General features: G+C 40.4%; 1 protein-coding gene across 4 annotated transcripts; it reads right to left on the bottom strand.

The window, feature by feature from the left end:
• Positions 1 to 47,586: 47,586 nt before the first annotated feature.
• LRIG3 (leucine rich repeats and immunoglobulin like domains 3) lies at positions 47,587 to 92,183 on the bottom strand. Of its 4 annotated transcripts, XM_053921233.1 has the most exons (20): positions 91,655 to 92,183; positions 85,718 to 85,789; positions 85,438 to 85,512; positions 65,686 to 65,817; positions 64,964 to 65,107; positions 63,786 to 63,929; positions 63,347 to 63,490; positions 62,780 to 62,923; positions 61,796 to 61,876; positions 60,793 to 60,864; positions 58,496 to 58,567; positions 57,824 to 57,987; positions 55,362 to 55,682; positions 53,947 to 54,228; positions 52,728 to 52,808; positions 52,356 to 52,652; positions 51,511 to 51,669; positions 49,838 to 49,981; positions 49,475 to 49,747; positions 47,587 to 48,239 (listed from the first exon to the last, which is right to left on the bottom strand). In XM_053921233.1, exons 1-20 carry the CDS (start codon positions 91,867 to 91,869, stop codon positions 47,995 to 47,997), a joined length of 3,261 nt encoding a protein of 1,086 aa, XP_053777208.1. In that variant the 5' UTR covers positions 91,870 to 92,183; the 3' UTR covers positions 47,587 to 47,994. The 4 variants fall into 4 exon arrangements, with proteins under 4 accessions (XP_053777208.1, XP_024431942.3, XP_053777209.1 ...); XM_024576174.3 differs by having other exon boundaries at positions 52,356 to 52,808; XM_053921234.1 differs by lacking the exon at positions 52,728 to 52,808.
• Between the last annotated feature and the right edge of the window lie 51,996 nt (positions 92,184 to 144,179).

Raw genomic sequence — 144,179 nt, 5'->3', positions numbered from 1 at the left:
CAATTCTTAATGGCCTTCGTATGCAAAAGCACGTGATATTTTATATAGTTGTAGTATTTAAGCAACTGCTTTTTAAAACAACTGTGACCAAACCACTATTTGAATTAACACATCAATTAGCAAATAAAACTCTACTTCTCTTGTAAAGTTTTAGATCAGTTATACATTTCTGTGTTTTTCCTTCTACTCAAAGGGCTATCATTTTTAGTTGGTGAAATTTTTCCTTCTAAAGGACATTGTAATAATTACCTGATAAAAGCAAACAAATAGAAAGAGTAGCCATTTTATTTCTCCATGAAAAATTAAATATGTATGTCTTACCCTGAACTTCTCTAAAACTGTAATTAACTGCCTGGCTACCAGTTCTGATTCTTCCAGCCTGTGAGTTAAGTTCTTCCCCTGGATTAACTCATTCAATTCTCCCAGCAGCTCTGTGAAGTAGTTACTATGTTCAGCCCCATTTTAAAAGCAGCTCACAGAAGTTAAGCAATTGCCTAATGCCTCACAGCTGGAAAGTGATGGACTCAGGTTTTTGGCCCAGGAGTGTGACTTCACAGGTTAACTATTAAATGTCACTCTCACCCCTTCACAGGTATGGATAGTCCGAGAGATTCCACAACTGCAACTGGGGCTTGTTTCCGTACCTGGGGCTTGTTCTCAGAAGAAGACGTTCACATTGCAACGGGCAAGTACGTGACTTGGAATGAGACATTCTTGCCAATCTGTTCCTTAGCTCTTAGATTTCCTTCCTTGTGTCCGAGATGTTTACAGACTGAATGCCTACTTTGCCCTAGGTGACTGAATTTTCTATTCCTCAGTCCGAAGTAAGTGCTCTGTAACCCTGCTGTGCATGGTCAGACCCCTGACGTGGTTTGGACCATTTGCTGTCCAGGACTGTCTTCTTCCCATTCCCCTTGCACTATCTTACCATTTTCAGTCTTAACTTCAGATTCCTGTTCTATCTCCCTTCTTTATTTCTCTGGAAAAGCCAGTGTGTCATTTGGAACCTTTGTTCTAATTTCATACTTAGCCTGGCTTTTGTATCTGTCTAGACTTTTTTTTTTTGCCTCTTGACCTTATTTGCAGACCCAAATTTTAGACACTTAGAACTGAGAACACTGAATTTGGAGGATGGTTTGATTCTACACTAGAAATACAGTGTCTTTCGCATTGTTGGTCACATTCCAGACATGCATTGGCTGCATGCATTCAGTATTTCTTCACCATACGTTCATTAAGCTCTAGCCATGCGCTGTGTGCTGAGAAAAGACTATGAATAAGTCGGTTCCTGCCCTTACAGAACAGTCACAATAGTAAACCAGTTACAATAGTAAACAACGTTTCCAAAAGTAAACAAAAAGCTTCAAAACTGTAAGGAGAGGGTAGAACAAGAAAGTAATCGACTGTCTGTGGTGTGTGGAGCTTGAGCTGAGTTTTGACAGTTATATCATTCACCAGGGTGACAAGGGGAGGAAGGGTATTACAACCAAAGGGGAGGAATTGCCAAGGGCACAGAAGCATACCCGAACGCTTAGGGTAGGACAAAGGGAATAGTCAGAGACGATATGGAAGAGGAGTTTAGGGGAGTTCCATCAGGAAATGCCTCATATGCCCTGCAAAGGAGGCTGGGCTTTGAAGGGGTTTAGGTAAGCCAATAAAATGATCCGATTTGCCAGGTTTACCCACTCCTTTTAGGCTTCGGCACATCAACCTGCCACCAGGCTAGAGAACACAGAGAGGTGATTAATGAGCTCCGTGACCACCCAGAAAACATTCCTGGCAGCTGCAGGCCCCAAGATGCATCTAGGAATCTGCTTCTCTGGCAACATTTAGGTCAGAAATAATGTATTTTTGAGAGTTCTGCTGCTGCTTTAGTCACATCCCTTTTCATCTGCCCTGTTAATGTTGATAGCCGATTCCTTCTTCTTCCAATGGATTAGTGTCAGGGATTGAAGTAAAGATCAATTGATACAAAGGTTTGTGTTTCCTCAGTTTTGAGATGAACTGAGATTGTGCAAATAGAAAATAATTTGGTAGCATACACCAATTCCCATTGGCAAGAAGTACAAGAACTCATTATTTCCCTGTGAAATAATAATACTTTATTAAAGTGGAAAATGATAACATGTGCTTGAGAATGGCCTGCTGACAGGCCTTCAGATCCCTTCAGCCTACTGCTCACTCTCTGATGATGACAGCCAGCGACATTCACAGGGAGGTCCTGGAACAGCCCTCCCTGACTGTCAACCTCAGGATTGTCGGGCAAAGCCAACCACACTTGATAAATGCAACAGCTTCATTTCCATGAGCGTTTGACTTCCTGTGTCGTTTGCCTCTTCTGACAGCATTGAATTATGTAGCAAATTAGTCCCAGGGATTTATCAGGACAGTGTTGTTAATACAGAATCCTTTGGAGCAAAAAGGAAGGACCCAAGTCTGATTTTTGGAAGTTGGAGAGATGGTGTAGTCCTGAAACTCCACAGAACTGCACAATATCCTGCTCCTTTGGCGATCTCTAATCCAGTGTAAGGGAGCTGCTCCACGTTGCCATCTTTTCAGACTCGAGAATAGCATTTCCCTCACATTATACAGTGATTGAAATTTCTAATACCTCAACTCAGGCCACAGAAAAAGAGTACAAGCAAGAAAATAATGTTCCAGGGATAAGATACACACTTTTGCTTGATGCAGCAATACCAAAAATCGAGTATCAAAAATAAGGATTATCTCCCTGAGTTTTTTCTTTAAATGAATGCAGAGGTGGTTACAAGAGGAAATGAAATGTTGGCTAGCAGAAGCAGCAGGGAAGATTTCATATTGGGTAGTAACTAGTTCCGAGACATTTTGGATGTCTTCTTGCACCAGTAATTGGAAATTAAATATTCCAATAGAAAGGAGAGGCACCTGCTTGCCCCTTTATGTTCCATTATTTCTGCTTCTATCCTTTGATACCTGATTTCCACGTGCTTGGAATAATTCATGAGAATTACTATAAAATTTCAGGGGGAAAAAGCAATGGGTAAGAGCTTGCCACCTAGAAAAATATTACACAGCTGAATCCTGAGATTAAAAAAAGACTTGGAAATCTTTCTCTTTGCACTATCAGCCATAAACCTGGTATCACAAAGAAGCAATGATGTGAGTCAGAGCCCTGGCCGCAGGGCCCCACCCCCACTGCTGGCTGTGGGCCTTTCGACAATTCATTTACCTTGTCAAACTCAGCCATGTGGTGTGTAAAATGCTGGCGGGGGGGCTGGTTTTTGATAATTAGTAAGGACTCAGCTAGATTTAATGTTCTATTAGCATTTATTATGTTTAGATTAAATGCACATGAACTTAAAAAAAAAAAAAGAAAAGCACTACCATGAATACATTTGGAGATACGTGGAATCACACATGAAAAAGTGGAGTTGTCCTTTCCCCCCACACCCTAGGCTGGAATAAGCAGCCGGCATTTAAAAGTGAAACGTGGGGACATAGTAAAGCTCATGTGCAGGGCTAGAGCAGAGACGGAGCCGCAGCTCTGAGGGCAGTGGGGGCTCCGACACAGTCTGTGCCCTATGGTTCCTGTGTATGGGACGCTGGCAGAGGGAGATTGTGGCTCAAAAGGGCGACCCTTTCCTCTGTCCTACAGACCTCAATCTCACTAATATCCCGGATCAGTGGGAGTCCACATCATCTGCCTTGGAGAGCCAAGTCAGTTCTGTCCGGGAAGAAGGAGGTATCTAAAATGGATGCTGAGTAATGGAAGCAAAATAATATATCCTCCAAGGTCCCGGGGCGCGGGTCCAAGGAGGTCCAAGGATAGGATTCGGGTTGTTCTGAATGAATTTTCTTTCATTTTATTTTTATGGCACTGAAAATTATCCTTTGGATGAACTGTTACCAAATTAACAAGGTCTAAGTACTAACGCATTCATTAAGGCAGCCGGACAGTGGCTGGAGGGGCCACTGCAGACAGCGTAAGGACACGTGCTCCCCACGGTGGCCGTGCTATGAGGTCTAGAGTGAGTTTTCTTTGATAACACTAGGAAAAATGTCTCCTACTATGACAACCATAAATATCTCATTAAAGACTGCTCATAGGAGGCACGACTCAAGTTAGAAAATGTCAAAGAAAAAAGTGGTGCAATGAAGCGTATAGATCATTTGGTTTTACATTCGTTGCCAACACATTCTGGGACAGACACAGTGTTCTTGGGTAGTAGTGCTCTCGCCAAAGAAAGCATTAACTCCACTAAGCATGTTTCCAATGTATATTAATCAACGTGGGTTTCAGGAGAAGAAAGCTCAGTTTTAAAATGTTGGAATTTTACACTGTTTTTTCATTTACAATCATCAGGAACGTAACAACTAGTTCAAGCACAAAAAAAGGAAATTGCTACCATGGTATTAGGTTATGTCATGAACTTAAAAGATAAAAATTACCTGGGCTCCAGAAAAAAACTAGAACAAGAAACATTAATACTAGTTGGATTGTTTTTTCCTTACTGTGCTTCTTTTCGTCCATCTAATTTCATTTTACTGTCTCTGCAGATCAACCTGCACCATTTTTCTGGTCTATGTTCTACATGATGGAAAATACTGCCCAAACATACCCATGTATTTCATAATATGAGTACGTTCAGCAACCCAGAAGGGAGCTGATTTTCCTGCATAGAACCAGTTCCAAAATTCCCAGTCAGCGGTCCAGTTGAGCCAGTGTGGGGGAGGTGTGTATGCATAGACAATGGTGACCAGGGTTAACATTGTAGGAACATGGTTGTTCCTGATGCCACCACTGCATGAAAGGGATAATGTAAGGTATTACTTGGTATTATTGTGTAAAAATGTATGGTATGCCCTTGCTTTCCCCCACCCCCACTAACGCACATGTATCGTGTTCTTCTACGCACAACTCCAAAAATGTCCTGCTTAAAATTCTCTAACTTCCCCAGGTGAAAACCCAAACAGTGAATTTGGGGTGCGAATCATACTTGCCCTGCATTCTGCTATAATGACCTGGGCAATAAATCTGTACGGCCAGGTTTTTTGTGTGCTTCCCAGGTCTACTCAGTCTCAATCACTTATTTACATGGTTCCTCACCACATGCAATGTATCTAATAAACAATGGCAGGGAAGAAAAGCAAAATAGTAATAATAAAGCATTTGGTTAAAAGAATGAAAACATCGCAGTGTAAATGGGTCACTGATTCAGAGCATATCTTGATGGAAAGGGATATGAGATACATTACAAGATGGGCAAATAAACGTCTTGGGCATCCCAGTCTATCATCTCTTCTTTGGAAGTGAAGTGAATTCCTTGATCATTCCACCCACTAATTGAGAAGGTTTCCTATGATAAGTGTTCTTCAGGAGCCATATTTGAAGTTGCCTAAATCGCCTTTGTAATTCACTTCTTATGAGTGCCTGTACTTGGGTCTTGCCTAACTGGGTTTTCTGGAAACGCAACTTGGTCAATTGTCAGTTTTATTTGAGAGAATTCTACTTTTAAATAACCAATTAAATAAATATTGTTTAGTTGTATGCTTTGAATCTGTAGCTTGAACTGGGTCCTATGAGTCCCCTAAACCCAGGGTGTATTCTAGCTCTGGCTGAATGTGCCTTCAAAAGAGGAGCCTTTCAGCATGTCTGCCCCTGCGGCTTTGGTGTTTGGGAGTGGTGCTTTAAGTGCTATGGAACCTCCCAGACATTTTCATTCCGATTTCTAGAATTCAACCTGTTTTAGTTGCCAAATACAATGCAACTGAGGATTTGGTTTCTGCAATTCCCTGAGGGAAGTGACTAGCTGACCCCCAGTTGGTCGAAGGCAGAGGTCACACATATGTGTTCTTGTCCTTGAGCTGCTTTTAGTTGAGCCACCTGGAACTGAACATCATTCCTTTTGTGAAAACCCTTATCAATAGAAGAGAAAAGCAAACAAAATATAACCAGAGACATTGAAGTTAAGAACAATCTAACAATAGCCAGGGGGGAGTGGGGTGGGGACAGTGGGAAGAGGGGATTACAGGAACTACTATAAAGGACACATGGACCAAATCAAGGGGGTGGGTAGAGGTTGGGGAGGGAGGTGGGTTCAGCTGGGGTGGGCTGGAGGGATGGGGAGAAAAGGCAAACAACTGTAATTGAATAACAATAAAAATTAAAAAAAAAAGAAAACCCTTAAAGAGGCTTGAATGAAGTAGCAACAGACTAAAACATTCTGGTATTTGCCCCCCTAAAAATCCTGGGTGCAAACTACAGAAAAAACTAGGCTAGATAACCAACTGTTGTGCTGCCACAGCCGTATCAATTCTCCTCCGGGTCCTGGAGAAGGGATACCCACCATCCTCGCTGACCTCCCCTCAGCCATATCTGCATTTAAAGTTCTTTCCTGGGTAAACGAGTGGTGTACATCTACACAATGGAGTACTACTGCACAGTAAAAAATAAAGCACCTGAATGAAGCTTTGACGTAATGATGCCAAAGTATAGATGTCAAAAACATTATGCTGAATGGACAACATAAGACACGGAAGTATGTTACAAACTGTGTGATTTCATTTGTATTAGTTATAAGATGAGGCAACACTAATCTATGGTCATGCCAGTCTGAAGGTGGCTGTGTCTGAGTGGAGGTGTAGAACTTCCTACACAGGGACATAAACAAATTCCCCTAGGTGATGAAAACATTCAATATCTTGTTTTGGGTAGTTGTCACACAGATGCTTACAATTTGGGAAAACTTATGCTAAACACTTAAGATCTGTGAATTAGTAAATATGTAAATCATACCTCAGGTTTTACAAAAGCAGCGATCTTTTTTATTAGTGGTAACAGAACTCTTAACTCAAGGTAGCTTCAGTAAGAAAAGGGGGTGGGCGGTTGATTGAAGGGATTTAAGAGCATTTCAAGGAAGACAGGAAGAATGCATGTGAGCCTAAGGAAAAATTGGAACCAGGGATTGGAATGCGCTCAGGACTCTCAGTCCCCCACTAACGCTAATCTTAGCACATCTGCTTCATTTCCTTTACTTCTCTGTACCTTCTACCCTCAGATCCGCTCAGTGCAAAATAAGACGACAGCAGTTCCTAACTGTTACACGCCACAGGATCATTCAATCCCCCATTATTCAGCAGATACGTATTGATACCGATCGCCATAGACATCAAGTACTCTTGTAAGCCTTGGTGCTACAGCAGTGGACTAGCCAGACAAAAGTGCATTCTAATTAGGGTATTGTTCTAAAAAGGTAAGAAACAAGTAAATACACCATAAAGATATAATTTCAGGTAATAATAAAGATAATAACAACGAAAAGAAAAAGGGTAATGCAAGTCAAAGTCGCTTGGGTGGATGGGGCACGGTGCTGCTTTAGATAAAGTCTCGAAGGAAAGCTGAAACTTGAGTGATGAAGAGGAGATCGTCACGGGAAAATTGGAGGGCATTTATTTCAATTTTTAGGGAGAGCGACAGTAAAGTCTTTGAGACTGAAATGAACACGCCACATTTCAGAGGTAGAAGGATTAGTGAGGCTGAATGGGGAGAAGAATGATAGAGAGCTAGACCAAGAAGGTAAGCAGAAGCTGTCCTAGAGACCCATGCAAACACTGGTAAAGAATTAGTGTCTGTTTTAAGAGCAATGGAAAATCATTGCATGATTTTAACCAGGAGAGAAATAGGATCTGATTATATTTTTAAACCTAAGATAATAGACTCTCATTAGGTAGTTCTGATATCTTTTTCTTAAATTGTTGCTTGTAAGTTCTTAATTATGGATCCACGTTCCCCCAGAGAAAAGACTGACTTTTCCAATCTGGATCAGGTGTCCGTCCTTCAGTTCAGTGGCTCTGGCCACTGAATAGAATCATGTTACGGAATTGTGGGAGTGCCTGTTGCACTATGTGTTTAGAGAAAGAAGAATTTTTAGAAAATGTGGGGTAGACAGTCCCATAAGCGCTCACTCTGAGTCCCAGGGTAAAAATTGAAGTTCTCTGTGAGTTTTTTGTTGTACTGCCAAGGAGAGATGTGACAGAAGCTGGAGAGGCTTCAAGGAATCCATGCTTTGGAAACAGGAGAAGTGGTTTGTGCCTTGGTTTGTGGTTTGTGCCTCTGTCTACCTCATCCACTCCAGCAATGTGGCTGCTTCACTTAATATCTTAGAGGAATTGGCAGATGAGCCATTTTCCATCGGTCTGAACTGGATGGAATTACTGATGTCTCCACAGGCAGATAGTGGCTAGCTTTCTTCCTTGCTACTCGAGGGCATGGGCTCAGGTCTGTGTTGTTAACTGCTGCACCCACAGTGAGTGTCACTTAGTAGGTGCTCATGGTATTTGTTGAACATGTAAATTATGATGCCATCAAAAGTTCATTCCTCAATTTTATTTTATGTCTATTCTGGAAACTGCAAGGAAATTGATGTCTCTGGATTTTTAAAAAGAAAAATATAGTGTCTTGGACTGGAAGAAAAATGTTGGGCATTATGGTTTGAAATGCTTGGCAGCACATCTGGGTATTTTGTTGGCTGGAGACAGAAGCTCTCCACACCATCGTGGCTCATTGAGGCAATTATCTTTCCTACCCCCGCTGTGTCCCTACAGCCTAGTAGAGGTGCTGATACCTAGCGGGTGCTTCATAAGTATTTGCTAAACTACTTACTGCAAATACATCAAAATGTATCGACATCAAAGATTTTTGCCAATTATCTTGGAATAAGTCTTGTCTACTGCTCTGATATTGTCACTTTCATGGAAAATAGAATCTCTTCGAGAAGTTTGTAAGAAATTGGAAACCACGTGAACTTTTTGTTTGCTATGTTCAAAAAGCCATGATTTTCCGGAAGACAAGTCTCAAAGGCCTTAATTGAAGCTGAGGAGGAAGTTTCACTTTCATTGAGCATTTATGAAAGTCCATTGTAAGTTTGACAAGGAGGGGCTGGTTAGAGACCAGGGTTGTTGGGTGGATAATTTTAGCCATGCTAGTCCAGCAAGTTTCTGTTTCAATACCCTGTAGTAACTAACATGCTGTTACTGCAATCTCTTTTGACCAAACTATTCCAATAGAAAATAAGATGGAGGCAAAGTGCTCTGTGAGCTTCTAATGTCAAAATGAATGCTCTGTAAAGTATAGGCTCCAAAGCAACCTGATAAACTGTAGCAAAATTTTCTGTATATTAGTCTTACACATTTCAGGCCAGGTGACTGGGAGCTTTCAAAGGGTTCTCAGTGAGCCTTTGACTCCAGAGTGTTAAGAGTGGCTGTTACCCACCATTCAATTTACAGATAAAACCACACAAAGGTAAATGTACTCTGTTATAGCTTCTGTTGAGAATGTTCGCTTTCCTGTCCTATGGGGAGCTTTAAATGAGGGGGAAGGAGGAAGAAAAACAAGCTTTGGGCCAGGTACCCTGCCAGCACTTTGCATATGTTATTACTCATATATGTTTTTTCAGTGCTGTCGTGACCAGTTTTGAGGTCCTGACTAGAGGTGGGTCAGTTCCCCTTCTTCAGCTCTCATACTCCAGGCATCCCTGCCTGTCTGCCTCACTCTGCCACCACCCGCCCCCTCCAGGCTCTGAAAGCTCATCATGACAAATCTTGGTTCTATGACCTGTCTTCTGCTTTTATATTCTCACCCCTCACAAGTAATTTTAATGAAAAACATTTTATCTGAATGTATTTTTCCATTTCAATTTATGAGATTTGATTTCTTGCAAAAGCCAGACTGCTCTTGTGTCCTTATCTAAGGAGTTTTCCTAGCAAGAACAGTGTGTGCGCACGGGTATTAATGACTAAATCGTTTTCTTATGAAGTTAGGTCCATCTGTCACATAAGAAGAATAGTACCCTTTAGAGAGCACTAAAGAACACTAGGGGAAGGGTTAGGGAACATGAGCAGCTATTTATAAAAGGTAAAACGCTGCCAGTGAGTCTACCTGATAAAAGCAATTAACTGAGCATTAAGGGTAGAGGAGGGAATATATGGCATGGCATAAATTATAGCCACAATTCATATTTCTTTTCTCCCTCGAAGTTAACACACGAAACCCCATGGCCTCCCCAAACAGTAAATTCAGTTCTGCTTATGGCGCTGTTTCCTTGTGAATCGAGGAGACTTCTGTCCAAATGACTTAATTGCATGGATATTATTAAAGTTAGCTTACAAAGAGCTGAGGTAAACCATAGCCATAAGTAGGAGGAATGAAGTGCAAGGGTGTGCAGGAATAGGATTTGAGCAATTAGGAATGCAGAAAGGATATTATATAGTTAAAGCTACTCTGTCTTTCTTTTCTAAAGCACCTAAAGTTATCAGCAAAAACTATCTCTCTGCCTGCACTTTCACATAGCAATTATAGCAATTTCTTAATCTCAGGAGGATACCAGTATCTTCTAAGGCAATAAAACCTGTTCTGGAATGATGTTATGGGCTTGCAAAATACTTTTCTTAAGCCTTCCTAACAACGCCATCTCAAGAAGTTTTCCCTTTAGAGATGATATCGTATCGCATATATTTGACATATTTAAGGAGAGCCTGGACTTAAAGTACAATTTATTTCTGGTGAAGGCGAAACAGAAAGTATGTCACACGTTGATTGAAATGCAGCCACAAAAATAGGTTTGTTTCAGTACTTTTTGTTGTTATTAGAGGCCATAAAGCTCTGAAAAAGAGATATATAACCTTAAATCTGAGGAGGGCCAAATAAATCTGATGGCTCTCTGAGCGAGAGGTGAGGCGATGGCCTAGAAACCTGTTTTGTGTGACACGGTGAGATAGATCACACCGATTTAATTGGCATAAAAATTGAAATGGTTGTACAAAATTATCCCTCTGGGGCAATTTTCTGCCAAGATATTATAGATTTCCATGCCAGCTAGGTAACACTTCTTGAAAAGGGCAATTTTTATCCTGAACACAAAGTCTAAAAAGAGTTAAGAAAAAATGAATTCATGCAAACAGAGTTGAAAATTTTAAAAATGCATCTACATCTACAGAGTATAAAGTGGCCCTTGCTAATTGGATACAAATTCTGTAAACCTCTCCAGCGTGGATCTCATCTCAATCAACTACTAAAAAACGCATCGTCATATAAAAATAACACAGAGAAGAGATCTTAAAGGAATTACATTCCCTAAGGTAGTTTGATGAATCTCTGAAGGTAAGCCAGGTCCATTTGCTTTGCATAAGATCAGCAGAATCTATGGAAGGAATGTGAAAGATTAATGGCATTATAATTCAACAGTATAGGGATTGCCAACCATATTTCATTCATTATCCACTAAATTAGCGAGACGAGGAACTGCCAACAGGCAGCCAGACAATGGAGAGGGGGATAAAAGCCTGGGCAGAGTTACTCGCTCACTAATCACTCTAAAAGGAAACCTGTCATTGCATAGTTCAATACAAACATCAGAGTGAGATATTTGCCAAAGAATCCTAAAATAACTAAGACACAAAACATTTTTATGAAGTACTATTTCCCATAGAAACGGCAGACATTCTTCCCTTTAGCATGCACAGAGCAGCTATGGGAGTCTGCTGCATCTGGGATTGCGCCTTCCTTATTGGGAACCTATCAATTTCCAACCCCTTGTTTTATTTCACCCCCACAGCAGCACTAGGAGACATGAATTATCGCCCTGATGTGAGAGGTGAGGACATAAGGTCTTCGAGAAGTTAAAGGGCTTCCTGGCCAGTGGGCAGGGAGCTAGAACCCAAGTCTTCCCAAGGCCTCTCAGAGCCCCTGCAGAAAGTACTCTAAAATAGTGCTACTTAAATTATCCATGGTAGAGAACCTTTTTTAAAAAATCAAATTTGTCACTTTTGTGATGATGCATTGGTTAATATAAAAAAGGAATTACTAGGAAAATTAATTTTTCATTTAAAAAAGCAGACATAACATACAGACTCAAATACTTTAGAATTAGGTTGGTTCAAAAGATATAAAGATACTATGTCAAATTGCTATTAAAATAAATGCCTAACTTTAATTACCGTCACAGACTGGTAACAAAGGTTCCTGGGCCAGCATCTGCCCAGAGTCCACATTTTGAATGAATAATGTGATGAAGTGCTGGTTCAATGTGATGGTGCCAAACCACAAAAAATATATGGAAAATTCCTACTAGCTTCAAAATGAACAGAAAGACCCACTGAACCCAGTCTCAATCAGTCGCTCAGTTTTCACCTGGATCCTCCTCCAAGGAGCATTTCCGGAAGGCATCAGTATTTGGACACTACTCAGTGTGAACAGGGGTCTGAGCCTGTCCTTTCTGTGAGGCTGTAGTTCCTCCTGCGCCTGCGCGGGGGTAAAGGGGAGCCCGGATGGCGCCAGGAACAGGGAGGGCCGCCAGAGCTGCACTGTTCTCCATGGGCCTCGCTTACCTGTATTCTAGTAGGCAGCGGCCCAGACCCCTGGGACCACACGGCAGACCCTGGCTCAGCACTGAACTTGCATGACAGATGCTTCGTCTTAGCTCATGCGGTAGAGATCAATAAAAATATCAATCTCTTTCTGAAAATATTTTTATTTATACTTTACATAAAATTAAAAAATATATATTCATTGTTTATATCAAAATATGATATTTTCATTCTTTTCATTTGGGCTGACTTAGAACTTTTTAAGAAAAAAAACATGTCTTTCAATTTTACTTCCTCCTCTTATCACCATCCTGTTTTATTCCTCCCTTCGATTTTTGAATTATTTATACTACTTATTACCTTCTATGACTCTTCAACTCATCAGATTCCTTCTTTTTTTAATTGCCATAATTTGAAATTGTCATAGTTAAAATTACCAATTACCTCTTTGCTGCTAAATACATGGATACATCTTAGATCTCTCTTATTAAATATATCTGACGTACTTCATATTGTTGACCAGTTCCACACTTCTCTTTTATTCATTCATTCATTCATTCAGAGGGGAAGGGACGGAAGAAGGGAGGGAGAGAAACATCAGTGTGAAACAGAAACATCGATTGGTTGCCTCTCCAACACACCGTCTCCGGGGATGGAGCCCACAACGCAGGCAGGTTCCCTGACTGGGAATCCAGCTGGTGACCTTTTGCTTTGCATGACAATGCCCAACCAAATGAGCCACACTGGGCAGGGCCACATTGTAAAAAATTACATGAAATAGAAAAAACTCAAATGATAAGCAAAAACCTTGACACATGTCACATGAACACTTTTAGTTTTTCTTATAGTTACCTCCAAACCTGCTTTACAGGCACTTATGAAATGTTCATAGATGTAAGACACTGTTTTAAGCACTTTACAAATATTGACTTATGTAGTCTCTGTAATGACCTTGTAAAGTAGGTAAAATTACTATGGTCATTTAGGATGGAAGAAATCAGGTTTCTATTGAAGCCTTTTTATTTTTCTTCTCTGATCTCAACTGTGATCACCCAGCCCTGCCAATCTCGGCAGCTCCCTTCACCGCTCTTTGACATAATGAATTCGGTGTCATCCTCTTTCTTGGTTTTCTGTCTCCTTTAAGGTCTTAAGAAAGGGTACATGGCAAATAAAAATTTTATGACTTCATCTATCTGAAAATGTCTTTCTCCTGCCTATATACTTGAATGATAACTTGGCTAGAAAGATAATATGGAATTGAAAAATGAATTCTCTCAGAAATTTAAAAGGTTTTTTAAAATTATCTTCAAAAAGCCATTGTTGATAATAATTCTGATACGGGTCTGTTACTTATTCCGTGGTTTGGGATATGTGTTTTCTGCTCTGGAAGCTTTTAGTCACTTTGGTGTTTTGAAAGTTCATGTGAAAGGTTTAGTACGGGCAGAATTCTAACATGTCTCCAAAGATTTTCCACCACTCTGACCCTACCTTCCCTATATAACCCCAGGGTCCGTGAATATGACGGATTTTATTCTCATGAACCACATTATGTTTATGGCACAGTTGACCTTAAGATTGGGAGATTACCAAAGGCTTGTAATTACATGAGTTCTTTAAAAACAGAGAGATTGGGGCATTTTGGGGTTTTCATTTGTTTGTTTGTTTTTCCTGGTCACAGAAAAGGAAGCCAGAGGTTGGAAACACAAAAATGATTCAATATGCCACTGTTCATTTAAAGATGGAGGGGTTACTTGGTAAGATGTGCAGGCGGTCTCTAGATACTGGGAGTGGCCACTGCTGATAGGCAGCAAGGAAGTGGGGATGGACCTCAGTCCTGCGGCTGCAAGGAACTGATATCTGCCAACAGGAATGAGCTTGGAAGATTTGTCTTGAGTGTTTCCAGGTGGAAATTCAACCTGGCCAACACCTTGATTCCAAGATTTGAGATATCCTGAGTAGAGAACCCACTCAGACTACATTTTATTTAAGCTTATTAAACATTTTTGGTCTTTCTCTTTTACTACACAATGTTTCTCACATGTATGGTAATCCTTTTAATATTGTAAATTATATGAGAACAGACACTTCAGGTTTTTTTCCCCACTAGCTACTAAACCCTCAATTTGTTGAATGAATGAGTGAAGTGATAGAACTTTGTGTACACAGGAAGAACTTTGATGAAAAGGCTCTGCCTTATGGTGAACAGCTGAGCTGAAGGCTTCTCTTGGAGATGAATCCTCTAATATTTTCCTGGGGGCAAGTGCTTGGTCATTATAAACACAGAGATGACTAAAAAGAATTAGGAAGAGTCAAGATTCTGTGTACATCTTCATTCTATACCCTTCTTCTCAACCCCTCTCATTGGTCCTGGTCTTCATTATACTCACCATCTGTCTAAATACAAAGCATATCCATGGTTGTGTTGGGCACATAAGTGCCATCCTTGCCTGTTGCTCTTTTTAAATTTCACATGTTGAGGTACTTCTAGCTTCCTCTATTCTGCTTCATTAGTAAACATTTTTAAAAATCTGTTTTCCAGAAATTTGTGTATGTCTTTATCTGAAGGGTCTCTCCATTCTCTTATTGTTGAGGATTCATAGTATTTTTATTCCATTATTTTCATTTTAATAGAGTATCGAGATGGGAGAGGAAGGGAGGGGGTAAGCATGGATGCTAGGTTCTCAACCTTAAACCAGAGCCCCACACCACATTTCTCACTACTCTTCCTTACCTTCAGTTCTGTGACACCACCTAGCTCTTATCAGACTTTGAGGAGAAAACAACCAAATGAAGTTGGTATATGTCAAGCTGTGATTAATGGTATGATTCTCAATTCCAAAACTGGTGTTTTATTGTTAATTTAAATGGATCCACTTGGGGGAATTATAGATGGAGTAAAAGAGTATTTTGAGCAGCAACTCTCTCTTTCCTTAAAAGAACTCTCAAATATATTTTCTTACGGAAGTCTTGGGAAAGAAAAATGAGCAAATGAGTGTTCCCCAGTGCCTTTCTCTAGTAAAAAAAGGCAGAAAAAACAAAGTTGAGCAGGAAGCTCAGAACTCACAGAAGATCTCTAAATTCCTGGGCATGACCCTGGATCAAAAGAGCAAAAGAGAAATGTTTGTACCCAAACAGATTTCTCAGGTGTTTCAGACACATCAGAAGTAAATCCCAATTGCTCTAAGGCAGGGGCCGGCAAACTGTGCTCAGTCAGCAAATCTGCACTAACCGTTTTGGTGAAGTTTTCCTGAAACACAGCCAGGCCCATTTGTTTGTGAATTGCTTGTACTTGAGCACCACAGCAGCAAAGGTGGTACCGTTGAGTGCTGTGCTTTCCTGTGCACACCCCCACCTTCTAAGGGAGGCCATCTCCGTGAATCAACGGCTCCTCAGGATTGCAGCATCCTCTCTGTCTCAGCAACTATCTGGGTTCTTTAGTCTAGGGGGCTTCTAGAATGTTAGTGCTGTGGAAGAAAACTCTTACTTTAGAAGTTAAGGAAGTATGTCTCTCTGGATTCCTTAACACGTCTCTAAGTTGCTTTTTTTACTTGAAGATTAAATAAAAAATGATATGGTACTTAAATGCAAAGTCAAATGTATCAGGTTTTCTAGTTTCTATAAGTTTTGGACACAATTATGGCTTTCAATTCACATTATGTATGTTTGGACTTAAATATTTTATTTTTTCTCTAGGTAATGGTATAAAGTCTTGATAGTTTCTAGAAGTAGAAGCAGTCACTTTATTTTTCTCTTACTAATAAACACTTACTGAAGGCAGCGTTTCATGCACTCTCCCAAAGCAGTACATTAAATTGAATTTAGTAAATCCACTACCTTAAACTCCTTTGATTCACCACCTAATCTACATAAATCAAGGTTCCTCTGAGAATTAATTGAAGCTATTTTCCCATTTGTAGCTAAAACAAGTATTTTTGCTGTGAAACCCCATTTTATAATAAAATTCTTGCCAGCAAATTCTCTTTTAGTATGCAATTGTGATTGTCCTGAAAGCACTTTTAACTTTGTTAGGCCAAAAATGCTACAAGGTGCAACAATCATAAAACAAAGGTGAACTTCTCAATACATGCAGAAACCTTTGGATCTTGTTATTTATATGGCTGCAATTTGTCTGTTTAATTTTTTATACAGTCCCATTTTGCTTTAAGAGGGAAAATAGACACCAACACACTTTTAAAAAATTTTTTATTGTTATTCAATTATAGTTGTATGCCTTTTCTCCCCATCCCTCCACCCCACCGCAGCCGAACCCACCTCCCTCCCCCACTTCCACCCTCCCCCCCAATTTTGTCCATGTGTCCTTTATAATAGTTCCTGCAATCCCCTCTTCCCACTGTCCCCACCCCACTCCCCCCTGGCAACTGCTAGACTGTTCCCAACCTCAATGTCTCTGGTTGTATTTTGTTCGCTTTTTTCTTCTATTGATTATGTTCCAGTTAAGGGTGAGATCATATGGTATTTGTCCCTCACCACCTGGCTTATTTCACTTAGCATAATGCTCTCCAGTTCCATCCATGCTGTTGCAAAGGGTATAAGCTCCTTCTTTCTCTCTGCTGCGTAGAATTCCATTGTGTAAATATACCATAGTTTTTGGATCCACTCGTTTGCTGATGGGCACTTAGGTTGCTTACAGTGCTTGGCTATTGTAAATTGTGCTGCTATGAACACACTTTTAAGAGGGGGTTTTAAAGCACATAGTAAATGCCAGTTCAAGAAATACATTATATTTTTACATGAAAATATTCTCTTTTTTTGCATCATTTACTTAAGTACTGATTTTTTCTATTCCTCAGTCTAATTACAGCAGTAAAAGAACAGCAGCTGCAGTATTAAAATCTTAATCTCTATTTGGGATTGAACACACAAATTCATTTAAACTTACTAGTAGCCCCACTATTGTTATATCATATCACATTAATATCATTATCTCGCAGCTAAAGAAACAGAGGTTTTTAGGGTCAGGTGTCCAAGACCAAAAGCTCTTGTCACCCGATGTAGTCCTTTCTGTTTGACCAGTGAGACACCCTGTAACATTCCTAAGGCATCAAAATTTGAAAAAGAGAAATGAATCACTGATAAGAATTTAAATTCCTAGAATTATTATAATGAGCAATATTTTTTTCAAAACATATCTGTAAAATATCTGGATCAGTGTTAGAAGGGAGATTTAGTTACCAATTAATAGACTTTTCACTCAATCCTCTTGCTCTTCTAATTAAAAATATTAATAATGGTGAAATAACAACATCTATTTATTTGGAACATCAAAGGAGACAAAGCTTTTTCATCTCTAAGTAACTCAACTTCAATATCAATAGAAACTCATATAACTCAATAGCTAATCACAAATAAAAACAACCAAATAATGATTTAAAATGAGAAGAGAAAAAGTTTTCAGTTTTTCACCACCGAGTATGATCTTAGCAGAGGGTTTGTCATACATGACCTTTATTATGTTGAGGTACTTTCCTTCATACCTATTTTATTGAGTGTTTTAATCATACATGGATGTTGTATGTTATAAATTCTTTTTCTGCATCTATTGATAAGATTATATGATTTTTACCCTTTGTTTTGTTAATGCGCTGTTATATTGATGGATTTGCATGTGCTGAACCATCCTTGTGCCCCTAGAATGAACTCTGCTTGATCATAATATATTATTTCTTATGTGCTGTTTTATTGATTTGTTAGTATTTTGTTTGGGATTTTTGCATCTGTATTCATCAGAGATATTGGTCTGTAGGGGTGTGTGTGTGTGTGGGTGGGTGTGTTATCCTTGCCAGATTTTGATATCAGGGTTATTGGGCCTCATAAAATGTATTAGGAAGTATTGCCTTTTCAAATTTTTGGAAGAGTTTGATTGGAAGGATGGGTATCAAATCTTATTTGAATGTTGAGTAGAATTCATGAATGAAACCATCTGGTCCTGGACTTTCACTTTTGGGGAGGTTTTGATGGTTGTTTCAATTCCCTCACTGCTTATCTGTCAATTTGGACTTTCATAATTCAGTCTAGGAAGGTTATTTTTCTAAGAACTCATCCATTTTTCTAGGTTATTGAACTTGGTGTCATATAATCTTTCATAGTTTTCTAGTAGATCCTTTGTATATCTGTGATGCCTGAGAACTTCTCTTTCATTTTTTATATGTCTTCTCTTTTTTCCTTAGTGAGTTTAGCTAGGGGGTTATCAATTTTATTAATCTTTTCAAAGAACCAACTTTTTTGTCTTAATTTTTTATATTCTTTTTGTTGTTTATTTCATTCAGTTCTGTTCTAATTTTTATTATTTCCTTTCCTCTGCTGATTTTGGGTTGCTTTTGTACTTCTTTTTCTAGTTCTTAAGGTGTAATGTTAGGTTGTTGACTTGGGATTTCTCTTGTTTCTTGAGAGAGGCCTGTAATGATATAAACTTCCCTTTTATTACAACTTTTGCTGCATCCCAGAAGTTTTGATATGTTATATTGTCATTCTCATTTGCCTCTATATTTTTTGATCTTACCTTTTAATTTCTTCTTTGACCAAGTCATTTTTTAGCAGTATGTTGTTTAATTTCCACATATTTGTAGGTTTCTATACTTCTTTTTTGCAGTCGATTTCTAATTTCAAATTGTGGTCAGAGAATATGCTTGGTATGATTTCAACCTTATTACATTCATTGAGGCTAGTACTGTGACCCAGCATGCCATCTGTACTTGAGACTGTTCGTGTGCACTGAAGAAGAAGGTATAATCTGATGTTCTTGGATGAAAGGCTCTATCAATGCAATTATGTCCGTTTGATCTAATGTGTCATTTCAGGCCAATATTCCTTTATTGATTTTTCTGTTCGGATGATCTATCTAGATCTGTCAGTGGAGCATTTAGGTCCCCTACAAGGATTGTGTTTTTGTCAGCTTCTCCCTTTAGTTCTGTCATTAGTTGCTTTATTATATCAGTACTTCCTGATTCGGTGCAGATATATTGAAAAGTGTTATGTCTTCTTGATGGTGTCTACTTTATCATTATAAAATGTCTATTTTTGTCTCTTTTTACCTTTGTTATCTTGAAATCGGTTTTTTCAGATGTAAGTAAGACTGCACCTACTTTTCTGCAGATGCTATTACTAGAAGAATCATTTTCCACCCTGTTACTTTGAGTCTGTTTCTGCAGTTTAGGTGTGTCTCCTGAAGGTGGCATATGGTTGGATTTTGGTTTTTGATCAAATTTGCTATTCAGTGACTTTTTATTGGTGAAAGATTTTCCTCTAAAATCAGGAACAAGACAAGGATGTCCCCTCTCACCATTCTTATCCAACATAGTTCTGGAATTCCTAGTCATAACAGTCAGGCAAGAGAAAGAAATAAAAGGCATCCAAGAAAAGGAAGAAGTAAAAGTGTCACTTTTTGCAGATGACACAATTCTATGTATAGACAACGCTAAAGTCTCCCCCCAAATACTATTAGAAACAATAAACAAATGCAGTAAAGTTGCAGGATACAAAATCGATGTATAAAAGTCCCCTGCTTTCCTCTATACTAACAATGAAATTTCAGAAAAGGAAATAAAAATTCCTTTTGCAATTGCAACAAAAAGAATAAAATACCTAGGAATAAACTTAAAGGATATGAGGGACTGAGAACTACAAAGCGTTATTAAAAGAGATTGAGAAAGACACAATGAAATTGAAAAATAGTCCATATTCATGGATTGGAAGAATCAACACAGTTAAAATGTCCATATTACCCAATGCAATATATAGATTTAATGAGCTCCCCATCAAAATCCCAACGTCATTTTTCCAGAAAAATAGAATAAAAAAATCATCAGATTTCTACGGAACCACAAAAGAACAAAGCCAGAGGCATCACACTACCTGACTTTAAATTACACCACAGGGCAGTGGCAATCAAAGCCACGCGGCACTGGCAGACAAACGGACACACAGACCAGTGCAACAGAGCTGAGCGCCCAGAAATAAAGCCACACATTTATGGGCTAATTGTTGTTGAAAAAGAAACTAAGAGCACACAGTTGGGAACAACAAGCTTCTTCAATAAATGGTACTGGGAAAACTGGAAAGCCATATGCAAAAGAATGAAACTAGATAATAGTTTGTCTCCATGCACAAAAATAAATTCAATATGAATCAAAGACCTAATTATAATATCTGAAATAATAAATTACATAGAAGAAAACATAGGGACTAAACTTATGAGCTTTGGTCATATAGAACATTTTATGAATTTGATCCAAAGGCATGGAAAGTAAAGGAAAAGTAAATGAATGGGTCAATGTCAAAATAAAAAGCTTCTGCAAAGCAAAAGTAACACCACAAAACAAAAAGACAATCAATCAAATGGGAGACGATATTTGCAAACAAAAGCTCCAACAAGGGGTTAATATTCAAATATATAAAGAACTCATACACTTCAACACCAAACAAATAATCCAATTAAAAAATGGACAGAGGACCTGAACAGACACTTCTCCCAAGAAGACATACATATGGCCAACAGGTATATGAAAAGATGCTCAACTTCACTAACTACTATGGAAATGAAAATCATTACCACCTCACACCTGTTGGAATGACTATTATCAACAAGACAATGACAGGTGTTGGAGAGGTTGTGGAGAAAAAGGAACCCTCATTCACTGTGGGTGGGAATGTGAACTGGTATAGTCACTATGGAAAGCAGTATGGAGCTTCCTCAAAAAATATTTAAGAATAGAGTCACCATGTGACCTGGCAATTCTTCTTCTCAGTATCTATCTGAAAAGCTTTAAAACATTTATTTGCAAAGATCTATGCACCCCTGTGTCCATGACGGCACTGTTCACGGTGGCCAAGACATTGAGACAACCAGTGTCCTTGGACAGAGGACTGGATGAGGCAGATATGGTGCATGCACACAGTGGAATACTGCTCACCCATAAATGAAGATGAAATACTACCATTTGCAACAACATGAATGGGCCTTGAGAATATAATTGTAAATGAAATAAACCAGACAGAAAAAGCTAAGAACCATATGATTTCACTCATATGTGTGATATAAAACTGAAATGTATAGACACAGACAACAGTGTGGTGGTTACCAGAGGAAATGGGGGCAGAGGGGTAGTAAAGAGTACACGGAGCCAACTATATGGTGACAGAAGATGATTTGACGTTGGATGGTGGGTGCACAATGCATTATACAGACCATGCATCATAGAAGTCTACACTTGAAATCAATATAATCTTATTAACCAATGTCATGCCAATACATTTTATTTTTTAGAAAAGTAAAAATGGGCAGAAGACCTGAATAGACCTTTTTTCAAGAGACATATAAATGGTCGACAGATATATGAGAAGGTGCTCAACATTATTAATAATCAGGGAATTGCAAATCGAAGCCATAAGATATCACCTCACATGTATTAGAATGGATAGCATGAAAAAGACAAAAGATAGCAAGTGTTGGTGAGGATGTGGAGAAAGGGGACCCCTGGGAACTACTGGTGAGAATGTAATTTGGTACAGTCACTATAGAAAATAGTATGGTGGTTCCTAAAAAATTACTAACAGAACTACAATATGATCCAGTGATCCAACAATCCCATTTCTAAGTATATATCTCAAGGAACCAAAATCACTGTCTTGAACAACATCTGCACCAATCTCCCGTGTTCATTGCAGTACTATTTACAATAGCCACAACATGGAAACAACTAATGTCCATCAACAGGTGAACGGATAAAGAAAAAGTAGTACACATCTGCGACGGAATATTATTCTGCCATAAAAGGAAGGAAATCCTACCATTTATGAAGACATGAATGAATCTTAAGGGCATTATGCTATGTGAAATAAGTCAGTCAGAGAAAGACAAATACTAAATGATCTCACTTATATGTGAAATCTAAAAACAACAACAATAACAACAATGACAAAAACACGAATTCATTGAAACAGAGAATGTGTTGATGGTTGCCAGTGTCAGGGGATGGAGGAGATAGGAAAAGGTGGTTAAAGTGTACAACCTTCCAATTATAAATAAGTAAGTTCTGGGAATGCAACATACAGCACGTTGACTACAGTTAACAATACTGAGTTGCTAAGTGTGTAGATCTTAAAAGTTCTGAACACACACACACGCACAAATAACTGTGTGAGGTGATGGGTATGTTAACTAACTTTATGTGGTTATCATTTTCCAACATATATCAAGTCATTGCCTCATATACTTTAAACTTACACAATGCTGTATGTCAATTACATCTCAGTAAAGCTGGAAAAAATAAAATTAACCATTGCACAAGAATCCTAAAACACCACAATTCTTACAGCTCATGGATGAAGGAAACTAGATAGAAGTCACCCCAAGTTTAAGAAAAACTAAAAATTTTACATCATAACAAGTTAAAGTTGGAAAAAAAACTTTTTAAAATTTCAATAACAGAACAATAGACTTATGGCAGACTGAATTATCTTTCACATCTCTCTATAGAAAGACTATAGAAAATAATTTTGTCATATAAAGAGATAGCAAAAAATTAAGAATACTATAGCAGTGTATTAGGCAGTTCGCTAGTAAACATGATTTGTCATTTGACTTAGATTTTTGTCATGTTTGTGGTATTTTTCAGCTTTTAGGAATTAGTACTTTTTATGATTTATTATTTCACTGTCAATAAATATTCAATTTGGAATAAAAATATGATAAAACCTATATTTACCCACAACCTAAATTTTATTACAATTTGATTTCAAAAAGTAATAAAACCTTGGTTGTTGGTAAATATAAAATTACACCAAAAATTAAAAACATGACCTATTTTATAGTTTTCAGGCTATCAATGCACATTGCCTGCTCAGAAATCTGTCATGTACAAAGAATGAGTCAAATTGAGACAGCTAGGACTATGTATATTTAAAAAAAACTTTTTAAAAGTCAGAAATTAAACTGAGTCATGTATGAAAGAAGAATAACTCAGGTAAAAGATATTAGGTAAAGTTACACCCGATGGATCTTTCTCCACTCGGTTTAACTTCACTGGGATTTAAAGATGACACCATGTTAGCCTTGTAGTGTGAGTGTGGTATATGCAGCTTAGGCAGAATGCTTTACTCACACCTCCTCTTCTCATCTTTCCGGGGAAAAAAGGAGGGTATTATTCGGTTACCTCCTTCTTGCTAAGACCTTATGATTAACAAAATAAAGCACACACACACACACACACACACACAAACTTCTGTCTGCTTTCTTGATAAGTGATCCAGAAAAAAAAAGAATACTTCTAATGAGCATGTTTTAAGTAAATATTTTAGTTCTTCAGACATTTTTTGTTGAAGTGTTACATATACACAAAGCATGTAAATTCTAAGTGCATAATTCAATGAAATTTCACAAGATGAATACATCTGTAATCAGTACCTCCTGTGCTAGTCAATGTAGCCACATATGACTACTTAGACTTAAATTAATTAAAGTTAAATACCATAAAAAGTCAGTTCCTTTTCATTTCCAGACAAGATGGAGTAACAGGGACCAAATTTCCTTTAGAAGTGAAACAGTTGGAAAAACAGAAAAACATATGAAATAAATAGTGTTTGTGATATTGAATTTCAGGCAAAAGAGGAAAGTGAGTTTATTCATATCAAAGTAAATTTCAGACAAATAACTTACCAAGGAAAAAGAGGATAATTCCTCTTTTTTAACCCTCTTTGATGAGGGTTAACTCATCAAAAAGAGATAAATGTTAAAGCACCTAATAACTGAGATCAAAATAAATGCAGCAAACCAATTGAATTGGAAAGAAAAATGGACAACCCAATAATATATTTGAAGAGTTCAACATTGCCTATTATTGGTAGAACTTGTGGACAAAAGGTAAGAGTATAGGAGACCTGAGCAATTCTATTAACCATCTTAACCTCATTGACAATTATGAAACACTCCACCAACCTGCAAATACACGTTCCTTCTAGGTGCCCACAGCGCATTTCCGATTGAGACCCTATTTGATCCAGAAAACAAATCTTGGGTCATGCAAACTTCAAACCACACAAAGCGAGCTCTCTGACCACAATAGAATTAAATTAGAAATCAATAACAAAAATATATTGAAAATCTCCAAATAGTTGGGATCTCAATAGCATATTTCTAAATACCTTGGGGATCAAAGAAAAATCAAAATGGAAATTAGGAAGTCTTTGTACTGAATGAAACTGAAAACAGAACACATGTGCAGCTGCAGTAGTACTTACGGGGAAATTTATTTCGCTAAATACCTATGTTAGGAAAGAAAAAAATCAATGGCCCATGTCTCTACTTTAAGAAACTAAGAAACGGAGAAACTAAATGCTAAGTAAGCTAAATAAATGAAATAGAAAAGGCAGAGTCCAAGTCAATAATATATAAAAAGAGATAATTAATGAAATCTGAAGAGGTTTTTGAGAAGCTCAATAAAATTGAAAAACTCCTAGGTGAAATTATCAAAAACAAAAGGGAGAAGACAAAAATTACCGGTGTTAGGAACGAGGGAGCTGATATCACTACAGACCCGATAGTTATTTAAGGAATAATAAGGGAATACCATTTTAAAACTTTATGTTAATAAATTCAAGAACAGATAAAATAGGTTTTTGAAAGGTACAAACAACCGAAGTTCACTTAAGAAGAAATATCATTTGACGAATTCAACATTCATTCCTGATTTTTTTAAAAAAGTCTGAAAATAAGGAATAAAAAGGAACTTCTTTAATCTGATAAAAGACACCTATGAGAAACCTACCGCTAACATCATAGTCAATGACACAAGACTGAATTCTTTTCACCCTAAGATCAGAACAAGGTAAGGAAGTCTTCTCTCACCAGCCTACTCACTGTATCCTAGAGGTCTTAATCAGTGTAATAAGGCATTAAAAATAAGTCAAATACATCTTTCTCATCTTTAGATTTCATTATTTCTATTTTTATATATTATGTCTTTATTTGAAGATGACATTATGGCCTGTATAGGAAGTTTTTTGTAATCCAGAAAAAACTCCTATAACTAATACATTAGTTTAGCAAAGTTGTATGATAAAAGATTAATATGAAATATTCATTACATTCCTGCATACTAGCAATGAACAATCATAAATTGAATATTTAAAATATAATACCATTTTAATATAAACAAAAATATGAAATACTTATAGGATACATTTAACTTAAAATGTGTAAACTTAATACTCTAAAAACTATAGAAACATTGCTGAGAGAACTTAGTGAAAACCAAATAAATAGGCAGATATACCATATATTTGGGTCGAAAGACTCAATCGTGTTGAAATGTTAATTACCCCCAAACAGATCTATAGAGTCTACACAATCTCAAAGTTCCGGGCATTTTTTACTTTGTAGCTATCAACAAGCTGTTTCTAAAATTTATAAGGAAATACAAAGTACAAAGATTGGCCAAAACCACCTTGAAAGGGAAAAACATAGTTGAAGGATGCACCAGTTTCCTGTGGCTGCCTTAACAAATTACAATGAACTGGGTGACTTAAAAAAACCCAGAAATTATTCTTTCACAGTTCTGGAGGCCAGAAGTATGAAATCATGCGTCCACAGGGCTGTAACTCTCTAGAAGCTTTAGGGGAGAATCAATTTCTTGCCTCTTATTCCTTCTAGTTGTCAGCGTTCCCTCATTTGTAATCTAGCGGCCACATCAATTGCGTCTGGGAGATCACACCACTTCCTTCCCTACATCTATCTTGGCCTCCGTGAGTCTCTTACAGGGATTCTTAAGGACTGAGGGCCCACTCAGATAATCAAGTCTAATCTGTTTATCTTGAAATCCATAACATAATTGCGTCTGCAATGATTCCCTTTTTCCAGATAAAGTAACATTTACAGGCTCCCCCGGATGTATACTTTAAAGGGCTAACATTCACTCTAATGCATAGAATTTTTACTATTTGACTTCGATACTTCTAACAAAGCTACAGTAATCAAGACAGTGTAGTGTTACAGATTAATGGAGAGATCAATGGAACATAATAGAGAATACAGAAATAGGCTCACATGTAGGGGTCGGCAAAAGTAGGTTAACAATTGCAAATGTGACATGCAGAGTATATTCTTGTATTATTATTTATTAATTATTGTATTATTTATTTGTATTACAACTGTAAACTTACATCGCCCACTTCTGTACACTGACTTTGATGTTTTTTCATTTCCTTTTAAAGTTATGAGTGGATAAAACAACCATGGTCCATTTATACAATGGAATACTACTCAGCCATAAAAAAGAAGAAAAGTTTACACTATGTGACAGTACGGATGGACCTGGAGAACATTATGCTAAGTGAAATAATCCAGTCAGAGAAAGACAAATACCATGTGATTCAACAAGAAGCAAGCAAATCAACAATTATGTTGATTGAATCATGTTGATAAACTGACAGCAACCAGAGGGGAGGGGGGAGAGGGTAATGGGAGAAAATAGGGGAAGGGCCATCAAGGAACACATATGAAGGACACATGGACAAAACCAAAGGGGGTAGGTTTGAGGGTGGGAGGTGGGGATGGGTGGGGTGCAGGGCCATGGTGGGGGGAAAATGGAGACAACTGTATTTGAACAACAATAAATTTTTTTAAAAAAGATTCTCATTATTATTCATTATTTGAGAAATGGAAATGAAAACTTTAATGAAATGCTACTACATACCTATTAGAATGTCTAAAGTTATTGAGGCTGACTCTATCAATTACTGGTGAGGTTGTGGAGCAACTGGAACTCTCTCCTACATTGCTAGTCAAACTGTAAAATGGTAAACTACTTTGGAAACTGTAATTTTCTCTAAAAAGTCAGACATGCATTTACCATTTGATGCAGCCATTCCACTCCTACGTATTTATGCAAAAAACATAAAAGCCTATATCAACAAAAATACTTGCATTTGTTTGTTTATTGCAACTTACTTATAAGAGCTCAGAATTTGAAAGAACCTAAACGTCTACTAAGTGGCGAATTGATAAGCTGTGGTGTGTTCTTGCAAAGGATACTACTACTCAGCAATAAAAATGAGTAAGCAACTGACACATGTGCAACCCGGTTAAGTCCCGAGGGAAAGTAGCTAGATACAAAAGACAATGTAATTCCATTTTAGAGAAATTTTCGGAAAAGCAAAATAAGAGCAACAGAAATCAGATGGTGGTTTCTGGGGCCCAGGGGGCAGAGGGAAGGGGTTGGCTGTGAAGATGCAAGTCGGCACTCTGGGGTGGTGGCTGTGTTCTATGTCACCACTGTGCCGATAACTGCCCTGTTGTGTACACTGGGAGGAACTGATCAAATTCTGAACTTAAAATTGGTGCATTTTATCCTATGTAAATGACACTTCACTAAGCTGACAACTGGGGAAAAAAAGACAATTATCTTAAGAATTGACCAGATATGAAAGTCCTTGAAGTTTGTTTTCCCACAAACTTGCCTTCATCTGTTCCCCTTTTTCCTCTCCTTCCCTCCGTCAGCCTCAGAATGTCAGGTTTCCCTTCGTGTATTTCAGACTAAACTCTGTATCTTCATTTCACTTCTACTATATTGTTTCTCTCCATCTTTTCTAGCGTACTCTCTCCTCTGTCTTTCTACACTCTTAGATCTTTACTGCTCCTCCCTCAGCATGCAAACATGATGGAGCAAAACCAGAAATTTCAATTGACTGTCGTTTCAGCTCCATTTGTCTCCTGTTCTCAGTGGATCCTTGCGTAACGAGTTATTCGCTATGCCTCGGCTCATGCTGTCTCCTGGCCTAGAATTCCTTTTCTTCTCCCTTCACCTTGCCTCGTCCATTTTCACCTGACTGACCCACAGACATCTATGTCATCAGTTCCTCTGTGCATCTTCTCATTATATCTTCGCAGCTTTGACCTAAGTGCTCTGTGCCTGTTCTCCCATTGGGCCATCCCACATCGTTTGAAAATCAACTCATTTTGAGGCTGTCTTAAGGGTATGTACTTCATGCCACTGTTTATACTCCATCTAGGACATGGCAAATATTTTGTGTTAGGTGTGAATAATATAGCTTTGTGAATCACAAAACATATATAAATGAGAGTTTTTATTCCAAATGCTGATTGTGAGACACAGAAATTTAAATTATTTTTAGGGAAACCTTTTTTAAACAACTCAAAGATGATTATATATTTAGGAAATACCGATCTCCAGCACAGCTTGCAGCTTATATTGTGTAGTATTTAAAGGGAAAATCAGACTTTAAATGTTCCATTCTACAGATTAACTAATTCCTTTTGAATTCTGGATAGACTTGGCTTTCTGTGTATGCATTATGCCTTGTAGGAGTGCTACCCACGTTTCAAAATGCTTTCGTATGCATCGTACCAGTGGATATGCTCAACAGCGCTACCACGAAGTTACAGGCAGGTATTTATGTCCGCAGTATAGGGCTGTGTCTGCCCCAAGGTATGGCGAAATTCCTGCCACTGGAGGTGTTGAAGTTGAGATTGAACGACAGACTATCCCAACTGGGCCATTCCCCATCTTCAGGAAAAAAAAAAAAAAGACCACATAAAATTCAGTGTCCTCTTGGCTGTTGACAATGACCTTTCAGGAGAAGTTATTTTTTATATAGGTCACATATAGCATAAAACTTAATGCTTTCGTTTTTCTTTAAAATTACAGAGCTATAATTTTATCCAAAGAAGTCATATTTCACCAGGTGCCCATTTGAAATTATTCCTTCATAATTCATGCTTTTCCTTAGTAATTTAAAAACATGCCTTAGTTGTGTTTTCATGTAGGTCTTTTCCCATCTTCAATGATGTGCTGTTTTAATGAGCATGGATTAAAATGCAGTTGCTGGCAAGTGTGTGAACAGTAAATAAACTTCACAGACCAAATGCTGCTGGTATCAGACGTCCATTGCTACAAAGGGCTGGCAAGGACCACTTTGCGTTAGGTGCTATAGCTCATATTGTTGACCCAGGAATGAATTGATGCAGGAGGTAACAATGGGAAACACCAATGAGCATCTCCTGGACAATAGGTGTCACTCTTCCTCTTGAACCTGGACAGTATTTTCTTTGGAAGAGCTAAGGAGTTTAGTTTTGCCATTCACTGTTTGTAGATATTGTCTTCATAAGTATTTTATTAGCATTGATAGAAAATAGTGTCTCCCTTGTTTCTTGTAGACAATAATCACCCTCTTTACAAATTGCTGATTGAAAAGATCATGGCCATTAACATTTGTCGAGCAGCCCCTGGGTACAATGGGCCATAACAGGAAGAAGAGAAAGGAGAAATGAATGACGAAGTGAAGGGCAGGTTCCAGAGAAAGTTTTAATCCTGCCTATTAAGACTCTTAGACCTGTTATGTGTGCTAAAAAGGCAACTTAAGTAAATTTTATTTAGTAATTAGCTGAAGCACTGGGATAGTTTTAAAAGATGGTTTTAAAAGGCCTAGACTTAGTATGCTCCCTCAAAGAATTAATGGTCCAGCTCTACAGACAGAACATTAACATGTAAAAAGTAACTGACAATACTATTCAGTAAATTGGGTAGAGACGAGTAATGAAGAGTGTAATAGCTATAGATGTGGACAAGCTGCACAAGGAATAATATATGATTTCTCAGAAGAAACTGACTTTGAGATGGGGCTTTAGAAACAGGCAACATCCAATGCCTGGAGGAGAGGGAGGCTGTGCAAGAAGTCAGTGTTAGGTTCCTGCAGCTTTTGCTCCTGAGGCCTATGCTGAAGAGGCTATAGAAGTTGTGGTAGGATCATCGGAGGCAACCCCCAGAAGGTGGTCTGGGGCATGACTGTGAAAAGCAATTAGTAATAATAAATATATTTTTCTCTAGTCGGTCCTACAATACAAGCCAAAATCATAAGGGTGACAAAATATTTTTTGTCTTCCCTTTTTATGCTTGGAGAGTTTGTTTTTCTATGGTTTTTAATAACTTCTCCCAAACACTGAATTTTATTTCAAACAACTCACATATATTGGGTAACTACTCTAAAATAAGCACTAGGCTCGGTAACAGAACTGTATTCAAGAGCTTACTCTGGGAAATGAGAGACCTAGAATGCCGGTACCTCTAATCTAGGACAGCACATACTTATCATTGTAAGAGAGGTTTCAGGTGAGATGGGTTCGGATACGGAAGAATTTGCATCTGGCTGAAGACATCAGCACACATGCATCCAAAACTTTTTTTTTTTTTTTTTTTTTTTGGTCATAGTTCCTGAGATGGTACCATCACGTGGGTTTCATAGCTCTTCCAAAGAACATTTGCATGACTAGAAGAGAGCTGTCCAAGCCCAAGAAGTGGTGCAATTTCAGGCTCTCTGATCAAAAACTGGGGAGACATTTAAGGTGAGGACTAACCAGTTCCATGACATTTTACCCGTTCTCGCCAGGTGACTGCCACTGTGACTAGCCTCACTGGAGCACTAGGGGTCCTTAACTCTGATCACTATAAACAGTGGTTTGCATTGTGTAAATGTACCACAGTTTTTTTAATCCACTCACCTACTGATAGGCACTTAGCCTGTTTTTAAATCTTGGCTATTGTAAATAGCGCATAAATTGGTTTGACTTGGAGTTTCAGGATTCTTAGTGCATATTCCAAGCAGTGGAATAGCTGGATGAAAAGACAGTTTTATTTTTAATTGTTTGAGGAAATTCCATACTGTTTTCCACAGTGGCTACACCAGTCTGCATTCCCACTAACAGTGCACTAGGGTTCCCTTTTCTCCACATCCTCACCAGCACTTGTTGTTTGTTGATTTGTTAATAATGGCCATTTTGACTGGTGTGAGGTGATATCTCATTGTGGTTTTAATTTGCATCTTTCTGATGGCTAGTGATGTTGAACATTTTTTCATATGTCTATTGGCCACCTGTATGTCCTCCATGGAGAAGTGTCTATCCAAGTCTTTGCCTATTTTTAATTGAATTGTTTGTCTTCCTGGTGGTGAGTCATATAAGTATTTTATATATTTTGGAGATTAAACCCTTGTCTGATATATCACTGGTAAATATGTTCTCCCATATAGTTGGTTCCCTTTTCATTTTGATGATGGTTTTTTAACTGTGAAGAAGCTTTTTAATTTGATATGGTGTCATTTGTTTATTTTTTCCTTTGTTTCCCTTGCCCTAAGAGATATATAGGCAATAATATAGCTACATGAGATATCTCAAATTTTACTGCCTAAGTTTTCCTCAGGAATTTTTGTGGTATCACAACTTATATCTGCATCCTTTAACCACTTTGAGTTTATTCTGGTGTGTGGTGTAAGATGGTGGTCTAGTTTAATTTTTTTTGCATGTACCAGTCTAGTTCTCCCAGTGCTATTCATTGAAGAGACTGTCTTTACTCCATTGTATGCTCTTGCCTCCTTTGCCAGTATTAATTGACCACAGAGACATGGGTTTATTTCTGTGCTCTCTATTCTGCTCCAATGATCTATGTGTCTGTTCTTATGACAGTACCAAACTGTTTTGATCACTATGTCCTTGTAGTATAATTTGATATGATTAACACAATGGAATACTATGCAGCATTAAAAAAGAAGGAATTCCACCCTGGCTGGTGTGGCTCAGTGGATTGACTGTGGCCTGGGAACAAAGGCTCGCCAGTTCAATTCCCAGTCAGGGCTCATGCCTGGGTTGTGGGCCAGGTCCCTGGTTTGGGGCACTCGAGAGGCAACCACACATTGATATTTCTCTCCCTCTCTTTATTCCTCCCTTCCTCTCTCTTTAAAAATAAGTAAATAAAATTAAAAAAAAATAAAATAAAAAAGAAGGAATTCCTACCTTTTGGAACTGGAGACTATTCTGCTAAGTGAAATAAGCCAGTTGGTGAAAGACAAATATCATATGATCTCATTTACAAATGGAATCTCATGAACAAAATAAACTAATAAGCAAGGTAGAACCAGAGGCATAGAATCAAGGAATAGACTGACAGCTGTAAGAGCGGTGGATGGAGGTGGGGACTGATTGTAAGGGTGAAGGGATTGGTCAAAGACCATGTATGAAAGACCCACGGACATGGACAAAGGTGTGGGGATTGACTATGGCAGTGGGGGGCGGGCTGGGTGGAGGGGCCAAGGGGAAAAATTGGGACAACTGTAACAGCATAAACACTAAAATATTTTTTAAAAACAGTGGGTTGCAGATATTTGAGCGAATCTGTGGGTCTCTGATTCATGCTCACAGGTAGGACCGTGGGGGCTTCAGCTCACGAGGAGTCTGCATAGGCATCTCTCAGGGCTGCTGGTGGTCGTCTGGGATCAATGCCTATGTTTGGGGAAACTGTCTGCATCTGCTTTCACACTTAGAAGAAAGATACTCCACTGATTTTTCAAAGAAAACATTTATTATTGAAGAGAAGGAACAGGGAAAAGTTGCTATCAAACAGACACGTAGGAAGACTTGCCACTATGGGGCAAAAGAATCTTTCTCCCTTACAAAGAATGAAAATACCAGTCTGGTTCAGAAGTAGCACTACAAAGGAAATGTGGATTAACAAAATAATTTTTCCTTTATTCAACTTAATTTAAGTAAGGAAATTGTTTTCTACCCTGAGTGTGTTAAAATGATGGTCCAGTGTGTATCACATATCATGGCAACTGAAAAACATCTGCATAGTGATTTTGGGTTAATGAAACATTTTTTGCATTAAAAATTGTTTTGTGGCATAATAACCTTAGCTATAGGTTGAGAGAATATTATGCCTTTTCCTTGTTCTACAAAAAAAGAGGACCAAGGAAAACTTTGGCTAGAATAGTACATCTAGGGAGTCCCACACACACAGGCTTTCCCTGTCACAACACTATGGAGCCCATGAAACGGCATTTTGAAATACGCCTTTTCAGAACTAAGGGAGGTTAAAAATCCAGACATAAGATATGAGTAGATAAAAGAACATTTAGTATATGATACAGAAAGCATTTTGTATCAGTAGAAAAGGAATAGATGGTCTTGTAAATGGTCTTGGAACATTATTAAATCATCTGAAAAGCAGTTAAGTGTCTTCCTCACATCAAAATAAATGCCAGTAATTTAAATGCAATAGGTGAACCTGTGAAAGAACTAGAAGGAAATATAGGTGGCTATTTCTAAATCTCCAGTGTGAAGATGACATTAAACGTTACAGCAAAGCAAAAGCCATGAAGGAAGCAAGTGATGTATTTGATTACATAAAATATAAAACTTCTTTATGCCAAATTACCATATACAGAATTAGGACAACTCACCTGAGAAACATTTGCACACTGTATCATAAATTATTTTTATAGCTAGTAGATGAATGTTTCTTACATATCAATAAAAGGTAAACACCCTAAAAGAACATAGGAAAATGTCTTGAATAGTAAATTTACAAAAGCAAGAGAAAGAATGAATAAACATGAAAGAATTCAATCTCACTTTCCTAGGGATTAAGTAACCAGACTCAGAGTTGGATGGTGTGGTGTGTGTTCGAATCCAGGCTTGGGGACAAGTTGAAAATTTTTTTAACTGAGGGAAAGTTATCTGGTTTAACATTTTAACTTATGAAAAAGGAGTAACTTCTCTGAGCCTCGTTTTCTTTACCTGTCATATGACGGCATTAACAGAATACCTCATAATATTGTGAGGGTCACATGGTTTAACTGGTTTGAAGTGCTCCAAAAGTTGTTTGGCATGCAGCAAGCATTAACATTTTTAGGTAAATTAAAATAATGAGAATCCATCTTTCATGTTTCAGGTTGTCAAAAATTTACAGGCAAAATACTTCTAAATGGGAAATTAGTCCTTCAAATACACTGATAATTGAGTGTGAGTTGATGGAGCCTTTCAAATGAACAAATACATCAGCTTTTAAAATGTTCCTATCCTTTGATATAATAATTCCTCTCTTAGGTATTCATTCTGAGCAAATCAGTAGCATTTATAAACATGTTATTTTCATTATGGGAAAATTAAGTAATTTAAATGTCCAACAATATGAAAATACTTAGATAAACTATGATATACATATGTTTTTATTGAGGTATAATTGTCATAACATTATATTGTTTTATGTATATACCATAATGCTTCGATATTTGTACATACTGCAAAATGAGCACATTAATAAATCTAGTTATATTCTTTAAAAGTGTGCCTGTGTAACATACATATGTGTGATAAATATACACACATACTATATTTAATGGCATGCGCACTTGTATGTATGGTGTCGTCCGTGGAAAGTAAGGTATACAGATGTGATCAGATGACAGTGCTAACCCAGGGTCATCGCTGAACAGAGGGATAACAGATGATCTGAATTTTCTATACTATCTGCACCATCGTCTCTAAGGCTTCAGTGCGATTACTTTCATTGTACGAACAGTGCTAATAAAAGTGTGCTGTTGTTTTCCTTAAAAGGACAAAAATGAAGTGGGGAATGGAGAAACATTGCAATAGGTATTTGGGGAAGTTGGCTTTGGGTATCCACATGATTCAGATTCTGACATGGTACATGGGGACATTATCTCTAGGACTGCACCCCTTCCAAGGGACGACTGTCACTCATGCTTTGTAACTAACAAGATTGAATGGTGCTTAAAACCAAGGCAGAAGCTGTGAATGTCCTGAGCTAAGTCAAAAGCCAGCTTCCTGACTTTTTCATTGACACCCTTTAAATTTAGCAAATTAGTCATCTAAATGCATCTGAATTAGTAAGTCACATGGTTAATTAAAGATTTTGCATTCAGTTTTCTGACATGTTTATTGAACTTTTAATTCTGAACCAGTGCTCTGCTAGGCCTTGGAAACACTGCAGAAGAGAATTGAGACTCTGATCCTGCTACCAAACTGCTCGCCCAGGTGGGGGAGAGAGACCCTCACCAAGCTTTCACCGCAGAGCTGTGGTGAGGGAAAGGCAGCGTGGTGCAGAGATTCACCCAGTGTCTACCGCGTGCAAGGTGCTGTCGAGCGCACCGAGGGTGTAGCCATGAACCTACTAATCCCTGTCTTTGTAGGGCTTATGTTTTAGTGAAGGGAGACAGAAAAATAAAATATAAGGTAGGTTAGAGGGTGGAAAGGTATAAGAACAACATAATCTGGGTAGGAGGGTGGGGAACATTGAGCAATTGAAATTAGAGGGCAAAGGGAGCCTGCCAGAGAACATAACATTTGACTAAAGACCCAGTGGAGTGAAAGGAATGAGATCCATGTGAATATTGATGGTAGGATCGTTTTGGAAGAGGGAGAGAAAGAGCAAGGAGAGTTAAGCAGACGCTGAGGGCCCAGCAAGGGGAAAGGCACTGAGGTGAGAGCAAGGCTGATGCTTTGGAGGAGCTGTAGGTGGTCACGTGGTTGGAGGTAGTGAGAGGGAGAGAATGCAGTAGGTGATGGTATCAGAGAGAGAAGGGCAATCTGGATCGTATCTGGCCTTGCAGACAAATGTAAGGGTCTTTGTCTTTTACTTGGAATTCAGTGCAGTGTTTTGAGCATAGGAAGGGGAGGGCCTGTATGTTATGGTAGGATCACCCTGGTAGTGTTCTTGAGAATAGATTGGAGGATACCAATAGGAGTCGACTGCATTAATTCAGATGAGGGTGAGGGTAGCTTGAAACAGATTGATGGCAGGGGCATAAGGCAAGAAGTTGCTGGATTCTGGATATATTTTGAAAGCAGAGTCAACAGAACTTGCTTGTAGATTGGAAATAGAGTTTCACAGGAAGGGAGAAGTTAAAAGTGACTATTATAATTTTTTTAAGCATGAGCAAGGGAAGAGTGAAATTTTCATTAAATAAAATGGGAAACACTACAGGAGAGGCAGCTTTTGAGAGGGGAAGATCGGGAGGTCAGGGCTTGACATGTAAAGTTCGAGATGCCTAACAGAAATGGAGACAATTGTAGTTGAACAACAATGAAAAAAATAATAAAAGACAAGAAAAGAGAGAACAAAATAAATGGAGATGTCGACGAGGCAGATGAATAGAAGTTCGGGGAAGAGAACAGGGCTGGGCATAGAGACTTGAGCATCATCAGTAGTGAGATGGTAGCTGAAGTCGTGGGATAAGACAGTGTGGCTCGAGACTGGGTAAGACAGAGATGAGAAGACGTTTGGGGACTCCAGAGTTAAGAGACTGGGGTATGAGGCAGAACCACCAAAGGAGAATAAGACACTGTCCTTGGGGTAGAAGGAAAACCAGGAAAATATCCTGGAAGCCAAGAGGAGAAAGTGGTCAAGACAGGATTGATTAACTGTCAAATGCTGTTGGTAGGTTGGGCTGAGGTTGGGCTGAGCAGTGACCACCAGATATGGGACCGTGGAAGCCTTAGCTGACCATAACAAAAGCAATTTAGAGAAGAGGTGGGCACAGCAGCATGAAGGGGGTAGTTTCATGAAAGGATAGAAGGTGAGGAATTAGACACAATTGTTTCGAGAGTTTTATGGTTTGAAAAATAGAAAAAAGAAAAAGGAGAAAGATGGAGCAGATGGAGAATGAAATGCCGTCCAGATGGCATGCAGATTTTAATTTTTAATATGAAAGAAATAACACTGGTCTGTATCCTTATTTTAAAAACCCAGAATAGAGAGAAAAATGAGTAATGTAAGAGAGAGGAAACTATTGGATGGTGGCCTTGAGTAGGTGAGCATGGGAAGATCTAGTGCACAACAGACAATGTTTACTGCGGCTCCCTAGAAAAACAAAGTTTATTTGTTAACATAGTTAATATGTTAAAGCTGTATATTTTATTGGGAGGGTGAAATATAAGGAAGCAGAGATGAGGATACAGGGAGTGTGGTGGGAAGGGAAGCAAATGTAAGGGAATATTAATGAGCTGACCACAGTTTTGTGACAAACCGATTGCTCATTCTTGCAGGACATCTTCAGAGATGCCATGTGAGAGAAACTGATAAGTCCCCCAACCATCCAGACTTTGTTCAACAGTTCACACCTCTCATTGTCAAAGTTGTCTCCCTTCAGGGACACCCAGGGTGGGAGGCACGAGGTGTGCACACACAGCAAAGGACTAAAGTAACAGGAGAGATGGCAAGTTCTTTGGGCAGAGATGCTGGCAGGTGGAGAGTGGTTGACTTTGTGAAAGTTCTCTTTTGTTTGCCTCTATTTTCTCTGTAAAGTTATCTGAGTGAGAACAGGTGATGAGGATGTTTGGTAGACTTGGGGAGAGAGGAGGTTAACATGATTATCTGAGAGAATGGGAGGCATAAAAGGACCAGGGAGCCAGGGAGCACCCACCTTGTCTGGGGAGTCTGCAAAAGCTTCCTGGGGAAAGGGACCTTGAAGCTCAGACCTTAAGAACGAGCTGGAGTTGCTGGAATGGACAGGGGACTAATCTTATGGAAAAGGAAATAGAGTATGAGTTAACGCCTGGGGTCTAGGAAAAGCATAGCACAGGTGAATATAAATATTGCAGAGTGTAGTACCTGGGGAGCAAAGGGTAGGAAATGAATTCGTAGAAACAGGGAGTTGAAAGATTTGCTCTTCAGGTCTTATATTTCATGGGGCTGTATAAATAGTACCTATAATAATAAAGATTAAAAATATTATATTAACAAAATATATTAAAATAGATAATTATTCTTAACTACTAATTAGTTTTGATTAAGTAGGGGCTCAGTGTTTTCTGACAACATTCATAATAAAAATACTTGATTGAAGGTTATTGAAATACAAGGCAAGAATTAAAAAATTATAAATACTTGTGAACTTCAGATACAATGGGAATTACTGATGCTCCCAATGAAAGCCACAATCTGTCCCGTGCATAGGAAAGGAAGCACAACTGCACTTCACAGATATGGGAAGTATTCATTTCACAAAGAATAGACAATGTTGTCTTCAGTTCCTCTGTCATATCTTCATAGTTATTACATCAGAGAGGAATTTAACGATATGCTTATGGTACTTAGTATCGTTAGCAGAAGTGCCCTAGGAGCATACTCAGCATCACACGAACACACATCTGTGCACATACATAGAAAGCCACAACTTTGGCACAGAAGCTAGATGAAATGCGAAATGGAAGACGTAACAATAAAACCGGTTACTCTCCTGCCAATGAGAGTTCTCAGTCTACTGAGCCATCTCCCTGAAAATAAGAGTGTGCATTAGCGTCAAATGAGATAATAGTATGTTTCAATACGTGTATCTCTAGGAGAGTTTCATCCTTGTAATAAGTAATTGGAATATACTTGGACATAATGACATCTAAAACTATAGAGAATAAGAGCAAATTTGACAAAGTAATGAGACTCTATTTTTTAAAAAGTCACACTTGGAGTACCTTCAAATTTTAGGTCTTCAGCTAAACTTGCTAATACTGCCCTGCTTATCTCTGTGTCCTGAAACAATGCATCTTGGAGGTCGCCCCTTTGGTTTTATTTATTCTTCACTATAGTATTGGTATGTCTACCACGTTCTCAGAGTTAGTGCTAAAAGCAATGGAGAATACCAAAAGACGTGCCTACCCTTGGAGAGATTCCCTGAGAAAACCCCTGAGAACTATAGTTCTCCCTTCATTCTCTCACTCAATAAGGTAATTGGCTTCAGCCCATGAGGCTCCTCCAAGTGGAAGAGGGGTCTGCTGGAACCACATGAATCATTAGTGCTTCCATCATTAGCCATTAAAATACAGTGGAAAGTTAAGTCGCCGTACGCATGATACGCTGTGGTCCACAGAGGGGGAGAAGTGGTGTGCCTCCTTTAATTACTCCCCTGGAACTGAGCACACGTCTAGCCATGGTCTTTTCTTTTACTGTTTCCCAAATAATGAGCACTCTAATTGCTTCAGCTGGAGCAGCCCCTGCTCATTTTAATACCTGGCTGCCAGTGTTCTTTCCCTTTCTTCCTTCTCTCTATTCTCTACATATTCAGTCTCCCTTTCCTCCCCCCTCTTTTGGTCTGAGTTTGATGAAGGTCTGGTTTTTACTCCCTGAAAATTTAAGTGGTTGAATTAAATCACAACTTGCTTTGGTCAATCACCTAGGGAGCTTTTTAAGAATTGGGGAAACATTTTATTTACGACTCAACTTTCCACCTGTGCTGACATGGCATGGAATTTACAGCTATATTGAAAACGTTATAACCAGCACCTCAGAAATTCCACATTCTCTTGAGCCGCATTATTATGGAACGTTTGTCAGGCAGCCAGTTGCTGTGTCAGCCCCTAATTGATTCATATTAACATCTGCAGGAATGAAGCGGAGTGCGATGGGAGGGAGTTAGACGACTCGGTGGCCGAGTTGCCTGTGGACATGACAGATTTCCAAACAGAGTTGAACAAAGACAACATAGGGTTTTTTTGTTTATTTTATTTTTACGCAGCATGTTTACAATTACATACATTAATAAAGCCAGTGCAAACTTTGATTACTTTTTGAAATGTTGAGTGAGCTTACCCTCTCTCTGCCATGCTGTTACTTGACTGTAAAGCACACCTGGCCCTAAAAGGTGGGATTCATTTTTCCCCAGGGAGGGGGGTGAATAAAGAAACCGAGAAACACCTTCAAAACGTTTTCCTCCGACAGCCTTCATTTACGAAATATAGTAGTTAGCTTTAATGGCTCTCTTTTACACTTAGATTCCACTCCTTCTGGATGAGAAACATAAATCTAAATTACTCACTTAGACACACCTGGCCTGAGGTTAGGTCCAAGCTGAGGAAACCTGAATAAATCAGCAAAAGGGGAGCATGGAGAGAATGCCCAGGACACCCATTCGCTCCAGCATTGCTGCTTTGGTGCCTAAGTGGTTTACACAAGAGCTCCCAAACAATGAAGATCCCAGAGTGTCTTGACCAACCTGATTTTAGCTGTTGGCATCTTTGATGGACACCCAGTCCCCGCCATTCCCTAATGTATTGTATCTGGCCCAATTCACACACTTAGGTTATGTGCCTCACCTCTGTTGGTGTATGAGTTTGCAACGATTTACACACTGTTGTCTAGAAGCTTCTGTAAGAGGTGCAGGGCAGGGGATGGGTATGATAGGGACAGGCATGGTGTGACTATGAAAACATATGATGAAAGAAAGGAGTGACAGATTTATTTGGGCCTCTGGCTATGGGGCAACCACAGCAGAGGGGAACTCTAGGGAAGAGGCGGCTTCTTTCTACTGCCCCCAAAGAACCGGCCAGTTAACAGGGTCCTGGTGGTAGCGGCGGGCCTGGGGCACAGTGAGCCTGGGGCACAGTGAGCCTGGGGCACAGTGAGCCTGGCCACAGCAGAGCTGGGAGGCAGTGTTCCTTGATCTCCAGACCCCACATCCAATTATAATCCTCATTACCTTCACAGCTGAAATTAGCAACGAAGCCTGAAAAAAAGTTTCCAGAAAGGCAAAAGAAAAATAAAAAGCAAAAAGAGATTTAAAATGTATTAATTGCCTGATATTTATTCCTTCATTGAACAGTCAGGCACTGAGCACTTTTTGTATGTCAGGCATTGCTCCACTTGCAGGGAAGACAAGGACAGACACGATAAGTACAAGGTGCTGCCCTCATTGAACTTATTATGGAGGACGGACAATTAGCAAAATAAGTGAGTTGCATATACAGTATATTACACTGTGACCAATGCTATAAAGAAAAAAAAAGCAAAGAAATGTGCTTAACAGTAATAGGGGTGGGGACTAAAATTTTATATGGGGTGGCCGCAGAAATTCAATCATTTGAGCAATGTTCTGAAAAAAGTGAGGGATCCAGTCATGTTGGTATCTGGGGCCAGAGCAATCCACACAGAGCAGGAAAACTGCAAGTGGGAAAGGTGCTGAAACGGGAGCACGTGGCTGGAGGGGTTGGCCCAGGGGGGAAAGCGCAGGAGAGGGTACAGGAGGCAGCACAGGGGGCAGATCGCGGGGTCTTAGGGGACATTGCAAGAACTTGGGCCTTTTCTCTGTTGAGCAGGCACAGAAATTGAGAGTTTTTTAATCAAAGGGAAGCCTTATACCTTAACAGGTTCATCGAAGGACTATGTTAATAATAGACTAAAGAGGGCAAGGTTGGAAGCAGATGAATTACGTGACTATCATAATAACGCAGCCAAGAAGTGATGTCCTCTTTTTAAGCTTCATTGCTAATGCCACTTTATCTTTTGTCCCTTGCACTTTTTGCTCTCTTATCTACTCTCTCTACAAACTCTCTTCATCCCATAACCTCTCAGGACTTAGCTGAGTGTACATGCTAATGGTTCACATCTTTTGACCAGGAGCATTTTTTACTTTCCTGAGTATTAAGTCTATTGAAATTCCCACTTGGTTTTTAAATAAGTTCCTCAAATTATAGAAAATAACATTTATTATCTTCTCTCACCAAACTTCCTACTATGTTCTGTGTCTCAGTTAATCGGTCAACCGTCCACCTAATCACAACAGCTGGAGCCTTGGCATCTTCGCTTCCTCCCTAACAGTCACTTCCAGCTTCATTCAGAAGGTCTTTTTCTGGTCAGCGTGACATGATGTCTTGCTTCCATCTTTACCCAGCAGATATAAACGTCTATGTCTGCATGTATGGATGCATGTGTGTTACACATACATGGCACAGTCACACTAAAAAACAACAGGAACACACCTGTGGAACAGATGCGTGTAACGGAAAAACAAATAAGTGAACAACAACACAGCAGCGACAAGATAAAGTCATGGTTCCATCAAGCTCCAAGTCAGAAAAATGGCAGACAGAACCAGAAGTTCGACCAGGAGTCAGAAGTTCACCAGGTGCCGAAGGGTACAAAGCCAGGCTCATTGCAGGACGCGACACTGGGGGAGGGCTTTGCACCTGTGGAATGCCATGGAAACAGCCGTGCCACTGACCAGGGCTCAGGTGTCTGTCATCTGTGCACTGGTAGTGCTTGACGGAGGCACACTGGACCTGAACCAAGCTGCCTGCCAGCTCCTGTAATTTATCTTTCAAGGGCCCCAAGTCATCCCTAGCTTCTAATACGAAACCTGCTCTGGGAGCAAGGGCATAGCAGTACCTCAAGGCAATGACAACATCACCATACCAGGGTAAGTGATCATAAAAAAAGCAAAAAAAAAATTATAAACCTGCAAACAAAAATTCCAAAGCATATAACCAAAACTACTACTAAAAGAGACGGTCGACAAGATCAGCCAGTAGAAGATAGTGTCAGTTTTGAAAATATAAAAATAACAAAGCAATTTATAAGTGATTTTGAAACCATTTTGTTTAAGGTTCTCAGAGACACAAAAAAGTAAGACTCAGAAAAGTAAATTGTGAAATACCAACTAGTAGACATAACGCAGGAAATGCTTAAAATCAGAAACAATTAGCAACTATGTACGATGTGAGAGTCTTCGACTTTTAAAAAAGGGTGTTATAGAAAACAGTTAAAGAACTGAGAATTCAAATAGTATTATTTGCCTAGAAAGAACACAAGAGGAGAGTAAATGAAAAATTGCTGTTGGCAGATCAATGGGAGGGATTTACCCAGGTCAGTCAGCTGCAAGGATTTGCTGTGACCACTTACCACCAACCTCTGCCCTGCGTGGAGGATCAGCTGTGCAGGGGCAGCGTGGTGGTGATTTGATGTGGTTTGTAGCTCTCTACTGGGTGGTGCAGGCCATGGTCAGGCCCCGCCTGTGTTTTGCCCTGGGCCATCCTGCCTAAACTATAAAGCAGTCTGAGGTGGTTGCTACTTGTGTTGGGCTTGGAGATTCCCAGGATAAGCCAAGCTGTGAATCTGGGCTGGCTGCTGCTGGTGCTGGACCCGGGGCTCACTCGGGTCAGCTGTTGCTTATTTGAGAGGATTCAGGAAGTTGTGCAGCATGAGCCAAGACCAGCCATTCACATGGAAAAGCAGCTTGGGTGGGCTGTAAACTGGTTGTGGAGGTGTCTCTGGGGATCTCCAAGGCAGGTCCAACAGTGATAGCCAGGTTGATGGAGTCTCAGATATGACACCAGCGTGCCGGCTCTGTGGCCCTGTGTGGGGCAGGCCCAGAAAAGGGACAATGGCTTCTGCTCTCCTTGACGCCAGGCACCTAATCCTCTCCCAGTACGCCACTGGTAACTTTCAAGCCGCCACCCTGTGCTGTTGCTCAGAGGGAGAGAATCCTAGTAGGTGAGTCTGTGTGTGGGTTCTTTTAGAGGAACTGCTTGGGACTCCAGAAGTTTCCTTCACTGACTTAATCCCTGCTGGTTTTTGCAGCCAGAAGTTATGGGGACTTATCTTCCTGGCACTGGAACCCTGGGCTGGGGGGCCTGGTGTGGGGCTGGGACTCCTCGCTCGTGAGATATCCCTCCCAAATTTTTATCCACATGTGGGTGCAGCACCAGTCCATTCCGCATCTGCGCCCCTACCAGTCTGGACGTGATTTCTTTAATTCTGTCGTTGCCCAACTTCCACTTAATGCGATTTCTGATGGTTCTGAGTGATGGTGGTTTTATATTTTAATTGTAATTTTGATGTGGTTGTGCGAAGAGGCCAGCCATGTCTGCCTATGTCGCCAACTTAACTGGAAGTCTCGCAATAAATGCTTTATTTCTCACTTATGTAAGTAAGTCTTCAAAGGAACTATTCCAGGTTGGTCTGGAGGTACCATATTCCATAAAGTCACTCAGATACCCTTTCTTGAACTTCAACAGGTGAGTTCAACAAAGGGTAGCTCTGGGCCATGCTTTTAATGAGACAGCTGCAGGAAAAGGGTGTGTGGTTTTGCGGCACTGAAAGTGGTACTTAACTGTTCACATTCTACTATGAAAAAAGGTCACAGGGTCACCGCCTCACTGCAAGGTGGTTGAGACGTATATAGTAGCTGGGCAATCATGTCCAGTTGCTACAGAACAAAGAATCTGTTGACACCCGTAGCCACCTATTTACTTTTAGTAAACTGAGCATGAGTTGATTTTCTTGCTGAGAGTTAGACCAAATCATCTGGTGATTGTTTCAATAAAAAACAGATTTTTTGACTTCCTTATTTCTTCCTAGAAACTGTCTTATTGACATACAGGTAACTGTTTTTAGTATTTCTCATACGATAACGTTGCAGCTGGCTTTGTAACTAATGGCTTCCTTGTGATTTTTCTCACGATGATTCATATAAAGTTCTATGGGAAAAAGTTGGGTAAAAGGAAAGGTTTGGTTTTGAAAGAGTAGATTCTACCAGATGAGGGGAATGAAAGAGCATCTCAGGAAAGGAACTTTGTCATTGTCTAGGAGCTTCTTGGGGGAAGAATATTTGTTTAAACTGTGTATACAGACAGCACCTATCACTCCGTAAACGTTTGCTGAGCCAGAAGTGAGAAAATGCGCACAATGACAACCAACAGTATGTTGCTACGAAATTCCAACTCCGAGCTGTACATTTGTCAAAGTAAAGCCATCGAGGTGTAATGGGCTGGTCAGGGGCTACTGTATTATCCTGGTAAAAAAGTTGGGAGTGGGGGATGGGGAAGGGGTATGGTTTGACGGGTGGACTGGAATCAGTGTGTGAAAGGTCTCATTTGCTGGAAGACTAAGTTTAGCTGTTGAAGGTTTTTAAACAGGAAGTGACCAATGTAGATCTCTTTTAGAAAAACAATTCTGGTAACAGTGAAATAGGAGAGGGTGAGGTTAAGAGAACTACAAGGGACAGTCAAGGGTCTGTCCTTGGCTGTGGTGAGGAAAGGCATAAACAGCCTTGACTTAATTCGGGTGCACAATGAACAGAATGGTGACTCCTGATTACTGAACAAGGAACTAGACAAGAGCAGATGATCAGCATGTTCTAGGGCATGCTGAGTGAAGTACATTTCACAGTTCTAGATAGTTCCGGTAGAATGAGAGACACAATTAGTGCCAGTTACAGGGGCCCTACTAAGCGCTAGCATTTAACACGTTGTATTATTAAGTATTTATTCAGGAACCTGTTTCCTAGCCCACCAATAATTAAGGACCAGTTTACTCAATTCACATCACCTATGCAAAATACACAACTAAGTACAGCGGTTACCAGAGGGACAGCAGGTGAGGGAGTAGTAACGGGTCAAGGGCGCCAAATTTATGGTGACAGAAGACGGTCGGACTCTGGGTGGTGGGCACACAAGGCGATGTACACATCATGTGTCATAGAATTGTGCACTTGAAACCAATATAATTTTATTAACCAATGTCACCCCAATAAATTTAATTAAAACTAGAAATTTAAAAAAATAAAAATAAATTATCCTATTACACCAGTCCAATCGCTGCAGATTCCAAGGGTGGGAGGGACAGAGCAGGCATTTTGCAGTAACATTTGGTTTTCATTGTCTTCGAAAAATAGCAGTATAGCACATCTATTGTAATATTGGTTGTGAATTACTTCCTATCACATTAAATCAAAGGACCAAAACCTGTCAAGTGTTCACAAACATCAAAGCATGTTTCTTTTTCTGTCAAGTTTTTAAAAATAGTACCGTTAGCTTTATTCTGAGAAATAACCGTCAGTTTCTTTCTGCGAGGACACAGAAAATAAACTGTAAGTGTTCTACAGATCTTTAATTTTTATAAAATGTTGCCTGCCACAAGGAATATTTTCCCCCAATATCCTAAAAAACAGGTAAGATTATACACAGTAATTATCTTATCATGAATGTCAATAGTGAAAAAAAATACAGAAGTTGTGTGAACATCTATTAGGATATGTTATACACGTATAGAAAAATTAAACTGAAAATATTAAGCATTCCTCCTCATAAATAAGCCAAGTGATTGGGTATTTATTTACATTAGCTTTTTTTTAAAGTCTATGTTATTTTAGGATCTCTTAATACCTAGTAGACTCATTTTGTTAATTCAATATGGAGTCTCAAATTATACACACCCTTTTCCTGCGAATGTCCAAATGAACCTGAGCTTTCTGTTCCTCCAGACAGCTAAGATTATACACAATCCATGAATTCAGCATACAAGCAAAGTAAAAGGGCACAATCATATTGATGTACAATGAATCTAAGTTTTGAATTTCAGGTGTTAGTGATTTAAACCTTTGTTCTTAAGTCTGGAAAAATGAAATCCTTTAAGTTCACAATTATTGAAGAAGCCCCTAGTGATGGCTGCATCACGTCTGGCAACAATGAAGTCAAATGAACAGTAAGACTGGAAAACCTGGCAGTGTGATGAAGGCGAGGCATCTGAAATCACTTCTCCGCACTTAAGTCACTGGGGGTCCATGGGAGAGTAACTTCCCGCCTTCGACTCAGGGTCTGAATTAAAGGAGGAAAACCGCACTGCTATCTGGGTTCCAGGCTCTGGCTCACAAATAACAAAGCGCTAAACTCACTAAGCAGGAATACTTTACCTCATCTCCTCAGAGGAGAACCTGTTCTTCTCATAGCTCGTTCCGATTTAGTTCAAAGAGCGGACAAGGACACAGTCACACTTCCAACTGGTTAGATTTTTAAAGCTGAATGTGCTATATTAGCTCCTTCCATACCAACTTAATTTATCTTGGCCAAGGGGGTTTTTTAAAACTACAGATGTAAACAAGGATTTCCTTAAAAAAAATCTAGTTTCTTCATCTGAATTATTAAACTTGTTTGTTTTATTCAATTACTTCAAACCGTGTCACTTAATTTAAAACAAGTATTTTAAATAGTTTATATGTTCAAGTAACAGATTTGATACTCAGTTTTTACCAAGTAGAGCTATGATAACCAAATTAGAAAAATATTTTAATTCTTAATGAATGTCGCAAGTCAGCTTAGCATACCTTTTTCCATAAAAACTGGTCATCCAGCAGAAAATCAGTAAGAACAGCAAAGAATTCTGCTAGCATCCTACTCTAACCTGGAACACTGGACGAAAACCCACACCTACTGTAGCTGTTTTAACTATGGAAGTGTGCAAAACCCACCCTCGTTGTAATTAAAGGGATGGTGAACATGAAGCTGTTTGGAAAAGCACAAGGCATGGACCACAGGAAGCATGATTATAATTAAGGAATCACGGCTTGAAGCAGTGACTTCAGCAATGGTGGCTGTGCTACATTACACCAGACTACAAGTAATCTTCTGTTTGAAGGGCTAGAAACTAATGTATCTCAAGTCTCTGGAGCTCCTCCTCGTTTACTCGGCTTTCACACACACAGATCTGATGTGAGTCTGTATACCGTCCTGGGAGGGAGGCAGAACGGTCATTGTTGGCTTGTATTTTTATGGGCTGCATATAATTTTCACCAGCTTGAGACACGATAATGTGCAAGAATTAAGCCTACACAGGGTTGAAAACAATAAAAATGGTATGGTGTAGATAGGGTTTGGGGTCAAAACGATACATTTTATTAAATGTGCAAAATAAAATGAAGTGAACTCTATTCAAAAAAAGTACAAGACAGGTATTATTTAAAATGCTTTAGTACTCATTTTCAATAAAAGGAAATCTGGCATTATAAAAATACATAAAATAGTAATTGATTTATACCCTTAATTTACACAAGATTTTTTTTTGTATAAAACAAAGTTATAAAATAGTTTAAAAAGAAATTCTTATGTGAAAGTTACTCCCAGTATAAAATTTGTATAAATTTTGGTAATTTTGGTCCATCTGTATAAATAAGACATTTTATCCTTTTAAAATTCATAACTCCATTTAAAAACATAGGATTCTCTCTCTTTTAAATAAAAGTCCACTTGAGGTAGTAGTGCGCCAGAACTCTCGGGTCGCCTTCCGTCTATGTGTCCAAGTCATACGACTGAAAACTGGGAGTCCTGTGGTTTTCCAAGATCTGTTTATAGGTACATGTGTGATTCTCTTGCTGAAAATCTGTCCTTTCCTTCCCATCTCCCTCTGACTCAGAGTCCAAGTCTGGGGAAGAATGCGCTTTCAAGTGAGAGGCTCTCGGCTGGCAATCCGACGGCTGTCCAAAGCTTGAAAAGGCATCCAGGTGAGGCCTCCTCAGAGGCTTTCCAAACGTTCCTGGAAGAAAGAAACCCTGTGAGCATTTGACTCCTTTTGCTGACATGTGATCCATCAAAAAGCATTTCAACTGCAGCCCCGTACCCTGTGAACACCAACATTTTCTGCAAGTCCACGTGACGGTACTCGGCGCACGCGTACCTGTGCTGTGGAGACAGGACTTAGGACTTAGAGAGTGGAGCTGAGGATATTTATGTCACTCGCACATATACCCGCTAAATACACGCGTGCGCTGTTTTCCGCCTCGCACGACCTGCAGTCATCTTCATCACTGAGCAACGAAGGTCGCCGACCTGTGTTCTCCCAAAACCTCACCTTAGGACTTAAGAGCCCACAATCTCCACGAAGGGTGTTTAGACAGTAAGGTACAAGTAAACTGTGCCTGAATAAAGAAAGTACTTTTAAAATAATTCTTATGTCATATTCTTTTTTTAGTGGCAAAATACTATTCAGCTGACTCAAATTCTTGCCTCAGTTGTATAAAAGAGATTTTCATTTTTTTCAAAAAGGAATATATGTAATTATACTGTGACAAAGCATAAAATTTCTTAATAGCTGGGTGAAATATTTTAAAATTCTATTTCTTAAACAAGACAAGTGGTGGTTTGTTTTCCCCTATCTCCACTCAGCGTAAAGATGATCTCAGTTCTTCCACCTCACGGGTCCCGGGCACTAGATTGAAAAAGTCCACAAGGGGCTCTTGGTGCCAGGCAGTGTCTGCTACCGCCGCCGTGGGCATCAGGGCTCTGCCGGTGTCCCTGCCAAAGGTAGTCCGGGCTGGCTGGCGAGCAGTGAGTTGTTGCCAGGTAGGACACTGTCTACCCTTCGACTGTGGGCTGCGTTATAAGCCACCAGACATCCCAAACCACAAGCATGCAGTGCACACAACTCCACCCCAAAGGCTGTTGTAGCCCCAAAACCACTTTTTCCACACGGCTGACAAACTGAGCTCCTCAGTCACTCCCGACACTCCGTGTTCGCGATGATGCCACAAACGGTGCAACCCGAAAGCTCCTAAGGTTTAGTTATGGATCAAACACACAATCACGGAAAATCCCCCAAATCTGACTGTGCTTTCAGAAACACATAGACGAACTAATAGAATGTCATAACAGAATCACTAAAAAACCCCAACATTTTTCACCGGTTCAGCACCTGAAGCTCTCACTGCTCTCTCACACGCAACGTGGAACACGGGTCCCGAGTCCAGGTATCGCACCAGTAAATGAACTTACCCATGAACAAATTACTCGAAGTAACGGATGCTGGCTCTGAACTTGGCCCAAAATCTAAAGAGGACTTTAGACACACATTTTTCATTCCAGGTCCTTCATTTTGAGAGTAAGTGGAGCTGATTAACTTCCTCACGTGGGACGGCCACCCTACGTCACTGACGCTCTGCTCACAGGAGTCTTCCGCAGGGTGAAGACACGGGTAGCACTCCTTCTTCTTTACGCACCCAGGCTCACAGTGGTCCATCAAGGCAGTTCTGGGGTCCGGACCGCAACCTTCCATTTTGGGGCAATATCAGAAGGAGACAGAGTTAGCACTTCCGGAAATCTTTCAGGAAACAGAACTCAGATAAGAAAACCACATACCTGTATGATAGGCTTCAAAAGCATCTGAGCCATACACATTCCCCTTCAAACACACAGGGCCTGGAGATCCCAAAAAGGGACAAAGGAATGGATCTGTGGCAGCTTCCACATCGGCTTCACTGCTGTTGTCGATATGGCATGTCCCTTTAAAACAGGAATCTCAGTCACTGAACCAGTTTTACTCCAACGCCATTCAGCACTCTCTCTACTTTTGGCATTTTCCATATTTATAGATGAAAACTTTGCAAAGAGTAACACATAAAGGAAAAAACTGCAGAAATTCAGGGTTTTTAAAAAATGTATTGAAGTCTCTGCATTGAGTAAACCTGTGACATCCAACCAGCAGAGAACTCGATTAGGCACTGTACTACACGTGTCAGCCTGCCTGCTGGCCCCACCCGCCTGTAAGAGAAGCTGGTTTGTGTGTGGATATGGCAGCAAAGCGCTGTCGGCTGAACCATGTGACGCCATCAGCCACCGCCCCTTCCTCCGCCCCTTCCTTTGCAAAGTCACATATGACCAGGACCACAGACTGGCTCCTACCCAACGACCTCTTAATGCTGAGAGCAAAGATGGGCTCAGCCCACTCCTATCGTGAGTATTTGAGCTAAACAGCCCAGAAACGATATGCCAGTTAGTAGTGGGCACAGCAGTGGGATCGCGAGTGTTCGAGATGCCGTGCTGAGCCACGTGGCTGAGAAGCAGACCTGGACAGAGGGTGGGTGGGGTCAGAGAGAAGCAAACTCGCAGAATGAGGCTCAGCAAGGCTGGTGACCTCTGGTGCTGCTCCAGAGCTGACCAGCCCCCAGCGCCAGGACCGGGGGAGGTGGCACGATCATGCTCCACTTCTGTCCCTTTACACTTCACGAAGGGGCATTTGAGCACGCTTGGGCCTCTGCTCTTTGCAATCAAATGAGTGAAGCAGAACAGCCACTTAAACGTTCAAATCTTTTATCTGTACATGCTCTACTCTTGCCCTATCAAGCACTCAGTAATCATTAGTTGAATTTTCTCTCACCACTGACTAAACTGTGAAAACCAAAAACACCTTGTCTTCTCTCACAAGTATGGAGTCCATCCCAGAGCAGACACTTAACGAATGCTTGTGGGAAAGATGCCAAAATGTTTGCAAATAATGTCAATAGCTCCCACTTGATGAGCCCTTAATATGTGCCAAGCAACATGCAGTTTTTCATTACCATTTTGTTTAATTTTCACAGCCTAACGGGAAAGTCCTGTAATGGCCCAAGGATACACAGGGAGTGTCGGAAGTGGTTCTCGAACCAAGCCTGTGCTCTTATTTATGCTGCCTCCATTATGAGGCTTCACGCCACACAGTTCTTAAAGCAAGAGTCAGATACTCCTGATAAAATGACTTTTAAATCATTTTCAGATCATGCATGAAACCAGTCACTGTCATTTAATAAGGTCGACCATTCCGGAAATATTTACATTGCATGGAGGAACTAAATTTTACTTAACCTACTTCTCTCCTTTTATTGTCAGGAATGAAGATTTTCCTAGTATTTAAGAACATTTATTTTATATTAGCTTTGCCAAGGATCTTAGGCCAGGTCCTAAGATCAATTTCTAGAGAAAATTAATATTATATTTGAGCCTTCCATCAGATTATTTCAGAACGACGACAGCCCATGCTCCTTTTATACACTCACCATTGCTGTCATGTTGTGGTAAGAAAAACCCGCCCCCTGAAGAAGTGACGAACTGGTGGTGGCTTCCGCTTTCTGAGGACACGTATCCATCCTGCCTGTCGGCTAGTGTTCCCTGAGATGACAAGTAACTCGGGATGTCTGCCGGCAAGTTGGTCTCATCTGCAACACAACAGCAGCATTCCATTACCAAGAAGTGCCACAGGTGCCCCATGGGCTTCACTGATGAACGGGATACGCTGTTTGGGTTTCCTTCCACTGAATCGGGACTGAAAACCATCTGGACTGTGCGCCACACAGGCAGGCCAGTTAGGGTTCTGGGGCTCCAGGCAGCCTGAGCCCATTTTCTACTTTATCACCAGTGGGATGCTCCTCCCACGTTTAAAAAGAAAGGCTTAAGAATTTTCACGGGATAGGATCTAAGCTCTTGAATCAACCTTGATTTCTGCCGTAGTCCTGATATAACATTATTCATCGACATAGGAGTTTGCACGCAGGTCTCTCCCATGAACAACTACTGTCCTCCCTAGAGGACACACACACAATAACAACCTCCAGTGGGTGTAAACCTCACAACCGAAGGGCTGCTCCTGGCACTCCATTAGCGTCTTGTGAAGGACTTAGGCTGATTTCCACTGGATCTCTCAGCCAACAGGATATTCTGATGAAGTTTTTAAAAAAAGTATTAATCAAACATCAGCTGTATTCTGAGCCAGGGCGTTATTTTTAGCTAACCCTATTTCTGCAGCTCGAACAATGAGTCACCCTTCTGACACGGCCTGCCTGCAGGACACACACTCCAGGAGAGAATCACCACAGGATCACACGCGCCAAGCCCGTTTACACACCCGTGTTGGTAATGCTGCAATCCTCGTTCCTCCGCCTCGTGTGGTATATGATGACCACCCACACCAGCGACGTGCCCACCACACAGCAAACCACCGCTATGATCACGATGCCCACGGTGGCCCACCCGTCGTCGTCTAAGGACGAGGCGGTCATCTGAGGGGAGTCGCAGGTCGGAGTCGGGATCACGCTGAGGCGTACGTGGCCTCTCTCGGTGCCAAGGGTGTTAGACATTTCACACGTGTACTTCCCGGCATCGCTGACATCTGAGTCCACAATGATCAGCAGCTGGTTGCCTGCTGCAAAAAAGTGCCTTTCAGTGACCACCAAAGGGCTGTCATCCTTGGTCCAGTTCAACTTGGGAGGAGGGCTACCTCCAGCGATGCACTGCAGGACGGCCGTTTCTCCCTTGGTGACAGTTCGGTCCAACAGGGGCCGCAAAAATGATGGCGTTTCTAAAATAAGAAGTTACGCTTTTTATCTCTGAAACAAAATTAGGTTTTGCAGAAGACCCGACTTGAATTTATTCAAACTGCAAGGTAAAATTTTATTCTCCCTCAAGTTACTATACACGCTTCATTAAGAGTCTAAACATACACAACATTTGGGATTTCATTTCATCGTTCAGCTGTCACTGAGTCTTACACCAGTTATGGCAACATTTACTATTTTTTAACCTCCACCCCCCTCAGTCTTGAAGAGGCTAGGGAATGGTGAGAGAGGGGCAAAGCCGAACATTTTAGACATTTTTCAGAAACAAAAAAATGTATAAAAATAATGCCAATCACAAGAGTGTATGGATGCATTAAAAAATTAGAACATCACAATTTTTAAAGAGAAACTTTCTAGTGCTAGGTGTCCAGTCCTATATTAAAATTCTGAAAATGATTTACTTTTGTTATTTGGTGTTAGCAGGTTACTTTAACTCCTTTAAAGGTACACGTGTGCACGTTTTTAAAAAGCATTTGTTCTGGTAAAAGATAAATAACAAACTCCGATTCTCAGAATGCTAGCGTAAGCCAGGAAAAGACAATAGGTCCCTCCCGATATGTTCATATATTTATTACCTCATTTTTTTCTTTATAGTGTTAAGATATCGGTGGAGCCCTGGCTGGTGTGGCTCAGTGGATTGAGCATGAGCTGCGAACCAAAGGGTCACCAGTTTAATTCCCAGTCAGGGCACATGTCTGGGTTGTGGGCAAGGTCCCCAGTAGGGGGTCACACGAAAAGCAACTATACTTCGATGTTTCTCTCCCTCTCTTTCTCCTTCTTTTCCCCTCTTGCTAAAAATAGATAAATGAAATCTTAAAAAATAAATAAGATATCAGAGGAGACTGCACGATGGGGAGAGTGAACCCAGCAACAAAGGGAAAGCATTTCCCCTCTCCTTGGAGGAGGGAGCAGATCGTTCTCATTGGTCACAGACTGGAAGATGGAATGCACACCTGCCTTCAAAGCTTCTGTGGAGCCATTAGATCTTTCCAGGAAAGGGCCACGTCCTATGGGCCATCTCTCACCCTCTCAACTGGGGGACTCTGGGTGAACTAGCATCTGTAAGGCTCCTTTTTCGTCATAGGGTAAACATCCACTTACCTAGGACAGTCAGGGTTGCATTTGCAGAAATGCTTCCTGCACTGTTCTGAGCGGTGCAGCTATACACTCCGATGTCCTCTATCTTCACATCCACGATAAAGAACACGTCGTCCTCGGGCATCACGTGCATACGTCTCTCCCTCGCAGCAGGGAAGTCTGTGCCCCCATCCTTCTGCCAGGCTATCTGCGGGGCTGGGTGTCCCAGGGCAGCACACTCTAAGCGCGCCATGGCCCCGGCACGGATGGTAAGGTCCATGGGGGTCTTGGTGAAAGACGGGAGCACTGAGATTAGAAAAACAATGTGGGCATTAGTGCTGTGGGGTTTTAGAGGTTCGTTTTCATTCATTTTTTTTTGACACTTACAAATGACCCTGACATAGGTAAGGCGGGGGGGGGGGTTTGTAATTCCTAATTATAGGACAAGGAATCTAAGGCTGCGAGGAAAGATTAAGTGACTCCCTCGAGGTTACCGAGGCACAGAAATGAGGGAGTCAGGATGAAACACAGGTCACCTGATCTTCGGACTGGAGGTCTTCCTGCTATTTCCCAGTGTCCTCAGTAATTATCTGTGAGATCTTGGGCAAATCAATTTATATCTTTGTAACCTGACCAGTCCACCTGTTTTTTTTTTTTTTTTTAAATCCCTCCTGGCTCTAAAACTCTGTAACTTGAAATGTGTTTTGTCCTACACTTTAAACTCAAAATTGTTCTGTGTCACGCCTCAGCAATCAGTTATCCAATACATTTATCAATCATATACATAATCGTTTCCCATGGAAGATAACACGTGATTACATGACAAGCGGCAAGGATCCTATGTAGAACTGTGTAACTGCCCCACAGAGCAAGTGATGATATACGTCTTTTATTAACAGCAGCTAAAACTTACTGCGTTACTTAGCGCTTAGTGTGTTCTGCGCATTCTGCACTAAGTGCTTTAGACAAATTATATTTAATGACTATCATACCTCTATACAGTACATACTATTCTCTCTCATCGACAGATGTACAAATGGAGGCACAGAGAGATTAAGTAACTTGCCCAGAGTCACACAGCTATGAGCAGAAGTGGCCGGATTCAGACCCAGACCTCTGCGACACAGGCAGTGTGCTTTAACACCGTACTCATGGCCTCCCACATCGAATTAGCACAGCGTGAACTCCCAAAGAGCTTAAAACGTCTGGTTCATCTCTGGGTACCCACCATACTGCGTATGGGGCTAATGCAAAAAATCCTTGATCAGATACAAATAACCGAGAATCTTAATGTTGTGGTGTGAGAGGTAGGGGAGAAAAGGGTTTGGAGGAAGACTATAGAGCAGAGGACAGGAGCAGCAATAAGAGGAGAAGAAGCCAGGCGCCTTCTGTTTCTAAAAGGAGCCCTGAAATGCAAAAGGAGAAGTCAGATCACATACTGTTCACTGTCAGCTTGGCTTTGACGGAGTAGGAGGAGCCAAAGTGATTGGAGATGACACACTGGTATTTGCCCTCACTGGTGAACTCCACGTTGCGCAGCCGAAGAATGGTGGTGTACTCCATCACCTCACCACCCTGGGCCCGGAGGTGCGCGTAATTTTCCATCTCAGCATCATGCAGTAGCTCGTTGTCTTTCTTCCAAGCGAAAGTCATTGGGGAATCACTGCTGCTGGCCGCTGAGCAGATAAAGCTCAAATTGGAACCTTTTATTGCTGATTGTGTTTCTGGCTGAACCGTGATCTGGGGTTTAGGGAAATCATCTGTTCAAAATGGACAAGAGGAAACACAACAATTTTAAGGCTTGAGAGCCCAAACACGACTCAGATGTGAACACCAAGACACTCAAAACAAACAGGGGTTTAGGTTTTACCCTTTGTGTATGTTTCACAGATGCACTAGCTACCCCAGTGTTGAAACGACAGCCTGGGAGTGTTTATAAAGGAATTCATTCACTTCAGGTAGAGATGGGGAGCTATTTATCAATCATTAACTGAGAGAAGACTGGTATTTAGGAATATGGCATATCCCAGACCCCCTGTGCTTTTTAAAATATAAATACAAGAAAAAAAATCAGTTACGAAACTCATAGACCACCTATACATGCTATCAGGAACTGCAATTCTCTCTCTGTTCTTCAAATACAAAGGAACAGCAAAATTAAAAAATCAAACATCAATAATGATAATCAATATCACTAAAGACAGCAATTAAGACCCCATTTGCCAAAAACAGAACCAATATTACAAGCAGTAATTTGTAGGTAGAGCAGAAAAAACCAATCCTGTCGCGACAGAAAAAGCCCTCTGCCGCGCACAGCGAGAGCCCGGCACGGCCTGCAGCTGAGAGTGGACCATCTATCGAGCGTGCGGTGCTGCCCTGTCAGAGCTACACTGTAATTAGAGCCAAGCAGCTCTTTCATTGCAAACAGTTATTTTTAGTTCTGTTACTTTTTGGAAAAGTTACCTTTTTGAACTTCAGTTTCTCAGAGATGGTCAAAACTCGGAAAGAAAGAAACATCTTAGAGCTATCCAATGTATTATTTGGGCTCTCTGCAAAAATAGTGAGTGTGTGTATGTGTGTGAGAGAAGGGAGAACGGGATGTGGGGGATGCTCTGCTAACTGCAGTGGTGCTGATTCCCAATGCCATGCCTGCATGCTGTCTAGTTTCTTCTTCTGCACGATGATGGCAGAATTCTCACCTGGTAAATCAGTGTTCATGCTCCACAACAGAGGGATGCCGTGTGGCGCACACTGTACACACAGGGGTGGGCCAAAGGAGGTCTACAGCTATGAATATGTGAAACACGGAGTCTGCTCTTGTATTATTTACTACTGTGCCATTTCCCACATGAACAACTGTACGCCTACTTTCGCCCCACCTTGTTTGTCTCAAAGTAATGGAGAGTTCTTATCTTGGAAACAGAGAACTGTGCAAATAACTCAGGCCCTTATAGATAAATGCCAAAAGCTTGCTTAGATCCTAGAGCTACATCAGACGTTTTATTTCCGGAAACTCTTGGCACCGTTTCATGGTACAAACTAAAAAATATATATTTTTCTTATACTTTTCTAACCAGTCTTAGGGAAAACAGCTTTAAATAAATTTTTAAAGGCCAATGTAAAATTAGGTTCTGTAATACCTTAAACACACATGCTAAGATTTAAACAAGTGCTGGCTTCATGTTCTATACACCCATTTAGTTCTGCAAAGGTCTCCACGGCAATGAATAGTAAACAGTGCGGTGGAGTAGACAGCAAACGGCATTGGGAAGATACAGACTTGGCTTTTTGATCCAGATCTGCTAACTAGCTGGGTGACATTTGGATAAGCGATTTCTAATGCTGAAATGCTTAGATGCAAAAATAAGAGACCATAAATTTATTTATAATACATTCAAACTTTCATTACTTGAAATGCTTTATCCACCAATAGTAAAAATTTCAGCAGCCTATAAATCACTAACTGATGATCTTCTCTTTCTACTCTACAGCATTTGCACAGGGCTTAGTTCAGTCTCTTCACAGAGCTCACGAGAGCCTCTCAACAAGCCCGGAGTTGGGAAGAGCTGAGAGCAGAGTTCCCATTTCATACAGGCAGAGGCTGAGATTTAGGGAATTTAAGTTAAGTAGAAGGGCTGGCACTATATCCTCCAATTCCCCAGAGATCCAACGTCATTCCTTTCCACCAAACCACCCTAATGCCAAAACAAAGACAACGAAAACTCTCCTTCTCATCTGTAAAATTAAAATAATAAGCACACTATAGATGCATTTTCATCCACCTCAGCAGAAACAAAAGCTTCATTAAAAGAGCATAAACTTATTCAAAACCATTATTGGGACAAATGGGAGAAATAAAAAGAAAAAAGAATAAAAAGGCAAGAGCGACAGCTACACTCACCACACACAAAGCCATCGGGGCTCACAGCGAAAATGCTCCTTCCCTTCAGCAGCTGAGGGTGGGCGCAACTGGCGCTCACAAAGCTCTGAAAGTTGTTCTCTGCCACCCACTGCGGGAGCCATTTCAGTTGGCAATCACACAAAAGGCTTGATGTATTTAAATGCCTGAGGACAGTAATTACATTCAATTTGTTTTGTATGAAATGCAGATTTGTACAAGTAAGCTAAACTCAAGTAAATATTAACAAAGCAGTGAATATGGAGACACACACATCCCAGGTAATAATAACCTATGGTCTGTCTTAAAAGGCAAGAAATGTATCTAGTACAATTTTTTTGTTGTTTTTCTTACTGATCTGCAGAGACAGAAGTGCTAATCTATCAAAGATATCTTACTACTGAAAACTTGTTACTGTGACTAGGCACATTAGGCCTCACAAATTTAAATTACAAATTCGTCACAGAAAGAAAGAGACACTACTCTTTTTAACAAAAGGAACAACTTTTCCTTTCATTACTTTTTGTTTTCCTTTTGCTTTCCGGTATAAAAGTCAAGGAATACTGAGAACGGGCCAGAGGCTATTTTACAGAGACAGGACCTAGGACGGTACACCCCATGGTGGTTTGCTCCTCTCTGCTTTATTGAAAACGTAGAAGGGAAAGAAAAGCTTACAACTGCTGAAGTTTCTTCATTTGTGAAAATGCATTGCCTTGTAATGACATGATTGCGTTGTCACTCAGGTCTCTGGAAATAATCAAATCAGATACATTAGAGCAAGCTATGGTCCCGGAATGCCTTTCACCAAACACACACTCTGCAGCCGACTCGCACGTGGGGCCAACTCCTGCGGAGCCCGTTCGGAGGCCTGTGCTGAAGAGCACGGGTATGAGCATCAGAGGCTAGTTCTGCTACAGTGAGAGAGACTCTCCTGACATCACCACTTACAGGCTATTTGACTCATAAGGGCCTAAGCTATTTTGCTGTATTATTTTTACTGAATTTCTCATTATTCAAGTTAACCATTAGTACCTTTTAAGTACACAAATAAAATTGCTCATAATTATGTTTTTAAAAAACCATCATGTATAGAATACTTGCTATGATATGCACTGTTAAGTGATTTATGTATATTGAACATTACATTTATTCCTCACAGCAAACCCAAAAGATGGCATTCTGACCTTGCTCAGCAGGAAAAGGGCGCTAAGATTTGAACCCAATCATTTCAAAACCTAGGCCCAATCACTAGCCTAGTTCTGCCACACACAACACGCTACTGCAAAGATGGTTAAGTGTTTAGACAAGATGTACTTGCTAAAACAAACACACACTTCAGGCAGAACATTTACACAACACGCAACTATTCTGGGCTGGTTTTGTTTTTAACTAGTACTTCCAAGCAGTTTGAATTAAAGCACTCGCCACAATGATTACTACTCTGTTTTTCTTTACAAGGGTCAGAGTATACAAAAAGGAATTGTGAATGAGACAAGTGACCGTAAAGACAGAACGAAGCAGTAACCATGGGCAGAGAAAGAGGCTGGGAGAGTCAAGAAGGTTTAGAGACTTGGAGCAGAGGTTAATACTCCACTAATTCCACTTTCCCAGAAATGGAGTGGGTCCGATGACAAACCCTTTGGCTCCTTTCCCTTGTGCTGGGAAGTCCGGCAGTGCTGCTCTACCCTTCCAAGTTCTGCTTCGCACAGCCGTTGGACCACAACCTGAGCAGTCTCTGTGGCTAGCCATCAAATCCCCTCCACCTACCAGGTGTGCCAGAAGGCAGCAGCAAGGTGGTTCACAGAACACAGCTAAGGAATCACTCTCAACACACAGCACAGAGGAGGGTACACACGCTATGCACACTTTAAATTATAAGTTCTTTATATAAGTGATGAGATATTGAAATTTCTGGCTATAAGCATTCCTTCCTGGTCAGAGTGAAGTATTTATGTCGCTCAGTACTTCTACTGTCCAAGCATGAAACATAAACTCATGGTCGTGAGCAGCTGGCTGGCTCAGCGCTCATGCAGGTTTTGATCCCTATCACAGCTGCCTTGCCTGCTCTCCTAAAGCTGAAAATAATTTAGCCCCTAAATGTCACTTCAAAACTGTGTGCCCGGAGTTGCACTGAGAGTGGCCAGTGGCAGAGGCGGTGAAGGCAAAGGCCTGTGTGAAGCAGGGTCACCATGAAAACACAGACAGCCCTGGTTTGAGTCCTGGTTCTGCCTCTTGCTGGCTGATGGGTTAGTAGCCAGAGAGCAAGAAAAATGACAGTAAGGGGGGAAAAACAGGTTGTACGTTTTATAAGCAATCATCAGCAATGACAAACTAACAAAAGCTCTGAAAGTAGTGTTACTAACCTCCAAGTGTCATTCTCAGGAACTATGGGGATTATTTGAGACTATATATAAAATCCACGGCATAATGCCTGATGTGTTATGGGTGCGTACCAAATGGCAGTTTTTAAAATTTTTTATTTATTTTTATTTTTATCGATTGAGAGAGAGACAGACAGACAGACAGAGATAGACAGAGACATCAGTTTGTTGTTCCACTTACTGATGCATTAATTGGTTGATTACTGTATGTACCCTGACCAGGGATCAAACATGCAACTTTGACGTATAGGGGTGATGCTCTAACCAATTGAACCACCCGCCAGGGCATAAATGATAGTTTAAAAAATAGGTATCACTACTTGAGAAAAATAACTAAACAAAACCCAATAATAATTTGCAGCAGTGTCCTTAACTGCAAAGGAAAACATGTGTCTGTACGGCCCAGACAGACAGAGAGAGATACGTAGGTAGGTAGGTGGGTAGACGGAGGATGAGCAGATGTGTACATGTGCTTTACAGTACGGGGAGGATGCCAACAAAATGACGTTTTAGTTTGTTCTACCTTTCCGGTCACGTAAGTAAACACCTATCGCAGTCCACCTCTAGGGCGACTCAATGCCAGCTACTCACAGGTGTTCTAACGCGTCCAAACCGGCGAAGGCTTTCTTGGTAATAGAGCGAATCCGGTTTCCCTGAAGGATTCTGAAAAAAGAGAAGTACATTGGAACAGTTAATAAAAGCCATTTTGGGGGCTGAATTCTCATGAGAAGCACTGCTTTTGAAATCACTTGTGAATACTGATGTTCTGGAGTTAAACAGAATAGTTTGTAAAAGTGTGTCCATGCCACCTGCTTCAGTAATCCAGTTCAGCATGGCTTCCACGGCATTCAAAAGAGAACCCCGAAAAACCAGGTAACCAGTAAATCACACCGATGGCTACATTAAAGCGGTGACTTTCAAAGTCTCTTTAGGAATGGCGAGCCGTCACTACAGGTAGAAACTTTACTCCGAGTAAACTTCCTCAGCACTCGGATGAATGAAGCAGACAACAGTGGAGAGTTCCTCTTCAGCCGCCCTGCTCACGAGTAACCTCACTACCCAGTGAATACAAAATTTGGTCATCTGCAGGGCCACTTTATGGCTAAATATAAGCATGTTTTTATTGCTTGGATCTACGTCAAGTGTTACCAGTAGATACTCGGTTACTTCATTTAAAAATTTCTGTGAGTAGAGTACAATAGTAAAAATTTCAGAATGTTGAAATTTTACACAATGATAATCGTAAGGGTCTAAGTACACAAAACAATTTAAAATTCTTATCTAGATATTAAAATAAGTTAAAGAAACCAGTGTTGAATAAAACCCTTATACCAAGAAGAAAAGCAAATTAATACACATCTTCCATAATAGCACTCATTACGGGAAATGACAACGGATGGCAACCCAATTAAGCGCCTATTTCTAAACTCTTTAAGGTGGTGGAACTGACTTAATTAAGACAAGCCCATTGTCTTAATTGTCTTAAACACCAACATTAAAATTAGTGTTTGAGAGATTTTTCAAAGGTCAATTAATCCAATGTTTATTTTAGGTCAAAGAGTGAGTCAAATTATAAGGCACAGCTCATACTCACAGCCGCCTCAGTTTGTCAAGCCCAGAGAAAGCACCATTCATGTCCTCAATAGTCCAGGAAATTTCATTGTTCTTCAGATCCCTAATATTACAAAGGAATGTTACTAAAACTGGTACCAGGTACTTACCAAAAGAAACAAGCATTCTCTTTAGGGATACACTCAGAAATCTTAAGACCGCCACCCACGTGGCATGTGATTTGTAGTAAAGTCCTCCTAATTCCCACATCTTCTCTATGCCTTTCCAAACAACAGAAAATTCTCCCTTTCCACCACATTTTCAGTTTTTGTCGAAAATCAGGACAGCTGACTCTGGCTCTATTAATTCCTCTATCAAGATGACTAAATCCTGAAAGACCTGAAGAGTCTGAAAAATATATTAAACTTTTAAACCACTGTTCCAACCACATAAGCAGGAGTCCGCCAAAGCATACAGTATGTCTTTCAATTATGTAATGCTTCAAACAGAGAACACGGCAAAAGTTTCTGACAGTGCAAAAATCACAAGCCCGTTGCGCAACATTAAAATTAGTGTTTGAGAGATTTGTCAGAGGTCAATTAATCCAATTCCCTCTTCTTTCTCTTGGACAGAGATCAAATCAGGATGTAACTGGTATGATAAACAGGCATCTTCCTTTGATGCCTTTGTGTATCTTTTTGCTCTTGGTAACTTTTAATTTGCATTTTATAAAAATTAGTGGACTTAAAATTGTTTCCCTCTTGAGCAGTTAGCAACTTCCTGGAGATCCTGAGAAGGCTAACTATAATCACCCAAACAATCTGATCACTGTCTTTTTTAATCCCTTTAAGAAACCCATGTGGATGAAATGGACCCGATTTTAATCAAACTGATCTGGGAAAGATTAAGACACTACTTCTAAGGCTGTACACACTTCCTTCACAACAAAGGAAATCTGCTTGGAGAGAAGTGGGTACATTTAGGAACCAATTAGGTTCCTGTATGGAGAGCAAAATGTGTAACTTACAAAGTCTTTAAACTGGAAAGCCCCCGGAAGGCACAATCAGCAATGTAGCTGACTTTGTTGTTCCCAATGTGTAGGGTATTTAGCAAGCTGAGGCCCAGGAAGCTTGAATCATCCAACCTTGATAAGTGATTGAAAGTTAGGTCCCTGTAAAGGAAAAAGGAACAAAAAAAAAAGCAAAAAACCACATATAATAGCTTTTACTTTCTAATTCAACAGAATGATTTGTTAAAAAAAAAAAAAAAAGACAGGTAATATGTGTAACCACAATAATCCTTATTCTAAAACTCTGCCTCCTTAATAATACCCAGGTAAACATTATTTCTAATCCCAGTTATTAAAAAAATCTCTTTATTTGAAAATAACCATCATTGCTTTAACCCATGTGCCACAGACCTGAAACAGCAGAGTTGGCTTCAACTTATCACAACAAAAATATGACTAGGTTGCATGTGAAAAAAAGCTGTCACCTTGGAAACTGTTATGAAAATTTCACAGATCAGTGGTAAGAAGCTCATGCTCTGGCATGATCCCTGCTCTCAAACTTGGGGAGAATAAAAGGCGACTCACAGCTCACTGAGTTTTTGGCAGAACTCCCAGGCATCAGGACTGATCCTGCTGATGGCGTTTTGGCTGAGGTGAAGTTCCTGCAGCATCAGCAAGCCATAAAGCCAGCCTTTGGTAATCTCTGTGAGGTTGTTATGGTCCAGCTGCCTACATTCACAAAAAGAATCAACAGCAGGATCCAGAGTTCATTATCCAGTCTCTTCTAAGGGGACATGCGATGACAACCTATTATATATCACTATTGTTGCTAGACATCTAGCTCTTGTTATATGCAGCAAAAAAGACCGCATGCTTACAAAGTTCTAAGTTGCTTTACCTGAAACAAAACTACATTATACATGATTGTAAATTATGAGATTTTTAACATAGAATTTCAAACAAAAGCTACTGACTGTTTGTTCAGTGACCGTGCTACCTAAGAACTGTGATGTCCCACACTTACAAGATTTCCATGCGGCTCAGCCCCCAGAAAGCTCCATCCATAAGTTTTGTTACTCCGTTTCTTTGCATTTTCAGAGACTTCAGAGCTCCAAGCCCTTGGAACGTGAGCCCATCTACATTTTTAATCTTGTTTCGGTTCAGTTCACTGCATTGGATATTACAGGTAAATAGTTAGCTTGTATGACAAATTCTGGAGGTAGTAATTTTAAAACAATGTCACATTACTACAATATAGTTAAACCAGCCAGTGTTACATTACATTTTGTCTTAAATTTCTAAACATTTTAATTGAGAAAAATTTTGATTTAATAGCAGTAAGTGAATTTCCTTTTGAAATGTGTGATGTATTTCTGGAATGATAAAATACTGAAACTAGACTACACTTTAATTTCCAAACTGTGTCCATTCAGTATAAAAGTTAACAAATTAATATTTGTCTTTAAGTTACCCGGAATGAGAATGATGAATGTGACATTCAACCATGAGGTTCATTCAGGAACAGGGAGGTCAAATTTATCCTACTCAGTCTGGTCACAAAAGTTGGTTTCTTTTGCAATTCTTTACGTTTAGTGCTCTCTCTTTAAGGCACTCATTCTCAACCTTGCTTGCACACTGGAATCACCTGGGAGTTTTAAAAATTACTGAGGCCTGGATCTTACCCCCAGAGGTCCCCATATTAATTGGCCTAGGGTGTGGCCTGGGCATTGGGATTTTTAAAAGCTCCCCAAGTGTCTGTAATGTGCAGCGAAGGTTGAAAACCGCTATTCTGTAGGAGCCTGTTCACAGATCATTCAACCAATACTAACGAGACAGTTCTTTACAGCCACTTAAGCCATCAGAGCCTCCTGGAGTTGTCGGCATTATTCTCATAAACCCCAGCTATCGAGAGTCCCCAGGATTTCTTCAGTGCCACAATGACGCCTTTGTACACAGGCTGTTCAATGATTACACTGTTCACTCTTCTGGTAACAATCCGACAGGCCTTGTCAGGCGGGAGCTTGTTCTAGATGGCTTCTAAGGCTTGTTCTGATTCGGTGATTCTGTAACTCTGGCTCTCAAAGGGAAGATGGCCACGTCCTTGCTTCTAAACTCTTTCTACCGCATTGTGGATTTTAGGGAACAGACACCAAGGGTTTAGAGGAGATGAGGACACATTACCTAAGAGGCTGTTTTACTTACAGGTGTTGCAGTTGGGGCAATTTAAACATCTTGGGTGGGATAGCGGAAATTCGGTTCCTGTTCAACTTCAATACCAGGAGTGTGTTGGCCAAATTGTCAAAACACCCAGGTTCCATTGATGTGACCCGGTTGCTGTTGATGTACCTGTTGAAAGTGTGAAGATGAGCTTCTCTTTCTGGTTGCTTTGGGAAGACAGAGTGCACGCATGATCTGTGCTATAACAGATCTCCAGCGAACCTAACCGCCATGCGTGACAGCAGACACTTTCAGTAATCGCTCCTTTGGTCCTTGTGGACCAGTACTGACTGTGATTCACACACACTGGTAGGGAAAGAGTAACTGGAAAGTCTGAAGAGTATAAAAATTTGTTAGAGATGCTTACCTATGTTTTGGAAATTTATTTAATTTTTTATTAATTTAGTAATAAAACAATGAAGTCACAATGGCTTAAATCTCATTTTTTTTTAAAAGAAGCACTTTGCATCCCTTAAGTTTTCTAACTGGCAAGGGATGTCTCATTCTTTTGTTATTCAAAGTATCAGAGTAAAATGAAGATCGTGGCTATTCAGACTTAGAGCAAATTATCAATCAGGAAGAAAGTTCTATTTTTGATTCATTGGCAGTAAAAATAGGCAGAGCTTGTTGTATCTTAAAGTTGATTTTCTTATAACATGCCATTTTCACCACGGGTAAGAAGTTTTGCTAAAGAGAACCTGACTTACAGATATTTGAGTTGCAGAGGTGGAAATACAGTTTTAAGATCTGAAATATTATTGCTGCTGAGGTCCAGTGTTTCCAGGGAGTGAAACTGTTGCAGCTGTTCAGGCAATATTTCAACAATCTTGTTTCCAGCTCTGGAATGAAAGGATAGCAAAGGTAACGGGTAACGGTACAACAACCTGAAAGGTGAAAAATACTCTCTTTCCAAACTTGTTCTCCAGAAAAATGGAAAACTGATTGCTCTAAACAGCACTTTTAAAGGTTAAAGAGCATCTCTTTAGTCACTTTAATTTTGAATTAAATAGTACATCATAATATAAAAATATATGAAAAACATTCCTATAAAAATCTGGGTGTGTTATCTAAACACTACGCACTTACACTGACTTTTCTTTGTTATTTTGTTAACAGTCCTTCTTCCTTTACATTTTTTATTAAATGGCATGTGAATGCCTAGCACCAACTTGGCATTCCAGGCACTGATTTGTTAGTTCCTTCTTTCTTCTTGTTGATCCCTAATCTATTTCTAATTCTTTGCTCGGAAAGTACCCATACTTCAGGTGCCAATGAACTTAAAATACTCATCAGATTGAGACTTTTTAAAGCCATGATAGAGAGACCTCTTTAAGAAATAGCAAGTTTCAAAGCACTGCCACATACTTCAAAGCCAGGGAATATGCTTCCGGGCTCTGAACAGTATACAAGTGTTACAGAAGAGCACCCAGTCTAAGTAATCCCTGGGAGCAGATTTAAAATACTTGACATTAACTAACAGTCTTGACACCAAACCAGAAGGTCCAATATGGTAGCCACACAAAGCTCTTTAAATTTCATTAAAGCTGAATGTGTAAATTCAATTCCTTAGTCACAGTCGCCACATGTGCCTGGTGGCTGTCAAACAGGACAGAGCACACACAGGACACTTCCACCACGGTGAGAAGTTCTCCCGGTGAGCACTTTAGACCACAAACTTAAACAAAAAAAAGGGAGAGGCCAAGGCAAAGCTTGTAAGAGGTCATCCACACAACAAGCTCCAAGGGGAAAGTCAGCATTAAATGGCCATCTTGCTAGAACAGAAAAATTAAAACTGATGGGTGGGCCACCTTAATTGCCGTATTAGATCTTTACCTTTTCAGGCAATCACTTGTCAGGGGAAGATAACATGTTAAGGTAGAAAAGCTGGGAAGATAACCGTCTATCTACAAAAAAGGTCTCCTCTTTACAACCAACCCAAAACAATGAAACAACCTGAAGGCTCGATGTACTACAGTCCGCAGAAGTCACACGCTGGTGTTTCCACACATAGTCGTCGTTAACCTTCACTGAATGAGGAAACTTAGAAAATCTATCTCATGTATGTGCCTTTCTTACCAACACATGTATTGCTTTGCGCTCTGAGTTTATTACGCTCTTCTGCATTACTGTAACCCGCAGGCCTCTCACCAGCTCAGAAGGTTCCCGAGTTAGGTCCAACTGCCGTCCGTGCATTTCCACAAACCCCGTGCGGCGGGCGGTCCCAGCCCTCAGCCTGGCGGTCCTGTCTGGCACTCCGTGAGCTCCCTCCACGCAGGGATGTGTCTCTACCCCCGTCTCGGAATGTGTACAGAACTGAATCATGTTGAGGACACATTATGAGACTCCAAGCACTATGCTAAGCATTTTTTCATACACACATTTGCCATTTAATTGTGACAACCCTTCTCTGGTACAGATATCATAGTTAATTTTAAAATTAGGAAATTAGAGCTTTTAATCTAATAGTCCAAACACTCCCCAAGTGCCTCACAGAATAAGTCCTTACTGATCCCAAAACAATCCCTGAAGTTCTGTTTCATAGCACACAGTTTCAAAGATATTTTGCCAGTAAGTCCTCACGGGGAGACTCACCTGAAGAAATGCCTACGACTTCCCACTTTGTGGAAGTGCTGTACTTCTGGTTTCAAACTACTGTGGGGCTCCACCCTGGCTCACTGAGCCACCATCGTGCCCACACTAAGGAAGCCCTGGAAAGGCCCCCAGCTGTGCGTGCACCCTAGGTTGCTAAGAGAGGGTCCCAGGGGTCTGCATGTGTTTGGCACCCATCAGAGTAGCAGAGTTCCCGATTACTCGCAAATGTCAGGGGCTGCCTTCCCCAGAAGGAAGAATAAGGTTGTTCAGTCTCTAAGCAAACAACTAAGGAAGCTGCTTAAAATAGTGTTAAAATCCTCCCTTTATTACTTTTAAGGGCTGTGGGGGAATCTTCTTTTGTAATCCAAGTCATCGGAGAATCTAACCTCATTTTAAAGTAATGCTGTCTACACAAGGTAACAAGGTGATGCACATGGAAGAGCCGGGCTTTGTGGTAACAGTAAGGTGAAAAGCAATAACCATCACCACCACAAACCAACCAGAATTAGCATCTCCGTGTACCAGTCACAGATATCAAGCCCTGAAGTTCCCACAAAGTCGTACAGACTCTGTCTAGAGTCAAGTCAGCCGTGACCTCTGATTGTGGCCATTTCCCACATCTGGATTTGCCAGTGTATAGACCCCTTGATCTCGTTGTGAGGTACAGGGCAAGGCAAGCGAGACAATTAGTCAATTTCTAGGTCCTGGAGGCGGACTCAGTCCAAGAGACAAGCCACAGGGCCTTAGGGCCAGGGTGTGTGGGTTAAACAAAGCCACGCTTTAGGGGACAAAAATGTTCTCTTAAATATACAACCCAACTGTTTGCATTACCAGGATGTCCACCCACAGTGCAGTAGCCCTGACGTGCCCAAGTGCCCCCTCTCCCCACCTCCCTCCCGTCCCGAGCCACCACCTCCCACTAAACTGTGCATCTGGTTTTGGCCCCCAGGCTGTCTGGGGCTAGTACAGCCACACTAATATTTAACAACAACAGCAACAAGAAAGCGCTCAGCCTTAGATTTCTGCAATAAATGGGGCAAATGCGTTTTTTGGTGGGAGGGAGTGGGGGCCCACAGGTGTCTATCACGTTAGTCGAGTGTGGCTATGAGTTAGATACCAGGCCGTCCAATCTTTGGTTTATGGATTCCTTTGTTTATAAGGTAATTATGAACGAGGTATTAAAACTGCCAATTACCTGAGTGACGAATAAAATTTTCCTTGCAGTTAAAGTACGCTGCAGCCAAAGCCAGCAATTTCCTGAGCCGCACACCTCCTAACCTGCAGCGTGAAAGGGCTCCGGGAGGGAGGGCGCGCACAGTGCCGTCTTTGTCAGCTCCGCGCCCGGCACAAAAATCCCTCACACTGCCGGGATAATAGTCCCTGTATCACAGAACCCTAACGCTGTCCCAATAGAGCTGAATCAGATCCAAATACCAGGTTCATATTAGCTCTCATATTAACTGGCGCATAACTACCCGATATGTACCAACTACATTAAAAAAACTACTTTAAAAACTATTTTTAATCACCTAGAACCCTCACTATAAACACGTATGATAACAGAGTGGGTCACGAATAGCCACTTCTAGAAGACAAAGAGTACATTCAAATCCAGCTTTTATTTCTCCCCAGATATGGATAAATACCAAAACTGACGAATACATTGAAGTATGGCTGTTAATGTTTTTGGCAGGAAATATGCCATCTCTAACCACACACAAAACAAACTGCACGAATACCTTTCTCTATTATTTAAGTTAATGTGAAAATGCCATCTCTGCATTGTTCAAAAAATCACAGTACGGTGCTGTAAGCATTGAAGGGCACTTCGGTCCCAGGCAAATACATCTTAAGGACTGCGAACATTTTGGTCATCTATGTTTGCTGACAGTACAAGGCGTCCCGTGGTTAAATCATTGCCCAGGTCAAGTATAATCAGTCCCCAGTGGACAAACAAGGACCTGGGGACTTGGTCAGGTGGAATGCAGAGGGTTCCCTCAGGCTTCTCAGAAGCCACAGGAAAAACAGAAGTCCCCGGCATTTCAGCCTGGGCTTCTCTGGCCCGACAATAATGGCTCCACTTTGTTGCTATTTCACCTTTCAGCCTACTTTGCCAAATACCTTTAAAATGTAGAGGCAAACATGCCTGACCATTCTGTAGGACGAAGCTTGCTCTGACAGTGCTCAGGATCTAACAGTGAAGGAGACAGATAGGGGTGTGCTCACAGATGTGATCAGTGATAAGGAAAGAGGACAGTGGAGGAGAAAGGACAGCCCCTACAAAGAGGTGGGTGGGGTGCAGGCACTCAGCAAAGTTTCCCACGGCAAGGCTGCAGGCTAGTGTTCCAAGGGAAGGCAAGGCAAGCCTTCTTCCCTTTGCAGAAATGAAAGAAAGCCTTGAGGGCTGAAGTGTAGAGTTCATGGGGAGAGACTGGAGGAAGAGGAAGTTCAAGAGCGAGGTGATGGAAAGAGATGACAGGTCAAGTGGTAGCCTATAAGCCATGTTAGGCATTTGGCCTCCACCTCAAGATCAAGTAGGGGGAGAAGGACAGAGGATTTCAGATGGAGGAGCAACAATATCAGACGCGCACCTTAAAAAGGCTGCTCTGGCAGCTGTGGGTAGAAAGCCTGGGTGGGAGGCAGGCAAGACCAGGTGCAGGAGCGAGGTGCAGAGGACAGATGGTGGCACGTTGGGATGCTGGTGACTGTCCGCCCACCTGTCCACTTGGGGGGCGAAATACCAGTCTTTCTCTGGCTTCCCAGGGCACAGGCTGTGCTCTTCTCCTCCCCTGAAAGACAAGCTCCGGTTTCCAGCTCCCTGGTCTCCGGCCACAGGGATCCAATTCAGTGCTACTGGAAATGCCACTCCCTCTATCTGTTAGCTCAGTGTTTTGTAGTGCTGGTGTGGGAGGCCTCCTAAAGCTCAGAGCACAGACTATGGTCCTGTCTTGCTCGGGTGAGAGGTATTGACTAGAAGAGCCCAGTAATCACTAGGAAAATGGACAAAGGTATTATTCTCATAAATGAGAAATGTGCTTGTTTGTGCTGATACTCCGATCACCTATTAGTCTAAACCCAGGCTAAATTAATAACAGTACAACCTACGAGGTTAGCAACATAACCACTTGGTGTGACGATGATTGGTTCTACTTTCTGACCCACCGTGATCTCCAGAAAGCATGAGTCTCAAAAGAACCTCATAACTCTTAAGTGGGTATAAATGTTGGTAGTCTATTTCCAGAGTCTGAAAGCAGAGTCACAGAGTGAAATATTCTTTGTTAGCAGGGAGCCAGAATATCAGGTTTTTTCACACTGGAATTCCTGAACCAATTAAACTGTAACTTCTTGATGAATAAGAAGTATGTGTCAATCATTTCAACTGTCTCCTGCCTATTGCACAAGCTAACAGGCAGCTTAAGGCTCTGCAGCTGTGATGAGTGAGTATGTGTGTGTGTGTGTGTCTGTGTGTGGCATTTTCATTTTAGAGAGGGTGTGTGCAGTGAAACCTAATTTGAAACCTTTTCTTATATGTTGCAATGCCTTCTTTTCTTAGAATGCATTTCTCTAACCACATCCCTTAAATCCAATTCAGTTATTGAAGCTAACAAATTGCTGAATCTGTGGTCATTCCATACAACCACAGAACAAGCACATTAACTGTACTGAATGGGAGCATCGGCCTGGCCCCACGGAAATACTGATTTCTATATATAACTTGCAAGCAACCAGTTTAGCATCATTTATAAAGGAATTACAAGTTGTTAAAGAAAACACTATATTTTGCAAACACATTAAAGGTTACTTATACTTTCAACAATAACTCTACCCCCCCCAACAAAAAAAGAAACCTTCCTTGAAAACTATCTTGGCTAGGATACTAACACCCCGTAATGTTAGGCTTCTTTTAACAGAGAGACTTGGCAAGCAAAGGACCTCTCCCATGCAGATAAAAATAAACTCACTGCTCATTTTTTTTTCTAAAAAAGTAATTAAGAAGTTTCATTAAAAGAACACATGTTTAGACTGGTCCACTGGTACTATGGCATCAAAGAGCAAAGCCAAATGAGGCAATTTTAGCAAGGAGAAAGATTCTTGATTAACAATTAATGATACTAAGCAGCGAATGAGGCACTGTGAGGAGCAAAGAGCCAGGTCCATCAGCTAAAAGCCAGGTCAATATAAAATATAATTATCTTTTGGATCGTGAACATTATAATGATGGCCACAATGTTTTAATACAATAATCGGGGCCCTATTAATATTCTAATTATAACACGTTAAAAGTAAAAAAAAGAAAAAGAAATGAGTCAAAAACCCATTCACACCGCATACAAAACAACCTTTTTGACCCTCAAGTGTAAATTCAATTTAGTTCTTTATGTAAACAAAAATTTAAGAGCAGGTCTTTCAATTTAGGATGCTAAAGAACATACTTACTGAACAATTATTTTAATCTGAAACAATTTAATTATGTGCAATAAAATTTAACTCTAATTTAGAGAAATTTAAAAATCTCCCCTCTCTCTCTTTGGAGGCAGAGGCCCTCTCCAGCCATTTTTACACGCCAGGCAGCTGTTACTGTTAAGCTGTGAGTTTGAGTGTTCCCATTAGCTTGTGGTTTACTTGAGAGTGGAGACAACTCCTAATTCACCTTCGGTTCCTCCGAAGACAGGATTAAATAAATGGGTTTAAGACCGTGAAGTGACCAGTTATGATTAGTCCAGAAACTCTGGAGAGAAGTTTAGATTAGCCTGCAAGGATTTATCTAAATTGTGGTTCAAGATGCACATGTACGTCAGAAAATGTTAGGACAATTCAGTGCCACCCAGAAAAAGTAAACATAAAACTGATTCCATACGCTAAACAACCTATTAAATGCAGGAGTGTGTGCTCCTGCGCAAGCTCACTGGCTCTCTCGTGCTCTCGCTCTCAGATCTCTTTGAAGCAGTCATTCCCACCACAGTTTCCCAGCAAGGGGATGTTGATTCTGTTCCTGGTTCTGTTCTGATTTACTACACTTTTGTGAACCTTGATTTTCTCACCTGTCAACAGGCAGAAATGGAATGGAATGATCTGCCAACTTCTAAGAAGCTGAGACTGTAGGTGCAGGAGACAAACACTGCAAATGACTGGATTTGCTACAGAGGTGTCACACAATCATCAGGCAAAAACGCAGACTTTACAGAACCTGGCCTCACTTTGGGGGGAGTGCACCTCTCTACTCTGTTGGAATCCCTGCCTGGTCTTCCTTGGTTTACTCCCTCATTTTCCTGGGGAATATCCTCCATTAGCTTTCCCAGAAACCATATGTAGCAGTGTTTTTGTTTTTTATGTTTGGAAATATATAGATTGACAGTTTGGGTGTATAAATACTAGAAATTCTTTCCCCTTAGGAGTTGAAGACATAGTTTTGCTCCATTATAGCCCTTATAGTTGTCAGTCTGAGAAGCGAGAGACCATTTTGATTCTTCCCCCAGAGTTTCTCCAACTTCAGCAGGCATCTGAATGATGGGACAGGTCTTGAAACGAGACTGTTGTGCCTTACCCTCATGGTTCTTTCAGTAGGGCTGGGTGGGGCCTGAGAATCTGCATTCCTACCAGGTTCTCAGGTGGTGCTGACATTGTTAGGAACACACCTGAGGGGACCACTGTCAATCCTTAGAGCTGATCTGCTTTGTGTTCTTTCCCCCTTCCTCTCAGAGCTTCTCTTTACACCTGGTACTCTGAAATTGCACAGTAACGCCCCTTAGGGTAGATCATTCATATTTAATAAAAGGCAGTCCCCCAAAACTTATTGAGGGCTGTGTGCGGAACGGACCTGCTGAGCGGTCAGTCTCACCACAGACCTATTTCTTTTTTTTTTTTTTAATTTTAATTTTTTATTGTTATTCAATTACAGTTGTGTGCCCTTTCTCCCCATCCCTCCATCTGACCCCGGCTGACCCCCCTCCCTCCCCCACCTCCACCCTCCCCCTTGATTTTGTCCATGTGTCCTTTATAGTAGTTCCTGTAATCCCCTCTCCTGTCCCCTCCCCACTCCCCCCTGCCCATTGTTAGATTGTTCTTAACTTCAATGTCTCTGGTTATAATTTGCTTCCTTTTCTCTTCTATTGATTATGTTCCAGTCAAAGGTGAGATCATATGGTATTTGTCCCTCACCGTCTGGCTTGTTTCACTTAACATAATGCTCTCCAGTTCCATCCATGCTGCTGCAAAGGGTATAAGTTCCTTCTTTCTCTCTGCTGCATAAAACTCCATTGTGTAAATATACCATAGTTTTTGGATCCACTTATTTCCTGATGGGCACTTAGGGTGCTTCCAGTACTTGGCTATTGTAAATTGTGCTGCTATGAACATTGGGGTGCACAGGTTCTTTAGGATTGGTGTTTCAGGGTTCTTAGGGTATAATCCCAGCAGCGGAATTGCTGGGTCAAAGGGCACTTCCATTTTTAGTTTTCTGAGGAAATTCCATACTGTTTTCCACAGTGGCCTCACCAGTCTGCATTCCCACCAACAGTGCACTAGGGTTCCCTTTTCTCCGCATCCTCTCCAACATTTGTTTGTGGATTTGTTTATGTTGGCCACTCTGACTGGTGTGAGATGGTATCTCAGTGTGGTTTTAATTTGCATCTCTCTGATGACTAGTGATGCTGAGCATCTTTTCATATGTTTCTGGGCCCTCTGTATGTCTTCCTTGGTGAACTGTCTGTTCAAGTCCTTTGCCCATTTTTTAATTGGGTTGTTTGTCTTCCTGGAGTGGAGTCGTGTGAGTTCTTTATATATTTTGGAGATCAGGCTCTTACCACAGACCTATTTCATGGCGGGTCTCCACGTCTCACTGCTCAAGCCCTCCAATCCCAAATCACGTGTCGACGAGGGGGAACAGGAAAGTAATGTGTGGGCTAACAGAAAAGGAGTACGGTCACTCTGAGCACTCAGCTTTGACTGCATCTCCCTGACTGCAGAATAGGCTGCCTTCAACCCCATCCCTTGCCAGCTGGGCCTGTGTCCCAAATTACTGAGATTTTTGGTTTCAAACCTCCAGAGAGGAAACTTCCACTCCTCTCTGCCTACATTGGGGGAGCAGCAGTCCCTGGGCTTTGAGTTTTAGAGGAGGAACCCAGAGGTCTGACTGCTTCTTCTGAAAGAGGTTTAACCAAAACCCCATTTTTAGTGCTACTGTGCACCGCCACCTTTTCAGGTCTTGAGTTCCTAAACTATTCTGAGGCTCTGTAGTGAAAAAAAGGAAAAAAAGAAAAAAGAAAAAAAAAACATTTGCTTTTTTGGAGATCTACTCTGAAGTCAGGTACAATTTGCCTGTTTATTTGCAAATTTTTTATGGCATCTTTCATTTGAACTGTCTCTTTTCCTATTTTCTCTTTGTTCCCATCGGTGTGCAGTCCTTTATTTTCATTTTAAGGGGATTTAAGAAGGTGGGGAGTTAAATTAATGCATTTAGTCTACCATATGTATTAACAGGGATGGAAATGTGAACAGTCCAGTGCAAGAGCCACAGAACTATAAGAATAATTCATGTAATAGATGACTTATGACCCAGAATCTATGTACTAAAATAATGGTCTAGAAGCAGCCATAGAAATTAAGCTGGGAGAAGACAGTGTTTTGAATCTTTAATCGATCACTTTAAAAGACCTATTTGAAAGAAATTCCTATGAAAATGCCAACAGTCTTGGGATCTCAGCCGATGCCAACTGAATATGAGACAATACCGCAACATGGTCCGCGAGAAGCCAACAGAATCCTAAGCTTCATCAATTTCCTGTTTGGGTCGAGGGTGATGGTCCAACCACATTCTGTATTAGGCCATACCTCCATATTTGCTCTGGGGACATCATTTCACAATGTCATGCCAGACGAGCAATGTATGTGGGGTGGACTTCAGGAATCTGGACCTACACCATCCAATAAAAGAGCCATTGGCCATGTACATTTAAGACAAATTAAATTGAAAATTCAACAACACTAGCTGTATTTCAAGTGCGCTCCCTCCAAGGCAGAGTGCTACTGGGGAGCACGGGCCTGGACCGCCTGTCGCACAGGAGACTGGAACTGCAATCTCAGCTGGGGAAAAGAAGGCCTTAAGAACACCTCGTATTTTCAGTCTTGCTTTATAATGCTGAAAATTGAGGGGAGCTGCTCTCTCCAGCACAGAATTAGGACAGCAGGTAAAAGCCACAGAAGAGCAGAGCTCAGCTGAACGAGAAGTCCCAGCAATCTGAACTATTCACAATAGAATGGCTCCTCCCCAAGAAGTGAGCTTCTGCCCCTGGACATGCTCAAGGGGAGGCTGGATGACCTCTGCTTCAGAGGTTTCTCCATGGGAAGAAGTGTCTCTTCCATTCTAAGTGACTAGGATTGAGTACAGACACTCAAAACTAACAAAAAGGAGTTATGATCAGTTACACATAGATTATACCAAACTGTTTCTAATCCCGGAGCTTGTTCTTGATACTTAAACAGGGATGGTGGTGAGGAAGTAAAAGCAAAAAAGACAGGAGGAGGAGACTAAGAGAAAGAGGGATTGATGCAACTGACTGACTACTTTCCTGACTCTGTTAACGTCCACCTTTAAAAAATACTGCCCGCCAATACCTCGGGCAGGGCTGCATGGCGATCGGTAACGAAGTTCGAAAAGCATCTTATTTTTTCAAATTATTATGCTCATTCTGATTCTATTCCATGTTTGTTTTGTTGTAAAAACACTGAAAATTGCTCGTGCATAGTAAAATGGGCAGTCCAAGAATTTACACCGTGTTTGCTCTGTGCTGCATGGTACTGGCAGCATAAATATTACCTTACTGTTCATTTTGTTCTCGCCCTCAGTCTACAGACAACTGTGTCTATTGGCTAAAGCTTCAGGGGGAGAGAGGGAGACAGCCAAGCAGGTGATTTGAAGTGCTAGAAAGGAGGTGCTTATATTTATAATTGCCTTTCCGTTCATGTTTTGAATTTAGTACTTAAGCAACTTTCAGCCAAAGAAAGAAGTCTTACTGATTAGAGCCCTATTTCATTGTTTTGGTCCCTCTACCCAACTAGAGCCCTGAGCCTCGGGTCTAGGGAAGATAGCAGAAATACTACTGTAAAATAAGGAAGAGAAGGAGGAAAAGTAACCAGGCCAGGATAGAAACACATGTTGAATCTTGCCACCCCGATCAAGAAAAGCAACTAGCTGTAGCTTTATTGTTTTGTCTGTTTTGGCAGCACAAGCCTCATTCAGCTTAAAGTCTCTGGCAGAAGTTATACTTGATATTTCAAAATAACAACCAAAATGGCTAGCATAAAGTTGAGAGAAAGAACGAGGAAATGGTGTGGGTTCAGGATACACATCGGTAATGCAGTTTTTGTGGCATGATCCATGGGAAAGTCAAATGAAGGGACTAGGGGTCCATTTTACTGACTCCAAGAACCACCACTGAAGAAAGCTGCTTAGTGGGTCACTATGCCAATCTAACGATGTCGTTCCCTTGGAAAAACCAAGTTTCATTAACGAAAAGTTTAAGTGTGTATAGAGGCAGGGACAGTATGCACGTTAATTTGGACAGGGCTATCCACGTGGCACCCATCTAACACACACGTACCAAGAGACCACCATCTGCCAGGTTCCGCACCGATGTCAGAGCGACAGTGGGCATGATGAGAGCAAGGCAAGGTCTCAGCTTTCATGACATTTCATTCCGGTGCAGGGAATGCACATTAAAGCATCACAAATGCAACTGAAAAATGTGACGGTATATCTTATAATAAAGTAGACAATGCAAGCAAAGGAGATACGAAAATGTATGAGGGGACCCCCAAGCCTCACTGAAGAGCTGAGGGAGGGGGAGTGTCCCAGGCAGAAGGCAGGCATGTGCAGCAGGGCCTGGGGCAGCAACAAGCTGGCACAGGCCTAGACGTGAGCAATGAATTGAGAGGCGGCTCAATGGGAAAAGAAGATTCGGGTCATGCAGAGCATTGCAGAGCTCAAGAAAAATTTTGCTCTGGATCTAAGAGCAAAGGGAAACTCCTGAAGGGCTGAAGGAGCCATGACATGATCACAAATCTGTCTCAAATACAATCATTCTCAATTAAGAATTCACAAACCTCGCAAACTTGTATTCTGGGGAGTAAGTTTCAAGTAAATGTGAAGATTAGACTTAAGAGGTTGTCTCAACCACACCTCTGTGTACAGTAAACTCTTTTATGTGCAAATCACATATACACATTTTAAAGTCCAATAAAGAAAACAACTTCTCACACTAACACGTCCATGTTTATTTTGTAAGACTTGATGTTCATGAGCTTACTTCCATTTGGACACAATGACGTCTGGCTTGTCCTGGGGAGTCTGTAGCTCTAAGGCAACGTCCTTCACATAGCAAGACACTGGCCCATTCATCCGTGTGGGCAGAGCATACACTCTGGGGTGAATTTTTCAGTTAAGGTGATCAAATTCCATGGGTTCCTTCATACCCAGATGTAGGTAAAGGGGGTATGGTTAATGTTCACTTAATCAGAACAAAGCTCCTCGATACCCAAGAAACTTAAGTTCTAATTTCGACTAAAGCTGCTCCCAGACTTCCTTAATTAATATGACAAAATGGTGACTGCTTTTAACAGATTAACTAAGTTTTGGTTTAAATAAACAAACTAACAGTATTTGAGCTGTACTCCACAGTTTTAAAATTACTCAGTTACATCATCACTTGAAAACATACATAATGCTTGCCTTCCTTACACACAGCTTTATCTGAGCTATGAACTATTCAAATACCAATGTTTTAAAAGTTATAAATTGAGTTTTATGAACTATGTGGGCCAAGTCTGAGCCATGCAATCAAGCACTAGTCCCTTAAATCACTGTCTCCTGAACTGATTTTTTTTATTGGTCTGATTTTTGAACTGTAATGAGATAATGCATACTAATGGATGAAATTCTACTTACTGGGGTACTAGATACCCCATTAAGATACTAGATACTGGGTTCAGTATCTAGATAAAAGAACACTGCTGACCAGATTTCTAACCACTAGTTCAAAGCTACCCTTTTCATCATCCAGAAGTCAATATGCAAATGACGCGACCCCACGGCCAGTTGCCCTCTGTGGGAAAAAGGATGTGGACTGACGCACAGTAGGGCTCAGAGAACACAAGGGTTTCAGGGATGGAGGGATACCAGGTAGGACTTGCTGGATAACTGTGAAATATCAAAGTCACGTTCTTTATCTGTCTTCACGGCACTCGACTCAGAAAATGAACATTGTTTAAGACTGAGACAGAGGAGAAAAAAGGAGAAAAGCAGATTCTGTGATTAATGGAAATGCAGTCATTTCATCCCCTTACTTTAAAATGTCTGCAGTGACTCCCCAAACTTGTAAAACACCCAAGCTGATCCTCACCCAAGTCTCCAGGCTCCTCTGGGCCTCCCGCACTCTCACGCTCCACACTTCCGGAGACCACAGCCCTCACTAGGGCTCTGCGCTAGGCCAGCCTTGGGCACATCTCTGTCAGCCAGGGCAGCACCCTCCCACCAAAGTGTCTCTTCTCCCCTGTTACCCTTATTCAAAGCCCCTTGAGGGCCGAGGCCACATCCTATTTTTCTTTGTTTCCTAGCACTTAGCACCCAGTCGGCCTTGCTGTTGGGCACTATGAACAGCTCAGAACCCACTTTATAGATACACAAACCTAAGAAATGCTGTGCAGTTTTTAACTGTAACTGATGCTCACCCATTTTTAAAAAACCATTTGAAGATAAGCTTCCTGAAAATTCACCCCAAATGCAAAGTTCTTTCTCGCTCCCTCATCTTTGCTGCTAGGATGTTTCTAAATCCTGTCTCCTTCCCGTGACCCGCCTGTCCCAGGACACCTCCCCCGCCAAACCCACTGCCTCCCATCTCTCTGCTACTCAGCCAGGCCCACTGCGGCTGTAGCAGCAGAAGCTGCTGGGGCTCACACACCTCAGAGCCCTTTCCTCTACATCATGCCCCTGGATTCTTCACCAGAGTCAGCAGAGACAGATGGAAAGACATCTTACACTGTTTTTACAGATAAACAAAGAGTTAATTAACTCTGCCTGAGGTCAGATGGATCCTCAGCATGAGACAAGACAAAAACCCGGGTGCCCCATTCCCAGTTCAGGCCGCTCTACTGCACAAGTGCCCCTGATCTGCCTCGTCCACTCAGATGTTCAATGAGCATCTCTCTGTGCCAGAGCTGGACTCACTGCTGAGGGGACTGAAGGCTCAGTAAGGCATGGGTCCTCCCCTGCAGTGACACGTGTGACAAATGCCACTGGAGCACTGCACATGCTGTACTTGTGGGAGTTTCAGAACTGCAGGGAAAAAAGACCAGTCACACCCTTCTCAGAAGTCTACCGTGACTACTGCTCATGCTACCCCATTTCCCAAAACTCTCTGCTGCCTACCACCCAGGACTGCTCTCTGTAGCATATAAATCTCACCAGATGTCGGAGGAAAGGGCATGATGTACACTTTCCTGCCTCCCCAAAGCATCTCCAATACAGGAGGACATGTGATGGACCCCATGTCACATGGCACCAGATTCTAACACCAGTGGATGGGGAAACCAGCTATTATGAACACACCCTTGAAGATCCCTTAACACACTAGCAAAGAATTTTTATGCAGACTTATTCTGTCTCTCTCAATGAGTCCTATACAGGGCCAGTTTCGTATTTTGAATTTTTAGTTCAGGACCTGAAAATGTAGTTCTCATGTGTGTTGGGACAGGGGCTATGAAAAATCTCCATCTCCTCATTGGGAGACCAAAGTCATCCGCAGTGGGCCAAGACGTGCACCAGAACAACGGGAGATGGGAAAGGGGTGCTACTTCCCACACGCTGTCGCTGTGCACGCACTCCAGGGCCAAGACGTGCACCAGAACAACGGGAGATGGGAAAGGGGTGCTACTTCCCACACGCTGTCGCTGTGCACGCACTCCAGGGCCAAGACGTGCACCAGAACAACGGGAGATGGGAAAGGGGTGCTATTTCCCACACGTTATCGCTGTGCACGCACTCCAGGGCCAAGACGTGCACCAGAACAACGGGAGATGGGAAAGGGGTGCTATTTCCCACACAGTCGCTGTGCGTGCACTCCAGGGCACGCGCTTGCTGGCCAGAGTTGTAAGCTAAATCTGCTTATGCTACTTCGATTACTTCTCTTGTTCTTCTTTCTTTATTATTGCTGTTGTTGTAATTTTTTATTACCAATTTTTTCTACCAAGCATGTATATAGTTGAATGCAACTTGAGTGGAACATAGACACACTCTGCGTCCACCGTACACTCTTAGTTTCTGGTATAGACTAAGTTTTCAGGAGGAGATCTGTTTGAATTATGCCAACTGCATGTGGCTGTTCCATAAATATTCCTTAATTCATACACTAGTTAAGCTCCAACTACATGCCATACTCCTGCATGAAGTGCTAGGAAAAACAAGAGTGAGCCACAGAGACCTTAGAGTACAGGAGGGGAGAAACTTACAAACAAAACCGTTTCATTTCCATGTGACAGCTGAAGGCAAGGCAGGACGGGCCTGGACAGGGCAGAGGAAACGGGAACAGACAACCCACCCCCAGGATGCCCCGTGACTCACTTCCCCACCTTCAGGCCCTTATTCAAATGTCACCGGCCAAGTGGCTCCATGCACCCCCATTTAAAACCGTAACCCTCCTCTTCCACCACACACTCCTACCTCCCTTCTGCTCTATTTTTCTCCCTAGCACTTACCACCTTCTGACCACACTTCTCATGTTTTCCTTTTTGTCTTTCCATGAGAGGGTCAGTTCACGAGGGCAAAGGCTTTCAGCTCTTTTGCTCATTGCTGAATCTCAACCCTAAAGAAGCACCCAGCACAGAGCAGGGTTTGGTATTCAGAAAGTATTCAGAAAGAAGTCTTCCCTGACCAAGTCCAGGGCAGCTGCCAGAGCTCTCCATCCCTCTGCCCTCCTTTCTTTCCCTTCATAGCATTTATAGGAAATTCAAGTTGTATTTTAAAGTTTGTTTACTTATTTTTCTCTCCCCCCACTAGGAAGAAATCTTCCTGATAAGCGCTGTGGCCGCAGCACTAAAACAGAGCCTGGCGCCGCTTATTTACTCAATGAGCTTTAGCTGGACGACCACCGTGACCATGGCTCGCCCTCCTCCACTGAGTGGACGCCAGCTGGGTCACCTGTGTGCCCTCTCCAAACCCTCACAACATCCCAACGAGGTGGGCAGTACTGTTCTCGTCATATAGCTGAGGAAACACGGAGAGACAGCAACTTGCCCAAGGTCACAACCCAGTGAAGGGAAGAGCCAGCAATTCATTCCGAGCCCTCTGACTTGGGCTTCTCTCTGAATCGCTGAGCTGCGCTGTGCAGGAGCAGCGGCCCGCCCTCTCTCCGGGCTGGCTGCAGGGCTTTCCTCACCGCCCGCCGGTCAGAACCACCTGCCCCTCGCAGCCACGCTCCACTGGGAATCCAGAGTGGCACTTCCCAAAAAGCAAGTCTGGTCACTGCAATCTGCTAGAAATCTATTCAATGGCTTTCCTTCATTCGAGCGCACATTTTGGGGTCCCACCCATGAAGGTGATCCATGTTCATAACCACTTCTTTGGAAGGATGACAATGTCGTTTCTGGAAAAATAACGTATTACGAAAAAAATGATTAACTTGGGAGAAATGCTCTACCTCTGAGATAAGAAATAATGAGTGAAGGCTTATTTGATTATGATAACTGGACTCTGTTGGTAATTCCAGAAATATTCATACAATTTCTGATTAGAATCAGACAGGCAGATTAATAAAATGGATATTCTTAGGCTCCACCCAAGCCCATTAACTTAGAATCTCTAGGGACAGGGGAAAAGAAACCTACATTTTTAACAAGTAGTCTAGGTACCTCTTAGCCATTCACTCACCTAAAGCTTTCCGTGTCTAACACAACAGGCTAGTATCGGCATGTTGGGCAATACCATATAAGCCATCAATGTCAGACTCACTAGCTTTATTCAATGACCAACGGCCCCTCTGTTGTTCAGCACCAATGTTATGTAACTCACGGATTCAGACCAGACCCTCACCCCGGTCTCAGGAATGCCCATGGCCTGAGCAGCTCACACACGTCACAGGAAGCCAGAACTCTCAATCACTTGCAGTGAGCACGCTCACTTATGCCAGGACAATGGTTTTACTACAAAATATGTTCATTCCATTTCTTTTCCTACCACATAGCATCCTGCCATGGGTAGGAAGTAATTGTGAGAAGAAAATAAACAAAAACCCTGAACCAAGTCTTGCCCTTAGAATGCCAGTTGACTTGAGCTGGTGCTGTGTGGGATTCAAAGACAAGCAAGTCTATTCTGGTCTTTCACATTCTGAAAAATCCCTAGAAATGTTAAGAGATGAGCTTTCTTGCTGGGGAGGTTCACTGTGCGCCCAATGGTCAACCTCAGATGCATTCTGCCAAGTTTCCCGGACATCAGAACTGGTCCTTACATAAGTTCACCTCTGGACATGGGGCACCATCTGACCCAATCATAGCTGCTGGCTCCTGCTGCTGAGAGAGGAAAAAGGTCTGACCCGACAGCAGTCTTCTCTGCATCCGGCCCTCGCCACCCCCACGCCCAGCTGGGAGGGGTCCCCACTGCACAGAACAGCCGCAGTGTGGAACGCTGGCACTGAATCCTGTGTTCAAGGCTCCAACTAAGTTTTCCCTTTCTTTAATATGTTTAAAATAATTTAACTTGTGCAAATTACCCAGAAAAATGATTTCCTTCACAAACTATTAAAAAAATCTTGACAGAATAAAAGTCAAATAACCGTAAGAACGTCTTTGAAAGACGTGGCGTTTAATTGTGGTGCTACAGCATGTTTCTCATCGGTCTCCTGTTACGTGGCTTCACAAATTTTTTTGATATTTCAGAAATGTGTAAGTACTGACTTTTGGCTCTGATTATTTTCACGTGCTTCTATAGAAAAGACAACATTCTACCCGACACAACACAAGGCAGACAGGAATAGTGCTTTAAAAACAATGACTGTGTACGGCAACATGCAAAGCAGCCTACAGAAGAAGACATCTGTAGAAGAGAACAGCCAGAGAAGTAAAATTTTCAAGGTATTTCCTAGGTGTAAAGACAACTTTTCACTATTGAGAATGCATTAGCAGGTCCATCCCATAAACTACTTTTCCCATAGACTGTACGTGACTTAGGGTATTAAACAGGACCTATCATTACATGGAGGAACAAAGCAATCCCTGGTTGGAGGTGCTGCCACAAATTAAGGGGCAAGAAAGTGAGATTATTTAAGTTCCGAAAAGATTCTTCAGCAACTTACTAAAGTGAAACGCAAACAAAATATGAAGATGACTTCAAATCCTGCAGGTTTCTAACTTTCCATATTGGATTTCGGTTTTCTGTTTACAAATTATAGCTTTAAAGTGTAAAATCACTAGGGCATGTTTTTCAACAGAACTTTCTAATTTATTTACAAGTGCTTCCAACTCTACATCGAGCTAAAGAGAAGGCTGTTTCCCCCCACCCCACCCAGATTCTGAAACTCCACTGCAGATGCCCTCAGCCCTGAGGGGTGCAATGACCCCCCTGCAAGGCTCTCTTGGACACGCTGACAGAATCTGCCAACACACGGGGCAAGGACAGAGGGTGAAGTGGCAATCCTGAGATTTCAAAAAGGCCCCCCTGGTCAGATGAGAATAGCTGAAGATGTTTAAGACACTAAAGTCAGCGCTTCATTTAGACCCCCAAATTTTAAGCCATTGTGAATGAAAGACAGAAAACAGGTATTAATGTTAGCATAAAAATATTTTTTGAATTCAGTGTTTATTTGTCAAATACCAACTGCTTTTTTTCTCTCATTCCTCTCTGTTTCTGATCTTTGGAAAAACCACATCAGTATCAGATGTCACTTAGTTCTTGTTCAAACAGAGGAGGGCAGACAGAGCGGCTGCACCCGTGACTGAGCGGACCTGGGCCCTAAGTAAAAACAAACCACCATAAATCACCAGATGTAAGCAATTGGGTAGTGATCACTTTAATTAATTGAACAGCTTTCCTGAAATTTACTGTATAATTTCCACCCTCCCAACACCTTCCCCAGAAGCACCTAACAATGGTGGTTTTTCTCCTTCTCTTGTTTAAAGGAAGAAAACATTTTTAACTTCTGTGGGTTAAGTACATTTTTAAATTATTCAAGATTATGATGGTAAACTACTTAATTTTAGAAATTAAACCATGCACACTCTAAATGCTGCCTTTAAATGCTGAAAGTCAAAATTATTCCAAAACATGTTCAGTGCATGAATAAAATGTTATCTGGCCTAGAGATATACAAAAGCGAACAGAATTTTAATTTTATTTGAAAACTCCTATTTGCAAAACAACATGCAATGGTATTTCTAATTTCAATCACATATTTAGTTTTAACTGCATAAAGTTCATATTTTGATTAGATGTTCCTGACCTTGATTTCCACCCCAGGTGCCACACTTAAAAGAAGATACTCCAATGCCTTACTAAAAAACTCCCATTTCTCCTCACAAAACAACAACATTCTCCACTAGTAACTATGTAATAACACCTAACCCGTAGATGCCATGCCAACTATGAAGTAATACCAGAGCTGAAGTCTTAGTCTACAGAATATAATCAAATACATGTCTCTGTGGGGTGCAGGTGGCTTCTGTGAATCCTGGAGCCCAGTTTAGCAATGACAGCAAAGTGCAGAAAGTGTGTTATTACAATACTTCAAATTTAGTAGAGAGAGACTGGAGCTGGAAAACAAGTCAACTAATGTAAAGAATACCTCCATTACAAACACACACAGGTAATGCTGCTGGCGTTCACTTACAAGGAGAGAAGTGTGATATTTGCTGAGACTGGTCCTAGATTTGGAATGGCCTCCAATTCATTGTTGTTCAGTTTCCTATAAATGCCCAAAAAAAGGGGGGGGGGAGCTGATTAGGTCATCTGTAATTCATAGAGGTGAAACTTTATAAAATTATTTAAACATACCTCCCAAGTTTGGTTTTAAATAATTTATTGTAACCCAAATGTTCCTTACAGTTAAAAGAGTATAATGGGTAGTTGTATTTTAATCAAGCATCAAACGGAAAAAAAACAAGACTCACACTTCTCGAAGTCTTTGAAGGTGGCTCATGGAACTTGCCTTGATGACAGACAATCTATTGTGACTTAGGTCCCTATGAGAAAACAAAAGTAAGATTATACGTAGTTTTAAAAAATCACTTACAGCACTTAATGATGTACGAGGCACAGCAGGTCTGTGAAACAGCTCTATCAACACTTGTGACAACAGCACAAACAACTGTCCCTCCTGCCCATAAACTGGACGGGAACCAAAGCGCCAAACCAAAAAACACGAACTCTGAGGACAAAATTAGTTTAGGAGGCTGGCAGACTCAAATGCTTTAGGCCCACAAGCGTTCTAGGAGATGTTTTTGGCACAGGGTGAACAGATCTTTTGTGAGCTGGCTGTTTGGCCTCACCTTCCCGATTCCCTGCCATCTCCCCACTGCCAACCTGATATGATGAAGTCATGGCTTGTGAAAAGTGGCTAATTAGGCAGGTTGCTAAAACTAAAACTTCTGAAGGAGCCTTTTTATTATAAAATACGAAGCATCAGTGTCCTTATGATAGTCAAACAAAATAGAAATTGCTTTTCACCCATTTATTTCTCTGGGCTAGGGCGCCAAATTATTTAAAGTATCATTTGTGTGTGTGTGTGTGTGTGTGTGTGTGTGTGTGTGTGTCTGTTCAGGGTGGAAAACAACCTGACCCCTATGTTTTCCTGAATTCCCCAAATCTCAGTATCTGGTAATATAACTGCCTAACAAAGTTAAGCAGAATGTACAGGATGCTGTGATCAGATTTATTTTCAAACATTAAAGTAGCTCAATTCTTACTAAAAGACTCAATCGAACTTAGTAACACTTGCCATTAAACATCATTTAAAAAAAAAAGTAAAATAAAACTCCCACATACGCCATACTCTAGGCTAGGAAGTCATCACAGCATTTAAAACTCCAGCCACGAAGTTCAACTGGCCAAATGTTGGGGTCTGCGCCCCGTATTTGTCAACACACTGGGCATGTGCCTTCAAGACTGTGATGAAAATAAAATGGCTGAATGGCGGCTGAAAACCAGGCTAACAATAGTATGGTTTAAAGCTCTCCTCCGGGAAAGAGGCTAACCAACCTTACTAAAGTCTCAGTATTCGAAATGATTTTTAAAGAACCGAAGTTTCAAATAACCAAACTTGACTGGAGAAAAGCATGAACCATTGGTTATATGCATAAGTATGCCACTCCCCCCCCCCCCACGCAAAAGGCAGAGAAATCACAGAGAAGCCCAGTGTGACCTAGTGCACACCCATTAGTTAACAATTAGAAATCAGAGATCCTTTCAGCCTTTGAATTTTGTTTTGAGAAGAATCCTGGATTTCTCTATTTCACACACACACACACACACACAAAATCTGCAAAGGCTTTTTTATTTGAAACATGTTTGTCTAAAGACCTACCAGACAGTAACAGACATGAGTAGATTTGTTCTGGTAGAGTTATAACATGAAAAAAACCTGGCACAGCCTTTAAACTATAAAAATCCTGCAATTACAACCACTGCTGTGCATGCTCACCACGCTGGAGCCAGACACTTTCCCTCACAAACCAGCCCAGGTCCATCTGGAGTTCATCAAGGAAACCGTGAGCCCAACAACTCACGTTAGGACTCAGACAAAACCTGTGTGCTTTTAGCACCCCAGACAGTCACAGATTTCCCACAGGGTTCAAAAACCAACCAAGGAGAAGAGTCCTTCACCTGGGAGGCAGCCTGAATCAACAGAAAGTCTCACTTGGACCCACTTCACTGAACACTGAACCGGCACAAAACTGCACGCCCTATTGTTTCACATTTTAAAAGGAAAGCGGGAACCAATCTGGTATTTACACTTAACACAGGTGATTTTCCCTTTAATTACAAAAACGAAAACCTCACTCTTCACTTCGTTTTAAGGATTATTTCACAGGGCAATCCTGTGAGAAAAGAGATTGAGTGCCTAACATTTTTCTCAACCAGTAATGGGATGAGAACTCCAACAAAAGACCTTTAAATTGCGAAGCTGCCCCCAGAGAACAGAGCACATGCTGAGGACCACTCACTTGTGATTCAGAAGCAAGATTTGGTAACCTTAAATATCTCAGTTACTGCAATGCTTCCACTCTTGAATTTTGTGTACTACTATTAAAACCACATTATATGTGGGAGAAAAAAAAATACCCCTTATGTGACTTTTACTGCTAAATACTTAAAGCCGTGAAATTTTTAATGCACCTAAATTTAGACTTAATACAGTTTACATTTTAGAAATGATTACTTTCCAGTACAAGGATGTCACATGTCCCTAAATCTTCCTTACACTGTTTTTATGGCTAGAACATCAAAAACAAAATCAAGTTGTATAATGTTAATTCTTTGTTAAAACCCATAAGAACATTCAATAAGAAAAGCAGATTCTTCATTTTTAGAGTCCCATTAATGAACATTTTCACCAAGAAACCTTTTTTTTTTTTTTTTAAAGAAACCATTTATAACAGTTTAAGGAACATAAAACGTTTAGGGACATATCTTTTTTAAATGTGTAACAATTTTTTTGCCCTTAAAGTTTTTTCTTTTTCCTTACCATTTAGATTCAATATTACTTTGGATTAGTTTGAGGTGTACAGCTACACATAGTGGTTAGACAATCATCGCCCTTTACAAAGTGTTACCAAGAAACCTTTTAAAAACTACTTTTGGTAGCGAGGTTAATACCAGGGAAAGGTGGTCAGGCAGAGAGTTAACTATTTACCCAGAACTCAGCTGAGCAAATACTTGAAAATCGAACTCTGCCTGGTAGAGAGAAGTCTCTCTTCCTGAATGAGCAAGCGAATAAACATATATGAAAATAATTAGTTTACAACACTTGGTTCTAGCTATCATCTTCTTCCTTTCTGCATTTGGAAATCTGACTTTCAAGGCAAATTTTAAAATGCAAAGCCAGCACAGCTTCTTAACCAACCCCACCGGGGCCTGCAGAGCTGCGCACTCAGCAGCAACCTGGAAAGCTGAAAAACAAAAAGCCAGGCTGTAGCTGTTTTAAGACACTGATCCAAAGTGACTCATAAATCAGCCTGCTATGTTCAAGTTTTAGTCTGGAAAATATAGAAAAACAGCTGTGAAAACCATAAGGACCATCACCCCCACCACCCCAGGCCCAATGCTGGTACCAGCCAGAGGATTTATAACAGGCGAATACTAAAGCAACCCCACCAGCAGGAAGTAGCTTTCGGACTTTTTCTGCCCTGCTAACTCAAACATTTTTAAGCAATACAATAAATAATTTTGAAATTCCAGCGAGATTTTAATAATACTTGAAGCTCTCATTGGCGACTGCGCAACTTTTCCCTCTTCTGGCCGAGTAACATTCTAACAAACACTCTTCTTCAGGCTCAGGACTCTGTGAGCACAAACTCTAGATGCAAACTCAAGCCTGCCTTTAAGGCAGTTAGTTGTAAGCAACCTTCAAATAGTTTTAAGAGCCCCTTTCAATAAAGTACTAGAAGTTACTTTTTAAAAGGAGAACTAACCACAGTATTATTACGTTACAGCTTAAACTATTCAACTTTTCACACATGGGGTTCCTATGGCAATAAATTACAATTGAGCAAAGAAAAAAAAACACAGGTATAATAGAAAGATTGAGTTTTTAACTTGCTAATTTAACAAATACGACAAAAGGCTGACAATAAACTTTTTCTGAATAGTGCTCTCATAAGCTAGTCCTAAGGCAAACTTTTACTACGTTAATTACATAACGAGCGGAAGTTAAGATATGGGAAGAACAATATGCATTTCTCTAGTTATTTCTAACAATGAAACAATCTACTTAAAAGCTTGTCTCGTTATGTAAAATTTAAGAAGCAGCTAGCTTATGCCTCCTGTTCCAAACTCCAAGAAAGAGAAGTTAGAGCTCAATTCCACGTGTTTTTCTCTGAAGTACTTTCAGAGTTGGAGAGAGAAGACCTCTGGAGTTTTAGACACAAACAAAGGAAACATTTACAATAAAGAATTTAGACCACATGGTTTGGTGACAACTCCAAAGTTGGTTAAAAGTCACACGAGTACAAGAATGACAGAGCTGTCCAATGAGTGATCACAGTGGGGCTTCTGACAACAGACCTAGTGCTTATTTACACAAGTGGAACTTATTTTCACATACATTTAAGGAATGTAGACTTGTATTGAGACAATTTGCTGCTGGCGGAAATGTAATTAAAGATTGTGCTAACCAAATAAACTGTAATTTGTTTTTAGTATGCCACCAAATTATCTGCAAAACAAAATCCTAATTAGGTCAGCTACTTTTAAGACAATGTTTAAATAGGTATCAAACCCCTTTTGCTTTAACTCAACTTCTAATCAACAGCAATACAGTTATATTTTAAAAGACATCCAAATTCAGAAAAATACACATTGCATGATAGGAGTCCACTTACTAGGGAGAAGCTATTGAATATAAATTAGATTTGTGAACAGTCCAAGCCTCTTGAAACACACCCCAGGAAGCACTACTCCATTCCTTTTCTTTTTCTCATCCCTCTATTATTTAGGTGTTCACCTCCAGTCATTCAAATGTTCAGTTCCATATGTTGTCAATAGAGCCATTCACATTTCAGGAACAAGGCGGCATGACCTCCACAAGAGGCAATTGAACAGAATTAGCCACAACTAATTGAAAGTCTTCCTGCTTTGGGTTAAAGCCCTTATCTCCTTCTTCAATTGTAATAAAAACTACTAAACAAGACATCCCCTGATAAGAGATTAAATATCAATCTAAAACTCTCCAATTCTACTTTTTCATTAAGCCAAGGTTTACTAAAACCAAGAATATGAGTTTGATGGTCAGCAATTCTACAATTCACAAAAATTTCGATTTGCACAATGATACAAAAATGCACTTTCTTCCTACCACTATTACTAGGACATTAGGATAGTCTACCAGAATTGTTTAAGAATTTAGAAGCTTCATTGCTATTCTGCTAGACCCAGATCTAAGGATTAAGGATATATTGTACTTTTGTTTGTTTTAAACTGGTAACTTTTTCCTTTTAAGCACGAGTTTTGATTGTTTACATTTTACAGTTCTCCAATGTTAACCAAACTAAAGCTGGGAGAAAATAAAGAGATGCCATTTGGAAAGAATTAGCCTTTCCAACTAAAATACATTTTTTTCCTTGTTCTTGCAGGCAGTTGGCAGAGATTTCAGGTTTTCAGACTTCACAGCTAGCATCCAAAAACTTGCATAACAGCACCCAGCACTCTCTCCTAAACGGTCTGGGCGTGCTACGAAGCTACAGAAATCAAGCCCTTGGTTCTGAAAACTCTCGCACCTTCCTTTCCCTATGTACTGATCAGTCGACAACTTCTCACCGGGACGAAGTTGTTACAATTTGGTCGAGGAGGGGGCATTTATGGAGCACAGGAGAAAAGAACAACAAAAGGATGTCTACCACAGCTTGGACAGTGGCCAAACTGTAGTGAGGGGGCTTCCTAAATGAAAGAAGCACGTTCAATGACTGGACGTGCACAGGAAAAGGGGCCTGAAGTAGTTAGAAACTAGTTGAGCCACAGATCCGACACACTCAGAACTCAGAGGGGGAACGGAGAACTCCGGACTCTGCAGGTTGCCACCTCTCCCAGCCAGGCAGGGCGCGTATTTGAACCCCCTAGGAAAAACTCCACTCGCGGACGTTGACTGCAGCCCCAGAGTTGTCAGTCGCTCCCTCCCTTCGTCCACTTGAAGCTTGGTGGGTTGCGCCAGGGCCCACCAGCGCGACCCGCAAGGCACTGAGGAAGGGACACTGAGGCCCCGATGACTCTTTTTCCAACCCCACCGAGCGCCGCCGGAAGCCCGAGCCGAGAGGAGCTGCCCGGGAGAAAGTCCTGCGCGCCCAGTGCCCAGGCCCCTGGCCGTCTCCCCCTCCACCCTCAGGAAGAATACTTACAGCCCAGCGACCCAGGGCGGGAGCGGCTCGGGAAGGCGCGCCAGCCGCTGGCGACTGCAGTCCAGCAAGTCCCCGAGGCAGCGGCAGGGAACCGGGCACCAGCGGTCGCGGGCAGGCCCGCCGCTGCTGCCCTCGGCCGGGCCCGCGCGTCCCAGTACCGCGCACAGCAGCAACCCCAGCGCCGCCGCGGGCGCGCGGAGCCTCGGCGCGCCCATCGCGCTCCTGCGGCCTCGAGGTCGGCCCTGCGCCCCGAAGCCCGCACGCACTCGGGACCCGGCGCTAACTTCCAGCAGAAGGCGGACGCCGGCGCTCGGGGCCGCGTGTGCGCGCCCTCCTCTCGCTCTCCCAGACAAACTCCCTTCCTTTACTTCCCACGGCGAAGCCTTTTCATGCCCCGGAGCAGCGTGAGGGAAACCAAAAAGAAAGGCTGGCTGCGGCAGAGTTGCAGTACGAGAACCGTCGGCGCGCCGAAGGCCCTTGTGCCCGCAAAAGAAACTTTTTCACCGCCTCCCTGCAGCGGAGCGCCAAGTCCGGGCTCGGCGGATCGGGGGCGGGGCGTGTAGTGACCGGCGCGCATCCATTGGCCAGCCGGGCCCCAGTCGCCCGTGACCACGTGACAATAACAGGGCTCCCAGCCCGGGGCGGAGCACACGAGAAAGTGGAGCTGAGATTGTAGGAAATTGAGGGTTACATTTTCCAGACTCTTGGTCCAGAAATCTCCACTACATCCTGGGAAACATATATCAAATGGGGTTGAAGAGAAAAAGGGAGTGAGAAAACAAGTGTACAAATATTAGGGCCGCTCACGGAGTTGGAAGTATTTTATGGAACATCAGGGGAGTAACCTTAAGTTAGCTCTGTTACCAGGAAACCTTTCGATTCCAAGTCTAAAAAAATTTTAAATTGTCCTACTAGTCACAAATGAACAATGGTTTCAGTGAAAGTACAGTTTTCTTTAACATTAACACTGATTGGGGTTTTCCATATATTGTCTCCAAAAATAAAAACAATAAAACATGAAAGCCATGGTATTGGAAATAGTACATTGAGTTACAAATAGCCAGCTGGATAGAGCTGGAGGAAATGATGAGAAATGACCTTTTAATAAATCTCAATGGCAATCATAGATTGCATGCAATAGCTAGAAATAATAAAAGTATTCACAGTTATATTTTAAAGCAGAATAAAAACTAGGAGGAAAAATTAATATATGTACCATGCATGGTCCACCTGGGCTTTGAGTGGTGATTAATCCTGATTGAGAATGCTACCAGGCTGGAAGTACTTTCCGGCCTCCTCAACTGGGGATGGATTCAGCACACAGGAGTTTCTCCTGAAGTCTGTGTCTTGACTTACTCTTGCACATGATCGTGGGGGAGGGAACCTCAGAGAACATCTGGGGAGGCCCTCCGCTGGGGGGTGGGGGCCGGAAGGGACCCAGAGAAGGTAGAGGACACATGGTGTCCTCTAACCTGTTTGTGGTAAAACTGGAAGCTCGTTTTACACTTCCACTTCTGCATTCAGTGTTTCTTGCATGCTCTCTACCAAAGCATTCTTTTGGGCCACTTAAACTTTTCATTATTGAGAAGTGGACATAGCTTGTGGAGTTGAGACTTTACCTCCAATTCTAATGACCATTGATTTCCACTGAAGCATATCACCTGTACAAGCATTCATGGAAAGAAAGGACTCACGTTGAAGTTGAATGAAAGCACACTACTTCACATAGGATATCCCATCCTCTTCATTCCAGCCACCATTAGCACCAACTCCACCACTTTTTTTGATGACATACATTTAGAAAATATTTATAATGATGACACATGGTTTTTCAAATGAACATTTTGCCTACTTGGGAGTGGTCAAGACACACCACAGTCATGCTATGGATTTCCCAGCTTAGTTGCCCCCGTTTATTTCAAATAAAGAAAATCTGGCTTAGTGAATTGGAGTTTTTAAGAAGAAATATGTCATTATACACATGTCATTATGTGTAAGAATGGTGGCAGGACTATGGTGGCTTGCTGATTGACACGTCACCCACATGACAGAGATAGAAATAGATAGGCTACAACTTTGGAGGAGGATTTTTTCAGTTTCTTTCCCCATTCTACACTCTTATATTATTTCATGTTTTGTGCGTTCCATTTCCACCCACATACTGATATTCACTGACATATGATATTTACATATTTCTAGCCCAGATATTTCTCCTAAACTTTAGACCCATATAGTCAACCGTCCACAGGTCATCTCAAATTGATGTTTGAATGTAACGTGGCTGGAATTAAATTTCACCAGCCCTGCACCTACTGCTTTTCCTCCTGACTGTACTATCTCAAAGAAGGATACTGCCCTCCATCCGGATGACTACTGGCCCAGGTGCCTAATTCACACTTAACATTTCCTCATTCTCACCCCCACCTGTACATTCAATTAGTGAGCAAGTCTCGATGGAGCTAGCAACTAAATATATCTCTTCTCTGTCTCCATAGACATTATGTAAACTCAGACCACCATCAGCTCTCACTTGGAATACTGCCATAGCCTCGTTCCTAGCTGGCATTCCAGTCCTTTCTCCACAGTGCAGTCAAATAATATCCCCAAAGCTCAAACCTGAGCCTGTGACTCAACTGCTTAATTCCTTTCACAGGCTCCCATTGTCTTCAGAATAAAGCTTTTTTTTTTTTTAGAGTGACATATGCAGCCTTTTTGTGTGTATGTTTGGCGTGTACTTATCTCTTAAACTCGTTTTCTTTAATCATCTCCCTTTTACTCTAGGCACTACTTGCAATTCTCTTCCCATGCTTCGCTTTTGCCTTTGGCTTTCCTTCACATGCTGGTCTCTCTGTCCAGGGCACTCTCTGCCCCTCTTCTGCCTGGTTGACTTGCATTTCTATTAAGCATCCCTCTTAGGAAGGAAGCTTTCCCTGAGCCCTGCTTTAGCTGTTCCTCCAATGCATTCCCACCCAGCACACGCAGTATTCACTGGAATGAACTGGCCATTTTCACTGTCCTACTTCCTAGATAATGCTTAGATAATTTCCACATCACCATGTGTCCTCTATATCCTTTAAGGGTTTCACCAGAAATGTGATGTTAATTAAATTATTTAAACTTTCAGTACCTCAGTTTCTCCTTCTGTTATCTGATCTTGGTTTCTCAGTTCGCTGACTTAGCGGTCACTGTCTGTTCTCTCTGGAAGATCTGCTGACTAATGCCTAGGACCACCTGAAGTCTGGAGGCTACCAGCCCCTCCCTGGTATGCTCTCTGCATGTTTGCTCCTCCAGTCGGATGTTGATCCATAGTACTTGCAGACTTGTTTATATGTATGATTACACAATTAAATTATCGTGTAAACCAAAAAAATGCAAGTGCAATCTGAAAGTAACATCGTGTCTATTGTAATGAATTTGAATGTAAGGAAAGATTCTTGAAAGGAAATCACTACAATGCAATGCTGTGAAATTAGACATGGGCAAACAATTGTAAAAACTGGGGAGAAATTATAAATCTAGGAGATTTCTTTGCACAAGTTGCTTTGCAGGCATCTTTTAAATGCTTGTTCCACTTTAAAGCAATCATAACTGGGAATCAATCAGCTGAGGAGGTTTGATGGGTGTGGCTCTCACTTACTGAAAACCTCATTGGCTGTGGAGTGAGCAAGCTAGGATGACAGAGAAAAGATGTAGCACATGTTGCATATGGCTCCTCTTCGTCCTCGTGCATCCTCAGCCATGCAGTCAATAGGAATAGAAACCAGTTTCTTATGGGAACTTTAAGCCAATGTAATGCCTTCACAGGCTTCTCAAACTCTTTATGAAACGCAGGACAGAAGTCTCACTGCTTCTCTACCTGAGCAGGTGAGGACTGAATGTCCTTGAGGTCCTTGGCAGCCCTGTGCAGCTGCTGTTGTATGACCTCAACACTGGGCGTGAAGGCAGAGTCCCAGGAAAGATGGTCTGTAGTTGGGGAGGGGACATGAAATTCTATTTCATATCGCAAAATCGATCAGTTAGTAAGAGTGACCCCAAAACAGCCTGACATGTGACCCTCTCCTGATATGGCCTTTCTGGGCATACACACACATAATAAAGTAGTAGCAAATGTTGATTCTCAGTTCTTGTGGCTAGTCTCGTAAACAAGGACTTAGTGTGAGATAGTCAAATTCATTTGGACTGGGGGTCTTTTAATATTTGAGTTAAAATGAGATAGAGTTTTGGATTAATCTATTCCTTCAGAGGTTTACACTGGTTAACCACATGGTGGAAAATCGACTCTCCATTGGTAATCACCTAAATCAGCCCCAGACAGCTTGTCATTTATAATTTTGTCCTGGTGAATGGCAAGTCCCATCCATTTTCAAAGTAGCCTCCTACTGTCCGTCCATTTTATGGTTAGTGTAAACCAGCCCAGGAGCTCTTTTCAGTTTTCCCGTTCCCCCTCCCCCTCTGGCAAGTGTGAGACTTTCTTATCTTGAGTGCTGGCAAGGACAATGACTCGCCGATAAAAGTAATAGAGGTGCTAAGCTGTCAGTTCTAACAGCCAAGGACAAGAATGAAAGCTAAACACTCAGTACTTGCTTTATCATTACAATGAATGACACAGTTTGTGTAAGTGTGAACTGTGAAAAGGGAAAGAGATAAGGCAAAGCAGGAAGAAAAGCACAAAACTCCCCAGATAATGATGCCAAAAGCAAATGTTGCTGTACTCTGTAACCTAACCATATCTTTCTCCATTCATTAAGGCATTTTAGAAGACATAGATAACCCCCTTTTCTCACACAAAAAAAATGCAGTGCTTCACTCAAAGAGCAGGCAAATAGAATCTTACTTTACAAACCTCCTGCTAGGAACATGTCTTAACTCTTCAGAAAATATTTAGAAAGATGAAGATAGCCACCCATCTGTTTTTCTCAAGTTGGCCAACTGTGTGGTATTACTTGAATTGAAAACAATGTTGTCTGAACATTCACTTAATTACAAATTAAACATATGCCATCTTTCATTTTACTCATTTCTCAAGTTACCCTTAGGAATCGTGTGTGCTCGGAGGAAAACAACTATTGTGGATAAAACTTGCTGTAGCCTGGGGCTGCTGGGAGCTGGGGAGCCTGAGGCGGGGTGGGGGAGGGCTGAAGGCTCAGGGTGGGAGTCTGGGATTTCCGCCAGATGCTCCTTAGTGGTGAGTGTCCTTCCCCAGCAGCAGATCCTTTTCAAGGTCTCCAGTTTCTTAACTCCTTTAAGGACCTTAGGACACTTTCTTCTCTCCTGCCAACCCCTGCTCCTTCCCCCCCACCCCGCCAGCCAGTAGCAATATTAAGACACCACCGGGAATCTTCAACACATAAAGATAAGCCCCATCCTGTGAGAAATGCAGGAATCCAAACGTTTGAGACTTTGTAATAGAGGAGGCAAGGTGGTCAGAAGTCTGACAGTGAGGCCATAAGCGCGGTAACTTTGGTTTACTGAACAACGCTATACTTCCCATTCCTTATCTGTAAAATGGGGCAAAAAGTGATAACACTACTGCAATATAGATAGTATTGCGTAACTATAGTATTATATAAGTATAAAGTCCCACAGAGATCCCAGTTCTCACAACGGAACTCTCAAAATGCTGTTCTCTTTGTATTACTCAAGGAATTAAAGTGAGCTAACTACAGAACCATTCTGCTGCTGGCATTTCCGACCGATGGAATATTGGAATTAAGTAAACCTCAACTACCAGTCCGGAGTAAAGTGAAGAAAACAATTAATTTTAAAATAAAAAAAACCTTTATAATGTTAATATAGAACCCCAAATTTGTTATGACAGCATACTATACACATGCTGTGATTTTTAATATGAATTGTATTATGCCATCTCCAAAAGTTACTGCATAACTCAATTTGTTATGGTTTATACCATGAGGTCAAAAAAAAAAAGAATCATTAGGCATTTTTACTAAAAAGGCTCAAATATCCCTCCTGGGAACTTTCTGCAGAATATTTTTCTCCCACTATTTGGGTGAACAGTTGGACTATACACTATTCTAAGAATTATTTTGCACTTCCAAACCATGAAAGGGCTCAGAAATGAGTGTATTGCTTTTATTTATAGGTTTATTCTCTCACACATTTGATATTTACCCAGGCCTGACTATCAAATTATTTAAAGTGACTTTGTCACAAATAGTCTCAAAATCAGGTTCCCTGCATTAAAAACTCTGCTTCTATTCCTCAGTGTAAGTATCACTATCAAGCTACAGTGTTTACATATACTTCTGCATAAGTATTTTCAATTGAGAATGAAGAATTTTGGTTCTGTGGCGTCAGTTCAACACGACATCGTGTTTCTGTCATAGCAAAGACAGTACAAACACTTTCCTGCTAAAATGTTCAGTTTTTAGCCCAAAGCTTTACACGGGTCTATAATGTTTATACATCCATACACAAAGTTTTCCATGGAAATACTGACGTAGAGCATGAAGAGGTTTCAAGGGCGCCTTGCTCACTGCTGGCCCCGGGCGCAACTGTGTCTGCAGCAGGCAGCCTCCTCCCCTCCCACAGCGGAGCTTTCAGACTTGAACAACTTCTCAGTCAGAGCGTTGGTCTTTGCAGCCCAGGGAAATAAGTTCCTCCGGCTCTCTTGCAGCCCCCGGATAAAATAGAAGCAATTACCAGAAACATTCCTTAGCTTTCCTCCTTGCAAATTAAATAATTGCAACTCTTGTAACACTTTCTCCCAAGCACTACACTTCCTCTGCCTAACACCCTCGTCCTAACACCCTCATGAGGCTCAGGAATGATTCTTTCCTGTTTCCTTGGCTTGTATAGATGATAGGGCAAAGTGGAAGTAAGAGACTCCTGAAACTCCACAAATTGTCAAACTGTTATATTCTGTAAATGCGTCATATGTATTAACCTGTTTTTAACAAACACACTGTAAGGTATCAGCACCATGTTGCCAGATGGGGAAACTGAGGTAGGGAGATGCTACAGAATTTGCCTATGGTGGAATTGGGACTCGAACCCAGTTAATCAGACTCCACGGTGTACCCTTTCAACCACTATGCTACACTGTTTTTCACTAGTCAGAAACAAGGTTTCCAAAGTCTTCTTAAGGAAGGGGTGTCCATCAACAGGAAAGCGTGGGACTTGCCTGGTAATTTTGATGCTGGTTGACTATAGTTTAGTTACTCCCTCTCCTTTCCTTCCCTCTTGTTTCCCTGTGTTCATTTATCCAAGTTTGAGGAAAAAAATGTCCCATGTAGATGTATGGGTCAGTCACTTTAGGTTCTGAATTGTAAAGGTGGGTATCCATGCCCAGATATGAGACCGGTGCTTGAAATCCCACTATCGAGAATAACTGTGTGTATTCAGGCATGACCGTCTCCCTGAGTTCTGCAGCGTCCGTGCAGGCCCCCTCCGGGAGCGCTGTGTGAGCCGTCGTGGGCACGTTAGCCTCAGCGTCCCATGAAAATACGCGTGGCTTGTGGAACCCAGGGGCTGGTAATCAGAAGAATTAAAAGATGCAGAAAGAGAAATGAGTTCTGCATTTTTTACAATTTTGTCTAGGACTGCACCTGATTAGGAGGACAGTGATAGGATACATACGATTCAAGAAGCCCAGAGAAATGAAATATTAATACTGGAGATTATATTTCAGCTGTTGAGATACTTTATATATGATGGCAGACTTTTCTTTTAACTTTTGGCTTATTAGCTAATGCTAATTTTTATGTTTTTCAAACTCCTGTACAGGTGAAGCAGAAATTGTTTTAAAGTGTCCCAAATTGTCTAGTTTTTAATTCTAGTTTCTCAGTTAGCTTTTTTAAAAGGCTACCCTTCATGTCCACTGCTCGGGGAACATCTCAGGGGCTGCCTTCTCCGTGGGGACTCTGCCCAAGTCCCCTCAGGGACAGAAAGTAGTGCCTTTCTCACACTCAAAGACCCAACTCAAGTTACAAGATAGCAACTTCCATGATCTTAGTTTGCACTTATTAAGCCATTCCTTGTCATGACAAATAATTTCTGTTACGAAGAATATAATAGACATGAAAATGAATTTACTGGGATTTTGATGAAAATCTGTACTTTCTAATACTATAAGGGAAAGTACTAAAGACACAAGCTCCCCTGTGTTAAAAGTTGTGAATTAGTTTTTGAATTTTTATCACCTAATATTGAACTCTCATCTGTGATTTTGAGTCTGTACACAAAGATAATTCATGTAAAATAATTGATTTTTTCAGGTATTTCTTAAATATGTTATTGAGATAGAGCTTATTTAAGCAGCTTGTCCTAGAATATTAAATTAGTTAATGCAGTGGTGAAAAATTTTAAAGCCAAGACATATCTTAAAAACAAGAATTTGGACAAAATCTTTATTTTACCTAATGAAAGTATAACATAGGAAGTTAATGAAAACATGAATAATTAATTATATTAAATGTTGATTGTTCCTTCTCAAAAGGATTCTGTAACATTAGAAAATGATGAGCATTTTCCTGGACTTTGTGTTTATTCATTGAAATTGACATGCTTGTGAAGGGAAAAATAAAAGTACTATTTTTTTCCTTTTAAACTTTGGATCTTTTGTTATAGTGTTAATGAGAATACATGCTAAATGTCTCAAGGTGAGGGCAGAATTCTTCATCTTGCTAGTAATTGTTTGAGCCAAGATGAGAATGTTGGAAACAGAATTATGCATAATTTGCAAATACTGATTGCAGTCACAAAAGCTCTTTCTAAAAATTTTGCCTGAGGCAAAAATTAAAACTAAAAATGTAAATCAGCTTTTATGAAATCACTCAAATGTAGCATGCTTCCCACCATTAAAAATAACTAAAATATCCTAAGGCAATCCGTATTCGGTAACTATAGTTACTTTAAGATATGTTTTATATGTGACTGGATCTGAAATTAAGAGCAATCTCTTTCTAAAAACACTGATTTAAAAAATTGTTTTATTTTGTTTATTTGAAAAAGTTTATTGAGTTTATTGGGGTGGCAATGGTTAATAAAATTATATATGTTTCAGGTGTACAATTCTATAATATGATACCTGTATATTGTATTGTGTGTTCACTACCCAAAGTCATCTCCTTCCATCACCATTTATTCCCCATTTACCCTCTTCTACCTCCTGTCACACCCCCTTTACTTTGTCAATTACAATACTGTTGTCTGTATCTATGAGGTGTTTTTTTGTGTTTGGTTAATCCCTTCACCTTTTTCACCCAGCCCCCCAACACCCCTCCCCTCCGACAGCTGTCAGTCTTTCTGGTATCTACAAATCTGTTTCCATTTTGTGTGTTTATTTGTTTTGTTTATTATATATTTTACTATATATACATATATAATAAATATATGTACTTATTATATATATTTATTATATATGTATAGTATATAACTGAAATCATATGGTCCTTTTCTTTCTCTGACTGGCTTATTTCACTTAGCACAATACTGTCCAGGTCCATTCATGTTGTTGCAAAAGGTAAGATTTCCTTCTTTTTTACATCCCAGTAGTATTCCATAGTGTAAACGTACCATCGTTTTTTTATGCACTCATCCACTGATGGACACTTGGGCTGCTTCCAAATCTTGGCTATTTAAATAATGCTGCAATGAATATAGGGGTGCGTGTGTTTTTTCAAATCAGTGTTTTGGGGTTCTTCAGGTATTTTCTCAGAAGTAGAACCACTGGGTCATAAGGCAGTTCCATTTTTAGTTTTTAAAGGAAACTCCATATTGTTTTCTACAGTGGCTACAGCAATCTGCAGTGTGAACAACAGTGCACTAGGGCTCCTTTTCTCCCCATTCACGCCAACACTAGTTTGTTGATTTATTGATGACAGCCATTATGAGAGGTGTGAGGTGGTATCTCATTGTGGTTTTAATTTGCACTTCTCTGATGATTGGTGATGTTGAGCATCTTTCCATATGTCTATCGGCCATCTGTACGTCCTCTTTGGAGAAGTATCTTTTCAGGTGCTTTCTAATTTTTTAATTGGATTGTTTGTTTATTTGGTGTTGGGTTAAGTTCTTTATGAATGTTAGATATTAACCCATTATCAGATGTGTCATTAGTGAATATGTTCTGTCAAATAAGTGTCTTTTCATTTTGTTGTTGGTTTCCTTTGTTGTGCAAAAACATTTTAGTTTGAGGTAGTCCAATTTGTTTATATTTTATTTTGTTTCCCTTGCTCAAAGAAATATATCAGCAAAAATATTGCTATAAGAAATGTTTGAGATTTTACTGCCTATGTTTTCTTCTAGGAATTTTATGGTATCAAGTATTACATTTAAGTCTTTAATCCATTTTGAATTTATTCTTATATATGTAAGAAGGTTGTCTAATTTCATTTTTTTTGCACATATCTGTCCAATTTTCCCAACACCATTTATTATGTATGTATGTATGTATGTATGTACGTATGTATTTTTAGACAGAGGGGAAGGGGGGGAGAAAGAGAGAGAGAGAAACATCAATGTGTGGTTGCCTCTTGAGCACCCCCTACTGGGGACATGGCCTGCAACCCAGGCATGTGCCCTGACTGGGAATCAAACCGGTGACCCTTTTGTCTGCAGGCCAGTGCTCCGTCCTCTGAGCCACATCAGTCAGGGCCCAACACTATGTATTAAATAGACTATTTCTATCCCATTGATGTTCTTACCTCCTTTATTGAATATTAATTGACCATGGTGGTGTGGCTTTATTTCTGGGCTCTTTATTCTGTTCCATTGATCTACATGTCTGTTTTCATGCAAGTACCATGCTGTTTTGATTACTATTACTTTGTAGTATAGCTCAATATCAGGTAGCGTGATTCCTACAACTTTGTTCTTCTTTCTCAAGATTGCTGTGGCTATTTTGGGTCTTTTGTGGTTCCATATAAATTTTTGGAACATTTCTCCTAGTTCTGTGAAATATGCCATTGGTATCTTGATAGGAATTTTGTTGAATCTATAGATTCTTTTGGGTAGTATGGACATTTTAATGATATTAATTTTTCCAACCTATGAACATGGTTTATGCTCTCACTTATTTGTATCTTTTTCAGTTTCTTTCTTCAGTGTCTTATGATTTTCCAAGTACAGCTCTTTTACATCCTTGCTAAATCTATTTTGAGTTATTTTTTCATTGTTGTTGCAATTGTAACTAGGATTGTTTTCTTATTTTACTTTCTGCTAGTTCATTATTGGTGTATAAATATGCAACTGGCTTCTGGATATTTATTTTGCATCTTGCTACTTTATACTGAATTCATTTATTAGTTCTAGTAGTTTTATGGTGGGATCTTTAGGGTTCTCTATCTACAGTATCATGTCATTTGCAAATAATGACAGTTTTACTTCTTCCTTCCCAATTTGGATGCCTTTTATTTCTTTTCCTTGTCTGATTGCTGTGGCTACGACTTCCAGTACTATGTTGAATAAAAGAGGTGAAAGCAGACATCCCTGTCTTGTTCTTGATCTTAAAGGAAACACTTGTAGTGTCCTTAACTGGTTTTAGGATTAGGATAATGTTGGCCTCGTAGATTGAGGTTGGGAATCTTCCCTCCTCTTGAATTTGTTGAAGTAGTTTGAGAAGGATAGGTGTTCTTTTTTCTTTTCTTTTAATGTTTGCTAAAATTCACTTGTGAAGATTCTAGTCCAGTTAGCATTATATAATGTCCTTATTTGTCTTTTGTTATGGCCTTTGTTTTATGTCTGATATATGTATTGCTACCCCAGTTTTTTTCTTCATTTTCTTTGGATAAAATGTCTTTTTCACCCCTTTACTTTTAGTCTGTGTGTATCATTTGTTCTGAGGTGGGTCTCTTGCAGACAGCATATATATGGGTCTTGTTTTCTTATCCAGTCTGCTATGCAAAGTCTATTGATTGGGACTTTTAGGACATTTATATTTAAAGTGATTATTGATAGGTACATATTTATTGCCATTTTATTTTTTATAACTATGTTCCTCTGCTTTTTTTTCTTCTTCTTCTTAGAAGACCCTTTACCATTTTTTGTAATACTAGTTTGGGGGTAATGAACTCCTGTAGCTTTTTATTGTCTGGCGAGTTCTTAATTCCTCCTTCAATTTTAAATGATAGCCTTGCTGGGTAAAGTAATCTTGGTTTAGGTCCTTGTTTTTCATCACCTTGAATATATCATGCCAATTCCTTCTGTCCTGAAATGTTTCTGCTGAGAAATCAGCTGAAAGTCTTATGGGAGCTTCCTTGTAGGTTAAGACTTTTTTTCTGGTAGCTTTTAAGATTCTCAGTTTGTCCTTAACCTTTGCCATTTTAAATACGGTGTGTCTTTGTGTGGGCCTCTTCGGGTGCATCCTGTTTGGGACTCTGTTCTTTCTGAAGTTGTATGTTTTTATCCTCACCAGGTTAGGGAAATTTTCAGTTATTATTTCTTCAAATATGTTCTTGATCCTTTGCTCTATCTCGTCTCCTGGTATCCCTATGATGTGGTATTGTTACATTTCATGGTGTCCCAAAGGTCTCTTAAAATACCCTTATTTTAAAAAATTCTTTTTTTAATTTTGCTTCTCTGTTGGGTGTTTTCTGCTACCTTATCTTCCAAATTGGTGATTTGATCCTCTGCTTCCCCTAGCCTGCTGTTGATTTCTTCTAGAGTATTGTTAATTTCCAATATTGTATTCTTAAATTCTAACTGGTTCTTTATGGTTTCTCTGTTCTTTTTTTATGCTTGCTATCTCTTTGTCAAAGTTCTCACTAAGTACCTTGAGCATCCACATAACCATTTTTTTTTGAACTGTATAACTGGTAAATTGCTTGCCTCCATTTCATTTAGCTCTTTTTCTGGAGATTTCTCCTATTCTTTCATCTGGAGCATGTTTCTTTGTCTTCCCATTTTGGCTGCCTATTTGTGGTTTTTTTTTTTTTTTCTATGTATTAGGTAGATCTGCTATGACTTCCACTCTTACGTAGTAGGCCTACTGTGGGACCCAATGGCACAATCTCCTTGATCACCTGAGCCAGGTGTCCCATGAATGTATCTTGTTTTGTTATATGGGCTCTCCTGTCATAATTCAGTCTTGATTTCTATTGGCCCATTTGTGCATGGGGTTGACCCTCAGGCTGGCTGATTATAAAGATTGCCTCATATCATAGTGTACAACCTGCTGTGCAGGTGCTGACACATGAAGATGAATTCACCTTAGCAGGGTCTGGTTCCTGCCAAGATCTCCCTTTGGGTATACCTCTTGTGAAACTCACTGGATCCTGTTCCTTGTTCTGATATTGTCTGATGCTGGCTACTGCGTGTGTTGCTTCTGGGGCTTCTTGGGAGGCATTCTGGTGTAGGCCAGTGTCAGATGCAGCTTGTGACTGGCCATGGGCAACCTGTTTGGAGCTACAAATTGGTCCACAGTTTGTGGCTGCCTCTGTTGGGCCTGGGTGTATATAGGAATGACCAAGTTGAGCACCAAGGCTGGCTTTTACAAGCACCAAGCCCAGGGGCAGGTCAGAAAATATCTAAAGGCCACCCTGAGATCTACCTCTGCCTGCCTCTGCCTGTCCACTAGCTGTGAGGCTCTGTCACTGAAAGACCCTCTGGAGGTACTTGAATTGCGTGAGGTTGGTTCTCAGTGAGTCACCATGTAGAGGCAAGTGGTGTTCTAGATTTATACTGGTTTAAACTCAGTGCCAGTGTTGGGTCTGAGGCTACTCAGCTAATGTCCCAGGGTGTACTAAGTCTAGCTTCCATCCAGCAGGTGCCCGAAGACATTTGTGGTGGCACTGAGTCTCAGGGAATTATCAGACTGAGGCCAGAAGAGTTTATCAGGTCCAAACAGGCCAAGATTTGGCTGTGTGAAGAAAGGGCTCTGCAATGATTGAGCACGCAAGGGAAAAATAGCCCCTGTCCTAGAGTCACACAACCCAGTCTGTCCCAGATTCTGCCAGGAGCCGAAGCTCAACAGGGTGGGGCTGCTGTGATTGAAGAGGGTGGGAACAGTGGATCTTCTGTGAGGGAGTGGTGCCAGTCAGGCTTGGTGGAAGGTGGGAGAAGTGGCTCCTGTCCCAGAGCCACATAACTCAGTCTGTCCTGGATTTGGCCCAGACCTCAGTGGGGTGGGGCCTCCAGGGCTTGAGAGGGTGAGGCCACGTGGAGCCTGGAAGGTGCAGCTACCAGATCTCTTGTGCCAGGGAGGCACCACCGGTCAGATTCCCCGGAAAGTGGGGAGATTGCCCCCTCTGTAAGGCCACACCACTCAGTCATTGAGACCTCCTGAATCTGCTAAGACCCTCTGTGCCTGGCCCAGGCAGCTGACTCCTCAGCAGGGTGCAAGCTCTGCAGGGTGGGTTGATAGGGAGTCCCGAGGGTTGGCCTATTGCATTCTCCCAGGCTGAATCTGTAGGTATGGCAGTGCTCCACCCAGGAAAGATGGTGTCTGCAGTGCTTGAGAAAGACTCAGCACAAGTGTCCTTGAGGCTGTCCCTTCAGCTCTCTCTTTAGAGCCACAAACCTCAGTATTTCCTCACATGATCCCAGTCTGCTTTGCGCTCCCACCGCCTGAGCCCAGAGTAAGTGGATGAGAACAAGATTTTGTGCATTGGCTCTTTAAGAGACCACCTGTGTCTCTAGCAGACTCCCTTCTCTCCCTGGCAGACAGAATTCCCACAGATTCTCATAGCAAGATATTATGTGGGTGTCTCTTCCTCACTTAGGTGTTCTGGGCTGGGGAAGCCCAGCATGGGGCTGAGATCCCACACTCCTGAAGGGGAACCTCTGCAGCTGAGATAGCCCTCCAAAATCTCAGCTGCTGCCTGGGAGTGGAGCCTGCCCTTTTCATGTCTCCCCACTTCCTACAGCTCTTGATCTGCTTTCTTCTGTGAATCCTTGGTTATATGACTTCTATTCAGCTAGTCTTAGCTGGTTATTCAGGTTGACTGTTCTGTATTTCAGCTGTGATTCTAGTTTGGTCTTGGGAGGAGTTAGGAGAAATAGCCATAGAGTCCACCACCATCTTGAATCCTCCTTCCCTCACACCAATCTCTGATTTTTAAAACATAATTGGAAGTTTAGGTCAGAGAAGCTTTAAAATATCTCTCATCTTTCATTATTCTTAGTTTAACACTTTATACTCAATATGATTTATCCACCATTTAGAAAACACAATGAAAATGACACAACTTATGGATGACAGTTTCCTCAATGGTGATCAGTAAAACTCTAGCCCAAGACACAGGTGAGAGAAGAAACTTGAAGACTATTTGGCCCATCTCCCAACTTACTGAATCGGAAATCCTATAGGTGGGTTCTGGGGATCTGCATTTTAATACACCCTTCAAAGTTTGAGAATCTGCAAGTTGCTAGCCTGGAATTGTGGGGATTAATTCTCCTGCTACCATGTAGCCTTTTTGTGTGGTTTCTTCCCATGGGAGATGAAACTCGTACCATGAGTGCATGAAACTCCTCTCTCAGCCACCCTGTCCCATCAAGTGTAGATGAACCTTACGAAGTTTGGAAAAAGATACTATGATTCTATCTTGAGTAATCTTGCTTGCCTGGGGCCAGTATGAAAATTTGGAAAGTAAAGGGATGCTTTCCCTTATGTTTACATGAACAAGGAGAATATATTTTGTAGGGCAAAGCAAAAGATATATACATGATATTTAACAATAAAGAATATGATTTTGTATAGACACCTTAGTATCAGCCAGTACTAAATACCAGATACCTGAGCAGGCCACAGTATTCCGTTGTCTATTTATGCTAAAAGCAAAAAAAAAAAAAAAAGCACTTAGAAGTTGTGAAAAATACAGAAATCAGGAAATTCCTGAGTATATTTCTTTAAAAAATTTTTAAATTTATTTTTAGAGAGAGGCAAATGGGGGGAGAAAATGAGGGAGAGAAACATTGATGTGTGAGAGAAACACTGATTGGTTGCCTCTCGCACACCCCCAACTGGGGACCTGGACGACAACCTAGGCTTGTGCCCTGATGGAATCAAACCAGCAACCTTTCGGTTTATAGGCCAGTGCTCAATCCAATGAGCCACACCAGCCAGGGCCTGAGTATATTTCTCACACAAAACTTTTCAAGTGTGTGTGTGTGTATGTGTGTGTGTCGGCTTCTTCCCCATAATATTGAGGCTAGGGACTGACGGTCTGAATGATCTATGAATACCAACTCAGCTGGGGGCGCCGCCTTTCACCCAGTTATTTCCTCCAGCTCCTAGGAGTTCTCCTCCCTCTCCCCTTGCTTTCACCATTTACAACTTTCCTTCCACATCACCAAGTCCCGTCAGCTCTCTTTTCAAAGTGTATGGTGATTCTCGCCAGTCTCAATACCTCATTCCCACTACCCTATTCCAGCTGCTTCACTGGGAGTAATGGAAAAGGTTTGTATCCAATCTCTGATGCCACTCCTGAATTCCCATGATCCGTGCTGCACAAAAAAGCCCAAATCTTCTTTTTAAAACATAAACCAGATTTCTCTACTCTCCTGTTCAAAATCTTCCTGCAGTTTCTCTCAGGCCTGGAATCAAAGCTGAAGTTTCCATGGTGGTTGGAGAGCCCCTTGCAGGGTCTGCTTTCTCCGCAGCCTTCCCTCCCACTGCTCCCGTCTCACTCATCTTCTGGCAGCACCACGCTTGCTCCCTTTCCTGCAATTTCTGGAACAAACCAAGGTTATCCTCATCTGAGGACAGTTTTAACTGCTGTTCTTTTGTCCGTGTGCTTCCTCGATCACCTCCTAGCTCATTCTTACCTCATTAAGGTGTCAGCTCGAATGTCACCTCCTAGAAACTTTTCATACTACAGTTTCAACATAGTCTCCCTCCCCTCCCTGTGCCCAGGCTGTCTTTACTCCTTTCTCTGATTATTTTTCTCCATTTTTAATTGCTTATGTGCTCCCACGCAGGCGAGCCCTTAGGCAGAATGGGGAGTTGGTCCTGTTCGCCACTGAAAGGCCTGGCTAGAACAGCGCCTGACACGGCGCAGGTATTGGCGGAGCCCGATATGAGTGTCTGCATCCCCAGAGCTGCCACATAATCAGAGGTTTGTATACTTGGGCTGAATGTCTAAATGAATGACTATTAGAAGCTTTGTGTTTCTAGCTGGAAACATTCCCCTTGGGCAGAGTGTGCCCCTTGGAGGTGATGCTCTTACCCTCTGCCTCCCTGATCCTGTTCTCCCATTGGAAGTTATTTATTTTCTCCTGTTTTAATAAAAGAAGTCAAGGAGAAGGCAAGCTTTTATGAACTAAAAAGCAATTTGGGGCTTGTTTTATCCTATAAAATAATCAGAAAATTACTTTTTCCCAAAGGAAGGATATAGGATCGCATTCAGTTTCTCATGAAGTAAGACAATATCAGAGATAACACGATGGAGACTGAATAACAGGCCTTTTCTACATGTTTCTTTCTTGCTCTCTACCACTGAGAACCCGAGTGCCCTACAGTCGCCCACTAGTTATTGGTATTCTTCTCACTTCAGTCTCAGGTCCCTCATCAGCTTCTCCGGGGACGCCGCTCGGGTTTGAGGCACCAGCGGCCTCACTGCACCTTTTGTAAACAGAAGACCTTTCCTTACGGAACAAACGCTTCAGAGCGTGTGTAACTGAGAGCTGAGGAATCTCAGGCGGGGCAGTGGCCTTACAGAAAGATCACTTAAAATCTTACAAAGTATCTGACATATAGCATCTGTCATAGGAGGAGCAGGATGGCTTCCGATACTGTTAAACACAAGGTTTGGAAAACGACATTCGTGATGAATGCAGATGAAATCATAACTTTGTTTTACGCTACATTCTTTCCCGCCTCCACTTAACATCACCTTACGGATAATTTCACATTGGTAGACGGCTGTTTCCCACATGTAAATTATAGTTAAATTATACCAGTGATGTCACTGAGGTGGAATTAAAAGTGCTGTGCCTTCTAGTGACGGCCGCTTCGCCACAGCTGTGAGCAATGTGTTCCATAAAGACCAGCATAACTCTCCCAGGAGCCAGGTTAAAACCTCACTCTTGCAACTCTAGCAACATAATAATGATTAAAAATGGATGCAGAAGTCACTTACCCACAAGGTCAGTATTTATGTATTTCCTAGTTAATAAGTTTTACAAAAAGGTTCTGGTCTTATTATACACATAATATATTGGGCTAAGGTCCAGCACATGCTTTATTATTAAGCAAGTCTGCAAATTAAAATAAGAGGGTGATCAAATACAATAGGGTGGTTTTCTTGTTTGAAATAAAAGTATAAAGACACAGTGCCTTTGAACTTTAAATATTTGAAGAAAAATAGCTGGGGTCAAAGGTAGAACTAGATTTTTTTTTCCTTTAAGAACTTTAAGATTGCCTACTCTTATTTTGGTTGGATTAAAGCACATCGTTAGCGTGACCGTAACCTGGGTCAGAGCCATCGGGGGGATGGCTGTGTGCCCAGCAGACCCACTCTGCGGGGGACTGCCATGGTGGCCCCTCCACAGGTGTCCTCCGTGGAGCACAGTTCTCTCCTTGTGGGGTCCTGATGATTCACCATTGAACTTTCACCGAGTAGAGAGATTTTCGCAAAATGGGAAAAGAAAAACAACACCCAGCAACTAAAAATAAGCAGCTGTGTTTAGCATAGAGAAAGTGAAGTAACTTCTTATATTCCAAACCCTTCACCGGTATGCCCAAAATCTGATCTGATGTGACTGAGCAAATTGCAGCCTTTTCCCAAGTAATCTATCTGTCTGGGCCCTGCTTGGCCACATTTCACAGGACCATTTATTTGAGTCCCTGCAAAAACAAAGCCTCCGTGGTTGGAGCTGTATGGGAAAGGATGGTTATCCAGGATGGCTGAAGGCTCAGGAGTGAGTGTGGATAATGCCTTTGCCATTCATGTTCTGAGCTCATGTATTTATGAGTCCTGAGAATGTGAAATTATTGCTAAATTATTTATCATAAATATCCCCCGAATCTTGACAAATGCCTAACACCAAGCACATTTTACATGCTCAAGAAGAGCATGTGTGTATGTGTGTTGAAATAAATAAAAGGAGAAGGAAAAAACTAAAACGGGGAAATTGTAACAGGGTACAGCCAAAGGGGGGCCCCAAATAGGGATTTGTAATGGGGTCCAGAACTCAGGGTGTTCAGGCAATATTAGAGAAAAATAAATATAGGATGCCCTCACCCCCACCAGTCTGAGCTAGGGGATGGGACACATGGAGCAGGGCCATTGAGAGCTGTTTTGTACAGCAAAGGCTTTGCAGCTAACCTCTGGCATGGCCATTTAACATGTCTATAGCCTTTAACTGGTTTCATAGATATGTTAAGTAGCTATGGCCATCCTTTGAGCCAGGGGGATGGGAGTGACTTCCACCCAGGATGTAACTGGTGAGCAACTCCCCCTGGTTACAGCGCCTGCGTGAGAGCTTAGAGATGGTTGGCTCCACGCCATGGGGCCACACCTGCCCAGACTTACTATGGCAGCCCAGTAAAGCTGGAAGAATATGGGGATGCTGGCAGGTGTAACTGATTGTAGGAGGAGTCGGAAATGGGGCTGCAGAGGAAGACTGGCAGGGGGATTTAAACCCAGGCACAGCAGCCATATGAGAGAGGACCACGTGGTTTTGGGGTGCTTCCTTTTGCCATGAGGCTTAGGCAGCAGAAGAGGCTTTGCCTGGAAGAAAAGGAGAGAAAGGACTCTTGCACCATGGTGGGCCAGAGAAGGTGCCACATGGCTCTGGATTAACTGAAGATTGCGTCAGCGACACAGCAGATGGTGCCAGGACTGAGGGGCTGCCTGAGCCACGGACTTCTACTTCTTTTCCTGAGATGCAGTACCCTGGACTGGGCACAGGGGAGAAGGAAGGAATGTGTGTGTTTGTGGGCATTCTAAAAAACTTTAGTATTTTAATGAAGACATTATGTGTCATTACTCTAAGTCTGCATAACTTTTAAATAAATAATTCCTTTCCTTTTCACCAATCTCTGGCATTGAGAGATGTCTTTCTTCTGGCAGCGGGCAAAGAGAACCTAGTAGGTGGGGGGGAACCCCTGGAGAAAAAGGGGGGTCCTTTTGGTAATAGTATATCATTTACCCCCCACAGGTCTGTTTTGTAACAAAGTGAAAATGATGTTGCCCTGGCAGGTGTGGCTCAGTTGGTTGGAGCATCATCCTGTAACCTTCGGTTCCTGATCAGGGCATGTACCTGGGTTGCAGGTTTCATCCCTGGCTGGCACATATGATTGCTGGTCCAGGGTGTAAGGGAGGCAACCGATTGATGCTTCTCTCTTGCATTGATGTTTCTCTCCCTTCCTCTCTCTCTGAAAAGCAATGAAAAAATATCCTCCGTTGAGGATAAAAAAGAAAAGAAAATGATGTTGAGGATCCGGTCTGAAAAGTGGTACATGGCCATTTTCAGAGAGCTGCACAGTCCCTGAACTGGAAGAACTGGGCTATTGAATGCAGGGCAGCTCGATGCAGGTGTTTAGGTCTGAGATGGCAAACTCCGCAAGGCAGGGGTGTTTGAAGGCTTTCTGAAAGCTCCTCCCAGTGTGGAAAAAAGGCTGGCCTGCCAATTCACAGGAACTGTTCGTGACAGTGACAAATCCCCTAACGGACAGGTTCCCTCCTGTGGTAGGTCCCACTGAGTAATGCCTGTCTCACTGACCAGTGGATGTTTTCCTTGTTGTACCCCCTTCTTCCCCCTCACTGGCGTGTACGTAAGTCTTAAGAGCACCTTGGATTGGCCGATAGGCCTGGAAGACTTAGAATAGTTTCCAAGGACACTTAACTTGCTATCAGGAAGGAGCTCAGACATCAAGCTATTTTGGCTTAATTAAGAAAAAAGGTCTTTGACAGCTATAAGTGGAAAGTTCTTGGGATGGGATAACTTTAATAGCTCCAGACTTGGCAACTTTCAAAAGAAATGCTGCCAGTTCTTAATTTTAAAACTAAGGCTATAGTTATGCAACATTTACACAACTGGTTAATTCAGTGAAACTATCACCCCAATTTAATTTGACAACATATAGATGAACACCTTTGATTGATTTACCTTCCAATTGCTTGTCAAGATTTTGCAAATGGATTGATTTCTTTTACACAACTGAAATTAATGATGTTGTTAAAGAGCTAAAGTTCAATGACTTTATACTTGAATTATGACTTAAAACAATGTCACGCATTAGGTCCTGGCTGGGTAGCTCAGTTTGTTAGAGCTTTGTCCCAGTGCACTAAGGTTTAGGGTTTGATCCCTTGTCAGGGCACATACAAGAATTAACTGACTGTTAGGGGGGTGGAGGGAGGTGGGGACTGTTTGAAAGAAGATGAAGGGATTAATCAAAGAGCATATATGAAGGACCCATGGACATAGATAATGGTATGGAGAGTGACTGCGGAAATGGGGAGTATGCAGGGCGGAAGGGGGTAAAAGGGGGAAAATTGGGGCAACTCTAATAGCATAAACAATAAAAAAATAAAAAAGAATCAACCCATAAATGTATAAATGAGTGGAAGAGCAAATCAATGCCTCTCTCTCAAATCAATCAATCAATAAAAAAATTAACAACAAACAATGTCTTACATTAATAGTAGTGGGGAAGGATTTGCTTTCAAATGTAGTGTGACTTTTTTAGCTTTTATTTTAGTGACATATTTATTAAGGATAAGTATATGCTGAGTGCTCAAAAGTACTTTTAATCATACTTTTTTTTCAGGGATGAATTGTATACTTAATTTTAAAAATATGTTTTATTGATTATGCTATTCCCAATTTTCTCCCTTTGGCCCCCTCCACCCAGCACCCCTCAGTCCCTCCAGCAATTCCCCCCTTAGTTCATGTCCATGGGTCATGTATATAATTTCCCTGGCTACTTAATTTCCTATACTGTTCTTAACATCCCCCTGCCTATTCTGTACCTACCAAGCTGTACTTCTTAATACCTGCACCTTTTCCCCCATTCTCCCCCTTCCTCCTCCCAACTGGCAATTGTCAAAATGATCTCCATATCTATGATTCTGTTTCTATTCTGCTTGTTTGCTTAGTTTGCTTTTTAGATTCAATTACAGATAGTTGTAAATTTATTGTCATTTTAATGTTCATAGTTTTCAACTTCTTTTTCTAAAATAACTCCCTTTAACATTTCATATAATAATGGCTTGGTAATGATGAGCTCCTTTAGTTTTATCTTGTCTGGGAAACACTTTATTTTCCCTTTGATTCTATATGATAGAGTAATCTAGGTTGTCGGATCTTGCTTTTCATCACTTTGAATACTTCTTGCCAGTCCCTTCTAGCCTGCAAAGTTTCTTCTGAGAAATCAGCTGACAGTCTTACGGGAACTCGTTATAGGTAACTATCTGCTTTTCTTTTTCTGCTTTTAAGATTCTCTTTGTCTTCAACCTCTGACATTTTAATTATGATGTGTGTTGGTGTGGTCCTATTTGCATCCATCTTGTTTGGGACTCTCTCTGCTTCCTGGACTTGTATGTCTATTTCCTTCCTCAAATGAACATCTGGAAAATAATAAAAGTAAGGACAGGTATACATGAAGATAATGAATACAGAAGAGTTGATTGCATTTAAAAAATTCTTATTTCATGTGTGTTTTCTTACTTTCTGCAATGAGTACATTTTGCCTACATAAAAATTCTTTACATTTCATTTTAGTTTTAGTTTCAATAATGCCCATTTCCTTGATTAAAGAAGAAAAAGCTGAAAAAAGTGGAAAGCACATAAGTAGAGTGTAGAAGTAATGCAAATGTATTACTAATCAAAATTAATGTAAAAAAACTAAACTCTCAGCTTAAAAATCAAATATTAGATTGAATTTTAAAACTAATTTGAAAATCCAGCTATATTCAGATCATGGGATATACAATTAATATGTTTGGATAAAGACTTAAAGTCAAAAGATAGAGTTTGTTTACCTCTCAGTGATAAACAAAACAAACTTAATATAGTTATTGTAAGAAAGTAAAATTAAAACCAAGAGGCATTCTTAGACTTCAAGTCAACCCAAAGAAATAATAGTTCTATTTTTATGTGCATCTATAATATAGGGTCAAATTGTAGTAGGACATCTTAAGAAACGTCCCTCAATATCTGATAGATGAAGAAGACAAAGACATCAGCAAGGCTGTAGAAGATTTGAACAGTGTTATTAACAAGTTTGATTTGTTGGACATTCAGAGAACATTACACTTCACTAATGGAAAATAAATATTCTTTTCTGGTACACAGGGAATATTATGAAAATTGACTGCATTCTAGAGCCTAAAAGTCTCCTCAACAAACGTCAAAAGATTGATATCAGAAAGGTCATATTTCTTAAACACGATCCCATGAAGTTAGAAACTGATCACAAGTTAAAGTCTAGGAAGCTGAAGCACATTGAAACACTTAAAACACATTTTCGAAGGATGCAGAGATCTTTAAAAAATCATAGTTAAAATTATAAATATTTAAAACTAAATTATAACAGAAATATTATATAACAAACTTGTGGGTAGAACTTAAAGCATATTTTAGAATGAATTTTATAGCCTTAAACACTTTCATCAGAAGCAGCCTCAAAATTAATGTGTCAGATTGTTTAATAGTAGAAAATCAATCAATGTAGTTTACTTCATTAACAGATTAAAGGACAAAATGTATTTAACAAAAGGTTTGAAAAAAATTAACCTTTATTCCTGATAAAGGTCTTAGCAAACTAGGAATATAATGAAACTTCCTTAACCTGAAAAAGGTCATGCAGAGAAGTGTACAGTAAATACACTCAGTGTGAAATGTAAGAAGCCTCCTTTTTATAATTCAGGACAAGCCAAAGATGCCCACTATCATTGCTTTGAACTACAGTTAAGTTAATGAGAGAGCTTTGCAAGTTTATTTAATACATAATCAAAATACAAATCTCAATTCTATATCCATGTACCTGTAATAGTCAGGAAATATAATTAAAACAAAACTGAAAAATACATTCTTTCTAATATTCCCCAAATCAACAACTTTTCCATAATAATAACTAACCATAACCATAAAAAACTGTCAAAATATGCATGCCTTTTATGGAGAAAACTATATAACATTTTGTTGTAAGATATTAAACAAGACCTAAATAAATAGAAACAGACCTACCTACTGTGTTCTCAAGCCCTATGTTATGAAGAAGTGAATTCTCTCTAATTTTATCTAAAAAATCAAAGTAATTCCAACTTGTTTTTTTGATGGACTAGAATAAACTAATTCTAAAATTTACATGAAGGGCAGAGATGCTCAATGGAGTTATTGACCCAGCCAGATGTGGTGACAGTGTGTGTTTCCATAGAGGAAACAAGGAGACCAATGGCACCAAATAAAGAACCTAGACAAAGATTCTTTCTTACTTGGGTTTGGACTTTTGGAAAAAAGAGGCATTGCAGATTGGTGATAAAGAAAGAACAGTGCAGTAAAGGATGCTGGGGAAAGTGATCATCCCTATGGAAATAATGAAATTGAAGACCTGTCTCTCTCATAAGCAAAAATTAATTTCAGGCATATTAAAGACTTACATGAAAAATACAGTATTTAAAACAGTATTTTGAGAAGAAAGTACAATAGACTATATAATCTGGTGTTGGGGTATAGAAATATGTCTTAAAATATTTCATATGCATTTAAATTAAGCACTTCTATTTAACAAAAGACACCATAAGGAGAAGAGTAAGAGATAAGACAAAGTTCGGGAAAAAATATTTCCAATATATGTCACTGAGAAATTACTGCTAACCAGTATGTGTAGAGAAACCCAATAGTTCAAAGAGGAGGAGGGTGGAATACCCAACAAAAGCAATAGAAAAATTGGCAAAAGGTGTGAATAAACATTTCATGGAAGAGGAAACAGGAAAATCTCACAAGAATATGAAAAGATGACGAACATATTAGTAATTAAGTCGAATTTAATTTAGTATCTTTTCATCTTAAAGCACAACGGGTTATTTTATATGCACCAAATTGGCAAAGATTTTAAAAGTCAGAAACTTTTGTAAACAGTGTTTACAAGGATGTAGAATGGGGATAAGAAATCTTTTTCTATAAGGAAGGGCCAGGGAGTAAATCTTTTAGGCTTTGCAGGTCACAACCTTTCTTGCAGCAACGCAACTTTGACACTGTATCACAAACAGAGCTGCCTCAGATGTCCTACAGGGGCTGTGTTCCAATAAACCTTTACTTACAAAATAAGGGCTTGATTTGGCCCATGGATGTAATTTGCTGACCCTTGACTTAAAGAAAAGAGAAATAACGTGGGAGTGTAAGTTTATACAGACCTTTTGGAATTATGAACCAGAAGGGTCCGTTCACAATCCATGCCCATGTACGTACTCAGAGGAACTGAGGACCAGAGGCCTATGTGAGAATTTCCATAGCTGGATGTTTCATAGCAATAGCAAAATACTAGTCATCTCAAATGGATATCATCAATAACACGGATACATTTACTTTGAAATATTCACATAAAGAAATACTATACAGCAGAGAATGTGGATGAGCCAGTCAGTAACACGGATGCATCTCAAAACTGCTGAGAAAGAGGACGCGGTCACCGAGGAACACGTGCAATAGGAGCCCATTTGAACAAAATTGCAAAGAAGCAACAGTAAAAGGGTTTTTTTAAATAAAGTTTTTGCTTTTGTTTTGTTTTGTTTGAAGAATCACATTCAAGGTGACAAAACTAAATTGAGAAGCAATAGAATGATTAATACAAAATGCAGGACAATACTTGCCTCTCGGGGGAGGGAAAGCCGCACAAGAGATTTGGAAGGACTAGAGGGCTGTTCTCTTTCTTAACCCAGTGGGTAGGTCCTTGCATGGGGGGTTCATTTTATTCTTTAAATGCTAAGTATGTATATCATATACCTTTGTCTATGTGATATTCTATAATAAAATATCAATTCAACTACAGTGTGTGATCTTGTTAAGTAATCTAGGAAGATTACTCTGGTAGAGGAGTTCCGGACGACCCAGAGAGGAGGAGGTAGCAGGCAGCCCACTCAGGAGGCTGTTAGAGCGCTCCCTGCATGAGGAGCCCTGGCTGAGTCATTCTAGAGAATGGAGTGAATTCCAGAGATATTTTGGGACACAGATGTAAAGAGCTTGGGTAGAGGTGATGGGAAGGATAGAGAAGCCTGAAATGTTTCCTGGAACAAACACAAAAGAAAAATTTGTTGTAACAATTCCCAAAGAAAGTTGAACAACATTTATTTTGATATAAAGTAATGCAAGAATACCTCATGTGAGCATTATTCAATGAATAAAGACCACAACACCTGATGCCATAAAGAGAATAACTGCTTAGAACATGAAAAGGTAGAAAGACCTGTGATGGACTTACCATGGTGGTTACGAGCATGTGTTCAAATCCTGAATGATCGCTGGGACTGTTTTTAATGTTTCTAAGGCTTGGTTTCCAATCTGTAAAATAGGTGGAATGCTATCTATTTCAGATAGTTTTGGGACTTAGCGTTATGTTTCTATGTGCTTACTATATGACATAGCACACAATAAAAATGTGGTAATGACAGACAATAAAAATGTAATTATATAAAACATAATAAGGAAAATTGTGCCTAAAAGAAATAACTGGTAAGTTTTTCCTCCCAACATTATCTTAATTTGTTTATAAATGTTTTTACAAGTGAAACTATTAGTCAACTGGATTGGCTTTGCTGGTATTGCTCTTTTTATCTGTCACTTAAAAAATATTGGATAATATAACTGGATTTATTTTAACCCCTACTTGGAATCATTTACTTTTCTCTATGTAACTTTTAAAAGGGCAAATTCACTGAGTACAGCTAGTTATGATATCACAAAACTTTTCTCCCACTTTGTTTAGGTGCATCCTTAGAGAAAAAATTGAACGTACACCTCACATCTCATCATCTGTAAAAGAAATTGGTAAAAGCTGGGCCTACATGCATTAGATTCTGAGTTCTGAGCTTCTCTTTCCTGTGGGAAACTTAATTAAAAAATAGGCTTGGTAAAAAGAAGGAAAGTGAGAGCCCTTGCATAGGAAAGAAGTCTGTCACCATATGGAGCGAATAGTTTAAATCAACTCAAATTGTGCTGATAATAGTTGAATTTCCTGCTTTACTTTTATTGGGAACATTCAACCTCTAGTGGCTCAAAACTATTTCTTCCCCATTTAATAGTAAGAACAATAAAGTCAGGTTTTAACTGCATGAATGGGGATTATTTTAGGATTTTTAAAATTTGCATTGCCTTGGGAGAAAAACATACAGTCTTCAAGGTGACACTTGATATATTGCCTTTAAATTATTAATTATATTTTATGGTGATACCGTTTCAATATTACTTGACTTTTGAATTAGATTATTTAATGCTTGGAGCTATACACAGCTACCATACGAAATTAACTTCAGAAATATTTTAAAAGACAAAGAAAATGGAAACTTTGCTCTTTCTGTATGAGTCCCTGAAAAAGCTCTCTAATAATTTTCTCAGATTAATGAAGCAGGTGACCTGTTGTCATTTTTGCAATATTTCAACAGGAAATTAACAATGACCAAACTAGCAGGTTTATAATGCCTTACCTGCTTGTGGTTTTAGCATGTTTTACGTAAGAGGAAACATCAGATTTTCCCAAAGATGTAGCTAGTCTTTGCAATTTTCAAGGGTGCATTGGTGGGAGAGATCACTTCTAATTATAATTTGTTTTATTCACTTGTTCTTTTTATGTCAGTCCGAATAAATAATGAGAAAAGGAAAAGATCAAATAAATACACATGGAATATCAAATATAGTCTTGCCAAGGAACTCATTCATTAGAAAAATTTAACAACAGTATTTCAAAACTTTCTTTAAAAATAAGAGAAAATACATGGCAACTAGAGCGATGTTTACATAGACTAAAAGGCTGGATAATATTCAATTATAGTAATTAAAATGTTCAGTTTGGTAAAATCCATTCAAAGTAACTTCTTATAACTTCTTATAAATTCTTGTGACGTTTTTAGCCACAAGGTAAAGTCAGTCAATGCTCTGAATGAATTGTTTGCTTTGTGAGAGTTGTGCAGAGAGGAAGCCGTCTCGGGGTCAGTCTGGCAGGGTTTGCATCATCATAGAAGTAGGCCGAGCGGTTCCAGCGCCTGCCGCTCTCTCGGACGGGCGGCACAAGATGCGGTAAGCTGTTTTCTGATTTGGACTTCCTGCTCACTCAGACTGTTTACTCGCAGTGATGAAGGATGGAGGAATAGGACAGGCAGGAAACCCCCAAAGTGTGTTAGTAAATAAAATGAAAAATGAGACGTAGGCTCAGGCTTATTGACTCCACAGCAATAAAAACATAAGTGGTGGAGTCCGTTCTCAATCTGCAAGGTTGAGAAATAATTATAATGGCCAATACTTTTAGTGCATGTGATGGATGCACTAGACACTTGACTAAGAACTTCATGAATCTTATTCCACCTCTTGATCCTCCTGACAACACTGTATAGTGATTACTATCACCATATCATCAGGAGGAAACTGAGGCCAAGGGAAGCTAAACCAATCAAAGTCACAAGCTGAGTAACTGAGTAGGCTAGGTTTTGAACTTAGGTCTCTGATTCAAGAACTCATATTTTAAACCCCTTATTGTGGTTCTGGGGGAAGGAAAGACTAAAGGACTCCTGGTGTGGGAGATTCTACTGTGAGACCAGGAGTAAGTGTTCATTTGATACTAATATTCTTGATTAGTGTGATTTCAGGATCTATTAACAAGACCTCTGAGTGACTGACGGATAGTATGAAAGATCTGATAAGAAATATTGCCTCGTACAATTTATATAAGTTGAAGAAAACATTCCTTCAAAGTTCCATCTGTTTACTAGACATTTCCTTGTGAATATTTGCCAAATTTCTCACTGCTTATGGAGGTTAAAAAATAGGATAAATATGTCCCCAAAGAATTTATTTTATGGAAGCTGTGAAATAAGTGTGCTCTAGGAATAGGCAGTAGGTTAATTATTGCAGTCTTTGAAGATGATAACATAAGGTCTGTGTGGCATCATGAAGAAAAACGATGGAAATACTAATTGGCATATGCAGAATATAAGTTGCATATTCACAATAATTATGGCTATATTTTAAAAAGCACTAAAAAAACCCAACCAAAGTACACCAAATGCTAACAAATAGTGTGTCAACTTGGTGAGATTTTTTTCTTTCTTTAATTATGAATTTTTGATAATGTAGTTAAATTACTTTCATCATTGAAAAGAATGAATAAATGGAAAACTAAAACAAAAAAACAAGAACGTGTTTGAAAGAGACATTTGAAGCTTATAATCAACAGGGTTTCTCAACCTGGGGATGTGGCTGGTGATCAGGACGAGGGAGATGGAGATTGTTCTAGTTTTTCTGAAGAGTCAAATACATCGTCCAAGATAAGAGGAGGAGTAGGTTTGGGAGGAAGATAATTGAGCTCAGTTTACCCAAATACTCCATGCAGGAGAAAGAGGAGGAGATTTTTGGAGAAGAAAATATATTAAATTTTTGCTATCACGTTTGTTTTATACTGAAGTAATTTTATGCTGATGTTTGATGTGCAAGTTGGGAATAGCAACTCTGAGAATGTGTGAAATCACCTGGGAACAGAACCCAGAGAGAAAAACCGAGCTAAGGACAGAACCTTGAGAAACTCAGGTAGGAGGAATGAATTTGAGTGAATGTCACCAGGGGCACGGAGTCCATTTGAGGGACTAGTATTATATTTCTTCTGTGAGTTATTGAGGAAATTAGGAACAGAGTTAGACCTGGAAAGTAGGTACTATCTAGGTGTAAAACTGAGTTTGAGATAAAGAAAGGATATGAGGATGCTTCCCAAGGAACTACTGGGTTGAGAGACTGAATAAATGGTGGTGTCACCAAGTGATTAAGGGAATAAACAGGGTTAGCAGATATAGCAAACATTCATGGATCTATATGTGGAGTCTCAGGTCTATGGTACATCCAGGGAGAGATGGGCAGTCGTGGTGGATCTGATTGGAGGTTGTGAGTGAGGTCAGGGCTAGTAATAAAGAACAACGGAAGATAATGGAAAAACCATGGTAATGGCTGCAATATCCATGGTAATATTCATTACCATGAAGGAACAGGTCAAGTAGCATCAAATGCTGCAGAGAGGACCAGGACAAGGACTGAGAGGTTGCCACGGACTTGGCTATGGGGAGAGTCATTGGTACTTTGGTCAGTTGATAGGATCAAATGTCCAATTGCAGTGGGTTGAGTAGTGAGTGGGGGTGAGGGAGTGATGACAGAAAAAACCAACCACTCTTTTAACATACATTAATAACATTATATAAATTTCACGTGCACAACTTTTTATACATGTGTATATTCCATTGTGTGCTCACCACCCAGAGTCTAGTCTTTTCCATCACCATATATGACCCCCTTTATCCTCTTCATCTTCCTCCTTCCACTCAAGTAACCCCCATTCTGTTGTCTGTACCTATGAGTTTGTTTCTTTTGTTTATTCCTTTGTTCCTTTTCTGCTTTATATCTCACATATGAGTAAAATCATATGTGGGATATAAAACAAAAGGTGTTGAGTCTCTTGACTGGGGGACAAGATGCATGGTGCGTTTTTAGGATGCAGATGAGACAAAGAAGGAAGAATGGTTGAGAATATGTTAGTGTGGAGATATTGGATGAAGTAAGTCCTAGGGAAGGTGAGGAGTACAGGGGAGTGGAGTGGCCTTGGAAAGAACAGGTGGTCCCCTACTGCTCTGAGGGGACCACCCTGAAGTGCTTTGCAAACATATTAAAGCAATAGCTCTTTCCCCCTCTCTCTCTCTATCCCAGCTTAAATCTGTGTTACAAATAGATTGGCATTGTTCCAGGAAAATAATTAACAATCTTCAAATTAATAAGTTCCTATCAGTGTTCACCCTTGAGCTAGAGTTTGGAGTTACCCAAGTAAGGAGCAGTGCCATTGCTAATCAACTCCTGTAATTTGGACTGTCTGCCCTTTTGACTTTGAAATCAGTCTATTTACTCTTAATCCTTTGGCAGTAGAGACTTTTTGGGATGCCACTAGGCCACCAAAGTGACCATTCCATGGAGCTTTTATCTTCAGTCAGGTCACTGCTAAATGCCCTCCAAATCTGGTAAAATCCATACAGCTGTTTTTGGTCTAGCTCATGAGGCAGCAACAGAGAAAAAGTTACTTTCATTTACATATATTGTAAACAGATACTACATATTTTGCAAATATTACTCCAAACCTTCAGTTTGGGGATGAAGGAAAAAAAAAAGACATAAGTGACTTGTTCAGGAACTTAGAACTGATCAGTAACACAACAGGAGCTACGAAGGAGTCTTCCTGCCTCGAACGCTAGCGCTTCGTCCTGTGGCACACACACAGTTAGTGCTATACATCAAGCGTGCAAGAGGGTTGTTGTTTGTTTTCACTTCTTTTTCTTTAGAAGTGCATACATACTTTATCGTATTTGGCCTCAAACAGTAGGATCATCGCTTATTACTGTGGATGATCTAATGTGGGTCTGTTTGAAACTCTTGCTAACTACCTATGTGATAGGATCTGGCTGTTAAGTAAATGAAATACTGTTTCTGCTTGCCTCAACTGTGATCTTATAAAGCACCTGTACTTGGTTTATTTTGTATCCCCTTTGTCAAGAGAATTGGTTTGAAGGACTTCTTCAGTATGACCATTTGCATGGTACAATGTACCATGTCTTGAGTAATACATAAGTAATAAAAAATAAAAACAAATGAACCTATATTAGAACTGGTATGTTGTTTGTCCCAGAATTTTGTTGGCTCTATAGATTTAAATATAAAACATATGAAAAGATGCTTTTGAAAGTGAGCCTTTAAGGTTTTCTTAGAAGAGGAGGTTCTCTGTGTGTGTCAATTGAATTAAACATGATGTGGGATTCCCAGAGTGGGAATTTGAGCTCTTCGGAGAGTGTTAGGTGGTTGGACTGAAAGGACAAATAAATCAGAGCCTTGGAAAGCTTGAAGGTCTCATCAAACCCAATTTACACTCTTGAGGGTGGCAGCATGTAAACCAAATTAAGATGTGTCATATTGGTATCTAACTCCCATGATAGGTTTTCAATTCTTCTCTGTGGTAATAATCCTTGTTTATTTTGGGTTGATGCCATGTTGTTTCAGAATTGGGAGTTCTTTTCTATTCCATGGATCTTTGCCTTTCATTTGAATGATATTTTTTGATGACAGAGACAGAGTACAACTAAGCAAAACAAACCAATACCCATTGCTGACTATGTTATATTTAAGGGTATTCCTTCAAAGACAAGACATAAATAAAGTGTATCAATTAGGAATGGGTTGGTCTGAGTTTAACAATTATGTGGGAAGGAATAGGCTTAAATTATAGCTCAGCAGTTGGGGAAACCCTTCTTATTCTAAGGAGCTGAAGTCAGTAACTTAGAAATAACACTAGTGTGTTAGAAGTTCAGTGAGTGACATGTGGTGTTTATTTGCAGTGGTTATCACTGTAGTGCATACATTTTGGCATTTCCATGTTTAAAAATTGTCACCAATTTTTTTTAATGTTCACCTCATGTGGTTTTATTTTTCTTTGATTTTAAAAGCCTTGCATGCATGCATCTTGTCCTAAATTTATATTAAAAAAAGAAAAATATAAATTGAAACTAACAGTCTGATATTAAATGTACTATGTAGAGGTAACCACAGTAAACATTTGGGTCTTTATTTCTCCCAGATTAAAAAATGTTAATAGTAATGACAATAATAATGCTATAACAACAGCTAACATTTATTGAGAACTATGAACCAATAACTTCATAGTTTATTTATTGAATTTATCAAATGGGGAAATTTATGTAAGCACATACAATAGTGCTTTATATACATTCTGTGTGCTTTATGTACATTTCTACTCTATGTGTTTATATACATTTCCTAATTTGACACAGAAACATTATGATGTAGGTAATGTTTCTCTCCCCATATTGCAGGGGGCGAAAATACAGAGAGGTTAGGTAACCTGTCCAAGAACACACAGAGTAAAGTGGTGGAGCGTTTAAGCACAGATTCAAGCAGTCTGACCCCAGAGTCTGAACTTATTATTACACTCTGTTGCCTCATATACATGCTCATTATATTTAATTTAAACCATACTGTAGAAATAATGTAACATTCTGCTTTTTTTTTACAAACTTATCATAAGGATTTCCTATGTTAATAATTCTTCATAAGCATAATTTAAATAGTCACCTAATGCAACATTATATGACTGTATCCTATTTTATGTATTTTTTCCTTTAAGTGAGGCATTTAGATTGTTTATCGATTTTTGATATTATAAATAGTGCTGTAATGAAGTTATTTTTACTTAAATCATAGCATTTCTAATTATTGGGATAGATTTCTAGAAGTAGAATGATTGCTTGCTATAAAGACTTTTTTTTGGAAGCAAGCAAGCAGATGGAGGAATTAGGTAAATTATTATTATTTTTTAATAATTTTAATTTTTTATTGTTATTCAATTACAGTTCAGCTGGGGTGGGGTGGAGGGATGGGGAGAAAAGGCTATAAAGACATTTTAATGTCACTGTTTTCTAAATTGTAATGAATACAAGCCAATTTTGAAAAAAAAGTCACATCTACAAATAAACTCCAAATCTCCTTTTAAAGTTAATTAGTGGGACTTCCTACCTTTTAGAAGCTTTTATGATGTGATAAGAGAAAGCAGGGGTTAAGCAATGGGGAAACTCGTCTCTAACTCGAGCCTGACCTTTGCTCGCTAATAAGCCACTGCCTTATCTCTGTATGAAACCCCTGGAGCTAATCCACACAGGGACTCCAGTGATTTTGAATAAGCTCTGTTCCCTGAGTAGCTTTGTAGGGAGTCACGGCAAGAAGAGAAAGTAGGCCAAAGATTGCAAAGCACGTACAGATGTTTTAAAGGCACAACACACAATGTTGTTTTTAATCACGATTCTTAGAGACTTCCGTGTAACACTAATATAAAATAACAAAATAGAACTCTGTTTTAAAGTGATATGTAGTATGAACCTGGGAATTTCAAGGTACCTTATGGAATAAAGGCAGGAGAAGCCCTCTGCAAACACCTTTCCTCTCCAAGTTGAAGCCAGAGCCTTTGAACTGCGTGGACCTGAGGTGGCGGTGGTGCGACCCCTTAGCTGTAAAGGTGGTTTGCTCCTCTGGTGATTCGCTGGATGTTTGCTGTCTTCTTGTGCTTCAGTTCGGTTTTCGGCTCTGGCCTTGTCACTCCCATCCCTCAGCCCCGGTCTGCCTGGCCATGCTGCTCTCGGCTTGACACCAGGAGAGTCTCTTATTTTTCTATCTACCCTTCCCTGGACGCCAAAAGTTAGAAAACAACTGATTTGGCTTTATCTATATGTTCACATACATGTGTACATTTACACATACACATTTATACATACACATATGTATTCTTATGTCTATGTATATTTGGGGATAGTATAAATACATACTGTCCTCATTAACCAATAAACTTGATCCCTATGTAAAAATGTTCATCATTAGTCAGCGTCCTCTCTTTATTCCTTGACTTGACCCGGTGTTTTCCTACTGTCCTGGGTCCTGGTCAGGGTTTCCCACCTGGGCCCAAATTTGTCATGACTATTTTATGAAAAGTGACAGCTAAGTAAGTAATTGAATAAGCAAACTCAAGTAAATGAAAGGACACTTTTTCCCTGGCTCTAGTAAACTGCAAAAATGAAAGCATGAGGATTAAACACAAAGCGATTACACTGAGAACACATAAATATGTAACAGCATTTAGGATTGGCTGGGAGATTAAGTTCCTGCAGTTATACCTTTCCTTAAATAACACACAAATGCCCCCTTTCCAATGCTCCCTCAGGGAAGGTAGACCTATGTATAATGTTACCTATTATAAAGGATCTATTGGTTCTTTATTCAGACTTAGATTTAAATTCTTGACTTTCAAGGAACACCGCATAAGGAACTCCCCCCTGGTGAGTCTCTAAATGCTAAAGAGCTGTGGCTCTCCCAAATTGGCTGCATATTTGAATCACCTGGGGAGACTTATAAAAATGCAATGGGACCTTCGAGTTTATATTTTTCAAAAGTTCTCCGATTGATTTTGCTGCTCAGCCAGGTTTGGGGACTGCTGCGAAAGTGGCTGCTGGGATATTGGCTAGGCCGGTTTCTGTGCCTTCTGTTGGGCATGCTATGTTAACATGCTATGTAATGTAATACCTAGCACGAACATTTTATATAACCATGGTATCTTCATCAAAACCAGGAAATGAGTGTTTGAGTTCCCACAATTGTCCCACTAACGTGTTTTCTCGTTCCAGCGTCCAGTCTAGAACACCAACCACATCGCTTTAAGTCATCTGGTCTCCTCTGATCTGTGACAGTTCCCGGCCTTTCCTCGTTTTTCATGACTTTACCACCTCTAAAAACCAGTAGTCAGGTACTTTTTAGGATGCCCTTCATTTCAGGTTTATCTGATGTTTTCTTATGATTAAACTGATGCTGTGAATTTGGGGGGAGCATTCCGCAGAGGAGATGTACCCTTCCCATCGTACTGCAATAGGGCCTTTGTAAGATCTTGTCGTGTGCTCCCTCTCAGTACAGGTATTCAAGCAAAAGCTAGATGACTGTTTGCAATGCTGATGAAATCCCCGCATTACGCAAGATATTTAAGACCTTTCCAACTCTAAAAGTCTAAAACTAGTAAGTGAACATTACAAATAAAAATCACATATACAAGATGAATACAAGATTGGAGTAGAGTTCAAAGGCTAGAGAGAGTCAACTCTCTAAGAATGATCTTCATCTTAGAGAGTACTAGGCTTTCCCTACGAGGGGGCTGAATTCAGAATGTGATATCTCCATTACCTGTGGGCTTTTCCCCAGTGTGGAGCCTTTATTATAGGCCCTGAAGATGCATCCGTGAGTGAGTGTTTGCTGTGGGTAACTGAAGCCTCTAGGTTGCTGTTGTGGTTTTCCTCCATGTTATTAAACATTCAATTGATGTGTAGTTAAGTGGAAGACAATCTAATTTGAAAGAATGCAATAACCTGACTAACTATGACTCTGTGGTTTGCATATGTTATCTTTTATTGCCTTAATTTCTCCAACCGTGAGTTATAATTCTTACTGAAATATATTGTCTTATATTGTACTCAGAACATATCTCCAGAAATACAATGCTTACCCCTGGCAAAATGGGCTATATTATGGTTAACTTAGAAGAATGAATTCTGTATGTTGATATATGCATTGTAAAGGTGCTTCATGATAATGAACATTTTTTAAATGAAGACACCAAACAACTAGTTCATTTGAAATGTGCTACAGTTACTCTGGAGAAATAGAGGCACAATTGTATCTCATAGCAGAGGCAAATGCTATGTTGGAATGTTGACTGCTTGTTTTGGAAAGACTTTGGTGTCATGGGATATGCCCTTTGAAATCAGAAGGCCTGGTTTAGTACCAAGGCTGCATCCACCTACCCAAATAAGTCATTACTCTCAGCACGTGGCTTCTTCATCTGTTAGATTAGAGAATCAGACATAATTTTTGACTTAATTTCTTAAATTCTATAGTTCTTTGATTTTCTTTTGAGACTTGGGCTTTGACGTTCATAAAGTCATTGATTCTGATACTGTATGTAAATACATTACACTGCTATTTCTTTGAAAATTCAGGAAATGCTTGGCTATACAATTCTTCCATCTTGAAAAAGCAACTTGTAAATATTCCACAGTGTTTAATAATTTTTTTTGGAAAATTTATACATTTTTGTTCTTATATTTCTTAACTAGATAAAAGGACTGCTCTAAACCCAAGAAAGAAAATACTTTAGTCATGAGATCTGAATTTTTGAAATAGAAAAAAACCTCATAAATGAATACATATACAATTTAATAAATAAAAGCATCTATCTGCCCAAGATGTTCCAAATTATTTTATTGGCATGAAAATTGTAAAGTGTTGGAAAACAATTTCATTGTGATAAGTATAATCAACACATTTCCTGTGCTGTAGTTGCAGACCTGTTCATAAACAACATTACAAGGAAAATAAAGTGACATAATGTCTGGGAAAGAATTCTCTAATAGAAACAGCCTCAAGTTCATAGTTTGTGATTCTGCGAGTGCAGAATACCTTCTGGGAGGCCCTCTTGACAGATTGGCTCTGATCATAAAAGGAATGTCATTTGGCTCTACCCAAAGGCAGTATCATTTCGTTGTGGTCTGGTCTGTTCTGTAATCCTTGCCGACCAAAGAAGGAGAAACAAATTACCCAACCAAACTCCAAACTATACTACAAACTTCCTAGCTCCTTTCTTTTGGAATGTTTGCCAGCAGCTCTAACTAACCCTTAAAGGTACAGGGGAAGATACCTTTTGAAGATCTTTAATGACACCTTCAGTAAACCCTCCATTATGGTGAGAGGCAAATGGAGTTTTATGATGGGCCAGATGTGTCATGAATAAGTACACATGTGACTTCACAGTAAATTCTAGTCTGGGATCAATCCCAATTTGAAAGTTAATTGTTATTTTTTTTTAATGAGAAATTAAGCTCTTCATTAATGATTTTCTATAAGGGTTTATAGTAAACTATGCTCAAATAAACATGACTGCTTTGAGTTTTAGAAGTCAGGGAAGTTACATTGTACATAGAAAATAGCAAAATCAAACACTTATAACAATGCCTTTAAAACCTGCCAGCACACTGTGAATATAGACACCACACTCTACGCTCAGTTGTGTGGTACATATTTACCAGCTGGCTCTCGGGAGAAAATCTCTGATTTTCTGTAGTGTTTGCCCATGTTCATGGTGTAAACATTCCCACCACGGGCCAGTTTTAAGCTACCAAGTTTACCATGTGTGGAATTGGGAAGCGACACGCACAGCCACCTTTCAGGAGCCAGTATGAGCGAGACTAGCACACCACTGATTATTCCCCCTACACGAATAAAGAGGAAGACCAGATGGCAATCTGTGGCCACCGGAAAATGCCTGTCTCCCAGGTTTAATCAGGCAAGCCCAAGCAATTTCCCTTACATCCCCGACTACTTCAGAACATTACTAAGAATCACCTTCTGTACAAAAGTAGATTAAGATCAAGATGTCATTCCCATATGATAAGGCTTTTTACCACTGTTTTAAAATCAGATCCTGAAAAATTGTGTATGTTCATCCAAAATTATGTGTGGAAGGTCTTTCCCTGCATGGCATTAGAGAGTGCTCTTAGACCGTTGCGCAGGACCAAGCAGGAGGAACGAGTGAAGGGTGTCCTGCTGCTCGACTCCTGATGAAGACAGCTTTGCAGATCTTAGCCAGTTCAGCTTCTCATAACTTTAAAGGAAAGAAATTGGAGAGCTAGGACTTTGCTCCTGTGGACGGTGCAATGCGATCTGGGTGCATTTGGGGGTAATGTAGCATAGTCAAATCCCTTTTCTCATTTTTGTGTCCTAACTGAGCCGTATTTCTGTGTGTGTAACTGAAGAGCAGCTAAAACAACTACCCTGTCATTTGACAAGAAAGACTCTGAAGACAAACTTGACTTAATAGTCTTATTTATGGCAGTATTCATGTAAGTGCTTTCTGGTGCTTGCTATAATCAAAACACATAAGCCTCACACCTTTTCTGAATGCTGGTATTCCTTAAATGTTGGCTTAAAATACCTCTTCCTCGGGCTAAGGATTTTTCTTTCTCATTTGTTGGAGGGTGTGTTCATTTAATGTTAACTTCACAAATTTTTAGAACACTTTCTCTTTTTCTCCCATTTCTCTCTGTTTCTCTCTCTCTCTTCTTTTTTCCTCCTCATACCCCCTTTAATGAGAAGAATAAATCCAGAAAATGAATTACAATTGAAATACAAATACAGGAAATTCCAGGGTTAAGCTTCATATGGCAGAGTTAACTTGGCCATGTTGCATTTTATTTTTTTCTGATGTACTGACTACATTAGGATAAGGTAACCAGATGTCCTGCATTAAGCAGGAGTGTCTTAGATTTCAGCTTTTTTTTTTCTCTTGAACAATATTCTGCTCAAAAATTCCTACCAGGGCCAGCCTGCTGAATGGCTTATTTTGATTAGAGAAATGCTAAAAGCCTGCCTAACCAAAATTGTCTAATGGAGTCCTCGAAAGTGGGCATGTGGTCAGAGATAAGCGACAACAGTGCTCAGGGAGCTGTAGCAGAGAACTCACGCACTAGGAGGATCTCTTTACCTAACGACCGTCTTATTGCCGTCTAGCAGAGAACAGAATCCTAGCGCAGAGCCAGGTCTGTTTTCTCTAGTGGGAAGGGGGAAGTAAAGAAAGGTGTCTCCCGTGAGCAGCGTCAGGGCAAACAGCACCTGGAGGCAGCGGAAGAGGGAGTTAGATACAGGAGGAAGTGATGACCTGAAGGAAGGATGAGAGAAGCAGGAAAAGCAAGGGGCTACCTGGGTGCACTTGACATTTCTGAGTACCGCACGGTTCTCAGAAACCTCTGCTCTAGTTGCATTCCCAAATCTTCCTTATCTTTATGCTCTCCCCACCCACCTTTTTTTCCATTGTTGTTCAAGTACAATTGTCTCCATTCTCCCCCCCACACACCAACCTACCCTTTTAAAAACTCGTGTGCTTTTGCTGCTCAGAATTTATGTTAGTCCTTAAGGCATTTATTTCTCTATTTTCCACAGCGAAGGGGAAAAGCCGTCCATCTGACATACTCATTCTCCATTCTCTGACAACGCTTGCTTTCTGATTTTACACGCCCTTGTACGGCGGGTCTCTTCGCCCAGAACAAGACTAACCTGTCAGTGAGCATGCATCTCACACGTATGCTCAGGGTTTCTATCTTTGAAACCACATCTCAAATGTGTGATTTTACACTAGTGATGGAATTATGGGTTTAAATTTGTGCCGTCACATAAGTAAGTAAATACACTGTAGTCAAATTCTGTATTATAATCCTAGAACACGCTACAGCCCCCCAGAGCTAACCCACTCTTACACGTGTAGTCTAATCACTTGTCATTATCCGCCACCTACCTACCCATGCTCTCCTAACCTCACAGCTGAATCATCAGACACACTCTGAGGCTTCCTATTTTTCTGTCTCTGAATAAGATTTTTTTAGTTTGATTTTTATATTAGAGCTAGATAAAAGCATGCTAAATTTTACTTAGTAAAATAAATAGGCAAGAGAAGGTAGAACATTTTTGAAAAAGAATAGGAATGGGGCAGTAGTAGAAGATGGCCCAGTAGGTATTAATAGTATTATTATATAATAATGGAAAATAAATGAATAAAACTAAACTGATCAATTAATTAATGAAAGTATATTTTATAAAGGCTTACAGAGGTAGCTCTCAATAAACACAGAGATATATTAATGACCGGGGACATAAAGACTCAATCACAAAAAATGATAAATGCTGTCAAAATTAAGATCTAAATTATGTACTACTTGTATTACAATTTCAAAACTGTTTTTCATGTAAATTGATGAGCTGAATGTGTTATGGGAGAGAAGATAGTCCAAGAGCAGGCATTCTTTTAAAAGAAGAAAAGAGGAACTTGTCCTTTCTGCACCAAAAGGGGGCCCGTATGAAGAATTAATTGCAATTAAAACAGTGGGGGGTCAGACAAGTGAGTCAATGGGATACAATAGGCTCCCCCAAATGAACTGTGTGTAAATCAAAATTGTTACATGATAAATGTGACATTTCAAATTAGTTAAGAAAAGTTATGGGACAACACTATATTTATTTTGAAAAATTAATTATGTTTCTACTTCTGACCATTAAATTAAGAGTCATATGAGTTAAAATCTTGCAAGAAAAAAATGTGGATTAATACCTTTAATGCCTTGAGATAAGGAAGGCTTTCATAAGCGAACTGAAAGTCACTTTTATAAGTAGACCATAAACAAAGTTAAAAACACAATGAAAAACTGTAACATGCATGTACCACATATAATAAAGTATTGGTATCTACCATATTATACATTTAGAAAAGATTCCAATTTCAATAAGAAAAGGATCAAACAATAGAAAAATGGGTAGGCATATGAATAGTCAATTATAGAATCGAAGGCACAGAAAAGAAATGTATAGAAAAATGTTCTACTTCATTTATAATCAAGAAATTACAAAAACAAAAATTAGGTGCTACTTTTTAGCCAACAGGTGGGCAAACTTCAAATATTTGCTAATAGCATAATTTGACAAGGGTGTAGGGAAACAGGGACCCACACACACATGAGAGAGCAACGTGGCCTCATCTATTAACATTTAAAATGCACACAACCTTTGAGCCACCAGTTTGCTTATCAGTAGACAGAGAAAGCATTGCACCAGGAAGCATTTGCAAAGATACTGGGCATGAGTTTTTGAAAGACTATGAAACTCCTTTTGTTTTATCTGTAGGGAAATGTCTAAACATAAAGGAACTGTATTGTAGGCATGTAGATACATCTGCTATATATCATCAAATGAGAATACATTTAAATAAGAATAAATAATATGATATAACATTTGCTTAAAAGCATATATATTCTCTGTGACTTCCTAGTTGGATGCCAACATGTAGACAAAAGTCTAGTAGTGTCTGTTCCACATAGGTGACAGTGGCTGCGTGTATGTTAGGGGATGTGCCTTGGATTAGTGGTCAACAGGGGGTTTCAACTTCATCAAAATAAATCCTCTCATTTTTCTGAAACACTGGCTCTGGCACTAGGCTATGATGCATCCACGAAGGTTTATCTTTATGCTTTTACTTTCACTGCCCAGGTCAAGGGGACACAATTGTCCCTTTCTGCAAAGCTGTACTTTAGGTCCTCCTTGATATCAGTAGACATGGGCATTGGCAAGTCAACTTGGTAGAAGCCCCAGAGAGTAACACAGTCCTTTTGGGATGAGTCCTTCCTTGTAGCCCTTGCTCTGACAGGAGATGCTCAGAAAACAACTTTATAAAGTTTCTCTACCAGGGGGTGTTGCCATGAGGCTGTGGTGGCTGCTGAGCTCCATGTCTTCTCAGGAGAATTTTCGTCTCAGGAAAACTAATGCTAACATAAAACTAGGTATTTTGGGGAAGCTTGAACATGAGGTAACGCCACATGGTGAAGGTTATAACGTGTATTCCCTGTTACATTTATTGGTAACTCTCTGTGGGGAATCCTTGCTTTCAAAAGTAAAATTTTAGAAATGGGAATGTGGGGAATCTATTTTTCTCCTCCCTTCACTTTGTGGTTCTTTGTGGCCAAATGGATGCGTTGGTAACATTTAGCGTGACTCTTAGAGTTCTGAGTCACTGAAGGCCATATATTTCTTCCCCATAGATCTTGAGGGGATTAATATTCGGAGCTTTAGTTTTAGGGGATTCAAACAGTCATGGTCTCCAGAAGATTATTTTCAGACTTCATAAATGCTCTGGCTTTTTGTTTTGTGCTTCAGTTAACCCAGTGGCTGCGATTCTTGGAAAGTGTATGTGTAAAATAGTTGTTCATTTGGAATAATCGATGGTGACCGGGAAAGTGGCCACATGGAGATTTCTCTGTTGAGAATCTGTGTGAACCCTGGAAGCCTTGAGTGTCTGACCTACGTACACAAGCAGTCAAGATGGACTTGAACCTAGTCTCTATGATGGAATCTGCCCCAGGCTCTTAATTCCCATCATAGTTGAGCACCATAGAGAGCTGCTTCAATTTTTACTTTTGCTGTGTTAGTAGAGACCTGATTTTTGTGGCTGGAAATGTTACCACCACTCTTATTTATTGGTGGGCCCAATCTAAAATGTCAAAAAGGATACTGTTTAATTTTTGGAGTCCTTAAGGCTCCCCCCCCCAAAAAAAAACTGGGAAAGGAAAAGATTTTTTGTGTGTGTGTTTTGGTTTATCACAAACATAAACTCCCTCAACTTTATGTTGACAGTAGTTTGTCCCTCTTTCATTTGCCTTCCTATAATTTTAACTCACGTTGCCTGGGCTTTCATCGATATAACGTATAGTGCTCAGGACTGGATGCTGTGTGGAAAGAACATGAACTTTGGTGTCAGGGAGACTGAAATCCAAAGTCTTGCCCTGCCACTTCCTAGTTTACTTGTTCTGTGATCTTGGGCAAATTTCTTAACTTCCTTACTCAATAATAGCACATGTCATGTGTAGTGCAAGAATCTTATGATGATTATAGAAAATGTTATTCATGCATTAAGGCATATGCATATAAGTATGTGTGTGTCTATAGATATATATGTACCTATATACCTATAGGTACCTGTATATATACCTATATATCCATATATATCCATATGTGTGTATACTTGTGCTTGCAATACAGTAATGTCTATAAAAGGGGAATTTGTTCAGTAAGGTATATTAAATTTTTTCATGTGTACATTTGTGTCTGCCACTGGATTTTAATCTTCAAAAGAGCATTAACTCTATAGTATTTATTTTGCATTCTCTCCGTAGTACTTAGTGTAATGATTTGCATGAAATAGGCATCCTTTAAATGCTTAATTGAATTATTGAGTTTTTCTCTATAAGAATAGGGTTGTTTTGAGAACTGAAATCTAAAGTCTATACCTGCACGTGCTTTGTTAATTAATTTTCAGAAATAAAGCCCTTTGATATGATAGCATCCTTTCCTTTTCTAAAAACAAAACAAAACAAAGTCAATTTTTAACCATTAGGTTACTCATCTACCTTTTGTGATTTGGGGGCCAGATCGGGGGCTTGAAATCAAAGGGGTGCTAGGAAAGCACAATGCACAGAACTGCTGGGCAGGGAGCTGAGCCATCTTGGCACCCAAATGTTTGCAATTTTTTAGCTTTGCTTCATCTGTAAGTGATTCTGTTTCAGAGACCAGGAAGACAGAAGTTAAAGGTCAAGGGAGTCCAGTTCACTGGGGTAGTTTGTAACAGTCAGGAGAGCACAGAGAGCTGAGGGAAGCCTAAGGTCTTCTGCCCTGGCTACGTGTGCCATATGGAAATAGGTGTGTCCTACAAAAATGGGGGCTTTGGGTGGTGTAGGAAAGAACTCAAAGAAAAGAACCCCACTACCTCAAAGCTGAAATGCAAAGCAGACAAATGCCAATAATAATTTGCATCTGTCCCCAACTCAGTGTTTGGAACCTTTCAACCATTTAATGAATATCTAAGCAAGAGTGTTTTTCTAGTGCTGTTTTTCTAACACTCTTTGTATCTTACTGGTGTGAAGACCTCACTGATGTGCATGTTCACCCACCAGAGGTAATTTGTGTCCAACCCAGCAGCTTCATTTGCCTAGGTAACACCACACCAAGGTTCTACACACACATACTTATATGTGATATAGTGTGTGTCAATGTGAAAGAAAATAGTCTCCAAAGTATTGTTCCTGGGCAAATATTTCTGTTCCAAAAAATACCTTCTGTAAACAGAAATGGGTATTGTAGCCAAGAGCAATACATGTGGTTCATTCACTCAACAACTATTGTTGAATGCCTATTATATGCCAGACACTTGCTAGGAAAGTAGCATTGAACAAGCAATGACTTTAAGGAGCTGATATTTTAGCAAAGGAAAGTGGAAACTAATAAGAAGGGTAATAATACGAATAACAATATTAACAATAATAATAATAAATTGTAACCAATATTTCAGGGTTATACCCAGGGCACTAAGAGGGTAAGGTTAGATGGCTTTGCTGACAAAAATTATGTCTCTAAATTTTTGCTTTGAAAGCTTTAAAACAACAGAGGAATGTGATAAAATTTGCACTTTGTAAGATCATAGATTTGGGATGGGGTCACACAAGATGAAGGTAGAATTTTTCCCAGCTTTCTGGTAAGAGTCACCTAGAAGCTCAAATGATTTCCAGCAGGCAAAAACACATCTAGACACTCTGGAAACACATTCCAGGTCTGAATATGCATGTGTGAATTCCTCTGTGGGCAGGAAGGCAGCAGGAGGCTTGCAAGGCCTGGCTAACCCTGGGTCCATGGAGAGATGTTGATGCATTGCTAGGCAGGTTGGATGGAGGAGGCCCTTCTCGCTGGTGCGAAGTGGTCAGGGGTTAGAAGCTCTTACCTGTGGGCAGTGCGCCTCTCCTGACTTACAAATATTTTGACTTGTGATCACTTAAGACCTTGACTTTGCAAACATAACTGCTCTTCCATGGGAACTTTGCCTCCTGTTTTATGGTCTGGCTCATGAACTCTGATTCTCCGAGCAGGTTTACAACCCATTTGCCAGTTGTAGAAAATTTTCTTTCTGAAATCAACTTTCTCAATGGAGTTTTAGGATTTATAAGATATTGACACATTACAATATAGCCTAGAAAATATTGAGAGAAAGGTGTTTAAGATCAACATCATAATCAAAGCTTTTTATTGAGCTAGAAGTCTAGATGTTAATTACATAAATAAAACAATCACCCCACCTTCATTTTCAAATTGATGTATATATTTTAAGCTCTTCCCTATGTTGTCATTGAACCTGGTTAGGTACCATTTGTCCACTGTCGATGAACTAGCTGCTGCACTGCAGCTGGGCAATGCGTTTCCTCTGGGCCAGAGCACATGCGTGACCAGACAGCTGTTGCATGACTTCATGCCTAATCCGCTATCCACGGACTGTTTAAAAATAACACAAAGGCTGAGGAAGCCGCAGCATTTCAGGAATGCCCCAATCCTTCAAGTAAAGAGTGATCACTGAGCGAAATGAATTGCTTCTAGTCTTAAAATGGAACATAATTTAGATATTTTGAAATTCAACTCTAAATGGTAAGCTAGACTTAGGACTCATCATTGAGCATACACCAAATTTTTAAAGGTTCTTGCTTTGCTGTATAGCTTGTGATAATCTTTGATTCTCAGAATCACAAAGACTTATACTCTAAGTACGCACAGATGTACTATGAGCAAATAATTTCTTATGTATACTGTACAGTTAGGTTTGGCCTTTTCTTTTGGCACAGTACATGTCAGAGTAATTAGTAAGGTCTAATCACTTGCTGTGTTTACACTTTTATGTTATTGTTAACTGATAGGAACTTGTGAGCTTTTGTCACTAAATCATATGCCATATATTTAGGATAATGTGCATTCCCTTGGATAATCATTTATAGTAATGAAGTAAGGTTTCAATGGAATAAACTTTGAAATTATTAGAGTTTTGAAGGCAGGATGTAGAAAAATCCTTGGTGAGAATTTTTATCTGATGTAGACAACAATTTCATTAAAAGCAAACTTATGTAAATCTGTCAACTTATTCTATTTCCTTTATATTTTAATTTACTTATTATTCTGTGAAAAACCATCAAGGTACCTAGAAAATTTATTATAATTTTTGGTTTTCAGTAGTCATAGTTTGTTTCATATGGTAAACATAATATATAGATTCTGGTGCATAACTTTCACACAGTGTTTTTACATTATGTAATGGATACCTTTGGAAAAATAAGTACATATAGTATTTTTAATAGAAAACCATTTATAAAACATACCAGGAACACATTTAGAGCAATGCTGCAGCAAAACCTCTTGTAAAGTAATGAATATTCATACCATGAAACTGATTGACTATTACATATGTTTTGCCTTTCTAGACTCTTCTACTTCAGGATTTTCATAAAACAGGGCTGTTTTCCTGCATGGGAGTATTGGAAGTAAAATGCCTCTCTCCTCCGCGCTCCTTCTTCAGGCCGCTGTTCTTCAGTAGCATCTCGTCCACCGTGGCATCTGGTAAAGCAGCTACAGACGAGAAAGTATCTCCTGCAGGGAAGGCCGTGTTTGGCTTTGCAAAGAGGACTTCAAATGAAACCAGACGTGGGCCTGAACTCCCCATCCATTTTACTACAGCCTTGACTGGAGTCACTCAGGGTAATCTTTACGTTCATTTTCAAAGGAATTAGAATCGGCTGAGCTTTATTGGTCGTTCAGAGAGTAGATTCTCTGTCTTCTACATGCTTCCCTTAACATTATTTTCTATGAACCAGCTTGTCAGCCCAGTTCTGAGTATAAATAACTCAGAGTTTGCATTTCTGGAGCACTAATGCCCTGCTATTGCTAGGCTATGTGAAACTCTTTCTTATGTTGAACACAAGAAGCCCATGATTATTGGTACCACAGATTCTCACATTCTTAATCAGTTCCACCTGGACAATAAACAGCAAAGCCGGACAGCTTCTCTTCTGTGTGGGTTTTCGACTTTATGGGTAATAAAACTGTTCTCGGCGTGATTTAGGAATCCCTTTGATGCCTGCTAGTTTACTGTATTGGTATGTCAGGGGTGCTGGCGGTCCCTGGTGAGACTCTACTACTGGCTTCCCTGAACTGTGGCAGTGAGGCAGTGTGGGTAAACTCGGGGCGGGGGGCGACATAGCTGGTGATGCCGTTTCTTTTATTTAGATCCATCAAGGAAAAATTTAGAAATGGTCATGTTGAAACAAGCAAGGTCAGCGCTGGCTACACTTCTTTGAAACAGAGAAAAGAAAGAAGAAAGGAAAGTGGGAAGAGGGGTGGGGGGGAGAGAGAGGAGCATGCAGTATAGTTTCATGAACTCTATGAAAATTCCAACTTGTTTACTTGCAATGGTATTTTGTTAGAATAAAATCATTGCTAGCAATCAAGCTCCTAGTCTTCCAGTTAAAGAGGTGAAGTTGGACTAACTCTAAACTTTTCTGTGCTGGATTAGCTAGTGCGTGACAGTGCTCTGCAGATTTCAGGGAAAGTGTTAAGAACACTCTCAGCCCTTTTCCAGCCCCAAGTTTGAGGTCTTTTTATTTTCAGCACACGATTTTGGCAACGTGTTAATGTTTCTTGAGAGGGTGGTTGTTTATATGTTTATGTTTTTAGTTTTATTTTTTCTGACAAGTTTGTGTGGGATATTTGAAGCGGGAAAGACTAAGTGGTATAGGAGCTTAACTCACATCAGATCAAGAGACAAGAAACCGAGGCGTCTGCACAAAGCACATGCATTGTGAACTTGCGAAGTTCTTGTTGGTGGTCACTACATATTGTGAAGTAGTTCCACCAAATTAACCAATAACGTAAAGACGGAACTCCTTGGACTTTGAATAGTTTTGTTACATAGTGCCCTTCTTTGTATTAGCATTACCTATTCCTGCCTTTAACTGAAAGTGACCTTTATTGAGGTCACTTTTTGAGTGGAATAAATGCCATCAGCCTTATCATTAGTATCATCATTTCATTTTAATAATAAGCGATATTAATTGCCTACTGCGTAAAGAGCATAGGGAAAGCTCTATAATACTACCTATATACAAGAAAGAGCTCTCCTGTGAGTGCCTAGTACTCGAGAGTTTATCAAATGTGTAATTATTGGCATCATCTATGTATACTTTTAAAAATCCAAGTTTCCTCCTAAAATACTTTCACCTCAAATCAGTTTAATGTACCTTAATGAATATTTTAAAAATACTTGTATAATTTAAAAAATCTCACTGTAAAGATTTATTAATCCATTTTGCAGATGGTAAAATAAGCTACTGGGACAGCACAGCGTTTTAAGAATGAGCAGAGTCTGCACATGTGTGTGAATCGGTGTGTGCGCGAGACCATCGGCAACCGTGTACTGAGCACCTATTATGCATGTGCTAGGTGCTGTAATAATACTGGAACTACCAAAATGAGTAAAGCACAGTCCCTTTCCTTGAGAAGTACGTAGTGTGATGGAGTGATAGATTTTCAAATAAATATTATAATAGAAAATGATAGCACTAAAATAGAACCAGATTTGCCTAGGGGAGTTGAGAAAGTCTTCCAGAGGAGGTAGCTTTTGATCTGAGGGATTTTTAAAAAATTATTTTTATTGTATTTTTTTCCATTACCATTATCCCCCTTATCTCCTCACCCACCTCCACTCACTCCCCTCCCTCCCGCAATCACCACCCCGCTGTCCAAGTCCACGAGTCCTTTTTCAAGGGATGAACTAGGGTCGGTGAGAGCAGGGCTGAGAAGAGCCTCGCAGTTAAAGGCAGAAGTCTGAAAAGACTCCGGGGAGTGAAAGCACACGATGTGCATGGCAAGAGCCGGAGCGCGGAGACAAAGGCAAGAATCGGGGCACGTAACTCCTCTCTGCCTCATTTGTCCCACTTACCTGCTCGGACGAGAAGCTTAGGAGGGAGTATGTTGACCTTTGTGATCAACGTTCAAGTGCAGGTAATTGAAAGTAGTTGAGAATGGGAGAGTGAGAAATACAGCAATCTAAACCAAAATGCTAGAGACTCCAGGCCTATCCAATTCTTCCAGAATTATTATGTCTGTTCACGTGGATTCTTTATGCAGACATGCGTTTATGAATAATGCACACCTAGTCTTTTAAAGAGTATTTGAAATAATAAAGACTGTAATAGTTTTATACTACTTGAGCACAATTAATGTAGAATTTGTTACATTATAATAGTCAATATTTCTAGCTGGTTTTAAGGGAGAAAACAACTAGGCATTGACAAAATTGGTTTTCAGTAAATCCTGAGTGATTTGTCTACATGAATTAATATTTATCATACTTTGTCTCATGTGTTCCCCATGGAAATAAAATGTATTCAAATATTGATAAGTTAGTGCATCATCCCAACTGAAGCTCAGCAAGTAAGAGATGCTCAGTCGCCCTCCCCACCCTCCGCACGCTTACCTATTTCACCCTTGGGCAGCCAAAAAGGGAAGTGTCAAAATACCCTTTGAAATGCTTTTTTCAAGTTAAAATAACATGGAGTAAAGCTTTTGGCTTAGGAAGGGATACAGGAAACTGCTGGACTACTAGAAATCTCTTGTTTCCTGCAGAATTATAATTTACTGTGAAAAATTTAAATACTTTAGCCTGTATTATATTATAGAAAAAATGCTTATTTAAAAAAACCCGAAAATTATCGAGCCTTAAAAAAGAAAAAAAATCTTGTCATAGGCTATGATTTGGATGAACCTCGAGGATACTGTGCTCAGGAAAATAAGACAGTCACAAAAACCAGGTGCTTCACCATCCCACTTCCATGAAGTATCTGAAGTGGCCAAACTGTCAGGAAGTAGAACGGGGGTGCCAGGGGTGGGGGGAGGGTGCAGAGGGGAGCTGTTCAACGCTACAGAGTTTCAGTTTTGCGAGATGAGAAAGTTCTAGAGATCTTGTTGCATAGCCGTGCGCATATAGTTAACACTACTCTGCTGTGCCCTAAATAATGGTTCAGATAGTACATTTTCAGCTAATATGTCTTTTACTACAACACAAAGAGCAACACAACAAAAACAGAAGGTATCCATTCTACTAGGAAGGTTCACATTTAAAACAGGGTAAATCTTGCCCTGACCAGGTTGCTCAGTTGGTGGGAGCATTGTCCCGTGCAGCAAAGGGTTGCACGTTCAGTCTCTGGCCAGGGCTCATACCTGCGTTGTGGGTTTGATCCCCGGTCGGGACACACGCAGGATCGATGTTTCTCTCGATCTCTCTCTCCCCCTATCTCTCCCTCTCTCTAAAATCAGTAAATATATCCTTGGTTGAGGATTTAAAAAAAAAAGTAAATTTCAAGCTACTGGTATTTAAATTCTTATAAGTAAGTGTGGGCATGTTTTTCAGGCTGTTTCTAGATGCATACATTTATATTTAAGTCAGGGAAGATAGGTAAGTTAATTAAAAATATGACTTGTGTGATTATACATGATATAAACCTTTGCTTTAATTAGTTTTTTTTTCATTTTACAGTTGAATACTTTACTACTTGTAGATATTGTTCCTTGCCAAATGCATTGTTTCCTGTATTTGAGCAGGTAATCATTTCCTTCCCCTGGAAAGACACTTCATTGCTGTTTTTATTTCACACACAAAAAAGGATTATCCTGCCTGCTTTGCATTGCTGCCGACTGGATGGGAAAAACCTGGAGAGCTGAACTACAGTGACCCGGGACTCTGGGAAGGTCTGAGCCCGTCTCTAAGGGATGGTTCTTACCACCTGACTTCAGAGCAAGGCGGAACTGGAGAACAGATGGCAATAACACCAGCCCCAAACAGACACCACGTTTGTTAGTTAGTTTGTTTGTTTTTTCCTTTTTTCAATTAGAGGATTGAGCCTGTTAAAACTGAAGTTGTCATTGTGGTTGTACTTGGATGGGACACGGGATTTCCTGAGTCCCTGTCCGCATCCCTGGGTTTGGTAGGGGTGATGGGGTGTTGAATTTCGGATAGGAATTCTGTAGGAGTTATCAGGCAACCACTTCCAAAACTCTCATTTTTTTCACCTGGACTCTCTGGATGACCTCAGCCGTATCAATATCACTAAGCAGATAGGAAACCACTCTCTACCTCTTGTCAGAACTTTGGGCTTTTGTAACCAACTGCAGGGATGGTTTCACAAATGCCCACACCGGCTACCACCCTGTCATTCAAATGAACGCGCAGGCCCCAACAGCAAGGCTATGCTATCTATCACACAGACAGGGACTTGAAGCCCCGCGGTTGTGTACCATGGGGTAAGTAGTTCAAATTCCTCGTGACTCAGTGTCTTCATCTGCAAACTTTTAATTATTGGGGTTGTTGTAAAGATTACGTGACCTTATTTTGCACCTTACGCATAGTAAGCTCTCCATGATTGATGGCTGCGGTGAAAAGAAGTCTTGACGGTGGTGGTTGGAACACTGTTGTTACACGACTGAGAGTGTCTCACTGTCTGACGTAGTCGTCTGACTGGTGTCACCCTGTGGGAAGTCAGGGTGACATCCACTTTTCTCATGACATCCCCCACCGGCAATATTAGCTAAGGAACTGTCCAGAATAAAAGTTGCTCTTTATATAAATCAAGGATCGGTCTGTAATTTCTTGTGACTCATCAAGTGAATCACTTGAGAAAGCCCCATAAATTATTGTATAATGACTTCCACTGGAAAAAATGGAACGGTGTTTTTTACCAGTTTGCATTTTAAATGAATTCTTCCATGCATCCAAGTTCTGCGAATAGAGTTCATGGTACATAACCGATTTCCTGACAGACTGTTTCGATCATTTTAATCTCTCTAATTTGTTCTCACAGTGAGTTCCAAAGCTTTGCCTTTACATAGGGGACTGGAGTATGAACACTTCAGATGCCTTGCGAGCTGATACAGAGAGTCCAGGCTGCAGAGATTCTAGAGTTGCTGGCTAGCATGCCCCTGTCTCTTACAGCCGCCGGCACCGGTTAGAAACAGCGTGTTTCTGAAAGTGACTCCCTTGGTGCTGTGAGTAGCTGCCGCCTGATCTTCGCCCAGGCATTTCTCCTTTTTGAATTCTGATTTTTAATGTAAAAAATGTTATTCCATGGAGGTAGTGTCTGCTGTTGTTTTTAAATAATGCTTTCACAAGATAGTCATTCATATGCAGTGATTTTGTTCTTAAACAGGTTGACAAAATGCATATTTGATAAGCCTTTATTTACATACAAATAAGATGAAAAGGGTAAATGGTGTTTGTTAAACTACGGTGACATTTGGTAAACTCCCAAGGTGAAGGACGAGATAGCCTGGAAACCAATTAATAAAAGTCTTAAAAAGTTAGATCATGTGATGTCCTTTTCTCCAAATTGTCCCC

The sequence above is a fragment of the Desmodus rotundus genome, chromosome 3, assembly GCF_022682495.2.
Source record: "Desmodus rotundus isolate HL8 chromosome 3, HLdesRot8A.1, whole genome shotgun sequence".
Taxonomy (NCBI): domain Eukaryota; kingdom Metazoa; phylum Chordata; class Mammalia; order Chiroptera; family Phyllostomidae; genus Desmodus; species Desmodus rotundus.
Note: the sequence above shows the minus strand (reverse complement) of the source record. Positions and strands in the feature narration are given on the sequence as shown.

Coding starts and splice junctions, on each gene's coding strand:
- LRIG3 (XM_024576174.3), bottom strand. CDS start 91,869: ATGGGCGCGCCGAGGCTCCGCGCGCCCGCGGCGGCGCTGGGGTTGCTG. Junction 85,790..91,654: donor CCGCCCTGGGTCGCTGGGCT/GTAAGTATTCTT, acceptor GTTTTCTCATAG/GGACCTAAGTCACAATAGAT. Junction 49,982..51,510: donor ACCACAACATGACAGCAATG/GTGAGTGTATAA, acceptor CCTGTTTTAAAG/GGACATGCCATATCGACAAC.